Source organism: Heliconius melpomene, chromosome 19 (genome assembly GCF_056956725.1).
Source record: "Heliconius melpomene rosina isolate 202511_hmr_F chromosome 19, ASM5695672v1, whole genome shotgun sequence".
In the NCBI taxonomy this organism is placed as follows: Eukaryota; Metazoa; Arthropoda; class Insecta; order Lepidoptera; family Nymphalidae; genus Heliconius; species Heliconius melpomene.
Genome location: NC_140407.1, coordinates 989,529 through 1,118,910, shown reverse-complemented (window position 1 = coordinate 1,118,910; position 129,382 = coordinate 989,529). Strand labels below are relative to the sequence as shown.

The 129,382-nt window shown below is 33.1% G+C and overlaps 6 protein-coding genes, 3 non-coding genes and 1 pseudogene across 11 annotated transcripts; 6 read left to right on the top strand and 4 right to left on the bottom strand.

Annotated features, from left to right (window-relative positions):
* The first annotated feature begins 14,825 nt into the window (after positions 1-14,825).
* LOC146528231 (uncharacterized) lies at positions 14,826-17,673 on the top strand. Its single transcript, XM_085202780.1, has 4 exons — positions 14,826-14,918; positions 15,679-15,852; positions 16,424-16,586; positions 17,594-17,673. Exons 1-4 carry the CDS (start codon positions 14,826-14,828, stop codon positions 17,671-17,673), a joined length of 510 nt encoding a protein of 169 aa, XP_085058906.1.
* A 1,841-nt stretch (positions 17,674-19,514) lies between these two features.
* LOC146528230 (uncharacterized) lies at positions 19,515-22,379 on the top strand. Its single transcript, XM_085202779.1, has 5 exons — positions 19,515-19,601; positions 20,213-20,297; positions 20,436-20,545; positions 21,746-21,923; positions 22,324-22,379. Exons 1-5 carry the CDS (start codon positions 19,515-19,517, stop codon positions 22,377-22,379), a joined length of 516 nt encoding a protein of 171 aa, XP_085058905.1.
* Positions 22,380-35,380: 13,001 nt separating this feature from the next.
* On the bottom strand, positions 35,381-35,452 carry TRNAC-GCA (transfer RNA cysteine (anticodon GCA)). The gene has a single exon. It is a non-coding gene; the product is annotated as a tRNA-Cys (tRNA).
* Positions 35,453-36,140: 688 nt separating this feature from the next.
* On the bottom strand, positions 36,141-36,212 carry TRNAC-GCA (transfer RNA cysteine (anticodon GCA)). Its single transcript has one exon. It is a non-coding gene; the product is annotated as a tRNA-Cys (tRNA).
* Positions 36,213-38,250: 2,038 nt separating this feature from the next.
* Positions 38,251-38,322, top strand: TRNAC-GCA (transfer RNA cysteine (anticodon GCA)). Its single transcript has one exon. It is a non-coding gene; the product is annotated as a tRNA-Cys (tRNA).
* Positions 38,323-40,580: 2,258 nt separating this feature from the next.
* On the bottom strand, positions 40,581-56,435 carry LOC146528225 (uncharacterized). 3 transcript variants are annotated; one of them, XM_085203221.1, is made up of 5 exons: positions 56,135-56,435; positions 43,813-44,168; positions 43,197-43,364; positions 42,668-42,803; positions 40,581-42,322 (listed from the first exon to the last, which is right to left on the bottom strand). In XM_085203221.1, exons 2-5 carry the CDS (start codon positions 44,033-44,035, stop codon positions 42,187-42,189), a joined length of 663 nt encoding a protein of 220 aa, XP_085059347.1. In that variant the 5' UTR covers positions 44,036-44,168; positions 56,135-56,435; the 3' UTR covers positions 40,581-42,186. The 3 variants fall into 3 exon arrangements, with proteins under 3 accessions (XP_085059347.1, XP_085059345.1, XP_085059346.1); XM_085203219.1 differs by lacking the exon at positions 56,135-56,435 and adding an exon at positions 46,707-46,827; XM_085203220.1 differs by lacking the exon at positions 56,135-56,435 and adding an exon at positions 44,595-44,616.
* LOC146528226 (U2 spliceosomal RNA) lies at positions 51,757-51,874 on the top strand (annotated as a pseudogene).
* A 3,215-nt stretch (positions 56,436-59,650) lies between the features above and the next one.
* LOC146528224 (pyridoxal phosphate homeostasis protein) lies at positions 59,651-61,886 on the bottom strand. Its single transcript, XM_085202748.1, has 4 exons — positions 61,547-61,886; positions 60,870-61,227; positions 60,300-60,541; positions 59,651-59,812 (listed from the first exon to the last, which is right to left on the bottom strand). Exons 1-4 carry the CDS (start codon positions 61,637-61,639, stop codon positions 59,738-59,740), a joined length of 768 nt encoding a protein of 255 aa, XP_085058874.1. The 5' UTR covers positions 61,640-61,886; the 3' UTR covers positions 59,651-59,737.
* A 242-nt stretch (positions 61,887-62,128) lies between these two features.
* Positions 62,129-89,300, top strand: htt (huntingtin). The gene is made up of 43 exons (XM_085202747.1): positions 62,129-62,312; positions 62,795-62,936; positions 63,969-64,090; positions 64,799-65,016; positions 65,654-65,785; positions 66,275-66,408; positions 66,717-66,897; positions 67,147-67,295; positions 67,433-67,567; positions 68,033-68,142; positions 68,501-68,625; positions 69,036-69,760; positions 69,986-70,182; positions 70,471-70,590; positions 70,963-71,218; positions 71,700-71,874; positions 72,143-72,394; positions 72,796-72,968; positions 73,329-73,853; positions 74,082-74,245; positions 74,545-74,638; positions 75,132-75,231; positions 75,607-75,701; positions 75,857-76,102; positions 76,220-76,613; positions 76,778-76,964; positions 77,258-77,402; positions 77,734-77,916; positions 78,312-78,430; positions 78,657-78,788; positions 79,320-79,472; positions 79,752-80,784; positions 81,186-81,382; positions 81,760-81,906; positions 82,419-82,589; positions 82,966-83,114; positions 83,289-83,416; positions 83,662-83,847; positions 84,349-84,521; positions 84,776-84,914; positions 85,663-85,798; positions 85,956-86,275; positions 86,665-89,300. The coding sequence occupies exons 1-43, from the start codon at positions 62,248-62,250 to the stop codon at positions 87,070-87,072; spliced, it is 9,135 nt and encodes a 3,044-aa protein (XP_085058873.1). The 5' UTR covers positions 62,129-62,247; the 3' UTR covers positions 87,073-89,300.
* A 2,074-nt stretch (positions 89,301-91,374) lies between these two features.
* On the top strand, positions 91,375-97,445 carry LOC146528222 (uncharacterized). The gene is made up of 7 exons (XM_085203616.1): positions 91,375-91,522; positions 93,078-93,192; positions 94,538-94,608; positions 95,077-95,152; positions 95,655-95,801; positions 96,905-97,064; positions 97,235-97,445. The coding sequence occupies exons 1-7, from the start codon at positions 91,427-91,429 to the stop codon at positions 97,371-97,373; spliced, it is 804 nt and encodes a 267-aa protein (XP_085059742.1). The 5' UTR covers positions 91,375-91,426; the 3' UTR covers positions 97,374-97,445.
* The last annotated feature ends 31,937 nt before the right edge of the window (positions 97,446-129,382 follow it).

The following is a 129,382-nucleotide window of genomic DNA, read 5'->3' as shown; positions in this document are numbered from 1 at the left end:
TGAAAAGAGCATGTTTTGAACCCATCATTAACAATTTATAATACTCTACAATCAATATACGTACTTAAAATAATTTATCAAATAAGCTTTAACGATAAAGTAGACTTAAACGATATTAAGAATATTTTCTAAGTATATAATATGAAATATTTATAAAATAATTCATCAGAGATCTGAAAATTGAATTGACAAGCCCGACCAAGACGACCCGCGGGAGAGGTTTAGTAACGCGATTATTTGGTCATTTCGCGGCTTAAGTTAAAAGCTTTCAGGTGTTCACAATAAATCAATAATTTATAATGGATAAATATGATTTTAGCTTCACGCTGTATCACGCATATAAAAAAGGGATTCTGGAATGGAAACTAGTGTTAAGTCATTTTCACCAAAATCCTTTTGTTCCCCAAGTTCCGCCGAGTTCTAAAGACATTTCACGTTGAGTGACGAAACTCAACGCCGCACTTTGCCTCGTCACCCGAGCGAGAAAATAAAAGTAATAAATATTTAATTAAATTGAGTGACCAGTAGAGTAGAGTAGTAAAACGCACACGCAAAATATTATTATTAATATTAGTGTAGTAAATATTTTTATTATATAGATTATTATCCACCACTCAATAATAACCATTAATGGATAAAATCTGAAACACCCAATTGCGCTCTCGCACAAAAATCGTCGACGTGGGCATGAAAGCCGCTATGCTGAAATGGGACTGGGCCGGACACGTCTGCCGCATGCCTGAAGAGTCTTGGGCGAAATCATCTACCAGATGGATTCCAAGCTCTAAAAGGAGAATTGGCAGACCAAAACGGAGATGGCGGGACGAGCTGGACCATTATAGGCCTGACTGGTGCTCAATAGCGCTAAATAGACCGGAATGGAAGAAGTGGAGAGAGGCCTTTGCCCAACAATGGGATGATGTAGGCTAGGGAAAAAAGAAATAATAACCATTAATAACTCTTTTTTCTTTCAGTCTATCCAGTAAATAAAAGAAAAACTATACAAAAATAAACGAACTTTTTATTAGGAATCAGAAATCAGATTAAAAACTCAACTAATATGGTAGTTTTCCACATGGCTGGTGACGAGTTATTTCATTAAGCGACTGTGATAGCCTGTAAAGCTTTTCGAACTTTATTTAAGGAATTTTAATCCGAAGTTTTCATAGGTTAATATATTTTTCGACTTCATGGTTCATACATCCCGTATACATATAGCAGAGTAGACAAAGAGAACTAAAAGTCAAAACACAAGCGAGCGATAATTATTTATTCCCTCAAGTGGGAATCGAACCCACAACCGCTGCGTTTACAGCGATTAAGGTAACCGATTTTTAAGAGATTTTTACTGAACAATAACAGGAGATTATGGAGCAACGTATACCGGCTTCTGTTTATCCCGGAATTCCCTCGGGATATGGATTTCAGTATTTGGTATTTACTGTATACGATACTGGGAAAAACTTAACATTTTCCTGTTAAATATGACGTGAATACTGTACGTTTAGATAATAATTAATGCGCCAGAACCCACGAATCTCTACAAATGATAATCATACTAAAATAACCAACCAATAATCCCGAAATACACCAAAGCAATATTAAATACATTTTAGTATACAACAAGCTGACGAAGCTGTGCGGGGGCCGCTACCAGTGAGTTAAGAACCATTTCTTCTATCAATCATTAGGATAAAGAGAATTATTATGATGATAAAAATAAATGTGTTTTCACTTGACCAGCTCTTATAGCAGTTCTGCTCCATCATCCAGCTAGGGACCAAAACGTGCGAGTCATCCTTTTATTATTATAGATATTTTGACGCACATTTAAGGACTTTATTAATACTACTGGTTGTTTTCCCATGATATTCAAGTTTTTATGGGGGGTGGCGGAAACCAACAGCGACAGTATGGCGAAAAAGATAAGAATATACTATATTACTATGTTTTTTCTAGCAGTATAAAGTTTAAAAAAAATCAAATATTCATTAAATTAATAAAAAAATATTTTTGAAATTTTTATGTCGAAATAATAATATTTTATTGTAACTTTTATCTATCTTCTGTAATTTTTTATTAATAGCAATAAATATTTTATTTATTTATTTTATTTATCACACTCTGTTATTTTTTTATTACTGTATCAGACATTCCAAATATGCAAAGATTAAATATTAAGACTTCAAATTCAACACTGCGCTCTGTATTCCCTGTATAAAGTAGGAAAATAGAAAGAATTGAATGATAATAATTCCCCCAATGATATCGAACCCACAACCAACGCGTTAAAGATCAGGATATTCCTCTGCGGTAGAACACAAAAGATTTTTTTTAATCTAAACGCAATATAAATAAAATATTACGATACAATTTCAGTTTTACTGGAAATGAGTACAGTGCCGTTAAAAAACCAAGCTGAAATAGCGGCTGTCTCACGCGAGAGTCGGCGTTGAGAAAACAAAGGGTAAATCTCTCGACTATGAGATGGTACAAAGTGAAAGTTACGGCAGACACTAAATGTGATATTTTCAGCTTAACGCTGTATCACGCATGCAGCAAGGTAGACCCATATACCACCACATTGAAGGGGGGGGGGGGGACAAAGAAAAGAAAATATTTAAATTCCTGAACGGGAATCGTAGCCTTCTTCACACGCACTTACACTCTGTCCCACTGCACGACGATGGCTCTAGAAATTGTAGATAAAATAAATGTCGCTAGCTTTTTACTTTAATTTAAATGCCATCATTATACAGTTGAGAAACACTTGTTAATCGTTATTAGTGTAAGAAACAAACAAAGCAGAGCATCGAGTTCTCCCACTTAACATGCTATGTCTCAAAAATTGAGCGCCATGTGGGGAACGCAGTGTCTGAACACTAGATTCGCTCCTACCCTCTGATGAGTGAAACTGTCGCTAATTATAAATAGCGAAATACCTACTACGCGAGAGAAACCGCGATCGGAATACTAGTTTCTTTTCTTCATATTTAATCGCTATATTCCTATACCTGGTTTCCGCAATGCACTTTAAATGTAACACACTAAGACCTCAAGTGAGGATTTATTATAACAAATAGCGGTAGGATATCTTTATCTTGCCTTTATAAAGGATAATCTAAACAATTTATGTTTGAAATAGACAGATATATCTTGTTTATATTAGAGTCTTTTGTCCCTTACTTAATTCGATGTAATTTTAAGATATTTTAGCTACACGCTGTATCCCGCGTATACAGAATTGACAGAGAAAATGCTAAGGCACTCCGTTCCCCAATATTTTGGAAATACTCATTGCTGAGTGCCACAACTCAACACCACGCTGGATCTTGTTTCCAGAGCGAATGAAATTATTAAATATTCTATTCCCCGAGCAGGAATCGAACTCACAACCGTCGCGTTTACAATAAGACATTTTGCCGCCCCGCCACAACAGTACTCGTAAAATTAAATTTAATAAAATGTTTTATATAACAAAATCATCTTAGAAAATCTTTTTAAGAAACATTGCTCTTTACGAAATGTATTAAGAATAATTTTGCTTTATTACAATTTTAATATTGTCCAAATAAATTTAATTTTGCAACAAAATATTCATATTAGAAGCACTAAAAAATACTTCAGATTAAATTAGAAGAGATAAATTTGAATTTATTAATATTACATCTTTTCTGTAGAATATGCCTTTATAACTCTAAAGACGACCGAATCGAAGCGATATTTTATGTATACATAAATATTTATATTAAAGTATCCCAGCCTATAAAATAATCGTTTACATTACCTATTCCGTTTCATTATACACATCTATACCTACACGGAATCGATCGACTGAAGTTCTGTAAGTGTCGTGTAGAGTGTTTGTGAAAACAGCGTAGAACGAGAGGCGGCCGACCGTAGCGCTTTGATTCGATGCTTTTACGTTGGTTTTTTTGTTTATTTGCAATTTTTTATAATACTTTGCATAGCGTCCGACTGTAAATACTAAGGTTGTGGGTTTGATTCACGCTCGAAAATATTTTTATTTCCTCGCTTTTGTATCAAGACATAACGCAGCGTTGAGGTCCGTCACACGTAATGTTGAGAGAAATGCGCAGTGATATATCTTCGTTTTTTATTTCCTTTTAAACTGAAATAAAAGAACTGTCTAAATATTCATAAGAGATTTAAACTTTTTCAATTATCTAAACAATACCTTCGTTTCATATTTCTCTTCAGGAGACAAAACTTGGCAATGAATGTTTGTTATAATCACAAAGAAAAAATATAAATATTTATTTATAATCGATCCGATATAATAATGGACGCAGTATATAATAATCCAGGTTAAGTTGTTTATAATGACTATTACTAGCTATTGAGTATAAAAAAGTGTTATGTTCTATATTTAGATAAACATAAAAATAATTATTTCATTCAAATATTAAAATAAACTATTTTTTTATTGTTACCGCTACTTTATATAATAATGGCTGAGAGCTCCTTTTCTCGGAATTCTTATAAATGAACGAACGTTTTTATATTTTTATTGCTATTTCGATAAAATCATTTAATTTAACGATGTATCCCGCATAAAGCAGGGTAGGCAGAGGGAAACTGGAGTTAAGATACTCCGTTGTCACTCACAATTTTCAAGACATCGCTTGTTGAGTAGTGGAACTCAACACCACTACGGTGTCATTTATAAATAATTATTTATTACATATTATAATTACCAATATGTACCTGAATAGGCTCAGATAATCCAGAATAAAGATTCATTCATTGCGCCGAATTTATGATAAAATTTCATATTAATTATTATTAATTCCTATAAATGAACATTTATTTTAGCTTAATGCTGTATCCCGTACATAGCCAGGGTACAGAAAGTTAACCTGGGAACCTTGATGAAAATATTTCATTTCCTCGAGTGAGAATCGAACACACAACCTTTCGCGTTTATATTCGCACGCTTGTTCCCCTGTGCAGCTACTGGCCTCAAATGAACATATAGAATTGTATATTCGATATAGAATTGTACACGACTATCTTTGTAATCCACTCTATTGTAGGATTCAAGCATCTAGGGCATCTCCGACGTATCTATTCTAAGATCTGAAATGAAATTCAAGATATTTATATTTCCATTTTATATTTTTGAATTTTAGTTTAAAATGTTGAATGTCATTTTGTCATCGAGATTACATTCTAATTTTGTACAGTAATGACAAATTCTTTTTTTGTGCTTTAAAGCTCTAATGAATTGGGTTAGTTTTTTTGTAAATATATGTGTTTTTTCAGCTTCGACAATAAGGGAACTCGGTGTTAAGACATTTCTTTCTTCACTTTCGGATCCATTTTTGAGACATTATATGTTGAGTGACCGACCTCAAGTTATTTTTAATGTGTACATTATGAATGATGATATAAATTCTATAAAATAAAGGCCCTCAATTAAACACTATAAATAAAATTTTCTCTTATAAACTTTTTATAAAAATCTAATTTTATCAACTTCAAGCTATATCGCGCCCACAGCAGGGTAGGAAGAGTAACCATTTTGAGCAGGATTCTGGAGGCATAATGAGTGGCGGAACTTAACATCGCGGTTTGCTGTGACACCAGAACGCAAAAATGAAAATATTAAATATTTCATTTCTCCGAGTGGGAATTGAACCCACAACCAAAACCTGTCGTGTTTACGGACACGTTTTGTGCTCCTGCGTCACAGCTGGTTTCAATGCTTTTATTTTAATATCAAAACAAAAAAAAAGTATTTTAGTCATTATGAAAAGTAAGTACTTAACGTGGAACATTATACAGGATGTCCCAGGAGTCAACGATAAAACGAAACCAGATGATAGACCAAGTCATGACAGTTATGAGAAAAATATAAAAAAAAATCTTTATCATGTATTTTTCATATTATATTGATTTTAAAAAATATCGGAAAAACCGACATCCTGTGATGGTTTTTCAAGTCCCAGGACTACAAATATTACTCTTTCTTCATTTTTTTTTCTGTAATGTAATCATTAGTAACCCCTCTATGAATTACAGTTTAAGATTGAAACATACCTGCATCAGTTTTCAATAAAATATCGTATTTTTGCCAAACATTAAATTCAAAATATTTAGTACACCCAACTTTAACCGACTGTACTATAAAAAAAATATACTACACTGTTTTTACAAGTAACTTTAAAAGTTGGCGCATTTAATCTGGATTCCGAAATGGTACGACACTTGCTGGATTACTTCTTTGTTGAAGAGAGAAAAATCGAAATACACGATAATCGGGATGACGTTCAGCGTTTTGATATCTTTTCCGATACATTCTAGATGCAGCATTTGCGTTACATAACCACTCTCCATGAATGAAATGCATATTGGCAATGTGTCAAAGACCGAGTATATGGCCTGCACTATCCTTATAAGTCCTGGGCCAGCCCCTAAGTTGGAAAAGTTCAGGTACCTTGGATCCGTCATGCACGAGTCTGGAGGCATCGATCTCCTTGGCCGGATAAGAATTTGGACGGTATCCTGTGATCACAGACCATACCAGTGACCTCCCGCCACTTAGCCCAGGCAACGCTTATCCGACTTAGGGGCTGGCCCAGGACTTATAAGGATAGTGCTCGAGTCCGGGCTCTCGCAGGCCATATACTCAGTCTTTGACACATTGCCAATATGCATTTCATGGAGAATAACCATTCTCCATGAATGTAGCGCAAATGCTGCATCTAGAATGTATCGGAAAAGATATCAAAACGATGAACTTCATCCCGATTATCTCTTCAACAAAGAAGTAATCCAGCAAGTGTCATACCATTTCGGAATCCAAATTAAATGCTCCAACTTTTAAAGTTACTTGCAAAAACAGTGTAGTACATTTTTTTTATAGTACAGTCGGTTAAAGTTGAGTGTAATAAATGTTTTGAATTTAATGTTTGGCAAAAACACGAAAACTGATGCAGGTATGTTTCAATCTTAAGCTGTAATTCACAGAAAAATTACTCATGATTACATTACAGAAAAAAAAATGAAGAAAGAGTAATATTTGTAGTCCTGGGACTTGAAAAACCATCACAGGGTGTCGGTTTTTCCGATATTTTTTAAAATCAATATAATATGAAAAATACATGACAAAGATTTTTTTTTTATATTTTTCTCACAACTGTCACGACTTGGTCTATCATCTGGTTTCATTTTATCGTTGACTCCTGGGACACCCTGTAGAAGCCTGCCCAAAGCGATACCTTAATAACGTCCCCATTATGTTGATAGAATAAATTCAATTCATTTTTATTTAAAATATCCTTACGGTGCAGCCGTTCTTTAAAGATAGCACTTTTTAAAGAATTTATAATACATTCCTTTCTTCACTGTCTGCTCTATTTTCGAGACATTGAGTAGATTGGCGGAACTCAACGCGCGGTTTGTCTGGCTACCAGAGCATTCTATATGTTTTTGGTTGCTAAAGTGATATATTGACAACTTTTTTTTATTTTGCCAATGATTTGTTTCTTTTTATTCTATTTCTTCTTTTATAACATTACTAGCGGCCCGCTCGCGGTTACACCCGCATGAACTATGTTATTATTAATTTCTGTCTCCATGACTACGTCCTAGTGACGTCTATGCAAAATTTGAGACTCGTAGCATTTGTAGTAACGAAGTTTCATATAAACTTTCGACCCCAAAAACAACCCCTTAGAAATCGAATATTGCAAATTCCCGTCTTAGCGAGCACCTACGTCCTATAAGTAACTCCTATACAAAATTTACGATTCCTAGCACATGTAGTTTCTGAGATTTCGTGATGAGTGAGTGACCTTTCGATTTTATATATATAGATTGTGCGTGGCTAGTACATTGGTAAAATTTGACATAGTAATTTATTTGTAATGGAAAAACATTTACATTTTTATTATATCATCATTTATTAAATCAACAATTGTTCTTCATGTTCACTTGGTTGTACAAATATTTAAGAAAAAGCAATTAATTATTAAAAATATTTGTAATGTGTGTAAGTTAAAAAAAGCAATGGATCGATTTAGTTAACTTTGTGTCTTGTCACACTGAGTGTCTTAACATTAGGTACCCTCCATATACCATGCTATATGCAGGATTTAGCGTATATAAAAAACTAGCGACCCCCTTGCGGCTTCGCCCGCTTTTACTACTGGATTATTCATGTAATGTATGTTTGCAAAGCACTTAAGATAATGTGAAAATTAATTAAACCCTAATGCAACCCGCATTTTCAATAAGGATTTTCCAATTGTTTTACAAAGCAAGGATTTTTTAGTAGGTACCGTAATTTTAAATCTGTGCTACTAATCTTTTCAAGTACTTATTAAAATATATTTAAATGACTATTTTTAGATAGTTAAATGACTATTTTTAAACGGAAGAAATTATAAACAAAAGCCTACCTACTAATAACTACTACAAAAAATATATCGCGCTGAAATAATACATTCAACTCCAATTATCCAATACGTGCAAACGCATCTAAATCTTCGTTGCTATAAAGGCAGGCGGGTTTTTTTTTGCTTGTGGTTAATGATGAAGAGGGTATTCTGTCCCTGATGAAAAGCAAGCACTACGTGGCTTATTGGAAAATTGGTGGAAAATTAAATAGAATGCATCGGCCGGGAATCGAACCCGGGCCGCCCGCGTGGCAGGCGAGCATTCTACCACTGAACCACCGATGCATGTAAGGTAGGCGGGCGCGGCGGACGCATGGCGAGTGGCGAGCCGTTTCCCAGCAAGGATTTTTTGATATTGTAACAACTTCTAAAGTACTTATTAAAATGAAAAACAGAAAAGACAGTTTTGATCTACATTAAATGGCCAACGTAACTAATATACTTATTTATATGCTGAGAGTAAGGAATAAGTGAAACTTGAGTAACATACAGCTGATGTGTCAACGGCGGGAGGTGTCAACAATTAAATGCGTTTTTCTGTAAAACTATTCGCAATTTCGAAATTGTGTAAAAAGCAAATGTTATCTTCCTTTAACGTAGAAAGTTAATAAAGTATTTTAAAGGATAAGGATTAATACCATTATGGAAAAATATCCCTCACAATAAAAAATATATTGAAATTATTATTTTTAGAAAAATGATCACTACACGTTATCCTTAAAAGATAAAAATATGCTCTCGCGGACTTTTTTGTAGATCTTATTAAGAGGAACAATACTCCAGTACATTTTTTTCATGTAGTACTTACCATTAAAGCAGCGCATGCGCGAAAGTGTCTCAACGGGTAGGACTTTATTCATATTTATCGTATTTATGTTAATTTACATAAGAATGTACAAATAATAAACTATATATAAACCTTCTACGAAAAATACTCGACCTAATGGTGAAAACCGCAACAAAATCCGTTGGGTGGTGTAGAAGAAGAAGAGTTAGAAACAACAGACAGACACGAAAAGCGACTTTGTTTTATAAGATATAGGATAGGATATGGAAAAGTTTTTTAAGCTAAGTCCAGTAAAGCTAAATAATATTAAATCCATCTCGAAGTGCATCTGCAGGTTTAGATTACCCAACTTTAAAGTACTAGAACTATTTTCTAATGCTTGTTATACACAGGCTCAAAATATGGAAGAAACGGCTACACGCGCTGTATTCCGCATTAAGCTATTAAGAGTTATGCTATATATACGAGTATGTAGGATTGATAGTAGATGTTATATATAGAGTTATACAGGGCAGCAAGCAAAAGGAGCCTGGGAACTTAGTGATTAGACACTCCAGTCCCAACAAGACATTACCGTTTCCCACTGGAATCTGGGTTCTGGAGGCTTTGCGTGTTGAGTGGCGAAATAAAAATATTACTGTCAGTCGCACATAAATATGTAAAATGAAAATAATATAATATTTTCCTAATCTCAAGTGTGCAAGCTATTCGTACGTGTATCCTAGCCTTAGATACTTAGAACTTATCTAAAATAGTATTTTCTTTAAGTTTTCATAGCAGGAACTAACTTCCTTTGCATAAAATTATACGACAAGCTTTTAGTATAAAAGTTTCTTTTGTTTATTTTAAACTAAATTCCTTTACTTTAACCATATATTTGTATAGTAGTATAATTCGCGGAATAAGAGTCAGATAAACGTATCTACATTTTCTACATTTTAAAGGAGTGCGCCAAAAATACTATGAATAATCACCAATTTAATTAACTATTTCGCTTATCTTTAGCAGGCCAATTTCTACTTACTGATATTTTTGAAAATCTTTAAACATCAATATTTTTATCTTCACACTTACCCGCTATATACTTATTTCGTTTTTGGATTTGGTTGCCAAATCGAATTTATATATAAATCGAGACTTCTCCTACTCAACGTGTAATACGTGCAGTAGGACAACAAAATGCTGCATTTTTTATTGGAAAACAGAAAAAAAAAATTCCATAACAAAATATTTACCCACAATCGTCGTGATAATATACTCTGCAGGATACTGAGTGAAATAAAAAAAATAGGATAAAGCGTGAGGCTAAAACAACTTACCCTACATATACTTATATATCAAAAATTTAACTAAAACATCAATATGTATTACCATACTACAGCATTGACCAAAACCAAAATATATAAAAGGCAAAAAGCCACATAGTGTAAAAACACTGCCCTAAATTCGTTGTAGGGGGCCATCGGACCGCGTAATTAGGAGTACCGTCAACAAAAATAGTGTATATATTTATTTTTAGCATATTTTGATGATATACTGTTGTGTTAGTAATAATCGATTGTTTTTTATTATATTTTATAATTTTACTATAGCGCTTACTTTTTATATTCACCGAAAGTAACATAATGTGTCTTACTTATCTGTAATATGCGATAGTATATATGCTATGGCAACATTTTTCTTTATAACGCAGCTATGTTTGTAACTAAATTGTATAAAAGGTGACATTTATTTCTTATGCGATTTTTTTAGCTTCACGCTTTATACCGCATATATCAGGGTAAACATCTAGTGTTGAGATACTCCGCTCCTCGCTTTCCGCCTAATTATGGAACTCGACGCTACGCTTATACGGTAATAAAGCGAGGAAATGAACATTCATTATAATAATAGTAATAAAATCTTTATTTCAGACATACATAGTCCATATACTTGTTAGTATACATTTGCTTAACTTACGTTAATTCATCGATTGAGAATTGTACACACAACCGTCGCGCTTATAGATACACGCTATATGCTACACGAGCGCTACTGAGCACAAAATACATAAATATAATGCTTCAAAATTGCTATAAACACAAACAGTGAAAATGTCTTTCTATTTGCGTTTTTAATTAAAGAGAAAACAAAACGAAGCTTTAGGAGTTTAGAAAACAAAGGAATCAAACAACTTGTTCTAATCAACTGTATACCCGATTTTCTAGTAAAAAGGCTTATAAAAATACGTTTTTGTCATCGTACCCTTGACCGTTGTAGGTTCGATTCCCACTTGGAGAAATGAATTTGTATTAATTTTTTTTATTTAACTCACATTACGCTAAACACACAACCATCGCGTTACATTAACACACACTTTTGCCCCTGTGTCACGACGGCCTCTAATAATATAAAAGAATATTTCATATTCCAATATCACCAACACATATCTTTGACAAATAGTCCACGCAGGTAAGGTAATATCTTAGAAAATACAATTTTCATATAAAATTCATTTTACGCTTACACGTCCCGAGTCTCATAATAGGCTCGTATGAGCACGCGTCATATCACTTCTACTTGCTGATTAAAATCATACCACATCATATTGAATTATTCTCTGCAAGGTTAAGTACAGTTAGAATATAAATACATTTTCAAATATTTTATTTTTAATTTTTTAGTAAATAATAAATATTGAGTTTCAAGCTTTTGATCTCAGACGACAAGAGAGACAATGACTTTATGACAGTAAAAATAGAGAAAATATCACGTTATTTTTAGCTACGAAGTCGTTTTTTCTTCTTTTGGTTGTCCAGCACCTGCATTTTATCGAATACTAGCGGACGCGCGCAGCTTCGCTTGCTTATTTAGGGGTGAATTCTAATAAGCCACGAAACATGTGTTCAATATTTTTAAGAGTCTAAAAGAGTCGGTGGTTTAAGAGTCGGTGGCGATTTAAAGATTTTTCCATACAAACTTTCAACCCCTTATTTGCACCCTTAGGGGCTGAATTCTAGAAAACCATGAAACACATATTCAATTAAATATTTTTAAGAGTCTAAATTTCAAATGTTACAATAATCGGTGGCGTTTTAAAGATGTTTCCATACAAACTTTCAACCCCTTATTTGCAGGGTGCAAATAAGGGGTTGAAAGTTAGGGGATGTAATAAGTAGGGGATGAATTCTGGAAAACCATGAAACATGTGTTCAATTAAATACTTTTAAGAGTCTGAATTTCAATTTTTATAAAAATCGGTGCCAGTTTAAAAAAAAATCTATACAAACTTTCAGCCCCTTATTTGCACCCTTAGGGGGAGAATTCTAGATAACGATGAAACACGTGTTCAATTAAATACTTTTAAAAATTTGAATTTAAAATTTTATAAAAATCGGTGCCGATTTAATTTTTTTTCCATACAAACTTCCAACCCCCATTTCACCTCTTTAGAGTTAAAATTTTTCAAAATCTCTTCTTAGTGGATGTCCAGATTACGAAAGTAAACATCTGTCTAAATTTCACGTTTCTACCATCAGCGGTTACGGCTGTGCGTGCGTCTTACCTCAGTCAGTGAGGACAAGTCCTTTTATATATATATAGATTGTAGACCCTGGAAGAAATATGTTGAGTATCTATTTGAGAGTTGAGAGTTGAGTTGAGTTTGAATTGAGTTGAGTATCTAAAGGTCTCTCACTCATCACAAAATCTCAAAAACTGCATGTGCTAGGAATCTCAATAGGAGGATGATTTGATTGATTGATTTTGCATAGGAGTTACTTATAGGACGTAGGTGCTCGCTAAGACGGGAATTTGTAATATTCGACTTCTAAGGGGTTGTTTTTGGGGTTGAAAGTTTGTATGAAACTTCATTACTACAAATGCTAGGAGTCTCAAATTTTGCATGGACGTCACTTATAGGACGTGGGTACTCATGGATAAAGAAATTATTGAAGTAAAGTAGTTCACGCAGGCGAAGGAGCGGGCGGGCCGCTAGTATTTTATAAATCTAATAATTTATCTGTTAACTCACTAACGAAACATAAGCCTAATTAGAAATCATTAATTAATGTACTTGAAAAAAATATAATAGTATTTAATGTTTTTGCAATCAGTACTAACACGTCTCATTACCGGAGACTGCGACCGCGTGGTATGTAAGCATCGCGCGGTCGGCAGTGTTCGAGTTATCCTATTGATTAACATACATAATGATAACTGTTAGATAGAATGATTATCGAAAGTGAGAAACGGAGAAATTGTAACTCTTGGTTCCCTCTGTGTATATAGCAGGGCTATGCTTGAAAATACGTGAAGACTAAAAATAACTGTATTTCACTCATGTTGCAAAATATTTTTAAATATAAAAATATTATTAAATGATTAAACTTTACATAATAATTGTTATTTTCTCTTCAATTACGATTTATTATAAACAGAATAGATTGACTAAGGGACTCTAAATCAGTTACGGCTATTTAAATGTAAATTGAGGACATGGTCTTCAGGGCATGCGATCGTGTAGACTTGCTACAGTTTGAAGTTTATTATATCAAGATATTCATAATTTTTTAATTAAATCTGAAAAATCTTTAACAAATGCAACTCATTTGTGAGGTGTAATCACGATGGTTATGGTTTCGATTCCGATACAGAGGAATGAATCATTTTCGATTCCCTACGCTGGTAGACAACAGTGAAACACGGTGTTCAGTTCCACCGCTGAACAGGTTATATCTCGGATTAGGGTGGAAAGTAGAGGACGGAATGTCTTGACACTAAGTTCTCCCTGCCTATCCTGATACGTGCAGGATCCCACAGAAATATTTTTGTGTGTCCCAATACCGAAAGTATCACGTTTACAACGTTTCCGAATCTGTAGAGAGTACCTACACTAAATTTTGAATTGTAAATTGCTAGACGCGTATAATTCTATCAGCGTTCGAGTCAGGTGCGATATTAACATTCTATAGCAAATATCAAATCAGAGTTGCACGTCGTCAACTAAAACTGGATTTTAGTTTTAAAATGATAACGGTTAAAAGCGGTTAAAACTAGATATTTAATATTCTAGAAAATTTAAAGGTCTTATAGAAACTATATTATATTATACCTGTAAAGTTATTTATTAATTGTAGTAATATTTTTAAAGAAAAATAATTAGATTTTTTTAGCTTCACGCTGTATCCCGCTCATAATAGAGCAGGCAGAGGAAGGAAACTTAGGGTTAAGACGTTCCCCACCTTCTGCAGAATTCTGGAGGCTTATGAATTGAGTGGCTGAACTGAAAGCCACTAATTAGAAACTTACTGATATTTTTTTTTACTTACAATTATTTTAAAAGATAAAAAAGATATTATAGGCTTTCGTGGCGCAGTGGGACGTTATATTTCTGATCCCATTCACGTATATATGTATATTCCTTTTATCTATATATATATATATAGAATTACTGCTATAAAGTCCCATCAAAATTTAATTCAGTTTGGTTATTGGTATATTTTATAGAAAAAATCATTATATAACCTCGAAACACATTTTAGAAGATTAACTCACGTCATTCAGTCTATGACTGTCATGATGAAATTGAAAGTTAAATATGTTTATAAATAATTTTAATTAAAAAATCTTTTAAAATGAATTACATGGACCGATTGCCGACGGTGATAAGCTGCTGCTTCTGTTGTTTTCTGCGGGCCGGCACTGTTATGATAGCAATATTCTCTTTTGTACGTATCTTTGTATTAAATAATAGGATATATTTATTACTTACTTTTATATCTATCCTATTAATAATATAGTATATGTCAAAGCTTGTGATAATGAATGCATGTTTGTTCCTCTTCCATGCAAAAGGCGCATTTATCTAAAGATATTGTGTAATTTGGCTATAATACAACAATAAGTTTAAACCGGCGAAGCCGCACGTGGTGGCTAGTACCATATAAGATCTATACAATGGCGCTTATTTCTTTAAACGTGCATTAGAAACCTAGATGTGTTGAATAAATTATATGTCATAGTTGGTACTGGAAAATATCTTACTGACTCAATGGATGTGGGTTGAATCTTGTTTTGAGGGAATGACTAATATTTAAAGAAATGTTTGCCAAACAAATTAGACTTAACAATTTTAAAATGCTTAAAAACTGTCCTAAATTCTATTAATTTTACTTACTGTTTTGTTTCTTTACTTTAAAAAATGAGGAATATTCCTATAAGAAAAAATAAAAACTAAAACACACACCTTTTATGACTATAAATATATCAAAACCCGAGTAGGCTTTGCTCGTAGTTTAGGCGTTTGCGTTTTTCAAATGTGTTGACCCTAATTGGCACTAGTGCTTCCTGGTGACGCCGAGCTTGGGGAGGCCGACCTAGCAAATTTCTGAACTTGGCTTGTTTATGTTTTCTCTGCCGTGCTTAATAAGGAATTCAACATGAAGTGAAAAAAAACAAATATTTAATTATTTCACACTTATCTTACAGTTATCAGGCCTCATCTTCGCGCCCAATGTGACACATACAAAAGGATTCTGGAGTATGGACCCAGTCCTCTCGTACTACAGCTCGGTTACAGAAAACACTTTACAATTCATATTGGGTGCTGTGTCGATCATGCTATGTCTTGTCAGCGTTTTCCTTCTCGTGGGCTCTATTTGTGTATGTATTAAAGTGGTTAAAGATTGTATTATTGTAGTTTGTTTACGTTAATCCTGATGGTTGTAGGTACCATTCCCAATCGTGAGAATTAATTATTTTTATTAATTCGCTCTGGTAAGAAGCTTAAATTTTAAAAATTTGAGCGAAAAGCGAGAAACTGTGTGTACTGCATGAAGCAAAAATTATTGAAATTATATGTATCTACTTTTTAATATGTTCAGTTAAACTAACCACGAAATAGCGATATACATTTTAAACATAAAAATCAATTACCAAATGAACACAATTTGCTTAAAATAAAAATGGTATTTTTTTATTGAAATATGGTGTTGAATTTTGCGATCCTATATCTAATATTTTTGAATCAGCCTAAAATGAACAAGAGAGTGGCTGCCAGATTTCCCAAACGTGGGATGTAAGCGCGCATACACTAGGACAGGCAGAATAGAGAGAGAGATAAAATTAAAATAATTCTTTCTTCCTAGTGGGAATTAAACCCAAAACCGTCGCGTTTACATTCAGACACTTGAAGTGTTAACATAAAATATACCATAATTTTATTCTTTTACAGAATGTACCAATATTAATATTGATTTACCAGTGGGGCGCCATAGTGTACAGCTTCACCGTCTTTCTTATGTTCCTTATCCTCTCCATATTTTGTTTTTTTATTCATACAAATTGTGTAGTCGCTGGTGCAGTGCTTTTTGGCCTGATGATAGTTCAAGTACTGGGTAAATGATTTATTGTTTATTTAAGTTAGTTGATTTGATAGAATAATATAAAATAGATTGCTTTTTTTAAGGCATCGATCATTTAGGTGAACAATATGGTATAATTACCTCGATCTGGTAATGAGACCAATCGTGGCGATGAGTCCCGCCTCAAGTTTGAATTTTAACTGTGTATAGGAAATGAAGTCACCTAACCTTAGATTTCCTCTGTCCACTCTGCCATATACTTGACATTGACATATACACAAAATATTACCCAGACTGGGAATTGAACTCACAATTATCATCTTCACTCATACAGTTGCAAGATAACGTCAAGAGAAATCTTCATGTAAAATTAAAATGTGTAATGCGTTTAAGAATGTAGATGTTAATTCATTTAAGTAGCGCTCCGTAGCGCCGCTCGTAGACAGCTACGAGAGTGCTACGAATTGATTCTGTTTGAATGAGTTAGCTTTGTGAATGCTTGTGTAAAAGTATAATATGTTTTATGACTTCTATGTATAAGATATATAGTAACCATAAAATACATGCTTTGCTCACCGATGGCACAAGGGTGTAACTGTAAAGATGGTTGTGGATTTGATTCCCACTCGGGGAATGATAATGATACATTTAATATTTAATAAGATAACTATCTGGTTGTTAACGCAACGGTTATTTTTATTTCCTAGCTCTAATAACAAGACAAAGAACGTCATTGATTACTGCCATTCAACATGTGATGTCTCATAAAATGAACGAAAAGTGAAGCAAGGAGTGACTTTTCACTAAATTTTCTTTTCCTACCCAGCTATGCGGAAAAATAAAATTACCAATAAGATCACTGTTCTATCACTGTTAATTATTCTAAACTATACAAAAAACTTAGTTTTTTTTAAACAGAACAAAACATTTTTTTTTCTAGTGAAAATCGAACCCGCACCCATCGACTTCATTGAGGTACATGCCTAATGATTTTTAATTTATAATTCCAAACTAATTTAATTATTATTTTTGTTTTCCAGTGACCATGTACTTCGTTATAGTAACAAACAGCCTACGCATGACCCTAAAGTATCTAACTAGCGAAAGTCCTCTACCCTAAAACAAGATCCCAAAATTATATTTAAAAAAATATATAATTACAATTTTACTTCAATAAACTTGTTTTTATTTTTCAATTATTTTGTGAATTTGTGATGCTTATAATTGTTTATTCGAATTGTGTACGTGGTAAATAAAAAATGTTTTTTTATCTAATTAATGAATGTTTTACTTTTGAAACCGTCGTATCAACACGAGGCGAGGTGTGATAGTGAAAGCGACGGTTGGGGATCATATTTGAAATGAAACATTTATTATTTTCATTTCTTCGGAGTATTTTAGCACTAGGTTCTCAGGTTCCCTCTGTCTTACCGTGCTATGTCCCGCACATACAGTGTCAAGCTATAGTAAAAAAAAAGAAGAAGAAAGTTTTATTTTTAGCTACAGTAGAAACTTGAATATCCGAATTGTTTATTATCATTACTTTATACAACCTACCACAGTGAAACATAAGACAATTTGTATACACGTAAATATGTATATATGTCATAAGTTGGAAAATGTTAATAATTTCTTAATATACGTTAATTTTCGTTGATATGTTGCTGATAATTGTTGTAAATGCTTGATATGTTGTTGCCTTTTGCTTTTAATAGACAAATAACAACTTTGTGCTACATGTGCACAAAACCAGCTTTTCTTTATACATTCGATTATCTGAATGACTAACGACATCAATTAGTTCGGTTAATCGAGTTCACGAGTCCATGTACGACGAGTGTATGTAGTCATCGAGTCCACTGTACCTCACATATTCCTCGTTTTATTCATTTTGGATGGTAGGACTCCATGCCGCAATTGCTCTACCAGATTGTGGATAACTTCCTGGAGCAGTGAGAGTATGTATATAAACGCGACGTTTATGGCTTCGATTTCCAATATTTCAATATTTTTTTTATTATTATTTCTTTGCCCTAGTAACAAGAAAAAGCTTGCCGATAAGTTTCGCCAATCAACACTATGACTCCTATTCTTATTATTTTATGCTTCTACATAAATATATTGTTCAAGGAAAAAAACAGCATATTATTTGTATAACATAATAAAAAACTTTTTTCATTATAAGAGTTCCACATTTTGGTTGATGGTAAAGATGACATGATAATACAAAATGAGAATACTCAAAAGTTCCGGCATTTGTTTGCAATATATTCTCTAGGACTTCATAATAATTTTAAGATTGCTCGATGCTTTAATATAGCATCTGATTGTCAAAGCTATGGTCCTAGGTTCGATCCCCACTAAAGGGAAAGATTAAATTTATTTCGGTTTAAGAAGAATTATTCGTAAAAATAAATAACAATAATTCGTGTGTGTCATATTCGCTGTTCTTTAATAAAGTCACTTGCATACGGGAGACATATATTCTTTAGAGGATGAGGAGGATTAAGCTATGCATATGCAAGCTCTAGGTTTCCCTCACCTATCTTGCTATATACAAGATTCAGCGCGATTAAAGAAAAGAAAAACATGGTCACTAAAATAATTTTAACATCTGCTTAAATAATAAATATTAAATTTTCTTTTGTAACCTTTTCCGTTTAATTTAATTTTGTTAATAAAATATTTACGAGAACATCCGGCCCGCTCTATTTCAAATTTAGATCATTATTAAGATCCTCATTATCTTTGATCTCCTATAATATCTTTTTCGACGTATTTTCTGTATTTTTCTTATTTTTATCTCAATTTTTACTTTCATTTCTAAACTAACTGTTTTCAAACGTCTGTCAAACGAATTGACAATTTAATTTACAATGTATACTTTTCTATAATTTTCTTTTAATAAAAATATAGCTGTGAAGATGATTTTTTAAAGTGTTTTTATTCAAATAAATCAAAATGTGCGAGATATTTCCCGAAGTTGAAAGTTGCTGTTTTGCAATTAGTCTTCGTGTTGGAATGCTGTTGATATCAGTTTTTGCTATAGTTAGTAAATAATTAATATTTTTCTATAACTGCTGTTTAGCCATAAAATTGTATATTAATAAAACTTTTAATTCAGAAATATTAACAATCCTTCTCGTATTTTCCTGCATAGCAGTGCAGACAGATGGAATCTAGCATCAAGACACTTTCGAAAAGTTGCAAGAGCGCGAAACTCAACGCCGCACTTTGTCTGACTAAGGGGGGAAATTAATATAATTTAAATATAATCATTCCACTGAGAAGATATCGAACATCCTACTACTCCGTCAGAGGCTATTCACACTGCGCCACGACGGCACCTAAGTTTAATTAGCAAAAGCTGTATTATAATTTTAAAAAACTGGCAATTGCATTTAATAAACTATAAAGTTTATATTCTCAGAGTTGCAGTGCTCGTAGTGTTTTACAATACTGCGCTACTACGCAGTTACATACACGAGTTCACTTATTGTCAGACAAACGTTAAAATAGAAATACGTAACTACTACAGTTACTTAATTTAATTTTATTTACAATATCTGAGGTAGGTACTCCTACTACACGTCAAGTGAAATAAATATATACAGCGTATAGTAATAACAAAGTCAATAAATAATTATTAGTATTTTCAGATGACAGGCGTCGTTGGCCTGAGTGTGATTGAAAAGAGATCGAATATAAGTTATAATAAAGTCCAGAATTTTTCTCACATAACAAGTAAGTTTCACTTTTCAACTATCCTTTAAAAATTTGAAAAAGAAATAGGAAATCATAAAAAAATATAATATTAAATATAATATATTATATATTCGATTTGAATTGATATATTTTTTATTTTTTTTGCGCGCTGATAAGAACCTCAGGATGCGATGGATAAGCTGAATGACCTGGTCTCGTCAGGCATTAGCTGCATGTCTACTGTATTTATGATCACTGGACTGTGTCTTTTAGTCGGAGCATTAGGAGTAAGTGTTCTTCAAAAAATCTTACTAAATCTTATATATGCATATTTCTAGTTTCACGCTGTATCCCGCACAGAGCGGGTAAGGCAGAGTGGACCTGATGGCGCCGTGGCAATGTATCTCACTGTAAACGCGACGGTTGTGGTTTGAGTCCCACTCGGGGAATGAAATTTTTTTTTCCTCCGTCTGTTTACAAAAGAAGGAGCGGCATTAAGTTCCCCCACCCAACTTGCAATGCTTGCAAAATTGAGCGGAAATTGGAGAACGTCTTTACACCAGGTTCCCTCAACTTACCCTGCTATATGTGGGACATAGCGTGAAAATTTTTGTAATTCTATTTACTTGTCTATTTACTTTAAACCTTTACTTTAACTTAAATAATAACTTTTAGTTAAAGTAATAAATTGCACAGTACGCAAGTCTAGACATATTAAAAATTAAGTATGTATTAAAGACTAAATACTTGACTGGTAATGACCAGCTTCAACTATTTCAACTAAATCAGCTTCACACTGTGTCCCGCATGCAGCAGGGTAGGCAGAGGGAACTTAGTGTCAGGACACTCCGTTCCCCACTTTCTGCCGAATTCTGGAGGCATTGCGTGTTGAGTTGTATATCAATCAATTTTAATAGAATAATATAAATTCTATTGATTCACATCAAAGCCTCAATTAAGTTGGGAGTATTTCACAAAATCCGAAAACCAATAAAACGATTCATTCATCTCTTTGTCCAATTGGGGGTATTGTTAGAACTTGTGCAAAGTATTTTGATCACGTTTCGTATCGATGTTGACCAGTGAAAGCCTATTTTTGGGTTTGTTTTTGGGTATAGACTTAAATGAAGCCTAGGTATTATTGCTACTTAGAAAATTAAAGCCGTCACAGCGACAGTTGTGGGTTCGATTCCCACTCGGGTCATTTAATTGTTTTTATTTTCTCGCTCACCAGAGCGAGAAAATAAAAACAATTAAATGACTAGGCACCAGCCTAGCTAGCGTTGCATTCCACCTCCCAACACGCAATATCTCGAAAATGGGGCAACGGGGAACACCTTGAAGGATTCCCTTCCCTACCCTGCTAAATGCGGGAACAACGTAAAAGAAATTTACATGCTTTATTAAAATACTAGAGTAATTAGACTTTTTACTCTTTATTACTTTTGTAAAGTATTTTTTCATATATTTGTATATTATGCCGTCAGGATACAGAAGGTGCAGTTCAAATATTTGTTTGGTTGACATTTTTCAACGTCATCTTCGGTTTCTTCTTGGTGCTAGCGACGGCTTTCGAGTGCCTTGCGAAGACTACCTGTATACTTAGCGGCATGGATTGGCTTTCGGGATCATCTTTATTAGTGTTAATTGTTGCCTATTTATGTGGTGAGTTATTTTGTATTATAATATTAGATTGAGGCCGTCATGGCGCAGCGGGACAAGGGTTGACTGTTACGCGACGGTTGTGGGTTCGATCCCCACTCGAGGAAATTCGAATTCGTTCTGGAACCAAGACAAAAGACCGACATTGAGTTTCGTCACTCAATCTTTCGAGGCTCGAAAAATTCGGCGGAAGGTGGGGAACGGAGTGTTTGACACTACATTCCCCTTGCCCACCGTGCTGTATGCGGGATACAGCTTGATTTACAATCTGACGCTATACCACTAAGTTATCGCGAACTAAAATATAACATTTCTCAAGATGAACTTGTGACTCTCACTCTTATTACTTATTTACACCCCCTGTACCTATACGGGTTAATAATTCAACACATTCTATTTCCAGTGTGGATATACTTTATATGCGTCGCAAACAGCTACGTGGTGGGCGTCTACCAATAAATAGTGAATTTTGTTTTCAGAATGCTGTCCATTTTGTATTAGGATAGCTTTTTCTGCTAATAAAAGTACTAGAAGGTCTATTTTCCTTTATTTTATTTATAAGTTTTGCTATATTTACGACTACCTTTGGAAAATAAAGGAAAAAATCAATGAAAGTGAATGTAGTGATGTTCAACGTGGGGAACGGAAGTGTCTTAATGGAGAATGGAGTGTCTCAACACTAGGTTTCCTCTACCTACCTAAGACACCACTGAGATATAGCGCAAAAGCTAAAAAAATCCACGAAATAAAATTTCTGACACAAAAGTAATGGTATTTAAATATAAAATCTCATATTTTCGAGTCCCAAGTCATTAAATATAAATCCCCTGCGTACAATTTTAAAACAGCGGTGTTTCTACCGACTCTATTACTTTAATTGAGCATTTACATAATTTTCTTTATGAAAAAACGAATTGTCACGGTTTTTGTTTCGAAATTTTCTTGATTGAATGAATCAATTTTTGTTTTTTTTTAGCTTTACGCTGAAACCCGTGGTCGCGCAGGGGCACTAGTGTAAACGCACCGGGTGTGAGTTCGATTCCCACTCGGGAAAAGAATTATTTAATATTTTTATTTTCTCGCTCTGACAACGAGATAAAGCGCGGCATGGAGTTGTACCACTTAACATGCTATGCCTCAAGAAACAAAATGTTTATGGGGAATGAAGTATCTTAACTTAGGTTCCCAGGTTCCTTATACCTTCCCTGATATGCGCGATATACAACGTGAGGCAATAATAAAAAAGTTCTAATATAGGTAACTTTTTGTATTCAAAGTAATTACATAAATCTAAATATACGATAACTTACTTTTCCGATTCACAGAACTTTTAAATTATGAAACAGGATTGCCGCCACATGCTCCACTAAAAGTGTTGGCCCATTAAAACTTATAGCCTCAGCCGTGTACTTTGGTCTCAGGTGAATTATGTATACTATAAACTTTTATATACCTAGTACATTAGTATTAGGTTGAATGTGTACCCTGTGTCATACACAATTTCCTATAAAGAAAACCAATATAAAACTGTAAGGCAACTTGCTCGACATCCGCTAAGTACAGGAAATGAAGGCGAGGCTTCCGTCATACCACGGAATTAATAGGTTAGCTTCCTACGACCTACTTTGTTTACTTTCTTGTTGATATATAATTTTTTTTTATGAAAAATTATATTTTATTATTTTTTAATAATGAAATAAAGAGCTTATTGAATAAAATGAGTTTATTATAACGTATTGGGCAAATGTCTGAATGTCAGCGCAATGATTGAACATTCCCTCCTTCGTGTCTTCTCCATATAACGTGACATTGGCGAAGTGATATGTGCTCAACTGGCACGCTCGGAACGCCAGATTTAAAGAACCATACCATTGAACATTCGATCTACCTCTAGGGAATGAATATTTTATCGATGTCCAAGCTCTGCCAAAACAGAACGCAGTATGGGGTTCATCGCTCTACCAAAAGCAAAAAAGCTTATGCATCTTAGTAAATATTTGTTTGGAATACTTTGACTTCTGTACTTTAACACAATTATAATATTATTTTTCAGATAGTACATATTTCAATTTAAAACTGATTATTATTGTCCTCTTGTAAATAATTAACACAATTTAAAGAAAAATATTAAATATTTTATTTCCTCGAGTGGAAATCGAACCTGCAACCTGTCGCGTTTACAATCGATCGATCGATCAACACGCGAAGTTTCGAAAATGAAGCAAGCAAGCAAGCGGAACGGAGTGTCTTAAGAATGTCTTAAGAAATGAAAGTCATTAATTTTCGATATAAAATTCTATTTATTTTCCATTCAAACTGTGGAATTTCGTTATAAGAAAAAAAAAACAGTATAGAAAAAAGCGAAATGATTTCCAATCTAATATACGAGATATGATATCGACGTTTATCACGTAAATATATTGGAATTACGCGTAACGTTCATAATAGAATAACAAAAGCCATTTTAAAATATAAATTGACTTCAAATATGTATCAATTACTTATTAATCTATATTATATATAGCCCTCCAGATTCACTTGAATACTCATATTTTAAAATTACTTAACCTACTTTAGTGAAACTCGTATTGTCTCTTAAGTATATGATACCTCATTTAAGTAAAAAAAGAACATCAACACAAAAAAAATAATTAAAACTAAATTATAATGATAATTCCTAAGATAAGCTCGTTCAACCAAATAAAATTTTTAGCTTCATAATGTTAATATAAATATGTGTTGATTCAATTTTTGATTTTGTAAATAAAATAATATTAACTGGTATTAACTTCACTGAATGTAGCGGATTAAAATGTTTAATTTCAGTAAAATCCAATGTTATTTGTGCTAAAAGCCAATTTCAATAAAAGCTTTAGATAAAATGAAATAGCAGGTTAATAATATTATGGTAGGTTAATAATATGTAGGTATATTACAAATTCACAAATTTCTGTATTACTCTACACGAAGTATATGACGCTATGTACACTATAATCATGGGTTCGATTCTTCTTCATGGTTTATTATCTATAAATGTTCTCTTTTCTCCTACATTTTTCATATAAAAAACAATTTTGAACGAAAATCTGTACAAAATTCAATTATATACGAACATTGTTACAGCCGATATGAGTATCTAACGAGCGAATGTTTCGATGTGCACGCATGAGTGGGCTCGCGCGCTTAGCGCATCCACGGTCGGCAATACTCTATACTTTATAGCTATATGCTTATACTTTACTGGGGGTACAGATTTCTTTTATTGTTTATGTTATATTTTCTTCTTTTTTTGTGTGAGAATATTGTCACGCAAAACTATATTCATACTCTCCTAAAAATATTATTCCAGTCGAGTTCCGTTCCAATCACGCATATAAGAATATTTCTCATACAAGAACATGACACCGGAACGAGAATGAACCGTTACTGGCACTGTAGTCGGAATACCACAGTGCCACAAGCAAACGCGACGGTTTTAGGAAATAATTCATATTTTCTCGGTGAAAACGAAATGGAGATATCTTAATGAAAAATGGAATATCTCAACATTAGGTTAACATGTTCCCTCTGCCTACCCTGCTATGTGCAGTATTCAGGGTGAAACAACTTTTAAACCAATAACGTCTCTTAGTAATAATCGAGGAACCATCTAAAGTTGCACTTTAAAGAATTAAGCTCAAAATGTTTATAAGGAAATTTATATAGGGATTATTATAAAATTTATAGGAAGCTTTTAAGTTTAAAGTTCAGTAACGATATTTTAACTTAAGCCATCTTAAGAACGTAATTAACTTTATGAAATATACTCAAAATTTGATAGATATATTTCACGTATATTGGTAGTTAAGGCAAAACGCGGTATCTAGTTTCACTACTTAACACACGATGCCTGGGAAGTTCGTCGGAAAGTGGGTAACAGAGTGTCTTAACACTAAGATCTCTCTGTCTACCCTGCTATATGTAGAACAGAGCGTTAAGTTAAAAAAAAGGAAAAACAAAAATAATTTTAAATATGAAAGATAATTTAAAAAAATACTAAATATGCTATAACATACACTTAGATATACATATATTACACATTATAATATTCAAGTAAATCCAAGGTCTAACAAAACACTGACCAAGCCCCAATTACGTATCACAAATTGTCTCAACTTGCGAAGCAAGTAATGGGCAAGAACTTAATCCTATTACCATGTTAGGGCTAATGGCTGGAATTAAATCGATAGTTATATATGTAAATGTTGATATATTATTTTCATTGGCTAAGTAATAACAATATATTTCAATAAAGAAGTGCGGTGCTGAGATACGCTAGTGTTTTTGAGAAATGGAGTGAGTTAACACTAGGTTCTCAGACAAGGCTACCGTGCTATAATCGGGAAACTGCATGAAACTTTAAAAAAATTCTACATCATTTTTGGGCCTTGCTATTTTAAATTTATTAGAAAAAATCATTAAAAATAAACATTGTTTTATTTTATTTATATAAATTTGTTTTTGCCACACTGTTTCACTAAGGCAAAGACTTCAAACTGAATATAATTAAAAAAAATTGGCTTCACGATGTCTAGAGGAAACCTGGTGTTACGGTATTCCGATCCCCATTTTTCGCGCCGAATTCTAGAGGCATTGCGTGTTGAGTGGCGGAACTATTATTACTTAAGACACAAGTACCGCAAACAGATATTATTACTTAAAAAATCATTTCAAATTGCTTTACGTTTCAGACTACGCTGTAAAGCCATAAGTGACACATCAAGAGTCACCCGTTGATATTTCATCTAAAAGTCAATTTCCTGTATTGAGTCCGTCGCGAGGCATCTAAACGAACGTATATAGCTTAACTTCTATATATTAAAGGAACTGTCCAAATTGACTAATGTATGATATGGTTACAGCCTAAATTAATACCTTTACTTTTTGTCTTTCGTCGTATTTGGAAACATTATATTTGATTGCTTAAATATTTATTTTACTAATGTAAAAATGTAGCTTTACGTCGCTATGGGGTCTCCCTCTAATAATCCCCCTAGTGGAGATCGAACCCCTAAACCATTGAGTGTACAGTCTGACGCTATCAGACTCCGCCACGATGACCTTAATTTTATTTGAAACTCTAAGAAATTTAGAGAAAGAATTGGAGTAAAAAGATCTAACCGCGCTTCCGCATTACGACAGTTTGCCCTCAATTGATCCAGTTGAGTACAAAAAACAAACTTTTTCATCTAAGTTGTAAAAGAAAGACAAATATAACTTATAATATACATTTTATATAATGTTTTTAGTTTCTATGTAAAAAATATACATATATCTCAGTATTATAAATCGGAAGAGTTGGTTTTGTTGGACTTGCGTATCAGGGGAACTGCTAGGTCAAATTACATATTTTTTTTATCGACTTATTTAGACTGGTATTTGTTAAAATTATTTAGTTGGCATTTTAAAAGGTAGGATTGGATATTTCATTATGTTAATAGTCTCTAATACGATTCTTAGTTACATACGTTTGATCAAAGGGACGAGGCCTCAGGAAAATGATTTAGTAGTATATTATATATAGAAATATCTCAGCCAAAATGGACAGTCAATCAATTCCCACTCGTCGTCATCTGTACTTTGACATTTTTAAACGTACTTTGTATTATTATTTTTACTTGTTACATTTATAGGGATAAGATATAATGTTAAAAACACATATAAAATATCAAAATATCATATATAACATTTGTCAATTTTATAGCAATGACTATAAAATTGACAAAACATGGAAAGTCAAGTGACCTTCTTATAAACCCTTGCTAAAACTTCTAAAGCAAACAGTAAAGCTAAAAAAAACGTTGAACTCATATACAAAATAATAGGTTACACGATACCGCCATACTTTAAGCGTTAACGTTACGCTACCATTACAATACAAAAAAATATTTGGCAATATTGTTTTGGAATATAAAACGTTAATGCCTTTTTAGAGTTTATTAATATTATGTTATAGTGGCTTAGTAATATAAAAGGTTCAAACATCATATTTCATAAACAATGGTAACGGGTTCAATAAACATTCGGGGGATTAAATCATCTTCCCGCTTTAGCTAAACAAAGCCCGGCGTTGAGCTCTATCTCACAACACACAATATCTCGAATTCGGGCGTAAAGTGAAGACCAGAGTTTCTTCACGCTAGGTTCTCTGCCTACCCTGCTATATGCGGGATAAGCGTGAAAAGTGTATATTTATTTAGTTAATAACAGGTTTGTTCTAATTTGGAGTTTTAAGAAAACGTTTATTTTAAGTCAATTTACTCTACTACTGTATTGTGCTCCACTCGCCGACTAAGGACAGACGAGAATGCAATTTATAAACTTGGCCACTTAGAAAAGATAGATAGCGAAAGCTTTCTAAGAGCAATGAGATCTTAAGATAGACATGTTGTAAAGAAGTAATTAAAGTCTAGCAAATTTTTTTTACCACATATATATAATTGGTTATAATAAATAACGTAATAGAATTTTCAATTTTAATTATACAAATTAGGTATCTATGCATATACCAACATACATATATGTATATACACATACGAACTTACCAAGTGTCAATCTAATGGAGTATCTCACAGTAGCTATTTATATAGACAGACCCTCTGTTTACGATGCAGACAGTCTAATTTTAACTTATCCTATAGAATTATAAATATTTAGAAGATGTATTTTAATTTTTATCTTATTTAGCCAGTCGCGGGGGGCAGAATGGGTAAGTAATGGGGTGCCGTTTTAACCTTTTGGTACGGTACCCTAAAAATATATATTTTATTAGAGAAATTAAAAAAAAAACATTGTTGTGACGAAGCAAGTGTTGCAGATTGAAACTAGTATTAAGGAACTCCCCGCTCTACGTCTCTTGGTTGTGGTTCGATTCCCACTCGGGGCAATATGTTCCAATCAACACGTAACCTACGAAAATTAAAGTAAAACAGAATTTCTTAAGATTATCTTTTTTCATTATGATCCATGCCATATCTAAATTTTTTACTCCCTTAACGTTGTAAGTCATTTTCCGATCCATTGGTTAACACACTCACCTTGGATCCTATGAAACCTTTGTTCGGTTGTGAATGATTTGCTAGAAATTAATGAATATCTAAATTTATATGTACGTATAGTTTTTTTAAAGTCTGTAGAAATATTTAGTTATTACTAAACACTTGGAGTAGAGTGAGTTTCATTTTTATCCCACACACAGTAGGGTTGGCAGGTTCCCTACCTAGTGTTGAATTGCGGAACTCATCTCCGCGCTATGCGCCGTCACTAGAACAAAGAGATAAAAATTTAATTTTTGATCTCTAGAGTTCCTGACACTTTTACCTGGCCTATATACATATTATGTTCATGTATTAAGTCTTACATATTTATAAAGCCGGTTCTTTAAATCAATAACGAATTCTTTATATGACCACATATTAGGCGGTGGAACTTAACACCGCAAAATTGGCGGCGGGAGCGGTGGCTTTCTATAGTTAAGCCTCATATATTTAACATATACATTGAAACTATTTTATTTCATAAGGAGAAGCGACAAACACAAGCATTGTCATACAAACTAAAACACACTCAACAAGTTACCCATAATTAAATAATATACCTCGATAAATTCCTTTGAGAGTCGAACTACGGTGTATCCTATATCAGAGAGCTTTGTTAGAGAGCTTTATTATAACTTTGTAAATTTGCTTGTTTCATCTGAAACTTGATTTTATATGTAATTTCAAGTTCAAAATAAATTTAAAAAAGGTCATCTCGTCGTAATGCACAAACGTGTAATTGTAACATGAAGGTCGTGAGTTCGATTCCCAGTCTGGGAAATGTATTATTTATTAATATTTTCATTTCTTCGCATTGTTACCAAGCCAAAAGCGCGACATTGAATTAGGCGGCAAAATTCAGTAGAAAGTGAAATTAAATTAATCATTTTAACACTAGGTTCCCTTTGCTTACCTGACTGACTGATGCATGATACAGTGTGAAGCTGAAAAAAATCAATTACAAAAAATTGAAGAAGCCACCTTTCAGCTATGTTCATATAACGATATTATTGCCCATAAACACAAAGAAAGCGGGGAGTGTGCGCTAAATATTAAGGGCACTTACCAAGTTCGACGTCTGGAGACCTTCTTTATAGAAGGTGTATAGAAGTCTATACTAAGCTTTTATTATTTATGATAATAATGTATATTTTATTTTCTTTTTGTTATAATTTAATAATAATGATATCTCTTGAGGCCGCCGTGGCACAGTGTGTCAGTAATTGACTGCACAAATATTGGTTGTGGGTTCCTTTAGCAGGAAATTATTTCCATTTTCCCGTTTTAGTAAGGTAATACGTCACCACGCTGACATTCAACATCTTGAATTCTGTTCAACGAAAGATGAGAATATTATTATATATATAACTTAAAGAAGGCGACATAAAAATATTACAAAATTCCAGGCTTAAGAGACAAAACTCTCATCTATAATAATTATAGACAATCTGATGTATAATAATATGTTAAAACAGATTTTTATTGTCTTAAAAATAAAATTTCATATTTTTTGTACGCTGTACCTCGCATATATGTAGTAAGTAGGAAGGTAGAGGGAATCTAGTAGGTACTCCATTTATTACTTTAAATCTAATTTTCGAGACATTTTGAGTGGCGCAACTAACGCCGCGCTTTATCTCGATACCAGACTAAGGTAAACACAAATAACCGGAACCGGGAACCGAACGCGTAAACGTCGCGTTAAGAAGCAGAAGAGAGCTATTACATATAATTTATATACATATTTATAAAGTTAAACACAAAGATACGCTTATTTGCGTTGCAAAGGAAACATAGTCTATTCAAAGCTCTGTAAGTTCAGAACTTACGTTTCCGTTACGCTAGCTTCCTGCGCATGCATTGTATTTTATGACACTCAAAGTTATATTATTAAAATTATAATTAGCCAGGGTCAGACCCTGGCAATAGGCGGGATTAATGCCAGGAAGAAGAAGAAGAAGATTCGATTTCTATGTAGAATAAATTATTTTCATTTGGTCCCTCTGGTAAAAATATGAACCGCGGCGTTGAGTTCAGCCATTCAAACACAATATTTCGAAAATTGGGAGGAAAGTAAGAAGCGGAGTGTGTCGACACTAGGCAGCCTTTGCCTATTGCCACAAGCGGAATAAAAAATATATTATAGAGAATCCAATCAAATATTGTAAATGCTATGATCGATACGGTATTTATAGGGTAAGCAATAAATGTTAATCCATGCATTGGTATTTCATATATGTATATTGTAATATGTATAATTAACAGGGTAGAGTATTGAATTTAGCAATATTAAAATCTACTTATATTGCTAAAATACGCACTTTTAATTGTGATATTACCATTAAATTTGGCAATTATATGTAGATTAGATGGTTGTGGTTCAATTCCCACTCGAGAAAATTATATATTTAATATTTCTATTTCCTCGCTTTGGTAACGAGGCAAATCGAGGCGTTTAGTTTCACCACTCAACACGCAATGTCCCCAGAATTCGGCGGAAAGTGAAGAACTGTAGTGTTTTAATGGTATGGGCGGGTTATAGCGTGAAGTTAAAAAAGTCTTATTTTTACTAAAACAGTCACCAGAAGAAAAACGTGTAGACAATGCATAGACTTCTATTCTATTCTAAATACATGGAATCTAAAACATATTTTCGAGAGAATACATGCAACTACGCAGAATCATGATATCACTCAGGTTGCTGCTAACTTTATTGTAAACTTTACACGCTTGCTTGACTTTTGCGTTGTAAATCGCCTTGGTAGTCGAGAAGTAAGTTTATATAGAATAGATAACTGTTAGAGTCAAACGTACAATTCTACAGTTATAGTTGTAGTCACTAAAACCCCCTTTCCCACCCATTTGTCTGTGTACTAGGTCGGAAATGTTTAAAATTATTCATTTGTATCAGTGGGATTCAAACTCACTACCACAGCGCCAACAAACGAAATGAAACAATTGCTTAATTATATATCGAACAATGTTTTACCGATATGACACTGGTACGAATCAATACAAATTTGCAATTATTTAATGCATACGTTAGCTTCACATATATTTTGAATATAGCGAGGAATAACCACTCAAAACGCAATGCCTGTACAATTCGGTGGAAAATAGGGAACGGAGTGCCTTAACACTAGTTTCCTGATGGCTAACCTGCTATGTGCAGGGATACAGCGTGATGCTTAAAAAATATTTAATCTATATCTTCGGTATAAAAGGAGTATTTCAAAGATATTAATATTAAAAATTTTATCAAAAATAATAAAAAAAATCTATTAAAAACGTCGACAAGTAAAATTTAATAAAAGGCACAGACACACAAATGCCGAACAAAAGCCAACCTGCTCTTAGATTGTTATCGATAAAGAAATTAAACTGGAGTAGCACAAACGAAAGACATGCACTTTATTCTTATATCTTTACGAATTTTATAAAAAGGATGTAATTTTATTGGGCCCGATGGACTAGCTGTTCAAACTAGTGTTTACTTGAAAATAACCGAAATATCGTCTTTTATACAATTTACTTAAAATATAATACTGAACCTGCATCGATTTATAACGATAAACATGATGGCTGTACGTTCCGTCCCCACTCTAAAATAAATTATTTTCTTTGCAATGTCTCGAATTGAGGCAAGTAATTTGAAAACAGAGTGTCTTAACACTAGGTTCCTGTTGCACACCTTACTACATCACATTACAGTAAGAGAAAAAGCAATATTTTTTTTATAACCCCGACATTTACGTCGTCCGTCTGTCCATCATAATAAGATTTCAAACGTAAGTCATCCGCAAATGATCCTCTATTACTACCGCTCTGTTTCACAATACACCAGCTAATGGACCGCGAGCGATAGCTTTTGGTATGAAACTTCGGAAATTATAATTGCACCTAATTCAGAATCTGGTTGTGGTTTGTGGGATCGAGAGGTAAGACGATTGGTTTCGATTTTTGTTCCATAGAAAAATATCTATGACGTATGTTGCCTACGAATATAAGGGAAGAATTGTATTTTATAAGTTTTGGATATTTGTTACTAAAGTTATTAAGAAACTACTTGTAAGATTTTAGAATTATTCATTTAATTTATTTTTAATTTAATCAAAAGTATTTAATTTTACTTGAATTAAAAGTTAGGAAGTACCGAATGCTATGGATTAACCATTTTCGTCCAAATGACGATCAATCATTTGGACGAAAATGGTTAACGATCATTAAACAGCCTAACAAGTAATATCTCTATTCCGTATCTAAAATGACGGTGGAGAGATCTCTGTCCATATTGTTATTAATATGGTAAAAATGAAAAAAACGCAATAGTGGCGCAGGAGCAGAAGCTGGATTCGATAACCACTCGTCTTAAATTCGACCTAAAGTAAGGAACAGAGAGTGTTAAGGTTTTCACTTCTCTCTGCCTACTCTGCTATATGCGGAGAAAAGTATGAAGCTGGGAAAAAAAACTAATAAAACTACAGAACTTTAATAAAAGGCTTTCAAACACGATCTAGATTATCTAAAGAACTAAAAAAATCTACTTAAAAACGTTTTTTAAAAGGCACTTCCTATACAATAAAGCTCGGCGATAAAAAGCTTGTTGTATTATATTCTGTCTCGTTCTTTTCTATCACTCTTTTGTATATCTGTCTCGCTCATACCACATATTGCTACAACGACGCTGTTTAGTTTAGAACAATAGCGTGTGAGTCGACTATTTTACAAGTCTTCGATATTTTTCAGATTTTTTAATATGTTCATTACAAATTATATTTTCTTCATCCAACATTACACAATGACTCATGACTCATTTTCCATCGTACTTTTATATTCATTTACTTCTTATCTGATATATATTTTTATCTGTAAATTTTCAAAATTGCTAATCAATTACTATCAATCAATTTGATAAAATCTAATATTGTGATAGACAGATTATGTTTAAATAAAATTATTTGACACTTTCACGTCTTTCAGTTCAGAACCGTTACAATTCACAACTAAAGCGCATAGTGTTGGTTAACCACAAGTTGACTGTGTCAAATTTCTAAAGGACCTTCTATACGTATTTCAATATTTAGTTTACTTGTTTACTTGTTCAGTGGCGGAACTCAACGCCACACTTTGTCTACTAGAGCGAGGAAATTAAAATAAATATAATTATTCTCCTGAATAACGATAGAACCTACGACCATCGCGTTTACAGTCATGCGTTTTCCCACTGCGCCACGATAGCCTCACATTCTACCAGCCATATACATATAGCCATTCTCGATTTAATTTAATACCCTTAAGAGATGCTTTAGAAACGTAGTTTCCTAAGACACCAAAGCAACAGTACTCGCCTAGTTCCCAGCGGATATTAGAACTACTGCATCCGTCACATTTGACTGTGTAAATGAATATATACTTATTTTGTACGTACTTTAGAAATAGTTGACCTTAAAATATTATTGTATTTTTTATATATATTGTATATAAATATAATATTATAAATATATTTTTTCATGTAACTTTCCTCATAATTAATTACTTTATAATCAAAATGTAACATGAATTGTTTAACTAATAACTCAAAAAATGTTTCCACCATTCAATTATATATTACTTCCAAAAAATTTAGTTTCCTTCATAAGTATTATTATTTAAAAGAAAAAATTAAAATAAACTACAAACGATTTTATCACATAGTTCAAAAAATGTTTTACCAAGACTTTAAAAACTATAAAAGTTTTTGCGGCGGAACTACTTTGAAATAGTTCTTCTGATAGAAGACTTGAAGTATGCACGTACTTCACTCCAATAAGGCTTGTTTTAAAAAGTATTATGTTATATTACATCACCGTAGCTAGGTGGTACTGTGTCTAATTGTACATTTGGTGGTCGTGGATTTGATTCCCACGAGAAGGTATAAATTATATTTGTTTAGTTCGTACATTGACAATATCGAAGACCATATACTGCATGTAACAAAAAAAAAAAGAATTAAATATTTCACTTTGTCGAGTGGGAATAGAACCCACAACATTGTCGTGTTTACAGTCACATGCTTGTGCCTACCTCCCTACCCTTATACTCTACCTCGTAGGTACTCGTACCTGGTACCTCGTACCTCGTACCTCGTACCTCGTACCTCGTACCTCGTACCTCGTACCTCGTACTATTGACAAAATAACTAAAAAAACTAACAAATTTCTACATAGTTTTTGATTTCTTATTGTCACACAATATATTAGTAATGCTGATAAACAGTTTAAGATAAGACTAACATTGAACAAAAAAATATTTCTACATCAGTCATAATATTTCAAAAATATATTTTTGCTTTTACGAAAGATTTATTAAACATATAAATACAAAATTAAAAATAAAAGAAAAATCAGGGGACACCCGGGTTTGAACCGGGGACCTCTCGATCTGCAGTCGAATGCTCTACCACTGAGCTATATCCCCGTTATAACGTAAAAACAAAGATTAATATTTATTTTTCACTCTCACGTAAGAAGAGTCATATATCATTTTCCATATTACTTTCAAAATTTAATTTAAATTAAACTCTCTACCTAAGAGAGGTAAGGGGAGATCTAGCTTGACTTTCGAGAACAGTATCTATGATGTTAAGGGAACAATGAAAACACTCGAAGGTCATGTCATCAACAATGGGCGAAGCGAAAATGGTATGCAGAGACGCACTAAGCGCTGGACGTTGCTGGTGCCATCTATCACGCTGAGGATAAAATGTAAAGTAAAAAATTAATAATTTCTATATCCCATAATAAAAATATTTAAAAGAAACTATTTTTATTTCAAGAGACTTTAAAATAGCTTCAATCCTCTCACTCAGCAAAGCGATCACCATTCGCACGTTCAATGCATGCAAGCTAGCATTGCATGCTAGCATTGCATGCTAGCATTGCATGCTAGCATTGCATGCTAGCATTGCATGCATTGAACGTGCGTGTTGTTTGTTGTTGTTGTTTGCGTGGCTTCTGTTGTACTTCTTATTTCTTCTCTTTTTAGAAGAAGATGCAACAACTAAATATTTCAAAAAATATCATACATCATTCATCTCAATTTCAGTTTTAAATATTTGTCAGGAAAATTATTTGTTATTCCAAAAAGCATAATAAAAACTCATTTAAGGGGACACCCGGGTTTGAACCGGGGACCTCTCGATCTGCAGTCGAATGCTCTACCACTGAGCTATATCCCCGATGCATATAATACTTAAATTTATTTATATAGATCGGTACATTATGATTCAGCTTATAAGTCTGAAGCTTATTAGTCACAGGTGGAACTTTAAAGATCTATCACACTTTATATAGAAAGGATAAATGTAAAAAACAGGTTTTACCTTATTTGGCAATCCCATATTTGGTAATCAATATAATTGTAGGTGTTATTTGTCAAACTCTAATAATATATACATATTTCAAAAGTGGCATTGGTAGGATCTATTCAAATTTAGTTTTGTTGAGGACCTCCGACATTGGAGATCAGCGTTAATTTCAAAGGGGGTTCCCCCTGATACTACATACTTGAGCCGCAATTCTCATTCTCTGCTCAGAGCCCCTTGCCACCCGCATGGTGGATCCATGGAATAATAAGTAGTTTCTTCTCAGTTAAGTTAAATATATATAATATATATACCTAAGGACCATACGTCCGTACATTAAGAGAAGTACATTCACTCCTTTTAAACTTTACATGTCCCACATGGCATGCCTTTGCCTAAAGAGAATATAGTGTTAAGACACTTCGTTTCCACTTTCTGTCAAATTTTGGGAAATTCCGTATTGAGAGGCGAAATACAAAGTGTATCATATAAAAAGAGATAAAAATGGATATGACGCAATAAATACTAACCTTATCAGTAATTAAATATGAAATTGGAATAACGTTTTTATATTACTTAAATCATTGCAAATGTCACTAAAATCTAATTGTATACAAAATAATATAATGTACGTTAAGGTTGTAGATTCTAATCCTTAGATTTATAAAATATGTATGTTTATTTAAAATTTGTAGAGTTTCTCCACCTGATGCAAAGAAAACAAAAACGTTAATCATCGTGGCGTATTGGGCAGCATCTGACTGTTAACACTTTGATTGTGAGTTCGATTTTGATGTTTATTTTCACTGTCCCAAAATTGAGCCTGGAATATAGAGCATATTCTATTTAATATTTTCGTTCCCTCGCTCTGGTAAATTTGCACGTGGTAAAGCGCGGCGTTGAGTACCACCAGTCAATGACACATAATGCCTCGAGAATTCAGCAGAAAGTGGGGAACAGAGTGTCTCAACATTATGTTCCCAGGTTCCCTCTGCTTACTTTACAATTATTTTAATTTCACCTTTCCGGAAAGACAAAGGTAAAAAAAGATAATAAACATTCTTTGTTAAAGCCTACCAATTCTTTTACTTTCTTTTTTTTTCTTTTATTTCTTACTTATTTACCTGTTTAAGCCAAAATAAAACGTAATATAAAATGAAATATATTTAAAACTTAGATGAATGGCTTGTAAATAAATTGTAGAAGAGCAAATTTAGTAGAAATTGTACGTCAGTTATATAGGAGCGGGGCTACGTGAGCTGAAAATTGAATATTTTCATTTGAAAAATTTTACTTGTAGCAGTGGAAAACTACTTTTCATTGAAAAATAGGTGTATTTTGTATAAGACTTATTTGAATCTTTATATTTGAAGTTTATGGGCATCTTTACGCATTTTCACACATAGCAGGATAGATAGAGGTACTTTAGTGTTAAGACACTCCGTTCTCTACGCATCGCCCAATTTTTAAGACTTTTAGTTAGTTTGAGGCACTGACTTGGAGATGTAAATACCGTTTTAATGAAAGAATTTTTTATACATTTTCTTAAAAAAATATATTGCCTAAGAATGGAATGAAACTTTAAAAATGTTAAAAGACCTTTTTATTTTTTTAGACATTATGTAGGTACACTTGTCCCCACGCCGGAATATAACGTCAATACACTCCGTATTCCGCTTTTTGCCTGAATTCGCGATAAATTGCGTATTGAGTAGCGGAACTCAAAATCAACACGGTGCTTTGTTTTGCAAGAGCAACAAAATGGATATAAGTACTACTATAAAAATACTGTATAAAACTTCTAATTAGAAATTTGACAACACTACATATTTTTTGTTATTATAACAATAATATTATAGTAGTTTACTTTAGGTTGACTGAACTGATTTATAATTTTCATGAAAGTACCATCGGGGATATAGCTCAGTGGTAGAGCATTCGACTGCAGATCGAGAGGTCCCCGGTTCAAACCCGGGTGTCCCCTTACGATATTCTTTTTGTATTCATCATATATTTTTATTTCTTACTAAAGGAAAAAAATATATATTTTTTATTTTATCTTTGGAAAGTCTTTATATAGAGTGTTTTTGTCAGCACCAGTTTAAATGAAACCACAGTTTTAACTACTTTATAAAAGCCTAAAACAATTTTGAAAAAATGTTTGTTCCAAAAATGGAAAAAGATTTTTTTAAGGAAACTAAATAATAAAATTATCGTTGTAAAAGAAAACGGCATTTGTTAAGGACGACGCACGCACACATAAATCATAAGTAAAAATCGATGTAAGGTACCAATAAGGTAACGTTCCAATATTAGCACGTGTTCAGCATGGTAGATATTGTGAACCATTTCAATATTCTGATTTACCTATTTTGTTGAATATCTTCGTATTTATATATCAATTTTGGAGTTTTTGATAAAAGTCTAAGTCTAAGAAATGGAGAATTGTGCTTCTTTATTCTAAATACGGGGTTTAGATTCTGCCACTCAACATACAATATCTCAAGAATTTAGCAGAAAGTAAAGAACGAAGTCTTTTACCACTAGGTTCCCTATGCCCTATGCCTACCTTTTACATACACGTAAAAGCGTAAAACCGTTTTTACTATCTTAAATCTTGTCGACCTGTCAATCTAAAAAGTAAAAGTATTATTTTCTTTAAAAAAACACAATTACTATTTCTAAAATACCCCTAAAAGCACGTCCAAAACAAATTTCCAATCCATTTCCCCTTTATTTTTTCACTAATACTAACATTATAAAGGGCGTTCAGTCACAATCGTGTCAAAGTACAGCTTCGATTCAATCGGGGAGGTTTACACACGTATGTTGAATACTAATAGGCTTTATATTCTGTTTTAGTGATGTTGCTATAGAGAATCGATTTAAATATATATTTTAGTATTGTAATCTTGTCTTCTTTAAATATTGTATGTTGAAACGTAGAGTATGTTTAAAAATTTTAATTTCATATATACTTATGATTCACAGAGAGGGAGCTGGGCCCAACGCATTGCAGGGTGAGAAGCTCAAAACAATGCCTGGTATTTGTCATCCAAGTAAGGACTTCTATAAACTTCTAGTCCAAACTTTAGCTAACCACATTCGAAATAATTCAACTACTAATAACTACAAAGTACATTTTGACTATTTAAATTCAATTTAAATCAATCAAAAATGCTAGATTTTATGTAGTTTATTCCCGCATAATTTAAAGAGTAGGGGAGAATATCTTTACAATCCAGAACATGTGTTTTTATTACACAGAATAAGGAGTCCCTATATTAAAATTGCCGGAAGCGTCATAGAAACTTACATTCCCTAGTTTAAACAGTATGGAGGTAAAAAAAGGTACATTTGAAACTCAATACTATTGACAAATTTTAAACCCACACACAATCATAAAAAAAAACAATTTTTTTACGAAGTATCGATAAAAAAGAACCAAGTACATCACTTTACTACTGTATACTTTCCTGTCAGAAAAAGGGCAAATGTAATCATTGCTTTCTGCCTCACGTTCACATAATAGCGGGTTGAATAACAGGTGAGATTGGAACACGAAGCCCTTGTGATAATATGTTATGATAATTTTAGTGTTAGTTACCGGTCTTTAAAGGACTTGTAGTTTAGTGAAAACACTATTGATACAACTATTGATAAAAATATACTATTTTAACTTTTTTTAGCTTCACGCTTTTTTTATATTTAACGGAGTGACAAGCGCTACGGTCTCTGCATATTTCTTTCGTCTCGTCCACTGTCAATCAACCCACACATGTACACATGCCCCTATGACCTTCCTCCAGTATCATCGATACTGTGTTCTCAAAGGTCAAGCAAGGTTCCCCTCTGTGTTCCTCACATTCACCATTTCCTGCTCAATTTTCCTATATTGACTGTACATAGAGAAATTCAATGTTGAAGTTTGATTTCCAAGTGCGGGAAAATAAATTACAAATAAAAATAATTTTAATATTAATCCCTTCGTAACCATCATGTTCCAAGCTCCAGCCATAAAACGGCCTCAATCTATCTTATATTACGAGTCAATACTACTATATATTCAATCTATCTTATCTTATATCTCCTCGTTCACTGCCGACCCACGCGCGGCTTCGTCCGCTTGAACTTACTCTTATATTATAGTAGTTTTTAAATAAAAAGAATCAAATGTCCATACTCACAAACTTTCACATTAATAATATTAGTATGATTTTTAAGAAAATAAAACTTGTTTAATAATTGATTATTAATGTTTTATTACAGAAAATAATATAAAAACCAAAATGAAATATCGTAAAACATAAATTAGTTAATCGAAATATAATTACAAAAGTCTTAACCTAATGGCACTAATAATACGATTCAAATATAATAATTTTTTTTAAAAATTAGAAAAGAAACACTTAATAAAAAGAAATAATTTTATGTGAATTTCAAAAATAAAGGCAGTTTTTCTTAAAATCGATTCTTACATTGATACATTGATTAGTAAAATGGATTTTAAAATTTTATTAATTATATTTGCACTGGATATATAAAAAAATATAATAACATAAAAAGTTAGATTTTTGGAATAGTTTTGGAATTTCGTTTGAGTTTTTTATTTTTATTTTTATATGAATATAAAAATTTAAAAAACACTCCAATGTATGAAAAAATGTATAGCATTCAAAACAAGTTTTCGAATTATTTTGTTACTAGTGCAAATATAAACAATAAATAATATTTGACTAATAAAAATGCTATACTGAAATAAATGACAAAAATGATAATCAATAAAATATATATAATAAATGTATTTGAGCTATATTTATTATAATAAAAATTGAGCTTATAGAAATTAATTTAAAAAAACGCATAAAATATTAATTTTGCTTATATTATAATCATAAAATAGACAGTTATGAATGGATAAGTCTATATTTATTTAATTCACATTTAAAAAATAATGTTGTACTTATACTTTTTTATACAATACAACATCATAAAATGGACGGACATCGTTAACCATTCAGCCTTACATTTTACAATTAAATACTATTATTATTACATTATTAATAACATAATATATAATATGCTACTTACTAATTATAATTATCATTTTAATGAAGTAAAAAATATACCACTTTCATTTCGAATTAAAATGTAAAAGAGTGTGTCTGTATATGCGAAAGAAATTCTAGATTCCAGCCGTGGCAGGGATTATACAAAGAGTGGAATTATACTGCGACAGGTTGTAGATTCGATTCCTACTCGAGGTAATGAAATATTTAATATTTTATTTTCTCGCTCTAAAAACAAGAAAGCTAAATAATAAATCCTTTCAATTTCATATATGTTTACCTAATTAGGTTATTTTTTTTACCTTAAATACATGTTTAAGTAAATATTTGAGCATTTTTCTATCACTTTTGAATGATAAATATGGAATGTATCAGTATTATTTATTTAGAATATTTCCAGTACGGTCAACGAGTCGTGAAGAAAAATTCTAAAATCAAATCTACGCACGCTGTCTACAACTAATTGCAATGCGGCCACGACTTATCGATTATACTGTAAATAGCTTTTAGTATTATATTACAGAAGTAATTTATTCCATATTAACTTTTGTAATAGATAAATAAACGTTTTTTCATAGAGAATCTTCTTAATATAAAAAGAAATATTATTTTAAGTAAAAGGCCCTAAATGTTATAATTATTTCTTACAGATCACAATATAAAAATTACAATATATGGATATTTGTGTATTTTAAATGCCAAAATTCTTATAATTACTATTATTAGGGCACTTGGATAGTACCAAAGAACGCGTTCAAATCCAAAATTTAATAATACTTTTAATATAACATTATTGCGCCATTTACTTTTTCTTCCAAAGCCGGCGCTACAGTGTCCAAGTCTCTTGAATCAGCAGCCGCTATTAAAATACATATGTTGTTTATAAACGCTGTTATTGTAGCTGCTACTACCAACCTGGAAATAAAATATAAAAAATAAATAAATACCGAGTGTCCAGTCGTGAGGCAGAGGCACAAGCGTGCGACTGACAACGTTACAGGTTGTGGGTTCGATTTCCATTCGAGGAAATGTTTAATATTTTCATTTCATCGCTCTGGTCCACACAAGGCCCTGGAAAAGCGCGGCCACGCCGCACTCAACACGCAATGCCGCCAGAATTTGGCGAAAACGTAAGTGTCTTAATGGTAATGAAGTGTCTTAATTACTTTCCCAGGTCCCCTCTGCCTACGCTGCTACATGGGTGATAGAGCGTGAAGCTACACACAAACTGTATAAAACGTGTAAAATAATATTCCTTACCAAAAAGACAATCCCAAATCGGCTGTCATATCCGACGACCAGCCGTTCGCCAGGTCCTCGTCAGACATAACGTTGTGCTGGAGCCTCAGGAAGAATTCCGTTAGCCATACCGCTATTGCGCCTAGCGTGAACAGTACTGGAATGTAAAAGGAAATAGATTTTTAATAAAATTTAGAGTAATCTAGGAAATAAATATTAAGAGAGTACAATGTAGTAAGGTACCTACTAAGTTATTTATTCTAAATTTAAAACCACCGGCCTTTAAAGTGGAGAAATAGGCGCTTATTGAAGGAAGCTTAGTGAAGAGGTGAGGTGGTTGATACACCTGGTATTTTGTCATTCGTAACGGTCGGCAAACGGTTTACAAATTACCAAAAATACACAAAACACAATATTTACATTTCAAAATATCTAAAATGCGGAGAACTTCTCTGTGCCAATATGTTTTGCGAGATAAAATGTGAAGTTTTAAAAAATAACAAATAGTAAAATAAAGGTAAATACCTTTATTTTACTACTACCTACTTACCCACAGCGCCATTACATATCAACAAAGGTCGCGGCGAACACCTGCTCTTCGCTGCGGAACCTAACGCGGCGAGCACGCACGCGCCTACAGAGGATGCTAGCGCCACGGCTAGTTGCGCAGCCGTACCACACCAGGCCCAACGCCGCGCTGGGTGGTTACCCGCTTTTACTGGAATAGAAATATATTTCGTATAAGTATAAGAACGTAATATTAAGACACTCCATTGTACATATTCACCCCTATTGGAAAACAATTTAAATATACCCACATTAGGGATAATGCCTACAACTAACCGCGTCTACCGATATTATTGACACTAATATTTCATATGCAGTTCCAAATTTTATATTTTTTTTATTTATACGAATATAGGAAAACGTCCTATTTAAAGTTCTTTCTACTTTCCCATAAAAAATCTTTTCCATTAAAAATTATAACAAAATAAAATAAATATAGTTGAAATTATCAACTTTTGGCTCCAGTATTGGGTGGGAAGAAACGGCAGTGTCTAAATAGTAACGGAGTGACTTTTCCAGGTACTTTCTGCTTACCCTGCTAAGTATGGGAAACAGTGTGAAAATAGAAAAAATATAGTTAAAAAGTTCATAGAACTTACTGCTAAAAACATGATATCTCCATCCAAAACTATGATTCAACATCTTATGACCTTCGAAGAGGCCAAAACTGATCCTGCCTTCAGATTTGGGGTACGATAGGATCCTCGCTCTAGCATCCACCCAGTGGTTAGTGCCCAAGGACGCCACTATCAATGCTATACATAAACATGATCCAAAAAATGTCGCAAAAATCATGGAACGTTTAAATAAATTTAATTTCATTTTGATTTTTTCCTCTTGTTTCTTTTTTCTCGTATATTACATTTCAGTTTCTGTTTTACCACGTTTTCTACTAAACGTTCTTAGTTCATTGTGGCTTGTCATAACAGTGTCTCCTTTCCCACGCCAAAGAAGTCTGTAACAATATAGAAAATATTTAATGGACGCTTTAAATGTTGTCAATATAAAGATGATAGATTTGTATGGAGTATTATGAGAATTGATTTGAATAAATAAACAATGGCACGGCATCTGCCTGTCAACGCAATGGTTGTGGGTTCAATTGACTCTCGGAAGAATTGTTTATTTTTATTTCTTCACTCTGGTGGCAGAGTAAAATGGAGGTATAAATTTAAATAAATATCTCATGGGGATGAATGAAAGTGTGGTTGAATGGGGATCGAATCCACAACCAGTCGGTTTTACAGTCACACTTTTTGTCCCTGCGCCGCGACTGGCCTCGTTTTACTATTTAATACATATTCTATCACATAACGCAGTTAACACAGATCAAGTGGCACTATACATAATATAGGAAAAGGAAACGACAACATTCTTTTACCTATAAAATGTAGGTGGATTGGTCTTATGCAAGTTTTTCTCTTCTGATGTAAGTGGTACAGGTGGTCTCTCTATGTATGTACGTGCTTTGGTTTGTTCATAGCTCAATCAATACATACATATTACATATAAAAGAAATTAAAGTGTTTGTCTGTGATTTCAAAATAACTGTGTTTTTCCAAGTGCATTAATTTACACGATACCAAAACACAAAAGAACAATTTAAAATGTTTATCTGTATGTCTAGAAAGACATACAGATTAACATACAGATTAGCCCGGACAAACAGAAGTTTGTCCGGGCTAATCTTCGAAATAGTTGAGCTCATTTTTATGGGACTAATAAAATAACTGGGAAAGATAGAGGGGGTTGTGGAGTAAAATATAGGCTACTTTATATCTGCGCGCACCCACCGCCTATTCGATAATTTTTACAAGCAAATACAAATAAAATTTCAAAATATTTAAATTATGACGTTACAAGCTAACCTAATAAAAGCGTTAAAAGTTATGGCATTCTTCTAACTAAACGAATCAATAAAAATATAAAAACTGAAGTAATAATAATGTGATACCACAAGGAGACATCTTGTTACATGACACTCAGGCACAAGGTCTAAGCAAACTGCTTTAGAAATGTATATTGTAATATTATTTTATTATATCTATAATATAAATTATTAAAGAGATGAAACGATCAGAAAATGTCGAAGCCGTCGTGATAAAATGAGCATCTGACTGTAAGCGTGACGGTTGTAGGTTCGATGTCCATTCAGGGAAATTATTATATGCAAATAATTTTTATTTTCCCGCTCTAGTAAAACGTGACAAAGCGCGACGAGGATAACCGACGTTTTACACGGCAGAAATGATGAACGGAGTGTCTTAACACTAGATTCCCTCCGACTGAAAAGGTAAAAATGATGAGATAGATGAGATCTGCCTCTACAACATAAATTACTTAGTACCTACACAACATCTCATTATTACAGCAAAATAAATATCTTTAGTGTTATTACAAAAGTACGTAGGTAGGTACGTGAGATTTGACAAACTACGACCACGTACATATACGAGTATACATAAATACGTCTCAATAACAATTTAAAATGCTAATATTATTCAAGGCAACTTTTTTTGATTTTGGACTTCTATATAAAAGGAAAAAATCTTTTCTTAACAGAAACTGCTCATTTTACAAAAATATCCTACTTTGAGATCCGTTAAGGGGTTTTACATTTTATACCGCATATAGCAAAATAAGAGGAAGTCAAATGTAGTATAGGACCTATAGGTCAAGGTCATGAAAGTTAAATATTCTCGGACTTCTACTAACTACTAGTAATTAGTTTCTAAATAAACAAATAGCATACAGCCAAATGATTAATTACTGTAATGTCGTTCTATTAACACGGTGACATTTAAACGCGATTACTCTTCATAAATATTAATGTTTACATTTCTTGTAACTATGGTAGTTTACTTCATTGGATTTTTTATTACTAAATGTATAGGTATTATAATGGAAAAATAAATAAAGTAAAAATCAAATCTACTTACACCTAAATCAAATAAACAATTTTTTATAGACTTGAAAAGAACGGAATATAAATAGAACTTCCTAGTTCACTGTGAAACTAACGTTTATTTTAATAAAAAAAAGGTGCACAATCCTGCGAATGCTAATAATAGTTATTCTTCCTCTTGTATTGTAGACTGCGGACGATGAGAAATATTCAAGATGGAATGCCTCAGATATGTACAGTTAGTTACTTAAGGCAGAAATAACTTAAGGTACCTACCTACTGATATTTACATTATTTATATAAATAAGTCAAAGTAAACTAAACGCTGACTGTAGTTAAGAAAATTATATAACATCGTCAAAATAAAATATTCGTAAAAAAATAAAAAGAGAAAAGTTTTATATTTATACACCAATCTAGAGAAACTAGTTCCTTCTCATTTTCCGCCCAATTTTTAAGACATTATCTGTTGAATATCGAAACTCTACGCTGCGCTATATTTAAATAGAGACACACAGAAATATAGATAGGAAGGTACCTAAATTAATTACTTAATAAATAATATAAATGGTACAAATAGAAGCTCACCACTTCACCATATAAAAGAATGAAGACAGCAAGTAAAAGCATAGTAAAGTGTACGGGCGCGTACACTAGCCTACTATTAGCGTTCTTAAACGTTAGTGCGTGTGATTTCACTTATAAAATCGTGTCAGAATCACTTATCTTATACTCGTATCTGTAACGACGCTCAACGCACACTGTAAAATATCTCTTAAGGAATAATGAAAGTACCTACTGTATGAAAGTGTATATCGCCTTTATCTTTTCGAATTTCGTAATAATTTAAAATGTTGTTGCTTAATTATAATTAGTTTTTTTTTAGCTCTTCACGCTCTATCTTAGATAGTTCGATAAATTAAACACCTGATCGTTTTTATTTTCTTACTTTCACGCTGTTCTCCGTACATAGCAGGTAGGGTAGGCAGGCTACAGTTGCACGCATATGCCTCTGCGCCACGAGTGGGCTAATTCCTATCACATACTCTATTTTACTTATATATAATATGGTAGGTTTGAACCGTATTCGGGAAAATTCATTATTTAAAATACGAGTATATCACTCTGGCGAAACAAAGCGCAACTGTGAGTTCCTCTACTGCAATATCTCGAATTGTCTTGACTCTGTCTATCCCGCCATATGCGGGATACAGCGTGAAACTAAAAAAGGAACCTATTATTCAACACACACAAGCCTTGTACAAGTTCATATATACATCGACACGTAACGGCCGTCACGGTAGGATGAGCTCGAGCGCACCGGCTCCCGCTGTCGCGTATTATATTGGTGTGTGAAGGTCATTGTGGACATATGCCTTTAAATGACCAAATGATCAAACAATGTTTGATATGAAATTTAAGTTTTTGAGTTTGTTAATGTTATAAGTTCGTTGAGTTCCGCACTCAATACAAAATGTCTCAAAAATTGTGCAGAAAGTTTGAAACTAATTGTCTACCCTGGTTTTCTTTGCCTAGACGGGTATCTATAAGGGAATTACAGAGTGATTTACTATCGTGCTATCAAATCCTATACAAAGCTCTTCCTTTAGGTACTGATATTGTCAGACGAAAGTACTGGAATTAGAAAGTCAAAATTCATCTTGTAGTGTTGGGAGTCGAATGAGACACTAAGAGAGGATTCGTCAATATTGTTACGGGAACGGAAAAGGGAATTTTAGAGTAGAATAAAAACGAACTAACAGGCCACTAGTTACATATCAGAACTTTTTAAAAACAACTATTTACAGTTAAAAAATTTAAAAACAATAAACATAAAATATAAAACCGACTAATGACCGTTAAGCTGCATCGTAAAATGTTATAGCTCGAAATGCTTTGGAATACTTCTGTTACAGCCCGTACATAATCAATCTTATAAACAATGCTTTGCATTCGGTTCCTCTTCTATTATTTTTAATGTCGAGAGAAGAAATTATTGGCATTTCTCTGCTCTATCAATACAAAGCGCATCGTTGAGTTCCGTTACTGAAAACATAATGTATCGAATTCGGGCGAAAAGCGGAGAGCATAATGTTTATACACTGAATCCGCTACATTTACCCAAAGAAATACAGCGAAAAGACGAAGAAAAAACTAAAATTTTAATATAAACTTAACATTTGTACAATGTGTTAAACTATCTAACATTGAGACAGAAACGTGATCTCTCACAAATTGATTACCGCCTTGAACTGATAGCCTGAATAGTCTTAGGCATTTGATATTATCATTTCTATTCAATATTCGAGATTTTGCGTAACGTGAGTTTTGAATACTAAACGATTGTAGATAACTAGCGTGCTTATAACAAGTTAGAGATTGCGCACGTCTGGATCTCGAGATATTTATATTATTTTCTTCTTAGGTCTTCTTAGGTTATTTTATTATTTTCTTTTTAAGCTGTATTCCGTACTTAGCAGCGGTATACAGATGGTAACAGCTACCTAGTGGTAACTGGTAAGACACCGCTCCCTTCGCGCTATATAATTTTTGAGACATTGCGTGTTGAGTGGCGGACCTCAACGCCGCGCTTAGTCTTGTTACCAGTGAGGGAAAATGAAAATAATATATATTTCGAAAACAATATATATTAATCAATATCCAAATAAGTATTATGAAACAAAATTGTTTGTTCATTTCAACCATCACTATTCTCTTGTTTATTGTTCGGGGAATTTAAATCCAATTGACATTATTAGTTATTTCCAATAGGCAACGCTTACAGCAAATTAAAAATATTTTATGAATATTAGTAAGTAATGACGCATTTCAATGTTAAAATATTTATAGGTTACGCTAAAAGTGCGGTAATAGCTCGATACATACATACAAATATTAATGAAATCGGTTAATAAAAAAAAAACATATAGCAACCGTATAAATTAATTAATTATTTACATAATATATAAAATTCACCACACCAGCCTCTTTCAGCCTATTGACCTAAATAATTAAAGTTAAAAACCAACAACGGTTTAAATCGATAATTTTTAACTGTTACGTTAACCGTAGACATAACCAAGCGTGGACGAACGTGATGTATGGAGATAACTGTCTATGGAGTAATATATGAGATTTATGTAATGGATTTACGGATTAAATGACTAAAAATTCTGTATTCTGGTCTTGTGGGTCGTTTAACAAAAAAATGCTTGAAATTCCTTGATAATTAATGTTCTACAATTAAAGATTATAACAAAATTATGTTACAAAAATCTCTGGTGGCGTAGTGGGATAACGTCTGCCTGTAAACACGACGGTTGTGAGTTGGACTCGCAGGAATAACATATTTTTAACTCCTAGCTCTGATAATAAGACTAATAATAACACTAAAAAAATCCTGTTCCTATAGGAATTTCGGAAGCTGAACCATAAAAACCCTACGTCTAAAACAGCTAAAATAAAATGGGATTAGGAAGATGACTAAAATCACGTTAGATATGATCTATTAACGTATGTTCAATGTCACAGCGGCTCATTAGAATATTTAACACATAATCTGTCTCGTTACCATACGTTTGTGCCAATAAAAAAAACGTGATATTCACAGTTATAATATACTATATGTTAAACACGATGGGTCGTGAGTTTACATACTGCTTGATGTCATCTATACTTCTATACTGGTAGCACAAAGCTTCTTTTTTTAGATTAATTTCCTGTCACGTAATATCTGGAAAAATCGTCATAAGAAGGAAATAAATATGAGCACGAACCACTTCTGTTTCCTATAAACTCTTTATCTCGTTATTATTACAATTTCTTTGCTTTACGCTGTTTCCTGCACATAGATGAAAGAAAGGGTGGTGGTGAGGAAGGCAGAGGAAATCTGGGAACCAATTAAAAATTTTTTTACATATTCAAAGTACTATTCCACACTTCCGAAAGAAAAATACTTTTTAGACCGTCCAAGCTTGGACTGTATCCAAAGAGGCGCGGGTTCAAATCCCATTACGTTAATTTTTTTTTATATATTTTCTAAAACGTATTTAACCTATTAAGAAGTATGTTAGTAGGTTCCCAAGAACGGAGTGATGTTCCCACAAGACACTTTGTTCACCTTTTCCCTTACTTATTACATTACGCTTATCGTTTAAATGTACCCAAATGTATGTACCTGCAATAAGTATCATACACAGCTATTAGCTATTTCTATTTGACAATGCGGGCGGAGACGCAGGTCATAGCTAGTTATTATATAAAATAAATATTACCAAAGCTCACTAAGAGTCAACATAATCAAGTTATTAGTCACCCAACCGGTTGATTTATCAATGTGTCGAAAATCTAAATTGACTAATACTAAATACTATAGAGTTAGTACCTAACTTGTGTAACTTAGATCTTTTACGTGGATTATTTCGTAATACTCTACACTTCAACCTCTTCATTAGAGCTTATTTATGAGAACGAGTGTGTGAGCATAGACTGTATTTGTATAATTATTTCAAAAATGCAAGTCATTAAATATAATAAAAAATATATATATTTTTAGGCTTCACCGCCTTAAGGAATGTGATGATGGCTGTAGGTGTAGCCAGCACATAGTAGTAAAAAATTCGCAATATGAAAAACTCAGTAACAAAGAGAAAACTAAAATAAAATTTAAAAAATAACAATCTTTTATATAACATTTAAAATAACAAACGAGAGTTTGAAAACATTATATTTTCAGATATATATTTAAATGACTCTACCTCATTTGAATATCAACATAACATTAAACGACCTCGCTTATAAAATTTCCCTTCGAAGCCCATAATTCTTAAGAGCCGTGTCTATTTACATACTATAGTGCAATTCGAAAGTGAATTAACATACAACATACATACATAATGCCATTTAAATATGCATAAGTCTATTGTTCGTCGCTAAAAGAAATTATATCAATTGCGTATGTTCATAAAAAACTGGCCTAACTTATGTTTGTCAATAACTTACAATGATATTTTTTAAGTAATTTTAATTTTCGATTTAGAAAAGGTTCTCTATTTTCCATAAAAAAGATTTATAGTTTTCGCGTTTATACATTTTTAATGAATGTTTGCAAACCCGACTTTTCAAACACAAAGACGGTTTCTTACACTGGGCTCTCTCTCTCTCTCTCTATCCATCTTATAGGGAAAAAGGGTGCAGCTGCAAAAAAAATCTTTAAGTTAGGTCACTTTCCCTCCAACTCGATTGTGGTCGGCGAAATTTAGCCGCTTTCGATTCTAGAAGCGTGGCAATCAAAATTGTTTGGTGCGACGCGACGGCCAAATTACCGAGTTTTCTCTCGTAAATCGCGCCGATTACGTGGAGGTTAAAGATACAATGAGATAATACGCCTTGTGAAGCAAATAAACATCGTGGTTACGTTTCTAATGTACTTTATTACAGATAATGGTAGCGAGTTCGAATAAAACAATTCGGACATAGCAGGATAAACACAGGGAACGTGGGAACCTAACTTTAAAACTCTCCGTACTCTGTCTCTGAATGAATGCAAGCACTATGAGGCTGCCTGTGAGGAACTCGACGACTGTAAGGGCGTCCCCTGCGGGACTCGAACCTCGGCTTGCGGCCGTAGAGTTCCCGCACCGCAGGACCAGTATATTGAACTGATTTTTGTAAGCTGACGATATGCTCGGGGCTCGCTCCACTACCGTCGCGGGTCGGCCCGGCATTGCAGTGCCGCCGGGATCGGCCCACAATAAAATACAAATAAACAAAAAAATACTTACAAGTTATAATATATTATAGTCATCCTCTGATCATGCCCTCTTAATAATATCATAATTCATATGCAATGCATTGTCATAAATAATAAATATCCTTTAAAAGATTCAATTAAAATTAACCTTCAAAACAATAGGGAGAATCGAAACCTCATTCCACAATCGTCACATTTACTTTCAGATTCAAAACGACGTCGTCAACATATGTGTAAAATGATTATCTAAACATAAAGTTTTCTACATTGTAACTAAAGACGTAAGAATACTTTCAAGTAGCGTGAATAAACTTGTTTGACACAGATAATTCAGCCGAGTCAGGGCTCTTAGGTACTAGAGGCCATCGTGGCCCAGGGGCAGCGTGCGACTGTAACCGCGACAGGTTATGGGGTTCGAGCCCTATTCGAGAAAACGAAAATATTAACGATTTCAGTTTCTCGCTCTGGTAATCGGGCAAAAAAAAGCGAACAAAAAGTTGAGTTAGGTTTAAAGATATTTATTTCTCAAAAAAGACTTTACAGTCACTTACATGAGATTTGTGTAATTAATGTTTACAAATTTAAAAAGTCAGTCTTAATACTTGCAAAATATTCTTCATTCTTGCTTCTTCTTACTTCATTTAACTTAGTACAATAAGGTAGAAATTTATATAATATTAATTACTAGAGGGTAGAAATGTTATTTTAGTATAAAGTTGTAGTTACAATGAGTTATTTTATAATATTTTTATAGTAACATTCTATATTTGTATTTAAGATAGTTTATGAAATTATATTAAGATAATTTAGATTTAATAAGTATTTAAAGTATAAAGAGTTAATACCAGCAAGCCATTATGATAGAAATTATATATAACAAATTTTATAAATATTCCGAATAATTTGTATGAATATGTTTAAATAATTTAGATTTAAAAACATTATGAGTTACATATCATTTAGAAAAATACGATAAGGTTAACGAAGATTACAAATGACTTTTGAATTTAAAATAAACGAAGAAAGTGTATAATTTATTGTGACGATATTGTAAACTTGCATTTCAATTGAATGAAGTTATGCAAAAAAGAACCAAGCAAGTCTACTCACTGCAAGTACTACTAATGTAGTACTTCGATAGAAATAGTAAAAAAAAGGAATGAATTATGTAATGTTTTAATTCCTCAGCTCTGGTAACACTACTAAAAGCAGCGATGAGTTGACTACTTAACACCTAATGTCTTGAATTCAGCAGAAGGTATGGATGGAGGTGTCTCCACATTAGGTTTCCTCTGCCTACCCTGCTGTGTTATATTACCCGAATTAAATAATAATCATCTATATTTTATGAAATTTACTTAAATAAAATTATTTTTATTATTTTACAGGACCTATTGAAAGGATTAATTTAGACTAATAAAAAAGAATATTATAAATAAATAGCTATATATTATAGGTATAATTGAAGTCACAAATGCAATACGGAAGAAGCAGAAGGTTTTGCTTCTTCCATATTGCATTTGTGACTTCAATTTTACTTAAATAAAAATAAAAAACGAAATCATTGATAGAGCTTGAAGATGACATTAGTTACGGCCACAATTACAGCTCGATATTATAATTGCTGTACCTATTCTAAAATGTTTTGATGAAGTTAAGCCGGTACATGACCGACGTTCGCTTCGCTCGCTGTAATGATCAATAAAAAATCTTTTTAAGATAACGATATCTTTTTCTTTTATGTTTAAAGCACTAACGGAGGACAGTGTTACATGTTTCTATCTGCCCGCATATTTTTTCTTCACGCTGTATCCCGCATAGGTATAGGAGGATAGCCGCAGGGAAAATAATGTTTAGACACTCCGTTCCCCCGCACCGACCAATTTTCAAAATATTGCATGTGGAGTGGCGAGGGTCACCACCGCGCTTTGCCTCGTTACCAGAGTAATGATAAAGGAATAATTCATTCCAAGTAGTAACAAGAGATTCAAAAAGAAAAGAATAAATAAAGAGGAATTCTAAAGGTTTTTTTATGTAACAAACCTTATATAAACTTCCGTAACAACGTGAGGGTATCGATACACAAGTCTAACAATAGTGACTCGGAACAATACGTCTACGTAATACTTATTCTTACAAAATATGATGAAAATTTGATTGGGACTAGTTGCAAATAAGATGGTTAGTTAAATAGTGCAAGTTAGGTAAACTGTTTAGAGTTTCATTTGTCAATGTAAGCAAAAAGATGAATTGTGAAATAATGTATTTGAATAAATAAAGATGACGTGTAGTCAGTACCACTACAACACGATGCATATTACGATTTTTTATTATTAATATCATAAAAACACTTCACTCTATTTATTATTAGAGTAATGGGAAAACCTCACACTCGACTCCCATAAAAGCTATCGAGTACAATCAAGCAATTAAAACGAGATGTTAATTTCTTTACGTGTTTCATATAATAAGGAGGTATTTGTACTATGTACCAACATTTTCCCTGTTCACTTTCTAGCATGCACTGGAGTCAGTGACCCGATAATAATATCGATATTTTTTATTTTTCAGCTGGAACCTGGAAATATCTAGTGTTAAGACACTCCGTTGCTGTTCCCCACGCACTGACGAAATATTAAGACATTATGTGTTGAGAGGCGGAACTCAACGCCTAGAGGACTTTTCGAGATTTTTCTCTATTATTTGACTTTGACTTTCACCTTCCATTTTTTACTGCTAATAATCGTAAAGCCATAATATACATATATGTATCAAAAGTATGTACAAATAAAAATACAGGCATTGTTTAATATAGCTTATTTTTGGTGTGTTGTCAAATGAGTTCTTCTTAATTTTTTTATGACATATGCCCAGGTGTAAAGATGACTTTTGATTATTATAATTTATTTGGAGTTTTAAATTTACAATGATAAAAAATGTTTATCGAGGGAAATAACATAACTGAGAAGTGTCTGTCTTTATGTAATAAAAGATGATGATTATCTGTTCAAATTATATTTTAGTTTATCTTTACTTGGTAGAATGAATGACAAAAATGATGTTGTTAATTCTATAAATATGATATATTAATTTTTAAGATAAAACTTTACAAATAAAGCAGGAGATAGGAAAATACTGATTTTAAAATATATTCTATTTTCAGTAAATTATATTGTACAAAGTGCGAGTAATCACTCTTATTAGTATAGATTATATCAATAAGAGTATTGAAAGTAACAGTTGAAGCTAAGGACTGAACAAGATAAAACAAAATAAAAATTAAAGAATATATAAAAAGAAAAAAAGTATGTATGTTTTATTAAAACTAGTTTTAATAATCTTAATGTATAATTCTGACCCAAAGGAAATAGTTTTTATACACAATTTGTTTCATTTAAAACATGTAAAGTAATTTATAATAACAACTATACTGTTTACTTTTTTCTTAACTTAGTATAACATATTTATTAATGAATTAATGAACAAAAAAGTACTAACCAATATGTAAAGTAAAGCCATTATGTTAATTAATTTAAAATGTAATGAGACACAATTATTTAAATAGTATTATTAAATAGAATAGCTATTTGTTTTTAATTATTCTAAATTGAATATTCAATTAGGACAGTAGATAGCTAATTTATATAATAAAAGTTAGTTTAAAAATTTTATTCTCATATAGTATGATAGATAGAGGGAACCTAGTGTTAAATATTCTGTTTCCCTGGCACTGCTCAATTTTCAAAACATTATGTGTTGAGTTGAGGAACTGTGCTTTGAATAGTGGGGAAAAAAACATAAGCAAATGTTCCCAACTCTTTAAATATATATGTCAAATGTCAATATTAATATCAAATTTCAATTTTAATTTTTACTCAACTAATTCACTATTAAAAATATGAGCCTTTTCTAATCTTATCTCAAACTGAGCAAACATTGCAATTGTGTGTACTAATTGTAGCCATGGAATGTTGTGAGAAGCTGCGGTAATGGAGTAAGATATCTATTGTTTTTCTTCATTATATTTTACAAAGCATTTCATGTTAATGATTTTGCATAAATTTTATGTATATTATTATTTAAATTATTAAAATAATTTTTAAATTTATATTAATCGATATTATATAGCTATAAACATAACTGCTCCATAGAACTTCTAATAAAAAATATATTGACTTAATTTTCTTTTAATATTTACACAGATAAAGAATACAATCAGTAATTTGCATAATTTAGACAAAAAGTTGTTATCCTCTCCCCTTACCTGTTAATTAAGCTTTGACACGGCCTTGTTTCTTCAAGCAGGATGTAAACTTTTAATATTCACACACGATCACTAACACAACAATCTTTTACATCGTATAAAAGACTTGTATATTTATAATTTTCAATATATTTTCATTTGAGACGTACGTTTAACATATTTTCACACAAATTTAACTTAAAGTCACGTTTTTAATACATTTAATTGTATAATTTCTAAAATTCGTGGCGTATTACAGTATACAATTTACAAGTGAAGTGACACACAAACAGCTGCCAACCTGACACTGAACGTCAAACGTCATTAATTCCCCACCTTTAGCTTTGATTTTGAAGGTGCTTAATGACAGGTAGATTAAAATGTAGATTATATACAAGTAAATTGTATTTTTAAAAAAGTAGTGATATTATGTTATAAAAGTATATTATTATATTAAGTAGAATTGTATATTCTCTTTGCACTTTCATACGATAGGAACGAGAAATAAAGATAAGATTATTACTCCTAGTTTTCGCCTCCAAAAAGTTAATAAATCTTTTATGGGGCTGAGTATACGTGTATATAATAAAATTCCGCAGTGTATTCTTTGTTTGTCACTTCCAAAAATATCTGTAAAAAAATTCTATCAAGTAAAGCTTATTACACTGTTCAAGAATATTTAGAGGATAAACATGTATGGAATTAATGTCTATTGAATGTCATGCTGGATAGCTGCCAGGTTATGTAATTAATTATACCATTAACTTTGAAAAGAGCAACTGTTGAGTTTCTTGCCGGCTCTTCTCAGCAGAACTGCCTTCCGAACCGGTGGTAGCTTTTTGTTTATATGTTCATTCGACCATTCAAAAGTCTATTTGAATAAAGAATATTTAGAATCTGAATAGTTTAAATATACTTTCTAACTATATTTTTTATAGACACGCAACTCACGCAAGACATGTGTGCTAAGAAGAAGTTTTCTTACCAGAGCGAAGAAATGATTTAATTAATTCCCCATATGGAAACAGACCCCAACTGTCGCATCTCGCATTTACTTTACAGTCAGACACTGTAACGCTGATGCCATAATGATTTCTTAGTTTCTGACAATATGAAGTGTTTGATTTGTGGTTTAGTTACATACAATTACACGTGGATTTATTTAATCCATGTCTCTTAGATATGTTGTTAGTTGTTATAGATTACCATACCATAGTATATGTTACTTGTTGATTACTTTATTAAACCTAATTAAGTGGCTGTGAAATTCTTCTCTCAGCCCCCCGAGGAGGGAGAGGGGAGACGGTTCCAGGGCTGAGCCCTCAGACTGTGGTGGTCTTTCTCCGCCTATGGCCATGGGCGCGTCGTTGGGGTGGGCCAAGGCCCTGTAGTTGTGTCCTAGGGACTGGGGGAAAGTGGAGCGGGAGAGGAGGAGCTATAGGCTGCTCGGGCGGTTGGCCCAGCCGGGTGAGACCCCTGGTAACCCAGAGGAGGCCCAGCTTAGGCGACCAGCGACCGGAGCTGCAGCTCAGGAATCGGAAGGGGGAAGGATGTCCCTCGGGAGTCAGCGTATATCCGGTGGGCGGGTGTGCCACGGTGCGATGTCTCGAATGTGAGGGAAATCCGAGACATCAGCACGGTGAAAGGCGCGGGCTGCGAGTTGTATAATTTGTTCGTCAAGCTTCTCGACGCGGAGGTCACGCTGTATGCGTTTCTCACAAATCGGGGGGCCTGTACCACATGCCGGAGTGCCACGTTCTGGGTTGTCTGTAGCAAGCGGCGTTGGTTCGCGTTGCAAAGCGCGTACCACGCCGGTGAGGCATACGTCAGATGAGGTCTGACGTATGTTTTGTAGATCGCAAGTTTGGTACGGAGAGGCAAACGGGAGCGAAGAACCGGCCGCAGAAGATGGAGGGCTACTCTTGCGGCATTTCTTGCTTTCTTGACCTGGGCCGTCATCCGTAGACCTTTGTCTATTACGACATCCAGATACGTGGCATTCGGAGTCCAGCTGATGCGCTCACCCTTTAGGACTAGCGGAGGAGGGAGCCTGTGGCACCCAAACACCATGGCCTGAGTCTTGGCCACGTTCAGCGTCAACCTCCACTCCGCTAGCCAATCCGGAAGCAAATCTAGGGCGCGCTGTAGCTTGATGGCAGCGTGGATTGGATTCAATGATTTCACCAGGAGCGCGATATCATCAGCGTAGAGCGCCAATTCCGCGCCCTGGTGGAGTGGGATGTCATCAGTGTATGTGCAGTACAGGGAAGGCGAAAGTGTACTTCCTTGCGGAACGCCTGCTTGGATATTATGGGCCTCGGACACAGCGCCGTCTACCCTCACCCGAAAGGTCCTGCCGCGGAGGAAACCGGCGAGGATCCTGAGGATGTGGTAGGGGACTCCGGCGCTAGCAATCTTCCAGAGTAGTCCGGTATGCCAGACGCAATCAAATGCGCTGGCAACGTCGAGGAAAATGGCTGCTGCGTTTTCTTTTCTATTAGTTGCTGCAGCTACAAAATGGACCACTCTCGCTATCTGCAGCGTCGTGGAGTGGCCCGGGCGAAATTAAGTAAGTATTTATGCATACCACAAGAGTATACACTTCAAAAATTTTAATTGCACGTATTATATTTCGTGAATTTTTAAAGTAATAAAGAACGAGCTTGAATTTCTTTCCTCCAGCGCCATGGCGCTGGGAAACGGCAGCTGGGCGGATGCCCTCTCGCCGTGGTTTCTGGCGGCGGCCATTACTATGACCGCGTCATTGTGGTGGGCACTAGGCCCGGTGGAGTTGTGTCTGCCAGGGCAGGCACAGTGCAGAGGAGGCAGGGGAAGGGGGGATGAGCATATGCCACCTGGGCGGTCAGCCCAGCCAGGTGAGACTCGCGGTTACCCGCGAGAGGCCCAGCTTAGGCGACCAGCGACCGAGGTGACTGCTCAGGAATTGGAATGGGAGGGAGGGGTGGGGATAATATCCCTCGGCAGGCGTCTTCTCTCGTCTGGCGGTCGGGTGTGGAGTGGCGCGATGCTATGAAGATGCAGATGGTCCGATGCATCGGCACGGCGGAATGCGTTGGACGCGAGCCGGCCGATGTGAGCCTCCAGGCTTTCCATTTTGAGGTCTTTATGGAGTGTTGAGTTAATAAAGAACCGGGAGTTTTTTGCCATATTGTGCCTTCAAAGTGAACGTAACCATAGCGAGATCTAACTTTACAACAGCGCCATCTAGTAAGTAATATATTATCATTACGGTCAAATAAGCTGCAGCTTTCTTTTTTAAATTTGTAAATAAAAAATGTCACTAACATATCTTTATCCGTGAGGCCGTCGGCGTCTGACTGTAATCGCGACGGTTGTGGGTTCGATCCCACTCGGAGCAATAAAATATTTTTATTTCATTGCTCCTCAATAATACGGCAGAAAGTGGAAAACGGAAGTATCTTGATGAGTAACAGAGTGTCTTAACAATAGATTCCCAGGTTCCCTCTGCCTACCCTACTACGTGCGGGATATAGCGTGAACAAAAAAAACATCATGTTATCAAAACAAATAAAAATCATCCATTTTAATTACTTTATGTTAAATATAATTTAATTGTTCATATATTATTGACAATTGGTGTATTTAACTACTTGCTTTCAGTGGTCTTGCACCAAAAATATTTGTACCAACTCGAACAGTTGTGGCTCCTAATTCAATCTGAAAGTTTTTTTAATAAATAATTAAAAACTCTTAACACAAAAAGGTCTAAACAGTAACAATATACATTATGAGAGGCCACCTTAAGAGGCTATCGCTTAGCTGTTGGATCAAGAACCGGATACAGAAGACAGTGTTATTTGAGACGGCGCGTATTGTGCGGAGGTTCCTCTCTCTGGAGCCCTAGCCACCGATGGCTTAGACCCTTGTCCCGCCCTCGGAAGAGTGGTTTTTTTATATTTTTAAATGTATTTTATTTTATAATAATTTATATTTAAAAATGTAAAATTGATTCACTAATTTAATAAAAGTATATTCATTACATTATGAAAATATTAATTTTAAAAGATTTTTTTTTAAACATGGCGGTGGTAGTGGTTTGAAATTCTATTTAGGGGTATTTTCATATCCTCAACAGATAACAAAGCAAAGCATAGGTGAAAAATAGATGGTATTTGGAAAACAAAATGTCAAAAAATATACATACTGCATGTTCAAAATCCGACGACATTCCCATAGATAGTTCTACTTCATGAATATCTAAGTATAATTTCTCGCAAACTTCCTTTCTACAATTGGCTAGTGTTAGAAAATCTGGGTTTGGCCCTTTAGATAGATCATAGTTGTATTGACCTATTGTCATTAAACCTTTGAAGTTTAAATTTTGGCAATTTTTTATTACATGCTCGACAAGACTTATTGCATCTGTTGGTTCAATTCCATTTTTAGCTGAAAACATTTAGTTTCTCATTAAAAAAATAAACTGTGGTAATTATAATAAGAAACTGTTTTAATGGGCTTTACACAGAGATTTTATGATTGTTATGTTGTATGGCCAAACAAGAGTTTGTCATCAAATATTTTCATTTTTCTGCTCTCATAAGACAATGTGTATTGTTGGATTTTACGTTAACACACAATGTTTTAAATTGGGGTAAAAAGCAGGCAATATAGTGTCTTAACACTAGGTGTCCTCTGTCTACACTACCAAATGGGAGATACAGTTTGAAGCAAATAAAAAATGTTGTATATCATATTTGTATACATAATAAGTTACCATCTTCTCCACTTGTATTAACCTGTACCATAATATTTAATTTCTCTTCCTCCTTTCTAAATTTAATCCATTGCTTATTCAAATTATCAGCCAACTTTTCTGAATCAACTGTTTCCATTATATATAAATTGGGTGAACTTAATAATTTATTAATTTTATTTGTTTGGCAATGACCTATAAAATGCCATCTGATATCTTTACATTTTTCAAGTATGTTAGGATCATTTGCTTTATCAGCTAGTTCATTTATGTAATTTTCACCAAAGTGCCTTTGACCAGCTTCATATGCCTCTATAATGAGTGGTATAGGTTTTATTTTTGATACGGCTACTAGTTTTGGAGCAGTTTGTGGTAAATCCTGTAAGTATATTTTTATAAAAATGTAAGTCACTTTAATTATAGGGACTGTGTTATATGTATATCATTTCAATATGAATATCTTAGAAAAGTAAAAAATAAAATTAATGTAATTTATTTTATTACTCTTACTTTGATAATATTCGAAAAAAATCCATATTAAAATTATATTTCAATGACGTTTACAAAAAAGTGAAACGTTACAGAAATAGTGAATAATGTTAAGCAAATTAACAATGTTATTTACTTTCCAATCTTTACATTGCTAAATAAAATTATAAGATCAATAAGAATTTTTAGGTATCTTTTAATTCACTTACTTTACTCCTTCTTGCCACAGCAGCCTCTATTTGAGATAAAACTGTTTTCAGTCCATACATAATGTCTATTTCGTCGGCTTTTTCACCAGACATTATTTATAATTTTACAAGAACTAACCCAAAAACTGCTGTTATCAATTGTTATCAAGATCAATGTCAAATGTTACCTAAGTCCGAATCAAAGTATACACTAGACCACAGATTCATACAAGAAAATTCTTTTTCTTTATAAATATAAAATTATGCAAAATGGTAAATAAATTATAGATGCGTTTAAATTTTATTATATGTGATAAATGCACATGTTTCGCTAATAGTACCGTAGACTTCAATAAGGTGTCTATAATATTTTTAAAATAAAAAGAACATTAGGTAAAAATACGGTACAGTATCTTTATTAAAGGTATGTCTCTCTATACATAAAGTGTAAAGTTCATTTAATAATAGAAAACCGTATTTAAACGAGTAGAATGACTGGAAATTCTATTACTCAATAAATTAATTCTCCCGAAAACTATAAAGGCATTGATAAAAAATTATTTATGCATCTGGCATCACAGCTTTGAAACGTCAACAAATGTGATTGATTTTCTCATTTGTTTTGTTCCATTTCTCTATTACGGATATTGTAATTACTGTAATAAATATTACAACTATGCGCAAATCAATTTTACCATATTTTGGCTGATATATATTTAGCCATGACCGTGCTAGAGAAAGCAGAAAAGGCGTTGGAGTTCTTGAAAAATAGTGAAGGGATCGCCAAGTAAGTTATGCGATATTGTTTATGATGATTGATTTAATGTTAAATTTCATTAAAACGTAATATGCATTTTTATTCATTAATAACAACACTATTAACTTAATTGAAACCGATTTTGTGTGGGCTGTTAGCATAAAAAAACTATAGTGCTTATAAATGTATATATAATTGATACTAACAGGATTGCCTCCATCTTCTACTTTCTGCTGAATCTAGTCATATCATGTTAAGGAGCAGAGCTCAACATGCTCACATGCTCAACATATAAAATAATCATTCATCATTTAATAATCATTTTTTCTTTAAACTGCATCACACAAATAGTAAAGGGAACTTAATGCACTTCTATTTCCAATACATTGCTATGGTTTATATTTTTGTCAGACCTCTGAGTTAGAATCACACTTACAACTGTTGCATTAACTGTCATAAGCTGTACCACTGCTAATAACTTATACTAACTGAACATCTTTCCAATACTTCAGAGGCCATGAACTACAAGCAGCAGCAGGTACACTGGGTCGATGTCTTGGAGCTTTAGGCAGTAGGCAGAACTGCGCTCGGCATTATGCAAATTTATTGCACATTGCCATACCTACATTGTTAAATTTGGCAAGTCATGAGAGTGTAAGTATTATATATATTTTTTTGCTTAGCATATAGTAGAATAGGAAGAGCGAACTAAATATTAAGTAAAAAAATATTTCATTTCTTTAATATTTTTAAAGTAATTATCTTTGTGTAGTGGAAATGTGTAAAAATCTCCTTACAGATCTGCTAACAATATATATAAGTTGTAACAATTCTGTAAGAATTTTGACATAGCACAATGTGATTGTATGGCTTAGTTGGCCAGAGTGCTTGGACGGTTTCCCAGAGGCGCAGGTTCAATTCCCACTATGTACAATTTTTTATATGTTTTTTTCATAAGTATATTGTTTCTCTTTATAAATTGTGTTTTTTATATTTTAAACATACCTGCCATAAATTAGTTGACTTCTTCAAGAGGACTTTAAAAACCTACTAATAATTATTAGTATGTATTAATAAATATTCATAATAGTTTATATATTAAATAAAGACATGAATATCTACTCTAGTAACAAGACAAAGATTGAGGTTGACATCCACCAGAAACACACCACAAAAATAGTTGTAAAATGAGAAACTGAGTGTCTTAACATTATGCTTCCCCTGCCCTCTATTATTTGCAGCCCTTCTTATCAGTCATTTCACTAGGTTAATTAAAATATTTCTATTTAATATTCTTAAGTAGTTGTGTAGGCTTGTCTATGCTATCAATATTTTTAAAAACATTTGTTTCCTAATTAAATCAGTTTCATATTGTATCCCAGACACTAGGGTAGGCAAGAGGAATCTAGTGTTATAATTTCCATTCTTCACTTTTCGCCGAATTCTAGAGGTACTGTGTGTTCAGTGGCGGAACCCAAGGCCTCGCTTTGCCTCGACACCAGAGCGAAAAAACAGAAATAATAATTTAAATAAATATTTCATATTTTCCATTGGGGATCTAACCCATAATCAGTTGCGTATACAGTCACACTTTGTGCCCCTGCACCACCACTAGCCTCATTTTTATACTTCTATCTTTCCTCATTATTTATTTTATCTAATAAATAAGATCTTTTTGCATTATAGGCAGAAGTGCGTCTACTTGGTGATGAGGCACTTAACAGAGCAATTGCTGGAGGATTTGCCTTTCATTCATTTAAAACTAATATTATATTGCAAAACCAAGTAGATCCTGGTAAAAATGCAAGGTAAGTTTAATTGGCATGTTATTAATAAAATTATCGTATTGTGCAAATAATAATATCTTTGTAACTAAATCATTCTTGTGGCGCCATCTAGTATTTAGTAGTATGTAATATGAGAAGATTGTCGTTGGGATCCTAATTTCAAGGTCTATAATTCTATATAAAATTATCGATTATGTTCTTCATTAGTATGTTACTAACTACTAAAATCTAAAACTAAAATAAAATGTGTTTTTTAAAACTTTTGCCTTTAATACACTGTTCCAACAACAAATACAGTGACATGTTTCTATTGAAATATAATATGTACACAATTTATGGTCATCATTACTCAGTGTGATAATGTCAGTCTGTATAAACTATGATTCTAGGTTAGATCCCTCATACGTAACATTTTTTAATGCTCCATTCTAATAACAAGGTGTGGTGTTGAGTTCCAATACTCAATATGCCTGGAACATAAAAAAAAATCTTTAATTGTAGTTTCTATAGTTTTTGTTGATCTTTTTTTGATTTCCTACTAATAATACATAATATTTATTATACTTTTAACGAGATCGTAGTGTCTTAACAAAGGTTCCCAGGTTTCCGATGCCTATTCTGTTATTCGGTAATGTGAAACAAAAATTTAACTATAATAGAACTATAAGTTTAAGTGGCCGAAGGTGCTGTTGGGTCGTTAGTATTACAATAAAATATTAATATTTCTAGATGGATACGAGCAGCCTTATCCCGTATTTGCCTCGGTAACTGCTGGCTTAGACCGGGTGTCGGTAAAATAAGATCTCAAGCCCAAACGCTCTTCCCGAAACTAAGTCAAATTGTACGTCAGACAAACGAAATAACACTTATAGTTGAGGCGTTGGAAAATAATCTGCCTAGGATATTAAATGCACTTGCTGAATATACTACTGATGAAGAGATTACTGGTTAGTATAGATTTTTTTCTTAATATGTCAAGAAAACATATTTAATTTGAGATTGAGAGAATTGTGGCCCAGTGGCGCAACTTCTGACTGTAAACGCGACTGTTGTGAATTCGAATCCCACTCGGGGGAATAAATTATTTTCATCTCTTCACTCTGATACACACGCAATGGCTGGAAAATTGTATGTTGCGTGGGGAACGGGGCATCTTAACAATAGGTTCCCTTTATTACTCTGCTAAATTCGAATACAAATTGGATGTATGTAATCTGTATATTTTTATGTTCTACAAAGTATATTTTACGGTACTTAAGATAACTTTAAGATTTTTATTGAAGCAATGTTATACTAAATATAAATTCTTCGTCGTTGATAAATTGTACAATAAAATATAACAATTTTTTTTATTTCTAAAATTGTAAACAGAATACAACATGAACATGGGGATATCCAGAAATATTTTCCAGTTATTTGATTTTAGTTTCATACTGATTTGAATTTGTGTAAGGCTTATTTTTTATTCATTCATTTTCATTAACAAAAATTCAGGGATGGCCACAAACCACCTGACCTCCCACATTCCTATGCCCATAAGCGTGAATTTAAAAAACTGAATATCAATTTAAAATACTTTTCCAGATCTTTCCAAAGCTCTACTATCACACATAAATTCCTCGGAGCCAGCTGTAAGAAGAGGTATATCAAATTGTATAGCACATTTGTGCTCTCATCGAGAAACTTTATTGGGAGATGTATTGGTTAGAATGTATGGTGAGTTTTCCTTTTCTTTTATAAGTACGAAAGAAGTAAAGTTTTGCTTAGTGGCGAAACTCAACGCAAAAAAAAAATCCCTACTTAATTCTTGTGCCGGTTCTTCTCAGGTATTAGGCGGTCATTTAGTGAACCGGTGGTAAATTATTTGACGTTGAAAAAAATTGCCTTATATTTGCCTCGCGCTTCATATTTAGCAAGAATCGAACACATAATGAACATGATGTAATAAACTTATAGCCGTACTTGATAGATGGACTAAACAACAATAAGATAATTTTCCAAGTAGATCCAGAAGAATTCAGTGGAAAGCGGGGAATGAAATGTCTTAACACTAGGTTTATAGGTTTTTTCTGCCTATCCTGCATTGCGCGGAATACAGCGTAAAGCTAGAAAAGAACCAATAGTTCCTGAGAGTTGTTTATTCAAGCATAAAAATTCTTTAGCTTTATAATATTAGTATATACATATGTAACTGTCTTTTTACAGAAAATCTATGGCCTTCCACACTAGAATGTACAGTTATAATCGGTTGGTTTTGCGTTGTAAAAGCAATATTTCAAATAAATGATATATCTAAGTTTAAAGAGCATGAGGTTTTTACTGTACAAGATTATTTGGAGGTTAGTAATTTTAATTAGTAATTGAAATTAACATTATCACAGTATGGTGCTTTTGTGGTTATCAATTCAATCGTATTATAATATTATTCGTAATTACTTACAAGAGCGAGGAAACCAAACAATTAAATAATTCATTCAACTCAATGGGTGAACCATTCCATGGCACAGCATCTGATTGTAAAGGCGAATGTTGTTGGTTCGATTCCTAGTCAACGAAATAAGTTTATTTCGCGTAAAGCTGACATGTCTGAATTTGATGCATAATATTTGAAATTAAACTGCATGTAAAAATTCTTATTCTATTTCAGTTATACCATCTAACTATCCATTATATAGAAATATCAACAGAACATAATACTCAAAATACTTTGTTGGAGTGTCTTTGTATATTATTATCGAGAGCTAAAGATTTATATAGAAGTGCTCTATTGGAGAAAAGTCCCAGGTCCGTGTGTTTGGATGAGAGGAAAGGTCATAGACGGAATATAAGTAAGTTATAGTTTAATTGTTATTACTATTGTTTATCTTCACACTGTATTCCTTTTAAGGAGATCGGCTGGAAAGTGCGGCGTTAAGTTCTGCTACTCAACATGGAGTGCCTCAAGAATATACCTACGAACAGTTGTGTGGGCAACGGACTGTCTTAACACTAGGTTACCCCTGCCTACCCTTCTACATGCGAGATGCAGCATGAAGCTGCTAAAGCTAAGATAACTTTTCTACTTATTTTTTTTTCAGGTTATTCCAGTGCAATATCATCCCGCACAATAGCAAGTATGCCGTTAGATACAAAAGACAGTGATATTAGTTTTAAAGGTGCATTACAACTTGGTAGCTTGTTGCAATTGAATTCTATTAGCGGTAGCACTGATGAATTGACTATACAGGTAATGTTAAATTTCTAACACTTTAGTACTATTTTATACTAGGGTCTATCCTTGAAATATTATACAAAATGTCTCGAAACACTCAATGACGGCCTCTAGTAAAGATCTTGTAATGGTATAATTATTTTTTCCATTAGACACCAGATTCACCAAACAGTGAACCAGACATACAAATGTTGGATACAGAACAACTGTCGACAGTCCTCACGGAGAAGTTGCAGGAGTATGAGGAAGATGGAGAAGATCAAGTTGTTAGAGAAGATGGATTGAAGGTGTGTGGTTTTTTTTATCCCTCAAAATAAGAAGTTATATGCTTAATTTTTTTTATTATTTTGAAAATTAAAAAATGAAGTATGCTACTTCTTAGTTGACAAAAAAATGACTGAATAATGTGTCGCAGTTCGGAAGCTTGCATTTTATCAATTGATGTTACATAATATTTTCCTGATAATATGATATAATTATTATATATATCATACTTTTGTTTATTTTCTTTTTTTGTGTATGTCTAATAAAGAATATTGTATTCCATTCTAATTTTTAACATAATATCCAGTTAAACGTTTATTAAAAATCAATATCCCGCACCTAGCAGGATAGGTAGAGGGTACCTGTAAACCTCGTTTAAAAACACTCAGTTCAACACTTTCCCCCGAACTCTTGAGGCACGTGTTGAAAGGCGAAACTCAACGCCGTCGATATAGATAAATATAGTATTAAATTTGTAACTTTTCCAGGTCAACATTGGTTTAGCTCTCGATGATGATATAAGGCTGAAGTACTGTGGACGTCTTCTCACTTCTAAGTTTCTTTTAACTGGGAACAAAGGAGGTGTTATATCTGATAGGTACTGAAAAAAAAAGTTTTAGTATTAAAGCAATAATAAAATATAGCATTTGGGTGTAGCTGCGATAGTTGTTGGTTCCATTCCCCAGTAAGTAATAATTTTTCTAAATTTTCTCGTTCTGTTAAGAAGAGAAAACTCGCAATGTTAATAAAATTAGGGTGTGTGGCTAACGTAGACATCAATGTGCCTTAAAACTGACGTGGGGTACAGCGGCGAACTAAAAAAAAATTAAAACAAAATTGGGAAAAAAAGCATAGTTCATAACTGACCAATAAAACTTTTCAAATATGAAAGGTACGCGCAGTCACCATTCATTATCTGAAGAAAGCGTTACTTAACCTGTTCTTTCTTTTTTTAGATCAGTTCGTGTATCAGTGAAGTCGTCAGCGTTGTCGTGCTTATCTGTTATAATGCAGTTATATCCTCAAATGGCTACTTTATATCTGGATAAAGATGCAGATTTGAAGTTTATTAACTTCTCAGGTATGTGTTATTTTAATTCTTTTTTTAGTTTTAAATCTTTTTGAATATTTTCTTTAATTTTGTTGACCATGGATTGTACTTTTTTTTGTTAGTATATTCATTTAGAATTCTTGTATATATTTATATTAATTTAAATTAGACTTATATGAGTACATTAAAGTAGTTTCTATAATCACCAGTTTTTTTTAATATTATGTTTAATAACATTTATTCACCAACTTGTTTTCTTTTAGTTTAATTAGAAGGGGAAAATAAAAACAATGTGAAATTTCAAAAATTTTCTTTAATTATAATATTTATTGATTTTCTTATAATATATTTACTACATATCTTTCACAGATTTGACTTATTTAAACATAAATAACATTATTTTTTTATATTTCTAATAGCACGTTAATTTTAATTCTCAGGTTCATCAGAAGGCACGGATTCGAACCCAGACCAAGTGAACGAGTTCATACTAGAAAGAAACGTCTGCTACCAAGATTCCATAACAGAATCACTAAGTCAAGAATTATTGAATCGAAGCACCGACAGTCAATCACAACAATACAGAAAAGATAGTAAAAGTCTAGAAAAATCGATAGATAGCGAGCTAAAAAGTTCTAAAGACGTCCAAAGCGCCATTTTGGATAGTAAATTAGGAAATTTAGTTGGAAGTGGTTTCAGTAATAATAGTACTAACGCTAACATGACTAATAGTAATTTCACAACGAATTCCAATATGACGAATAGTATCGATGTCATATCGACAGGGGGGTATCCGAGTAGCGGGGATATATTATCATCGAGTATCGATTTAGATATGAAATTCGATCATTTCGGCGAATCACAACCGAATATAGAAACCGACGTTGACAAGAAACGCGAGTTGAAACGTATGGAGGTAATCAATAGTGACGATAAAATCGATTCCGAATTCGAGTTTCAGCATGTCAGTGATGTTTTTATTCTATTCGAGAATCATAGTGATCCCCAAATAAGGGGTTTGGTTAGAGTTTGTATGGCAAGTTATTTGATTTCCTCGTTAGATTTGTCACACGGTGATTATAACAGATGGAGAAATTATACACTGTTGCCGAAGGAGATAAGTGAGTGCATCACTGTGGAGAAAATTGTTGATGTTATTTTGAAGGTAAGGTTTTGTTTTTTCTAGCTTAAGAACCTAGTGCTAGTGCTAAGACATTTCGTTCCCCACGCAATTTTCACCTGTGGAATTACCTGTTGAGGTGGGAATCAAACCCATAACTGTCGCGACTTGTTTAAAAATTTTTGTATTAATTTATTGTTAAAGTTATTATTACTTTACTATAATAATTATATATTATTTTTATTATTTTATATTTACTTTGTCCCCCAGGGTCTATCAGATGATATACACTCGACAGTGAACCACACGCTATCGTCACTAAGTAGTGTCTCGGAGGCACTGAGTGCTAGTGTCCACTACAATCTGGTCACTAATATATTGAACGCATTAATTAGTGTTCAATACAACGGATATTGGTTGTGCAGAGTGAATCTGGCTAAATTATATGAAACATTGCCTTATGAAAGGTAAGTTTTGGGGTTTTATATGGGATTTTCGTTAAGAGTGGTAATCTAACTTGTACCTTACGAGCCATATATAGTTAAAGCGCTTCAGCTATAGATTTCCTCGCTGTAGCAACAAGGCAAAGCGTGGCGTTGAGGTCCGCCACTCAACACAATGCCTGCAAAATTCAGCGGAAGGCGGGGAATGGAGTGTCATAAGGTTCCTTCTGCTCTCCCAGTTGTGTGCGGGATAAAAATCTGCACAGTCATCTACAACTAACTTACACTGTACGTTATATTAATGTTTTCTAGAATATTCACGCTACACTCTGAATATTATTCGAGAAGTAAATTCATAATGGATGCGTTATTACATTTGTTATCGGATCAAGATCAAAAAGTTAGGACTGCGGCTGCACAAGCTATTGCAAGGTAAAATAAAAATTAGCTTTTTTATACTGATATGTTGTTTGTATTAAGATACAATAAATAAATAATTAAAAAAAAAAAATAAATAAATATTTAATTGGGTTTTTCTTTCTATTTTTTCTTCTACCAATGTAAATTTCGAGTCAATGTTCGAGCTAAATCAACGATAGTATCTTTTAAATATTTTTCCATGCTAATATTTTTGCATTGCTGGCCAAGCGCGGCGTTGAGTTTCACCACTCAACACGCAATACTTTCAGAATTGGGCGGAAAGTGGTTTAACACAATGTCTTGTCTGCATACATATGCTATATGTTAGATACAGCGTGAATTGAAAAAAAACTTCTTATATTAGAATTCTGCTTCTTATTCCAGAATTGTACCAAAAATCTATCCGCCTCGCAAATCAACACCTATATCAATAATGGCTCATATAGCTAAAGAACAAAGTAAAGTATTTAATTTCGATACCAATTCACTGTCTCTAGAGATAGTAAGAGATATATATTTCTATAATGATTTGCCAAAGCAATTAAAATGTGGGGAAATTTTGGAGAATGTGGACAGTTTGAGTTTTATAGTTGGTGATCTAATGGGAAGGTTGATGGCGTCGAATAGTAAGAGTTATTCGGTAAGTATTAGACTTAGTAATATATTGTGATCAATGTTGGCAATCCTATTTGTCATAGAAAATGTAATATTTATATTATGGTATGCATGAATGTGGGCTTGCCGCTAAAAACCTAAATAATGCTAGGCGTTGTATCCTGAAAGGGGACTAATAAAAAGAGCTTGGAATAAAATAGCACATATTATCTATTATTGCATTGCTTTTTACGCTGTAATATATGAGTGTATAAACTTATGTTTATCGAAATATATATGTCAAACTATTACCAAATAATTATATATTTTCTGCAGTTTACTTATATTTAATCTTGTCTGTTCCAACCCCAAAAGATTTTTTTATTCAAATTTATCTTTGTGCTTATTCTTGCTAGTGAAAGTCGCTACCTAACACTCAATATCTCCAAATTATACTGAAAATTTAAACATTCTAAGTTATACCCCCTTTTTAAAAAACCTTAATTAATAATCTTTTCTTATTACAGCAAGGCCTCTTACAAACCCTACAACAAGTATGTCACGCGTGGTCTCCGTGGAGACATATCGAGGCGTACACGGAGCAAGGCGTGTTGTCCTACTGCCTGGACGTGCTGGAGTGTTGCAACGACAGTGTTAGTGTTAGGTGTATGTTGATGAATGTGTGCCGGCTGGTTTATCCCGGTAAGTGGAGAATATGGTGGATGTGGTTTTTTTTCAGTTGAGTATCTACTAAAAATACGAAAATTTTTAATTGTGATGTTAACACATTCCGTTCTGTGTGTCGGAACTAAGCAACGTGGTTTATCTTGATATCAGAGCGAAAAAATTAAAGTAGTTCATTGCCCTGAGCGGGAATCAAACACCACGACCGTCGTGTTTGCAGTCAGACTGTATTCTTATATTTATATAGAAGAATATTGATAGTTAATTATTATTTACTTATTTACAGTCGAAATCCACAATATAATGCGTCACAAAACATCAAACCGTGATATATTTGAGCGTGACACGCAAGATGTAAAAGAAAAATGGCAACACTTAGACAACGAAAAAGTCGCCAATTTAGCACAAAAGTTCTTACAAGTTACTTTAAAAATGCTAAATGTATTAGTACATTTGATAGAGGAGTTTAATCCTAATTTACATTTAAATAAGAGTGGTATTGCTTTACCGGGAAGTCCTGTAAGGAAGAAAACTCAAGGTTAGTGATTTTTTTTTTCGTTTTGTGATTTTTGTGTATTTTTTTCCTTTTTTCAATGTTTAAAGATCTATAGGTTAGTGCTCCTCGTATAGTATTTATTTTCACTTTTTTATGTGTTGGGATCTATAACTCTATTTCGCCACAAAGAAGCATTGTGCATGTATTTTTATGTTTGCCAATTAAAATTTCAATGCACAACCATCTTGTCCAATACTAAAAAAAGAGAATTTGATGTAAGGAGCCATTGTTCTCTTTGCATATTTTATAGATTTTGCATATTGAGTGGCGCGTTTTGTTTTTGAATGTATAAAAATATCAAAATCAGACTCAGTAGTCAACTACAGTATGGCATATATTTAAAAATAGTGTAACATATAAATATATATATTTTTTACTTTTAGAAGTAAATCCACGTAAAAATAGTCTGCCAACAGAAAATGAGGACAAAACACTCAGAAAACGACCTCCAATACCCCCGACGAGTTTGAAAGCTAACTTCGCTGGACATTTCTTTAATGAACCTTTTTATATGAAATTATATGAGAATTTAAGAGCTACTTATTCTAATCATAAGGTAAGATTAATAAAATAATAGAATAAGTATCGAAACACAGTTCTTCACATATATGTTTTTCAACTTCATATATTTTCCTACATAGCAGAGTTGTCAAGGGGAACCTAATAATAAGAAACCCTCTTCCCCACGCACTGAACAATTTTAGATTTCGATTTCGGAGCTCAACAATGCTTTTGTCTACCAGAACTCGAAAATGAAAATAATTTATATATTCATTTGAGTGCGGATGAAGCTAATAATCATCGATCATTATGTACAGTAAGACATTTTTGAATTTCATTGTAACGATTAAGTTAATTTAAAAAAATATTTACACATAAAATATCATAAATGTGGGAACTTTTTTCATATTTCCAGATAAACCTAGACCCAAAATCAAGTATATTCTACGAATTCCTTCATACAACGCTCAATTGCCTCGCGATACAATTAGAATTATCAACGGAAAGAGAATTTGGTAGTGTTACCGAAGAAATATTATTTTACCTCAAAGTTATAATGCCTTTGTGTCCAGATTTAACAGTTTATAACATAACACAATTACTAAAATGTCTTTTTGGTACAAACATGATAAATCAATATACAGACTTCTTATCAATAGCTGATAAGAAACAGACATTAGAGAAATCTATTTTTTTTCAAGATATAATGATGGTTAATTTAGGAAAAGTGACAGATGATGATAAAAGTAGTATTAGTTCAAATTCCAGTCAGAAATTGTGTCTAGACCAAAAGAATCCTAGGATATTGGAAGAGAAGAATCTTCTTATACAAATGGAGAACTTCGCGAAGAACAGAATGGATAGGAAGTGGAGTACTAATAAAAAGGAGCTGGAAAGATATATATTGCTTTTTGAGCCAGTTGTTATACAGTCTCTGAAGGTTAGTTTTGTTTTCAAGAATTCTTTTCAGCTTCAAGCCGTATCATGCATATAGAAGTGGAAAGCTGGAAAAACTTGGTGGTAGGCATTGTTCCATACTTTTAGCTGAATTTTTCAAAATGTCTGTTAAGTGGCGGAACACAACGTCGTATTTTATCGTACCAGAGGGCAGCCATCTGCAGCTAACTTCATTGTACCATTTCTTATAATCTTTTAAATATTCTTTTAGAGTTACACAATGCAAAACGACATTCCCCTGCAATGCACAGTCCTCCGTCTCCTTTGTCAGCTGCTAGCGCTACGAGTGAATTACTGTATGTTAGACAGCGACCAGGTGTTCATAGGGTTCCTCATGCGACAGCTGGACCTGGTGGAGCAGCATGAAATACCGCCGTGAGTGTTATGTTGTCCTGGTAGTTGTACTGAGAGACGTCAATTAGGGCGTACTATCTTTTCTTTAGCCTCACTTTTAAAAAAAATCAGCTTCACGCTCTATCCCACACAAAGCAGGATAAGCAGAGGGTACTTAATGTTAAGACACTCGTAGCGTGTTAAGTGGCGGAACTAACGCTGCGCTTTGCCGCGACACCAGAGCGAAGAAATAAACATATACACACTTGTGACCCTGAACTACGAAAGGCCTCTTGGCCTCTGGCCTCTTTTGATTAAGCATACGATTACATTTTTTTCAGAAACTGCTGTGAACTTGTAAATAGCATATTGCAATTTCTAGTACAATTATCTTCGTCTAAACATCACACTAAGCAAATTATTGAGATACCAAAGGTAAATTAATTTTTATTATTTTTTTTAATAGCAAAAAAAATTTAAATAATATATTTTTTAATGCATTTATTACTAGTAGTAGTAGTTATTCTACGACATAAAGTCATCCATATTTGTATATTTAGTTATACAAAAAAAATATTAATTATATTTGCTTTCGTTTTTTTTGATAATGAAAATATGAAACATTTCATTCTAGAGTGGGAATTCTCATCCACAACAGTCGCCAATGCTAAAGAGCTACTGGTTTAAATACGTTTCTTTAATTTTTTTTTTCAGCTCACGCGGTATATATAGTAGGATAAATTACCTAGTGTTACACTTTGTTTCCCAAGCAACTGCCAATTTTCGATACAGAAAAAGAACATTCCTGAGTGGAACCTACAACGGTCGCAAGTAGAGATAGACGCCGTGGCGGCCTTTAAATCGTTTTTCTAACAATTATTTAAATATAAGTGATTTGTAGTTTATTTTTAATCTTTTATTTTTCTAGTTAATCCAACTATGCGACGGTCTAATGGCGTCCGGTGCTCAAGACGAATGTATAGCGGGATTGGAACCTGTAGCCGTCAGAGTTTTTAGTAATATGAATGGTAAGTAATCTAATTATATAAAACTCTCTTGTTACCAATTTACAAAGTAAAGACGAAATACGCGGCGTTTAATGCAGAAATGTGGTATGTAAGTTCATTAAGGAGTAATAGAAAAGGATTCTCCGAAATTTCTATAGAAACCAAATAGTAAAAGTTTTTTTCTCCTTAAATCTAAGTCACGAACTTATAGCTCATCATATTTCTTACAGTAATCATATTTTGGTTTTTTTTTGAGTTATATTGTGGTTTTTCATTATGTAATAAGAATTAAAAATATTTATGCGCTAAAATTGTTTTTATTTAGATACTTGTTTCTGGCAAGGTGATATTTCATATATGTTGTTTTTTTTCTTTTTTTTTCTTTTTATTTTGTAGGTAACACAGTGTTAGGAAGATCCCAGCAACAAGAAGTTCAAGCTACTAGAGAAGTTTTGTTTTACATGTTGCAGAAAACTATGCATCAGCCGAAAGTGAGTGATTGTATTTAATTTATTATATTTATAATATTGTATACAGTTATATGACAAATATCTGAAATGTATTCTACTATTATAAATATTTAATTTTCCACTATTATTGGGACGGTTTTTATATGTTTGGATCTTTAAATATTTTGTAACACCAGGTACTAGACCTAGTTTCGTGCGTCCTCTCCCTCTCGCAAGAGCACCCGGAGAGCTACTACCGCTGGTCGGAGCTGGCCAGTGACACCCTCCTGAATCTCCTCAGCGAGAGAAGTGTGGAGTGTGACACTGTGTCAGCGGTCACTTCACTAGAGAAACTCCTTCTTTCGCTGTATAGGGATGTGCTATTAGAACAGAGTAGAGTTGAGATTATATTGAAGATATTGTTTAAGACGCCGCCTGATCAAGTAAGTTGGTGAAAATAATTAGAAATCTTGAATGCATTAAGTGCTCTTAATTATCCACAGACTTGGCGTAGGCCAAGTAACATTATAAATAATGAACTATACTCATATTGTTTTCAGGAAACCACACCAAGAAAACTAAAACTACGATATCTAACGATAATAATGGTATTATTACGTAAAGTACTAGTTCTTATACCAGAAACTGAAATACTCTTATCAATAAATGACCTAAAATCAACTTCTATATCTCCTCAATCGATATTTTTCAACGTAAAACCTAACGTAGACCCTCTAAATGTACAAAATGTTAACGAAAATTGTGCAAATCTGTCACCAGATGTCATTTTAGTTAGATTTTTGTTCAAAACTTTAACTTATGCTATCATCGAAATGGATGGTTTTCAAGCAAAAATGGATATTAACGATAAGGAGGATAATGATCAAAACAGATTATTGTATGCGGTGTGTGTTAATATTATTATACAAGCGAAGTTTATGCTCCATTTGGCCAGTAAGTATTGTTCTTATGTTTGTACTAGATTTGGTTTGGCTTTGTCCAGTTAGTCAAAAGGAAATAAATAAAAGAACACATATTCGAGACAATGTACTGCATTGCGTTTGTCCACCAAATGGAAAATGAAGTGCTTACATATTATACATTCTCTATTATTACAGATGGCTGCTTATTCCCCCTAACAGCTAAAACGGCTCAAACAATACTACACAATGAGCAAAGTGGTCTAAACACAGGCTTATACAGCCCAGAGGAAAACATACCCTTAGATAATCTAAATTTAATATGTTTAAAGTCGGCTAATAAAATACCCTTGTTGACTGTGCATTGGTCACATTTGTTGATACGGTAAGTACTAAGGAAAAATAATCCTTATGTGGCAGGATTTTTAGACATATACTTTCAGCTTATTTTAGAGTAATTTGAACGGCGGAACTCAACGTCGCGCTTTGTCTTATTCCTAGACTAGGGTAATGGAAATAATTGGATATAAACATTTCGAATCGAACCCACAATCAAACGTAAAGTCAAACTACAATATACAATGGCATATCATTTTATTTTCTCTTAATAAAAGGTTGAAGTCATGTAGACGTCTTTTCTATAGTTAAATTATGAGTTATATTCTTTTTTCGTTTCAGATTAAACTTCCTATCACACAAATATTGGCAGAAACTAATAGGTTTTGCCCGAAATCTTCCACTAAGTGCGGACAGTGGGGACACGACGTTACTAAAAGTGGACATATTACAAACGTCGTGTGTAATGGCCTATTGTGAATATTTTGTGAGTTGTGTTTTTTTTATAGCGTGTGATTGTAAACGCGACGGTTGTGGGTTTGATTCCCATGAAGGGGCATAAATTATTTTCATTTACTCGTTCTAGTGACAAGACAAAGCGCGGCGTTGTAATGCGTTACCAAATACGGACTGCCTCCAGAATTCGACGGAAAGAAGGGACCAAGTGTCTTAACAATAAGTTCCCTCTGCTACCACTGCTGTGTGTGGGATATAGAATGAAGCTAATATATTTTTAAACGCCAAACATTGAAAGTGGAGTTATATATGAATTTAGTAATAAATACAACATTTATGAAAAAATCTTTTTCTTCCTACAGGTAGACAACGGTCTATCAGAAGCGGTCCACCTAACCTGGCTGTTAGTCAACAGAGTGCACGTACTAGTGTCTCAGTACAGTGAGGAGGTGGTTCGCGGTTTGATAGAGAGGGTGCAACGCGCGAGTGGTGCGTCGGGGCTGTTGTTGCAAGCGGTGGCGGCTAGGTGCCAGTCATGTTTGAAGGTTGGTGGGGGTTCATATGGTTTATACAATAAGCTACAGTACAGTATAATACAATACAATAAGCTACGTTACAATGCGCTTTAATAATATACGACAATGCTATTTGGGTATGCTTATTTTTTTATTTAAAATACATAATACATTTTATGATTCGCTTATCTTATCCATATCACTTAATTGTTAAAGGAGTAATAAAAAAAAATTGTTAATTAGTACTTGACTTGATAACATCTTTAACTTATTTGCACTTATTTCATGTGTATTGGACTTAAACTAATTTCATTGTCCTTTTAAATAATTTGCCTGTACACATACAGTTCACACATATATTCTTTAATGTTCTATGTATTCTTACATGAAATCCAATAAAATGTATTTTTCCTATTCCGTTTCAGGACGAATTCGCACTAAACGTATATAAAATTCTATCCCTATGTCACGAGAGTCAATCGGGATCGTTAGTGTTCTTCATATGCCGTATCATTGGGAAATTAGAACCATCTATTGCAACGAGGTAATATATAGTTTTTCAGTGAATAATGTGTAATATGAGTTTCAGCGCTTATTAATATTTTAGCGAACTTTATACAAGCGATATATACATTTAAATTTGTGTCTATGGTCCACGCCATTCGAGATTCATTGTTAGAGATAAACTACTAAAAATTGTCTTACCACTAAGTTATATCTGCTATTTACAGGAGAAAAAAATTAACATTTCATATTTTATAAATTTACAGATTTGCAAAACTAGCAATAGATAGATGTAAACTACTAAAAGATATGTCGCCTGAAGCAATCAATTCACAACTATCGAAGGAGGATGTGCAAGTCGCATTGGAACTGTTACAGAGGGACAAGATTCATATACGGTAAGATGATGTCATTATTTATTTTTGAGTATATTATGTATTTATAAAGCCAAAGAGTTTATTTGGTTTAAAGCGCTAATCTCAAGAATGATAGATTAGAAATGATATTTTTTTTTGTGTTTACACATTACATTATTCGTTTCTTATTCGTTTCGATGTAACCCAGAGTATGTGCGAGCAAAGTTACCTCGAGTAATTAAAATGCGTCGTATATCATACATAACTTTTTATTTATATTAATTTGACCATGTAGGCAGACAGTTAAAGTTTTTCTAAAACAGAATAACATTTCGTTGTAACTAATAGAAATTTTAGTTAGATCATGAGATGAGAATTGAAATTGAGGCCAGTTGTGGCCTAGGGGGACAATCGTGTGACTGTAAACACGATAGGTTGTGAATTAGTTTGTCACTCAGGGAACAACATATACGGACTACTGCTAAGTATTCAAAACAACCAGTTCCAAAAATAAATAATATAAAATATACGAGATTTAAAGAGTTCCATTTAATATTTTTTCTTTAATTATAGATATTCAACGCTCGTTAAAGAATTAAATGCGTTGGCATCTACAGTATTTGATCTATCTCCACTAGATTTATCTCAGGACAGGGCCATCAATGCACATTACATAGTTACTACAAATGTTGATGGGAATTGGTTGCTTAATCAGATTAAAAGCAGGTGGGTTTTTGTTTTGATTCAATTAAAAAATGATTATTCATTATAATCTATTAAAATTTTACAATATTTTCAAATAATTTAATTTATTTAAACAGTAAATATTATTATTTTTATAAAAATTCTTATAATTAATTAAAAACGACAAAAAAAATATTTATGATGGACAATACATTAATTTGTATGTTATCTTGAATATATTATAAACAAATTAATGTAGAAAGTATGAGAAATAAGAACCTATACTTAATTGAAATTAATTAATTATTAAATCATTTACAGATGCTGTCTTACCGACTACAATATACCAAAAATACCAAAACATAATGACTTAGCTCTATCTCTATCTAAATTACCTCAAGAAGATTTAACTACAATAATGTCATGTCCAGAATTTGACAGAAAAATATTAAATGCATGTTTTAAAGTGGCATGTGACATGTTTATTAGAAATTTCTTAAATAATATCTCAGATATAGAATTAAGGGAGAGTGAGTTAGAGTCTATTAAAGAACAAAGGGAGTTAGAAAGAGTTAGAGAAGAATCAATAGATAGTAATAAATTAAATGTAACAAATTTACATGTATTCAAAAAGAACGATAACAAGGAATCAAAATCTCAATTTTTTATACCAATAATTGAAAACGATGTACAAGAAAAATTCGGAAATTTGCAAATTTCTCAAGAAGATATTGAAATCGTTGTGCCCGAAATGCCTAATTTGTATCAAATATCGATATTAACGTTGGATAAATCGATAACTGATGTTTTAAGGCTATTTCCCAAACAAAATAGACCGTTGAGTCAATCGGAAAACTTTAATCTAAGTATAGAACAAACTATAGATAAATACACAAGGAGATGTCACCAAGTGTTTCAAGATAAACTTTTCTATCAAGAATTTATGACAATACAAACAATTTTGACCGGTTTTCTCGAAAACGTTAATCGAATAATCGAACTAATCGATGATACTGATTGCGATTTAATCGATAAATGTATCGACAACGTAATACCCAGTTCGTTAGCGAGAAATATTGCCGTGTTTTCGGTCGTTTCATTACAATACTTATCGTTTATAATAAAAAATAAGAAAATAGTCGAAACGCCGATTCCAGCGGATGTGTCATTTCGAGTGACAAACGTGTCAACAGATAATATATGCATAGATCATGTTATTTTAGTGACTATTAATAATGTGGCAAAGGCTTTAAGTATTAGGGAAATTTGGTTAGAATTGAACGTGGAGAATAATTATAATAGAACTCAGTCTGCTATTAGTTGTTTATATGCGATTGTCAAATATTTAGTTAAGGTAAGTTATTATATAATTATGTTTTCTTTCCAACATTATTATAGTTAGGTAGGGATATCTTATTATAGTCTAGTCAAGACACTGTTTTTCGTTTCGTGAATTTGAGACTTTGCTTGTTAAATGGCGGAACTCAACACCGCGCTTTGTTTTACTATAGCAAGGAAATAAAAAAAAATAATTCGGGATCGTACTTATTACCATCACTTTAAACGCATATTCACCTATAGATGCTTTTCCACTTTCCCACCAAGGTATCTAGGACTTAAACATTTATTTTGCTAAATAAAAAAATAACATTATGAATTAAATCAGAACAGCTTATCCTAATTTGATTGTCTTTAGTATTGTAATATATTTAAATACTCTCTCATTATTATTTCTTTATAACTTTTCGATTTCAGAATACCAAACCTCTAGTTCTAAAATCGTTTATGAAACTCTCAGAACCTGGTCCTACACCTGATATAATAGTAACGGGAAATAAACTGGCTACCCTAGTTGAGTATTGGGAAGACAACTTTTATATGAAAGGAAATAAACATATAGTGGGTAAACGATATATGAGAGCTGTTGAGAGTTTGATAGTTAGTTTATCTAAGTGAGTATTCTTTTTTGTTGTTTTTTTTTTTAAATTATTAAGGTATGGTTATATCTTGCTTTACCCGATGCTCTTTACCAGTGCATAGAAATGAAAATATTTTAAATATAATCATTTTTATTATTATTATATTGAGGTATATAACTAAACCATAACATTCAAAAACAGAACTTTCTAAATATTAAAAAATACTAAATTTAAGTTAACCGTCTTAAAAACCGTTGCATATTTTAAAAGATAAAATATGCAACGGTTCTGGGACCCTTAGAACACGTCATATGCTATGTCATTCACAACAAGTAGTTCCAGGCGTTTCCAGGGCGAAGCCGCGGCTAAACCATAGTATAATATAATGATATATGTATTTATCTCAACAGATTGGAACTGGTAACCAACATAGCATTAATACCACCAATCGCATGGTCTTACATAGAAGTGAAAACTAAGAAAGAAAAACTTGAGAAAATCGATTTGCCTCTACAGGCTTTGCAGGATATGGATATTTTGGAGGCTTTCTTGTTTAGGTGAGCTAGCGTCTATATTATTTTTGATTGAAAAAATATTATTATCAAAGGCAAAAGCGCGGTGTTGAGTTTTTAATTCGGCGGAAAGTCACGAACGGAGTGTTTTAACACTAGGTTCCCTCTGCCTATCTTGCTATATGTAGAGTACAGTGTAAAGTTGATTTAATTTTGTTTTTTTTATTATCAAACATAAGTCGATTGAGGCCATCGTAGTGCAGTGGCACAAGCGTGTTTTTGTTAACACTACGCTTGTAAAATGGGAGTACTGCGCCACATACATAGATAAGAAACAATGAATAATTGATTTATTCATTTATATAAAATAAACGAAACGCGACTTTTTTTTGTATATAACTTACATCAAAATCGGACTTTTTATATTTGATATTTTAACAAAAAAAAAATTGGAATTTAATACAATCCGAAAAATATGTATATAAAATGTATATTTTTTTATTAATAATACATTTTTTTCTTCTTATTATCATATTATTTTTCCTGACAATTTTCAGAGTAAACACAATAGGTTGGTCCAATAAAAAACAATTCGAGGAGATCTGGGTGGGTTTACTAGCTGCCTTACAAGGGAATGGCACTCATTGGGCAGTAGCCGGGATAACTCAGTTGTTAGTGAGCGTAGCACTGAGACACGTGCCTCGGCGTTATGTTACGCAGAGTGATGGGTAAGTGTTGGTGAAGTTGATATTTTTCTATATATACCAATGTACTAAATAAAGCAATAGAATAGAAAAAAAAAAAGGATAAAATAGAAAAATTTCTCATAGAAAGTCGATTTCTCATAGAAAGCTATAGGATGATAAGGATAATCGTTTCGTAGCCCACTGAACCCGTGGAGATATCTCGGCATCTCAGTTTAAAGTTGGTGTTTGATACGCCTAAATAATAAAAATAATCTTATAAAAGGAGATATACAAGTTTTAACAATTACTGTTGCGGTATTTATTATGCTATCTATTTTAGTCTTGATGCTGGTTCTAGTACTACCGCATTCAGATTTAAACTTTTATTTATTTATATATTTTTCTTTTCCTTTTGTAGTATGCAACGGCTTAGGAACATTTTAGTAGGAACACCAGCGTATAATTTATTTGAAGATGTTAATCTTGAACGAATACCGTTAATTAGAGATGGCTATCGTGGCTTTCACTTTGGGCAATTTAGTACAGAATATTTAAAATATGCTGCAGGTGAGTTTAAAGTATGGGAATAAAGACGAATTTTATTTGGTTGGGGTAAGTTAAAATGGGAAGTCTTTAGCTACTTTAATGAGAAAAAATAAATTAATTAATGGAATTTCTATTCCCATTGTTTAATTAAATATTTATTATTTACAGTGTTATTTATGATATTATATTTTTTAGATATGGTAGACGAAGCCTCATACAAAGTGCGTAAAGAAGTGAAACGTAAGAGGAAGAATAAAGAAATAGATGTAAACAGTTGTCTGCAATTGCTTATGGATGTGACTACTGATATGTTGGATCCTAAGGTAGTTCTTTTTTTAGTTTTACGCTATATTTTGCATATAGTAAGGTAGACAGAGAGATTCTAATGTTTAAGCACTCCGCCTCCCACGTGCGAGAATTATCAAGACATCGTGTGTAGAGTGGCAACGCTTTATTTTGTAACCGCGAAGAAATGAAAAGAATAAACAATTCACCCCGCTGTGTAATTTGTATATCGTTTAATTTATAAAAAAAATCTTGCAAGTAATTTCTGGTCATTTAATCCCAGTCGAGCACCGGAATAGCGGCGCGCGTGTCCCTCATCAAGCTGCTGAGCACCAGCTCGTGCGTGATGGAGTCGCGCGCGCAGTGGAGCGCGCTGGCGGCCGCCTTGGCCGCGCCGCAAAGCCCGCTCGCCGCCGCCGCCGCGCTGCACGCGCTCGTGGCTAGCCTGCCCGTATTGAGTGGTGCCAGGGTGAGTGTCGTGCTGTACTGTCCCCGCACATAGTAGGGTAGGCAAAGGAAACCTGTGAACCTAGTATTAGGACACTTTGTATCCCATTAATACAATCCATTCCCCACTTTCCGACGAATTGTAGAGACATTGCGTGTTGAGTAGTAGGACTCAGTGCCGCGCTTTCCCTAAACACCTGAGCGAAGTTCCTCGAGTCAGTATCGAATCTACAACCTGTCGCGCTTACTATCACACGCATGTGTACCAGCCCCACAACTAAAATCTGAATATTATAAAATACTTTTTTTTACAAAACATAAAAAAGTATTTTCTTTTCCTAAGTATGGAATATGATTTTAAATCCGTTAACATAAGTATATATTAAGTGCTTTAAAAAGTTGAATATAAGTTACTTGATAATTCTACCTTCAACATTTTGATATACTTTTTAGGTGTTATGCAAGAAGGGAAAACTATGCCTTCAATTTTTATGTCTCTTATAAGTTTAATCCATTTATTTAGGAGTTATTATCAATCCAAGAGCGTCTGGAACGTTCCACGTCAGCTACATCAGCACCTGTCCGAATGGCGGCGTTACGAGGCTGGCTATTACTGTTGGCTGTCCCGACTTATGGCATCGAACTAGCTACCCTTGTGAATATGATGAGAAATTTGGGCAAGGATGGAGGGGTTAGGTGAGCGATTATTTGTGTATTGTCTTGGTTTTCTTTTTTATTATTTACGGAAACCTAGCATTAAGTTAACACTTCGTTTCTCGGTTTCTGTTGCATGTTCGAGACAGAGAACTATTGCAGAGGATATGAAAATTTCCCCGAATGGCAATTGAACCCACAACCGCCGCGCTTACAGTCACACGTAGTGCTACTGAGTGACGACAGCCTCACTTTTCTCTTACCAATTAATTAATAACAATTTCCATAACTTACAGAATATCTCTCCACGAAATGAGTTTACATTGGGCCATATTATTTTCTCTAATAGAACTCGGCCACGCCGACCTTATATCAATTCCGGTGGACTTCCTTATAGCAAATCCTAACCATTATTGTGCTGATTTAGTTGTTAAGGTAAGTTGTGGGTTCGATTCTATGTATTTGCAGTTATTGTATTTTATTATAGTTTAAAAACGATGTGCGTTATAAAGTAAGATATAGTGCGGAATGAAGTATTAAATGTTATGTTATTTTTATCTGACCTGGTACATAATATCTATTACTTGCTTATAACTAATAAAATTAAGATTAGATTACATTCCCAACTTCTTAGAGTAGTAGTTTTTTAATTACATTTCTCTACATCTTATCATTTAATTACAATTTTTTTTCACGAGAAACCGCTATCTGGTACGTACATACATTCTAAGTGGATTCTAAGGTGTATTGAGTGTCTCTGTATATGCACGAGTGTCTCTAATTGCGAAATTTATTGACACGACAGTTAGTGTCGTACCACCCGTTGAGTGGACGGCGACACCCACCCGATAAGTCTAAGTGTCGGTGTCTCGTTTATTTGAAAAGTTTTCGAACAATAACATTACCACCAGAGTGCGTGTGGACGGTTTGGACACAATTTCCGTTCCTTACACTTAGAAATACATACTACTGAGACACAAGAAATCCAGACAAGTGTGAATAGTATATACATTAATACCTGACGTTTGTCGTAATTTCTGTCGTAGTCTATTCGTACTATTAAGCCCACCACAATCGCGTAAAATTTATAGAATAAGGCTGCGACCTGTGATAGAACTACTTTAATTATTTTAATCTGAAATATGTAAATTATATAAAATACATTAGCATATTTATCTCACAGGGTATAACTTCAATATTACGTCAGCAAGTGCTTTCAAAGGAACTAAAGAATAATATAATAGAAAAACTATTAGACAACATGAGAAAATATTCAGAAGACCACGCCGTGCAAATATTGATGGTTCATATGTTCTCAGGTAAATATATATATATTTTGTTTCATCTTCAAGTCATTCTCCCCAAGGGAAATCGAATTCTCAACTGTCGCGTTTACATTCGCACACTTGTGCCCTTGCGCCATGACTGGCCTCTTCTAATATAATCTTTTAATTATATATTTACATCTATTTACAGCTGACAGTAAACTAATAAGCCCAAAACTCCAAACCGACGTATCAAACATGGACCCCGATATATTAATGAATTCAATGGAAAGAATAACATTACTATATAAAGTGCTAAAAATATGTAAAACTAAGCAAAATAAACATATAATAACGAGTACTTTAAAATATTTCCTAAGAGAGACTTTGCCACCGGCGGCCATTTTGAGTAGAGTTGTAATAGAGTTTGTTGATATATGCAAAGAGAGTGAAAAAAGAGATTGGTCACTACTGTGTGATAAAGAAACATGGGTGGATAATACGGTGTTCAATGCTGATATTGTTTTTGAGGTTAGTAATTTGAACTCTTTTTTTATTTGTGTGTTGTAGTGCTGTTTAATAATAAGAAGGTTTTTGGAAGATATTTTTATGTATTGATCTATATACATAAAAATATCTTCCTTAATATATCTTAAATATTTAGAAATTAAAAAGAAATGTTCTTTCTTTTGGATTCAAATACTAAACTGTGTTTATAAATGAAATGTATGCGCTTTTTCTACATGGTAAATCAGGTTTTTTAGTTCATAAAATTGATCTCGTTGAAAAATTTTTTATATAGTTAAGATATGTTTTATACAAATATAGGTTAGGAAACTCTTAATTCACTTTTGAAAATTTCAGACTTATTCTTTATAGTAAACAATTTTATTCTAGAATACATTTTTTTCATTTTCCAGGTATTTCAAACATCAGTAAGTCAAGATCAATTGCCAGTATTAAGTGGATGGATTTTCGAAGCTTTATGCCATTTATTAAATGAAAAAGTTTCATCGAAATTGTTACCATATTGCCTCCTAACTTTACTTGTGTCAGCAAGTTCAAATAAACATTTACGTTCATTAAATGCTCTATCGAACAATATATTGAGACAAGGGTTCTATAAAACCCCAGAAAATCTTCAAAAATGGGGGATCTTTGAAGATTTTGGCTCCAACTGGGGATGTAAAATGTCATTTTCTGATCGTCGTTTGTTATGTATTGTTGCTCTACATTCAAGTTTTAGTTCAAACCAATTGGAGCGATTGAAGCAGTTGTGTGGAATGAATGAATGTTTGAATGACTTGAAACAGTGTTTGTTAGATTAATTAATGGATTAATCGTAGAGTTCCGCCACTAAACATGCAATGTCCTGGTAATAGATGGTGCGTGGGAAATGATATGTATATATTAGCTATATTGGGGATACAACGTGAAGCAGACACAGTAAAGTGGTTTTTGTAAAATTCAAATAGAATTTGTGAATTAATTAATGATTTCCATATGGTGGATAATATTCTCAGCTATTTTCACATTAATTCAAATAAACACGTAATTGTCTCACACTTAAGATAATTTTATTAAAATTCCGCATAAAACTTGATTCTGTAATTACAGTTCAAATGAATTCCAAAAATCTAATGATTTGAAATGAATGGATGTTTGAATGATTTGTAATGTAATCATTTCAATAAGTGATTAATTAATACAATTAATAATAATTTTCGAAAAATAAAAATATTGACATTAGTGAATGAATGAATCTTTAATAATAATCAATAATATATATAAATTGTATTATTTAAATTTTACGACGCTTTTAGTTGTTGTAATAAAAGGTGAATGAAAATAAATAGTTGAATAATTTAAATTAATATAATTTCGTAAGTTTAATTGCGATTCAAAGAATTGAGGATGACAATGGTCGTCAATTGAATGATGGAAAGATAATGCGTTTGATAATATTTAAAAAAAAATGTCATGCGGTTTTGTTTAGAAGAAAGTACTTTACTTATAAATTTCCCTCATGTCTGCGTCTTAAAAATAAATACAATAAAAAAAGGAATGTTAAGAAAACCAATGAATAAATGATTTTGTTTACTATTTGAAATTATAAAAATAAAATTTTAGAATATATCTAAATATATGTATATACACATTTTTTATGTAAAAATGTGTTTCTTTTTTGTGACAAATCACCTAATTATTTTGTTTATAAAATATAAAAGTTATATATTTGATTAATTAATAACAATAATATTGACAATTAAAAAAAATATATATAAATTCTATTCCATTAAAAATTGAGGTTTTGTTTGTAAAAATAAAAATTTAAGCTTCTAGTCCAATGTTCTTGTTTGTACTGTCATTGAAATTTAATAAAGAAATAAAGTATTTTGATTACCTTTTGTGTGTTAAAAATTTTTGATGTTACATTAAAAAAAGTTACTTTTAGACTTTACATAAAGGTTGTGGATTCAAACCCCATTAAGGGCAATATAACAAAAAAAAACTGAACAAATATTAGAACAAGTAGTAGCGGTTTTCTTATTAATCAAATTTGAAAACATTGAAGTCAAATTGTAATATAAAATGTATTACATGTAAAGATAATAGTGAGTTGTCATTTTTGTAATTTTTTGGTACTATTTCGTGATTACACTATTTATGGACATTATTACAATGTTCATATATATATATTTTTTAATTAATTTTCTAAATATTTATATTGTATTCAGTTTATAACTTTAAAATCATTGATCACAAAAGAAAGTAAAATTTAACCAACTACAAATTGTTAAAAAAAATATTAATATTTATTTAAAGAAAATATGTTGTGTTATGTCCAAGTAAATAGCAATACAGATATTATAAAAAACCATCAATGTAGCACTGATTATAGCAAATGTAAAATGTAGAATAGAATTGAAATAAATATATTTTCAATACTTATTAATTGTAGTACAAAATAATTGTAATTAAGAGGCCTTTGGCATTCAAAAGCTGGTAGATGTTAAAAATGCTTAGAAAATTAAAGCATAGTGTAAGCCCAATTTTTTCTTTTATTTAATATATTTCTTGGTAATCATGTTTATTTGTGTATTCATACATGATTTATACAATAGGTAAAAGTTTACTTTACGAAGGCAAAATAAGTTATAAATATTAATCGATTTTACGGATTATATTATTTCCCTGAGATATCGATTTCTCTCTAAAAGTAATCAGTCAAAATCGATTAATTCTATAGATATTTATAGATATTTAAAGGTTAATTATTTAATTATTTTGTTGTTATTTAATATTTATAATTGAAATCGATTTGATAGTAAAATGCCGATTTCTTATACTACTGTATTTTTTTTGTTATTTAATGTATTTTTTTTCTATTTTCTGTTAAACGTAAGTATATACAGAATAAAATAATTATCGCTATTATTTATGAGCTTAATCTAACTTAGTGATCTCTTAACGATAGTTCTAAATATGTAAGCGTTATGTTTTTTTATTACTTCACACAACTATGTCTATTTTCAATAAATATGTATTGATAATGAGTTTTTAATTTTTTTTAAATACATTTTGAAATGTATATTGTCACATTGTATTTAATTCATATTAAAAATAAAGTATATTGCACATACTAAAAATCAAATTAAGATACAACCAAAAAATAAGAATGACAACAAAAGTTTATATAAAAAAAACATAAAAAAAATATTACAGAATAGTTTTTCCATCAGCTTCACTCTTCCTATAAAATCTAATCTAAATCATGTAATGTCAAATTATATCTAAATTGGAATTGTTTCAAGATAACTTTGTAATTTTTGAATAATTTATTTGTTATTAATATTTAAAATTGCACATTTCAAATATTTCAATACCATGTCTCTGTCTCCCCGTCTGTCATGATTTAACTGTAACTACTAGTGATTGACCTCAGTTTTAATAATTATCATTACTGAAATTGTGGAACAAAATATTGTTTATTCTGTTATAAATAATGATAGTACTAATTTTGATTACTTTAAGAAATCCTCCATATCATAAAGAAAACGAAAAAAAATGTTAAAATTATGAAATGTAACGAGGAATTCTCTATAATAATCGATTGGTCATTCGGACAAGAAATAGAAGTGGAGGAGAGAATAGCTGACAGAAATGAAACTGAATGAATTACGACTTCTCTAGAAATTATGATAAAAATTATATACGCGAGCGTATACACGCTTGCTGTATATACGGGTATATATAAAACGAAGCGAACGTTCCGAACGAACGAACCGTTAAGAATCTATACAAAATATATAAAAGTATCTGTTGTAGGTGAAACAATTTTTTGAGATATTCTTAAGTAATTATTTTATTAAGGCCGTCGATGCATACGTTGTCATTTCAAATGATGGATCATCTAAAAGAAAAAGGAACGATAAAGGATATTTAAGGTTTCTGTCAGGAACTATGTAAAAATTATAAACCGATAATATATAAGTGTCTCTTTCGATTTACAGTAAGTGCTTAACTAGCACACGCAAGGTATATTTTTGATTTACCTACACCAGAAAATTTACGCAATATATGAACCAATGACCGAGAATGTTAAAGACCTCGCAAAGTGACATTGGTTGAGAAGGAAGGCAGACCCTATTCTAGCATGAAAAAGATCCAGTTTAAGCCTTATAGTAAATGCTGTCATTGCAACATATTTTTGTGTTTCAATGCTAAAAGAACTGTTTCCTTGAATATCGTTAAGCTGGCCTTGATTTTTGTAGGAAGAAGAATGATACCTACATTTTTAAACATTCATTTACCTACTCTGGAAAGAGCGCAGCGTTAGGTTCCGCCAGCCGATATCGTAATATTCATCGTCATCCTAAATCCAGTCTGCTAATAGTACTCGAGTAATTGCTATTTTAATACTGATAAATTGTTGGAAAGAGACAATAATACAAATGATTCATTGATAATAATATGTTAATCTACTGATAGTACCCACCTTATATTACGGGAACGTAAAAAGTACATAATATATCTATCTACTTAATATTATAAAGCTGAGGACTTTGTTTAGTTGAGCTTGCTAATTTCAGGAACTGGATATCGACATGAAAAAATCTTTTTGCATTCTTAGAGAGCATCACAACCATGAGCGTAGGAATAGGCTGCCCCAGAATAGCCGTATAAATAGTATGACAAGTGTCCGAAAAATTTTATTTCGTATGTTCTTCTTCAAAGCATATGTTACGGCATTATACTTCTACTTAGCATTCATTTTGTCCTTCATTTTACGCATATTTTAATAAAATTGAAATGGGATTGGAATTTCAATATTATGTTAAGTCTGAAATATTGTCTGAACGTTTCTCTAAATTAGAGTCGAACCTGCAACAGTCCTTGTGGTCAAAACCGTCCCTGGTATTGGATACGCCGCTGGTATAAAACTTCCCTGACCATCCAATGCAAAAATATTTTTTCAATACTAACCAGTAGTTCCTGAGATTAGCGCATTCAATCAATCAAACTCAGGAAGAGCTATAATATTAGTTTAAAATGAAAATTGTCTTCTACATTGAGGAAACCAACAACTTATATTAGTTCATTATTGTTATACGAAAAGTCATAGATAACGTTATCAATAATTATTGATGAAATTACTCTCTTATCAGTTAGTGCTGCGCGATGGCGGCCACACGTCGCTCTTATATTTTCGGTGCTTTCGTATCCAGTGTACTTTCTGTTATCTTTATAATAGTTGCTATTTCTAGTGATAGTTGGGTTAGTATAACTTGTTAATTTTTCAGTGTTCAAGAAATTTATTTTTCTATATACACTTACTTTAAGATGTGCCGTCCCACCACCGTTTTTTCGCTTTCTTTCTTAGTATAACTGCCTTCCGATTCAGTGGTGGATCCTGTAGGACTGACAATGCTGACATTACGATTTATAAGTGCGTAATTGAAAAAAAAAATATTTTGATATGACAAAACGTATACATGATTTTCATATATGAAAAATAAGCCTAGTAATTAATAAAAAAGTAATTTTATTAACTGTTTTTAATAATAAGTACAAAATAATAATAATAAGTCTGGAAAAAAATTATAACAAAATTTTAAAGAACATTATCAGGTTAATTATTATAGAATAGCCAAAGTCATTAAAAACTATCAAACAATCAATATAACAGTAAAAAATATTTAACTGTAAAACGACATTATAATAGTAATAGGTATGATATTACCAGTCGTGGCACAGGTGCACTGAGTGTCACTGTAAACCGACTGGTTGTGGGTTCAATCCCCACTCGAAGAGATTAAATATTTATTTAAATTTATATTTCCATTTCTTCGCTCTGGTGTCGAGGCTGCGCTAAGGGAAGTTAGACATAGTGCATTAAAAACTTTTTTCGAATTCCCACAGTAAAATCTGACAAAGCTGCGGGCCACAACTAGTGTTAAAAAAATCAGGATTAATATCTGTTTACACGCAATATTTGCCAGCTTAGGTTAGATGAGATTTGTTTTATTGCCATTTTGTGTGTTGGACCGCGTTATACACAAAAGGTAATATTCTTTTGTAGTTCTATCTACGAGTATTTCCGGAAATGGAAAATCATATGATATAGAAATTGAAAGGGATCCTTTTGATATGAATTGATTTGCTATTGGGTGTGAGATTTCACACTTTGGAAAACTTTATTGTAGCAATGTTGGAGTTCTTATAGATATTAGTTTATTATTAGCATGCTTGTATATATTATATTATATTAAATATAAAAAATATAACTTTATATTATATAGTTACAAAGCTAACACGTACATCAATGCAATTACACATATTACATGCGATAAATTCTTTTTATTGGATATAAGAATTAAATTAAAGCCGTCATCGAGAGATAAGGATTAGGGGAATTTTAGTATTATACAAATAAGTACTAAACACTAATATCATGTTATTGTTAAGACCAAGGCAGTAAATTCGATTATTTAGTATACAAATAGCAACTGCACACGTTCGTAACTAAAATTAATAGTAATTAAATTCTAGCTAGCTATCGTTAAAATGTCAAATGATATGTTCATGTTTATGCCGAAATTTATACCGATGTTTCTTTAACGGGGTAGCAGGAGAAAACGGAACGCCAGACACTAGTCTCCACGACCTTTTATGTCTTATTCACTGTCATGAACCTCTTTTTACATGACCTTCCTCCAATCTCATCAATACTGTGTTCTCGAAAATCCACCGAGGTTTCCCTATGCCTCCTATGTAGTTAGTTCCATCTGCGCAGTAAAACAATGTAAAGCTAAAAAAAAATACTTTCCAGGTAGTGTCTACAGTGGACACTAACGGACCTCAGAAAAGCAACGTGCAATACGGTTTATTTGGAGGAGAATTTGCTCAATACATCTTCACTACACCGTCTTACAGTTCTTTATATGGTAAGTACCTTATGCAACTTGATGCCATTGTAGCTCAAGATGCGACTGTGGTTCTGGGTTCTGTTGAACCCAGTGCTTTCACAATTTGCCTGAAAGTGGACAATATAAGGGTCTTAATGAAACAAGTGTGAACAAAAATAAAACAAGTGTGGAGTAAAACTTAAAACTAAAGAAACTCAACTAAATATATTTAATTTTTAGTTGGGTTCCGCCAGCGAAAAATGTCCCAATGCTGAAATAAATAAGTGGTTATCATCCACATTCACTCAGATTTAGATTTCGGACGAGATAAGTAGGTACTTGTGAACGTCTACATAGCTCGCCCTGTCTGTTTACAAAATTAATAATTATGCTAATTTGTCATATTATCTGATCTGGCTGATTGAATTAATGATGATTGTCGAGTACCAGAATAATTATTGTAGGTCTAATTAATATATAACATTCTCCAACCCCCCCCCCCACTCCACAATTTCTACGCCCATCATGAGAGTGACGGAACTCTACACTCTACAACGCACTTTGTCTTACTTGAATAAAAATATTCCCATTTAGGCATCGAACCCACAACCATCATTTTTACAGTGAGACGCTATCCCACTGCGCTACGATGGCCTCGATATATATAAATATATAATACAATATGACACAGGCGATGATTAAATTATAACTAAATATTTCGGGTCTATTCTGACCTGTCTGTCGGTGACTGACCGAGTTAGAACTTTGAACAAGATTTTGATGTCACATTTGGTTTTGATAAGGGATTGAGAGGTTCCTTCATAATTATATTATGATTTATTATATGTATGTTCGTAAATAGATTATATGGATTATAGATTTAAATTACATAGAGGAATAGGGGTTAAGTGATTAAGATGATTAACACTTAACTCCTAATTCCCCATGTTTTTTCCCCCAATTTTCCCAGTGACTTTTCTCGTATGGGTAGGGCAGGTAATGAAGCTAGTGTCAAGATACTGTTCTTTTGAAAAAAAAACAAAACTTAAAAAGATAGTAGACACAATGAAAAAGAAAAAGATTTTAAATTCTTTTGAAAAAGAAAAAGATTTTAGAAATATACTTTTTAGGTTCACGTCTTTTTCCGCAGAGTGGGCAAAAGGGACCTAGTGTTAAGATCTCATCCTTTTCCCGCTTTCCGTGTTATTTTTGAGACATTGGTGGGTTACGATACCAGAACGACGGAACGAAAATATTTTATTATATACATTATTATAATATTTCATTTCACAAGTTGGAAATCGAATCCAAAGCCATCGCGCTTACAGTTCGGTTTGCGTCTCCTCGATTGCGCTACGACGGTCTTTAATATTTTTTGTTTTAGTGACATGTATTGCGGAACTAAACGCGTGCGCTGTCAGCTGCAAGACGGAGGCTCAAGCTAGAGAACAAGAGGTTAGTAGAGTGTTGAAGTTGTCTTATTAGAGTGTGTCCAACTTAAACATTTAAGCTGTAAAATTATACTAGTCAAAATACAAAGAAACTTTATATCAATCTAATACAATGAATACTTTTTAATACTGATTTGACTAATGACTAATTTGAGGCCAATCGTGTGTCACAAAATGTGACTGTAAACATGACTGGTTGTGGCTTTGATTCCCACTCGAGGTTTTTTTTTCTCAAGGAATTCATTTTTTCGCTCTGGTGTCGAGGCTAAGCGCGGCATTGAGTTCCGATTTACTCCTCCTATTATATTTTTTTGATAGCATTTGACAAGAGACAAAGTTATTTACTAAAAAGACTAAGTACTTTAATGTTTCAAAATATTATTTTTGCATTTAGAATAAAAAAAATCGCACCCATCCAAATTTAGCCATAACCTATAGTGTTTCCTCTCTAATCCGCAATAGTTGTTTTCAGGTGCGAGCCCTAGCAGTAGGCCACCGCCCTAACACTGGCTGTGTGTCAGTCACTACTGTGACCACATTGAATCCTTGTAAGATATTTTATTTTCCTAATAATTTATAGATCTAATTTTTTATAGAGGCCTTATAGAGAGGAGTGATAATAAATAGTGTTTATAAACAGCAACAAAAGACAAAGCAAGGCGTTCAGTTCCGCCATTAAATACGCAATGCTTCAAAAGTTGCGCAGTAAATTGGAAATGATAACAGGGTTTTAATAGTACACGCTGTATCCCGCACACAGCAGAGTAGGCAGAGGTAACCTAGTGTGAAGACACTCTGTTCCCCACTTTCTGATGAAGTCTGGGGACATTGCGTGTTGAGTGGCAAAATTCAACTCCGCGCTTTTGCTTTGATACCAGAGCGAAGAAATGGAAATATAACTTGAAATAAATATTTAATCTCCTCGACTGGGGATCGAACCCACTACCAGATGGTTTTACAGTCACACTTTGTGCCCCTGCGCCATGACTGGCTAGTATAATAATATTTTTTTATTTGAGTTAATATGATTTTATACTATTTTTTTTTCAGTACCAGAGCCGCCAGTTATATCTTTTGGCGTCTACGTGGCAACTCTGGCTATCAGCTTCATATATTTAGTAGCGGCTATCGCAACTGCTGTATTAGCGATAGTAAATGCTACGACAAATCCTACGGAACCCGTTTTTGGATTACCAGGTATTATGTTAAAATTTTTAAAAATCTAATTGTCAGTATAAAAAATTGCTTCACGCTCTTTCCCGCATATAGCTGGACAGGCTGGGGCAACACAGTGTTAGGACACATTTTCGAGACATGTCAATGTCAATGCAACATAAAATATTATATAATGATTTTCATGTTCAAAATTATTTTCTTATATTTTTACTTTAATATTTTGGTATAAAATATGAATTACCGTACAAGAACACTTTATTTATAGCCAGGTTAATTTATTTATAGCCTTGTTACCCCATATTTTATCCTCTACAGTGTTGTAAGTCATTTTTTGTTTACGTAGCCTTATATACTTTTTGTATAGCAGTGTAGGCAGAGGGAACCTAGTGTTAAGACACTCTTTAGTTCCCGCTAAATTTTCGAGATCGTGTTGAGTTGCGAAACTTAACGCCGCGATTTTTCTTGTTACCTGAAGGAGGAAATAAATTAAATTTAAATAAGTTATTCTCCTAGTGGGGATCAAACCCATAATCGTAGCGTTTACATTTACACGCGGTGCCACTGCACGACAATGACCTCACTCTATTTTATTTATACAAACTCAAAGAGAACGGTATGTAAAATATTTTTAGCAAAAATTATTTTGTCAGTTATTCGGTGAATGATCGATTAAAAAATTAATAATCAGGGCATAAAATATGCATACAAATCAACTGAGGCTACCGTGGCGCAGTTGAACATCGTCCCATTCGATAATGAAAATAGACACTAGATTCCGTCTGTCTATCCTGGTGTGTGGCAACGTGAAGTTACTGAGAGAATACAAATAATAATAAATTTATATAGAATTCGGCACAAAATGGGGAACAGTGTCTTTATGGGAACGCAATGTTTTAACACTAGATTCTGAGGTTCCTGTTGCTTAGCCTGCTATGTGCATGATAAAGCGTCATTTTGCCGGTATGTAGTGTTTAGCACAATTGATATTAATCAATAATCATTGTGGAAATGAAAATAATTACAAGTTAATTGATTATTCCCATTTGAGAATCGAACCTACAACCATCGCCGGAATAGAAAGCTTTTTTCTTTTCAATGTTTTTAATAATATTTCTATATTTCAGGTTGCTTCTGGTCGAATGTTATAGCAACAGTCATAGGCCTCGTACTCATGTTATTATTCGGCATATACTGGGCAACGTCAGGATTGAAGGAGCATTTGGCCTTCTCTCTTATAGCTTTGGATAACTACGTCACAGAGTCTTCACTGGGATTTTCCTATTGGTAATTTTAATATAATTGTATAACATGTAAATTATTATAAATTTGCATTTAGAAATTACAATTAGAGTTTAATTTGCGCAGCATCTATAGCTATTTTCAAGGTTCGCAGCTGTGACTCATCGGTCGTGCTGTAAGGAGATAAGGATATTACAAAATATTTTCTTTCCCAGGTTGCTAATAGTATCGATATTTTGTTCACTAACTAATATCGGGCTTATTGAGCTAAGGCGGTACTTACTAGAGAGGGACCCCCCACCGCCCACCATTAAAGTGGAGAACCATTCGGATGGCACAATATTCCTTTATTAATAATTGAATAATATGTTATAATCGAAATAGTTTTAAGTATTGTTATTTTTATTAAAATAAAATTATTATTTATATATTCTTTTCTTTTTTGCAAAGTGGGGGGACTCAGGCTGTGTGTACGATTTAAATTCGAGGAAATGAAATATTTAATATTTATTGCGATACCTTCAGAATCCAGCGGAAAGTGGAAAACAGAAGTGTCTTACTGACAGAGAAGTGTCTTACCACTAGGTTTTTAGATTTCCCCAGCCCACCCTGCTACGAGCAGGGCACAGCGTAAAGCTGAAAAAATGTTATTGAAACTTTTATTTACTAATTATAGTAATAAATTAAATAAAACAGAATTGGTTTTTAATCAAATCGTAATTGATATATCAATGTATTTAGCTGTTTTTCACTCTTAGCGGAAATAGTATTGACAATTTTTATAATTGACAGTATTAGTTTTAGTACTATCAGTTTCCTGTATTACTTTGTGACTAAAGTTCCTAAACGAGACTTTCAGCCTGTCACTTTGTTAAATTATCTCTTGTCTTCATCTTGTGTATAACATTTTTTAAATATTATTTACGGTTTTGTGTTGTTGTTAGACAATTATTTAGGGGTCCGGTCCTAATTAAATTTTGCAGCTCCGAAAATATTTATAGGAATCCTCAGTATTATTAAGCGTAGTAATTGAATTATTGTCATTTGTGCTCTTAAAGGTTGGTTATGTTTGATCTGAAATAAAATGAAAATAAAATAAGACACTCCAATTAGAAGCGTCGTGAAAACCTCTTAAATTATTGAAATCGTCGCTACCAAAGGAACTGAGCTCCGTTTTGTTCCTGGAGACGTGGAAGTAAAAAATGCTAGTAGGGTCAGAAAAAAATATAAAATAAATATAGTTTCCTTATTCAATTGTATATTTTTTTCTGTATATTATATGTAAATTTTGGACAGTGGATAATTAATAGTACTGAAATAAAAAAAAATTAGGATGAATACCAGAGATTACAGATTTGATAGCAGATAATTTTTTTTTTATTTTTTTAGAGCAGTCACAATTTAAATAACGTATTTTTCTATTTACGCAATTGTCTTTGTTATAATATTTGACATGTGTTACTAAAAAAAGTTTAATTGAAATATTTTCGCCAACTGATTTATATCTTGATTTTTGTCTTTCTTTTAGCTGTACGCCATAGCCCGCCTATAGGAGGGTATGTAGAAGGAACCTAGTGTTAAGACACTCCATTCCCCACTATTCGACGTGTTTTTGGTGCTTTGCGTGTTGAGTAGCGGAACTCAACGCCGTTCAGTGTTTTGTTACCAGAACGAGGAATTTATAATATTAAATACATCCTTACCTTGTTAACCGTTACACGTTGTGCCACTGCGCCACGACGGTCTCTATATCTGTTGAGTGACGGAACTCTACGCGATGCTTTCGATTTGATGCTAGAGCGAAGAAATGAAAATATAAATAAATAATAATTTATTCCCTCGAATGAGAATCGGACCCACAGCTGTCACATTCTTGTGCCTCTGCTCCACGAAGGCCTTGAATATAATAAAAATGACGGTAAACATTTTTTAAAAATATTAATCACTTTTATATGTTGTTTGCTACCACTACAATGCTTGTCCAGTACAGAGTCATTTCATTACGTTAATGCTATTAGTTCGTTCTTATCCGGATCAGAGCAAGCCCTTCTAATTTGCGATTGCAATCGAAAGCTACTATTGAGATTTTTAAGATCCTTAAAATGTTAATCTAGCTAACTTGAAGTTAGGATTACTTATGCATAGCAAATAATTACATTTTTTTACACTAATATATACACTTTTACCTTGTGGGCAAAAAGTATGGGAGCATAGTGGTCAATGGGTTAGGGCCTTATTGATAATGCAATGTTTGTGCTCTGCTCTGTGTGTTAAGTTTAGCGATTCAATACGCAGTGTTCCATACATTGAAGAGTGTCTTAACACTATGTTCGCTCTGCCGATCCTGCATACAACGTCAAGCTAAAACAATACATATGTAATTAAATAAATTTATTTTGTATTGCATATTAAAGTTGGAATGAATATACGTAATATATATATCTATCCATAAAATAAGCTAAACTACCGGCAAAAAGGCCTCTAAAGTACTAGTTACAACTAACTCGTATATAACGTCAGTATTAAGTAGCCATACTCAGTTCCCCGTCCGACCCATGTAATCTGGTGCCGTCATCAATCATCGTTGATGCAAATATAGGGAGGGTTGTCTGGTCGAGAGTCGAGAGTAACTTGATGTGATGAGATTGCTTATTGGAAAAGATTTTCAGTATTATATTTCAAATTTTAAAAAATATAATATTTTTGAGGCGTCATGGTACAGTTGGAGCGTCTTATTATAAATGCGGTGTTAGTAAGTTCATTTCCCATTTGGGGGGTTCAGTTGTTATCATTTTCTCATTCTGGTAATAATTTAAACATACTACAGAGATACAGCGTGAAGCTACAATATTTTGTTGAACATGGTAATTTGATACCTTTGTAAAGTAGCAAACGATGGTTGTGAGTTCGATTCTACTAGTATAAAATTAGAATTACTTTCATTTATTTCACTAAGATAAGCGCGGCGTTAGGTTGCGTTACTCAATTGACAGCGTATCTTAAATAGACGGTGAGAGCAGAACGGGGAACCATCTAATATACTAAATGCTGATGATGCGATGGGGGCATGAAAAAAAACTTTATCAGTTGTCAACATACTCGCAAAGGTGAAATTCCCATGTTTCATACAAAAGACGAATCTATCGTAATAAAGAGGAAGGGCAATTACGGCGGCGTTCCCGTTCCCTACATTTGCATGGACAAGATTGATGGATCAATTTACGTTGGGTCCGAAACGGCGAACAGCGTGCTTTTGTTACTTACCAGTGTATACGTGACATTACTCGCCGAATTGAAGACACGTTTGGAAATGGGAAATGGTAAGAAATTGTGGTATTTCTTCGCAATGTTCTTTTGTATACTTTTTTATAGCTTCATTCTGTAGGTGTTCTACATATACTTGGATAGGAGTTCCATCACTCAACAAGCAATGTCTCGAAAATTGGACGGAAAGTGGCGAACGGAGTGTCTGAATAATAGGTTTCCTTTGTATAGGTACGCTGTTACAGCCGCGGTACACCGTGAAGTGAAATATTAGTAAAAATGTAAAAAAATTGTCCTATACGAATAGTACTCGTAATGGCACAAGCTTTTTATTTTTTTTTTCCATATTTTTTTTCGTATCGTGCTAGTTATATGAAGAGAAGTTGTTGTTAATTATATTTATTTTATCCGTACTAGGCGGGTTTACCTATCGCTAAATCATTTTTTTTCACGCTGCTTCACTGCTTCACTCTATATCCCGCACATGGGGTAGGATCCTTCTGGGAACCTTGTCTTAAACACTCCGTGGCCTACTTGCCGCCGGATTCTGGAGGCATTGCATTTTGTGTGACGGATATCAATGCCGCGCTTTGCCTCGTCACCCAAGGGGCGAGGAAATGAAAATATTTAATATTTTATTTTCTCAAATGGGAATTGAACTGACAACAGTCACGTTTACAGTCGCGCGCTTGTGCCCTTGCGCTATCACGATCCGAAAATAAAAACATATCTGATAGAGCTTATAAGTCCCAATAAAGCTTTATAAATCGAAATCGTCACTTCCGCGTTGTTTTACAAAGCAGGTTAAACACTCATACTTATATATAATGCTGTTTTAGAGCAGAATTTAAGATCACTAATTAAACGTGCCACGTTAGTACTAACTTAGAGTCTCAAGTGAAAATAAGGTCCCTGTAGGAAATATTCCATATTATATTAGAGTATACACTTAAAGAGAATTTTAAATATACTTTACATTAGTCTATTTGATTTTGATTTCGTCGTGACGCAGGGGCACAAGTGTGCGATTGTAAATATGATGGGTACGAGTTCGACCTCGGGGGGAATGGAATATTTAATATTTTGATTGATTTAATAATAATTATTGAAAAAAAGAAATTGGTACATAACACGTTTTATTATTAAATATAATTTAGAAAAATAATTCTATAAAAGTTATTCACAAACTTTGAATAATTTAATAGCGGCTTTAGCTAGTGCATTTCAAAATATAAAGCTCTATCAGATAGATATTTCAACATTAATCTCTGTAAATCCGTAATACACGTGTAACCATACGGTGGGAGAAGAAAATGTGGTAATTGATATTTCATCAGCGTCCCAATCTGAGACATTGTGTTGAGTGGCAGAACTTAAGACCGATGTTAATAACCATAATTATCTACGTAAATATAAGTAATATTTTCATTTTTTTGCTCTTGTGCCGAGGTTAAGCGCAGTGTTGGGATTTCGCCAATCAACATGCAATACCTCAAGAATTCCGCGGAAAGTGGGAAACGAAAGTGTTAATAGGCAACGGAGTCTCTAGTTTTAACACTAAGTTTCCTGGTTTCCTCTGCCTATCTTGCTATAGTTCGGTGAGTGAATTATTTTCGTTCGTATATAAAACCAGATTTTATAACATTTACCACATTTTTCTTAACATAAGTTGGCCCATACATAGAAATATATACAGCATTGAGTCAATAATTGACTTTGGTAGAAATCCTAAATGAAAAGTAAATAGAACTTACTATTTTAAAAATCTTTTTGATGGCAAAAATAGTTAGTTAATTGAAGTTACGTTCTTTTTTTCCTGTTTATTTTAAAATAAGAGACAGTTGTGAGAAAAATATATATAATAGATAAATTGAACATAAATTTTATCAAACTTCACTTTAATGAAACATAAGGCCAAGTGGCGCAGTGCGTTGGCGGACAAACGATTTGATTATTATTGGAGGCAATTATTTTAATTTTTCCATTATTAAGAGAAAAAATGCGGCTTTGAGTTTCGCCACTAAATTCATTCATGCCTCCTGAATTCGGCGAAAAGTTGGGAACGGAATTGTCTTAATGGGTCCCCCTAGGTCCCCTATTCCTACCAGGATATGTACGGGGCATGAAACTAAAAAAAAAGAATTAAGCAAATCTGAATGTTTTGCAAAGGGGATAAATCGGAATCTATATGCAACAGAGTTCCAAAGTGGTCTCACATAAAGCACATTATACGTAGTTGGTTAGACCAGACGGGAGGGTAAGTTACGTCGAGGCAGCACAAAGGATACTCCACATATTTACTTGCTAGTTGCTACGGTATTCCAGTTTCATTGAAATTTTCGTGCAAATTAAGTACTTTATCTCGTATATAGTTGTTTGTAGCTTAAGTAATTTTAGTAACTTTTTTTTTATGGCATTTAATGGATAAAGGATAATTTTGGCCTGAAATTTATAAACATAATTATTAAAATAATTTTTTACTATAATAATCAAATATCAGTATATAAAGGACACTTCAGATTCTCATAAATATTTTAAATAGTATAACCGTTGATTTTATCATATCCTGTTAAACCCGACGGCCATTGTAAACAAAAACAAAACAATCAATTAGCATTTTCAGCGCTTTAGCGAAACTTCGGTTAAATGATCGTTTAATGCTAATAAAATGCATGTAGCGCCAAAGCGCTTGACAGCGCTACATTGACTTGCTCTTTTGACATTTATGTTCATGTCAATAATTCGTCGACATGTTGTTTCTTGTGGCTGCGTCTGAGTGTTTCGATTTTCCGAGATTCTTTTGTTATTTGTATAAATAACGACTTCGCTAGAATAACGGACTGATTTCGGAATTGTTGACCTCTGTCAGTGATTTACGGACTTACGAACCACAACTTGGTATCCCTACACTGATTTGATAAGCTAACATGGATTCAGATTTTAATTGTTTATTTTGTGTCAACTGTGTTGTGTGTGTGATTGTATAATGTTACAAGATAAACAAGTTCTCCACTGCATACAAGAATGGACTGCTCCACGTTTGGTAAGTATAATCTCTGATTTTGTTCTCAAATATAAAACATAATCTTTCTAAAACACCAAAAAATATTCTATTTGAAAAAACTTGTAAGCCGTAAATTGTGATAACTACACTAATGACTATTTGAGTTTCGCCACTCGCGCTGGCTCTATACTGTCGCGGATAAAAGTACTTTGGAAGATAAATATGTAGGATTAGAATGATTGTTGGAGAATTTGTTCGTATAAATCTTTTAAATGGCTTTTTTAAGTATTCTTAGGAGACTGAAAAACGTTGCAGGTGTTAAAAATGTGATTTTAAATCTGCTATTTCATGTTTTTTGTATGATTTAGTAAACTCTTAAATGTGACGCTAGGTTTTCTTTTTATACATGCATATATCTAGCTTTTAAAGCTAGCAATAGCTGGAAGTTATTTATGATATTGTTATTGTAATGATAATAGTAGACTACGACAGGACTTCCGACATAAATGTCAGACATTAATGTACGTACTGTTTACACTTGTACGATTTAGTGTCTAACTATACGTGCAAATTTACAGTAATTGTGACATAACAGTTCGAAACTTTTCAATTACTCTAGACACTTGGATACAGTGTGTTAACACATCGGTAATTATATTTGTATATCTCATAGTGGTGTAGTGATGCATTTATTTTAGTAATATACGTTACACACGGCGTTAAGTTACGCTGCAAAATTTGTCTATAATAGGCGGAAAGTGGAGTACGGAATGTCTTAACACTAGGTTCTTTCTTTGCCATGATAAGTATAGTCGGGAAACCTACTTTGTACCCAAATATTGAAACAATAATCGCAGTTCAAAATTATTCAAAATGTTGTGAACGAAAGCAGTCTCTAGAGAAATCAGGCGTCGGCGTTAGTTAGTTGGTTAAAGTTCAACTCAAATAAACGCTGCGTTCTATCAGTTTAGGTACTAATAATATAGGAATATAATAGGTTGTAATAACTTGATTGGTTGTTTATATGATTTTGAGTAGAAATTCTAGGAAAATCTGATCTATTTCTGTATATATTTTAGTTTTCATTTAAAACTAAATGCAACTAGTTAGATATATTTGTATTAAAGTGGTTCACTTCATTAACAACTTGTTTTTTAGCTTCATGTTATTTTCCACACATATCAAGATAGGCAGAGGGAACCTGCGAACCAAGTGTTATGATCTTTCCCTTTAGATTCTTCCATTCTCCACATTCCGCCGAATACTGCAGGCTTTGCCTCGTTATCAGAGTGAGGAAATGTAAATATTAAATATTTTATTTCCTCATGTGGAAATCGAACCCACATCCTGTCTCACGTTTATAGTCGTACGCTTGCGCCCCTACTTCACGACTGGCTACGTAAATAAATGTGTTTTTATAATATTTTTTATAGCTTCATCGTGTATCTAATATATGTATAACAGGCAGAGGGTATCTTTTTAATCGATTAAGACACTTCTGGATTCAGACAGATCGACAGATTATAATAGTAAAGTATATGTATAAGTATAGATTTATTATTAATGAGCTTTAAAAGGGCGAACACCATTAAATCAGTGGGAGGAAAACAACAATGAAACAAAACCCAAACGAAACGAAAGTTAAGCCGCGGCTATTCCTAAGCTTTGTAATACAACTGAGTGTTTCCGACAATTTACTTTCTATATTTTAAGTTAAAATGAGCATTCTGTATACAGTTTGGCTTTAAATATCTATTTTGTACTCTTGGCCTCCATTTTCATAAATAAATATTATGAAAAAGGGAGCCGTCATATCTCACTAGGGGGAATTAAATATTTAATATTTTCATTACGTCACTGTTGTAACGAACCAAAGCGCGGCGTTGGATTCCGAAAAATTGAAAATTTAACTTCTATTCGAAAGAGGGAGAATTATTATAATTTTTTCATTCTGGTAGTCAAAAAAGAAAGCAGAGTTCCGCCAGTCACCACATAATATTTCGAAAATTGGCAAGCCGTAGGGAACAGAGTGTCTTAAAACTAAATGCCATCGCCTTCCTGATACGTGCGTGATACAGCGTGAACCTATAAAAAAAATTGTCACCTATATAAATCGAATCTATTATCTTAACAATTATCTAACCTAAGCCAGGAAAGAAAAAGATTTTATACTGCAATAAAAAAAAAGAAACAGTCAGTTCTAAATAATGAAAGAAAGCAAAACTTTTTTGTTCAAGTGAGTACTTTGTGTCTGCAGATAGGACGGTACGCTCGGGAGCGTTTTATTATATAAGTATTTCCAATATTATTGCCAGCTTTTGTTCGAAAATGATGTATTTTATTCTTCATTTCATAATGGCCGGTGCCATATACTGGGTACAAAGAGATGAGAAGAAATAACTATTATCGAAACGATATCACACACAGAAACAAACTATTTTTCAAATTCGATCCAATTATTCCTGAGATTAGTGACTTCAACTAAACAAACTCTCTCTCAGGTCTCTTCGGGAACCCTCACACTTCTTTTACATTTTCTGCCGAATTCTTGAGATATGTCATGTTATTTACGTGTCTCAATAAAAATATTAGTTAATATTTTTTTAAAAAAGCATTCTGAATGTTTTTTCAGGCTGTACCTATTGTATTTTACAAATAAAGCCCTTTCATTTGATACTCATATTATTGTGCAAAAATTTTGGAGTAACAACAATATTGATCATATTATGTAATTTCATTGTCATCAGAATTGAAGATATGATCTAAATTTGAGCTCATTCGGTCACTGGGTAGTGGGTTCAATTGAGCTTGTAAAATTTCACATACACTAACTAATATACCAACACGGCAAATCAAATAAAAGCCTGTGATAACAGAAGGCCTACTACACAATGACATAACGTAAAGGCTGATTACCGTCAGTCAGTCATATCAGCAAAGTACTATCACTAATGTTAAAGCCGTAAAATATCCACTTTACTCGGTCCCTGAATAATGTAACATTTTGCATTGATTTACATTTGTTAGAATATATTTTTGTGATGATGATGATGATGATTGCAGCTTATCTAAAAAAAAATCGTAAAGAGACACAAATGTAGTGAAATTTTCACGCTTCACGTTTCTTCCCGCATTGCAGGTTACGCACAGAGAATCTAATGTTAAGATACCGCATATTTTTCCAAACATTGCGTGTTGAATGGACAATCTCAACGCCACGTTTTGTCTAGTGGAGCTTATTTCTCCCGAGTGAGATCGAATCCACAACCATCACGTTTACAGATGCGTCCCCACTGCGCCACGATGGTATGTTATGACTAAAAATATATATTAGGTATATAGTAGTGTAACTTCTATATACATAATATTGTATATGATTTCCTAAATTGTGCTATTTCAATTTCTAACATGCTAATTTGAAGGGAACCCCTGAAACTGTAACGTCCCTATTCCCTGCGAGTCCCTCCATTACACCGCGACGTAAAACCACCATTGTTGCGTGAAAAGGTCCTTTTACATAAGTTTGTTGTACTTACCTCTTTTTGACATATTTATATGATTTAATATTTTGTACTGAAAATCATTTTTGTTTTGATAAAAAAATATATTTTATAACTATTATATTTCGCTTTGTGAAATCTCTAAGAAGCTCCATAAGTATTTTTAAATAAAATAACTTACTCTCTAAGTAAAAATAAGCTTAGCTTAGGTGCTAAGTGGAACGTAGCTATGCGCTAATGTCGTCCAACGTATGTGTTAGGACAGAGGAAACTCGACAGTCTATTGTCCCATATTACACTTATATATACATATAGACAACTTGAATGTGATATATTTAAACAATGGCACCTGTTAATTACCGTACTATACAATTTACAACAATAATGTATGATAATTAAACTTTATATTATAAGCCTCATACGGTACAGAGCTAGAGATGTTTGTGTATCTGAAAATACTAATATACGTTTATTGATGTTATTAATTACTAGCGGCACCTGCGCGGCTTCGCCTGCTTAAGCTATATAATAATTAATAAAATTATTTAGTTATTTTTTATCTATCTAAATATACAGCAGATATTCCGGAGATTACCTCAGACAAAAAGGCCGTCAAAGTTGGACAGCTTCTGTGGGTTCGATCTCCTGTCGGGGACATTAAATTATTTTAAATTATCGGCTGTGGCCGTATAACTGTATTTTTTTATTTACTTTCGTTATTTACAAATCCGGAATAAGCAGCTTTTTAGTAATTTAGAACTTTTTGCCGTATTGGCAGAGGAAATCTAGTGTTATGACTCTCCATTTTCCACTTTCCACCTAATTTTGAACTATTGCTCTCTGAGTGGTGAGACACATTGCCACGCGGGAAAATATGAAAATATCTCATTCTCTCGAGCAGAATTCGAATCAACAACCGTCAAGTTAAACACAGTTCTACTGCGCGATACAGCCTCTAATAGTAAAATTAGTTTATTTTACTTTAGATGGTTACCTGTAGTGTTCCTATATTTAAGGTAATATATATGAAGCTATTTTTAATTTATTCTAATGTAAAGCGCAAAACTAACGCAGCAATTTAATTAGCACTATACCGCTAGTGAATGGAATTCAGTACAAAATACTGAAAAGAGCTAAAAAAATATAACCATTCATCTGTGTTCAACAAATTTAGATAAAATGCTGAAATCCTTCTCTCTTATAGATTGCACAGAAGCGGGTTCTAGCATCACTGGGTGATTGCAGACTTTGTATGTAATAGACGTGGCTTTGAATGAAAAAAAAATAGAGATTCACGCTGTATTCCGTATATTGCAGGATAGGCAGAGGGAACTTAGTGTCAAGATTCTTTTTCTACGTATCGCTCAATTTTCAGAAAAGAAAAAGAAAAAGAAAAAGAATCGTGGATTTCGCGTCGCGTTTCGCGCGTCGTTAACCCAACCTGGTGTTAGGAAACTCCGTTCCCCATCGTGTTAAGCGGAGGTCAACGCCGCGCTTAGTCTTGAGGAAATCTAAATAATTCACTCCTTCGAGAGGGAATCGTATCCACTACAATGGCCAAACAGTTTTATATTATGTAAAAATTGATTTAATGACTCCCTACTTAGAAATTACTATTTAATATATAAATAAGTTACATATGAATATACAACATTACACCGTCTTTAAGATAATTCTGTTGGTACAAATACAAGGTGTAAAGGGGCGAAAAAATGTGGTCGTTGACGCGTATGAATCCGTGTCTCTTTGAAATTTCAAATGGCGGGCTCTCGCACGGATGAGCACCGCGGCCTGAGTCGGCAGATAAAATAGAAATTTTATACAAAATAATACATAGAATGCTACCACGTTACATATTTATACTATATATATGTATTTTTTTGCACGATTTTATTACGTTGAGCTGTAAACTGTTGAGCTGGAAAGTGGGAAACGGAAATGTCTTAATGGGAACAGACTGTCCTAACATTAGGTTCCATTTGCCTGCTCCTGCTACGTACGGGATACTGCGTGAAGCGAAAAAAATCGAAGAATTGTGTTTAACACATTCTAAGTGCCATTCTAAGTATCAATAAAGTAATATAGGCTATAGCGTTCTGTAGCTGCCTCCCAACTGAATTACAAATTCTATAAAACTTTAATTAATTCAACCATTTTCACATGAAATTTAATTTCCACGGTTGAAATGAAGCGAAACAATAAAATTTTATACTATGATCGTTTTAAATGAACGGTACGAAGCGAACGCTTATTTCATACAAAGAGCAAGTATTTCTATACAATTGAGTACAATTACAATAAGAGGTAGAATTACAACAATAAGTTGGATAACGACTTGGAATTAATAATATTTGTTCTGCGATTTATATATTTATAAGGTATATTAGAAATTATTTATTCGGTCTTTGATCTATTTTATATATTATTTTTCAGTATGAAGGTTTATTCCGAAAGTAGCAGGTAAAAAATCCAGTGTCGAGCCACTCAGCTCCCCGCTTTCACTGAGTGACGGGAAAAAAATATCAGATTATTATTCAGAATGGAAAAAAATAATAATTTATTAATAATATTTTTTATATTGAAGCCGTCGTGGCGCATTTTTTTTTAACATTTAATTTTCTCGCTCTGGTAACGATGCAAAGCGCGGTGTTGATTTCTGCCACTCAACAGGCATTACCTTCAGAATTCGGTGGATAGTGGGGAACGTGTCTTAACAGTAGGTTCCCAGGTTCCCTCTGCATACCCTGCGATATGCAGGATACAGTATAAAGCTGAAAAAAAAAATTGTTAATTATATTGTAAAAATACTTACCTATATTTTTCATTGAGCAAAATCCCACCTGCGTTGTATCCTTTATATATTTCAACAATAAACCTTTGATTTAGGTGAAGGGCTAATATAAATCGTGGCAGTCAGCGACACCGGACGGTGACAAGACACGGGTTATTATGAACGGACATCCCTTAAGTTGTACTTGTATGGAAATCATAGATATAAAAAAAATAAATACAAACAAGTTTAAATACGAAGCGTGACGTTGACTCCGCCTCTCAACGTGCCATGTCTCGAAATTGCGCTAAAAGTGGAGGACTGAACTGACTGACTAACATATTTGGGAGTGAAATGGATCTACTCATAGACAACCGTTGATCCGTCGATCGCGTTACACCCTGTACAATAAAATAATCGTAGAATTGAATTAGCTACCATCCTATCAGTAATATCTACCGCACATGTTTTTACTAAAGTAGCATTCAAAATGAATTACGACGTCATAAGCCGAAACGAATGGCCGCAATTATTCCAACGTAACGGGACAAAACCTTCGATTTGTCGTTATATCGTTAATTAACACTTGTAAATTATAATTGGCTTGGAATTATTCGCATCGTACAGCCTTATTAAATTTATATTATTAAGTAATTATATCATTAGCTTGTTGTGTTATTGCAGGCAGTAATGGAGTGGAACAGCGACTGTAAACGCAATGGTGTGAGTTCGATTCACATTCGGGGATACACAGGTGAACACAAAACTAAGTTCTCTGCTATCTGCGCTTATAAAGTGTAAAGCTAAAAAAATATTTTGGTTCAAAGTTAGACAAGTTGAAAATTTATTCAGATGCGACTTAAAAGAATAAAAACAGGTTAAAGACGTTCCTTAAATCCGCCTTAATCGAAATTCTACTTCCATCTTTGTAGAATTAGACATTAAAAAGAAATTCCATTTAACTTTAACGATGTTTGAATTAAATTCTTCCAATAAACCGTTATTTTTTTCAATTTAACGGTTAGTCGATTGCGCTGCGAAGATGAGCAAATCAACAGACATTCGTTTACAGTGCAATCAAAAATGTATGATATTTGACTTTTACCAGTATCCAGCAGCCAGACAGAAAAAAAATATAAATGTTTTTATATCTTAACTCTGGTGTCGAAGCCAAAGCGCGGTGCTGAGTTCTGCCACTCAACTCACAATCACAGCTAGTTGGGCGGAAAGTGGAGAAGAGTGTGTCTTAACACTAGGTTTTCTGGGTCAATGCTACATGGGTACCTTCAAGAAGTGCATTCATAGTTTGCGTTGACCTTTCCTTCCTCCTTTGGGAGACAAGGCGCGGCGTTGAATTCCGCTACTCAACACGAAATATCTCAACAATTGAGCGGAAAGTGGAGAACGGAGAGTCATAATATTAAGTTCCTTTTACTTAACCTATGTTTAAAAAGAGCTTGAAGCTGGTTAAATAAATAAAAATGGCTACAAAAGCTAAACGCTTGCACTTCTATCAACGAGCTTAAATCTCTGAGCAGATTAGAATAAAATTTTATTGATCATATAGGGACTCAGGAAGAATGCCTTTTACGATTTTCAATCTTAAGTTGCTTTATGAGGTCAGTCGTGACCCAGGGGTACAAGCGTGTCACTGTAAACGCAATAAGTTATGGATTCGATTCCCACTTTAGGTACACTTTAGGAAGTGAAGTATTCGCTTCGCTCTGGTAACGAAGCCGAGCGCGAAGTTTGAGTACATCTGGTAAGACCAAGTACGGTGTTAAGTTTCTAGTAAAAATCAATGTCTAGAAAACTGGGCGGAGCGTGGAGAACGGAGTGTCGTAACACTAGATACCCTCAGCCTACTAGCAACGAGAGTAAAACGTGAAGCTAATTTACTTAATGTTACATTTTTATTTCCTTTTTCCAAGCAAATTTGTTTAGGAATTGAAAATATAATCTTCTCCAATCAAATTATTACCCAACGCCGCGGAAAATGTCTCATATTTTATCATTTCGCTAAATTTAACACCAAAGGATTTGGACAGAATTTACGACGTGGATAACATCTTGATTCCTTATTTGAGTGTTGTTTACTTTAGTATATACTTACTTATTTATAAAGGTCTTTAAAATATTTTGTTCCTTCCCATCGGAGGGCATAACGACGCAGCGGCACTGCGTGGGTTGTAGGTTCGATGTCCGCTCGGGGAATGATTTATATTTATTTATTTACTCTGGTAGCAAAGCGCAGCAAGACAAATCGGTGGAATATGAAGAACGGAGAATCTTAACATTACATTTACCTCTACGTATTCTGCTATATATTTAAAACAGTGTAAAGTTAAAAATACAAAAAATAGTTACTTATTTATCGTACTTTTTATATTAAAATCAAAACCAAATTCGTTGGTTTAGTAATTTCAAATGATCATAAGCAAAAACATGTCAGTCAGCGCTCCACGGAAAAATCTAAAGCAATATTTTTATTAGATTCTTTTCAGGCACCTCGTATGCGAGCGCCGTGGAGCCGGATATCCTTAAAAAGCGTTAACACGTGAGTGGAAACGTGAGTAGGTCGTGTGGGATTTATATGGAAATATTTGATTGGCCTTATTTTTTGTGAGCAGTTTGCTTGTATAGTGTTATTACACAGATGCAGCATCTTTCTTATTAATGGAGCAGAGAAGAAGTTGTTTTGATTTTTATTTATTTTTTTCACGACTTTCCCAGATACGGAGGCGAGTACGAGACATGGAAAAATAATATTCAGCATTGTAATTCAATTAAAATGGGTACATTTTTAACATCTTTAATCTCTTACTTTTTGATGTCCCCACTTGGGAAAAAATTATATTCTCTTAACCACTGGGGTAAGACAAGATGTGGCGATGAATTCCGTCACGCTGATGCACTGACTTAATATTAAGCTTCCTCTGCCAGCCTGCCAACTAATGGGAAAAAGCGTAAAGCTTTAGTTTATAAAGATATAACAACACAAGATTATTATCATGATTTACAATAAGGGCTCGTCGGTGTTTCCCATAAAGAACGTATCTTAGATATCTAGGTTAGTAGGCGTGTTCCGGAGATACCATATACATTTGAATGTATGTATGTATAGTACCTGACTATTTAATACGATTCAATAACCACAAGTAGGCCTTTGATAGTAGTAATGATAGTAACGTGTAAAGCTTAATGTTATGAATTCTTCAATAGACGACATAACGTTCCATACGTTGTGGATGTGGGTTCAGTTCCTCTTTAGGTTAAATTTTAATAATTTATTCCATTTCCACGAGTACATTTTCATTCCACATAGCGTATTTGTATATACTTTTGTGGGCACTTTTGAATCGCTTGTAACGGATTGGAAGACAGTTCTGTTGCATAAGAGGAACTAGATTCCCTCTGCCTATCCTGCATATAGAATACAGTGTGATGAAAAAAATGTAAATTAAAATCAGTTTTACGCTGTATCCGGCAGAGGGAAGCCAGTGTTAAGACACCCCGTTCCCCACTTGCTGCCGAATTCTGGAGGCATTGCGTGTTGAGTGGCAGAACTCAACGCCGCGCTTCGCCTGTACACCAGAGCAAATAAATGAAAATATACACATTTATGAAGCTCATTCTTAATTCTACTTATCCGGATACCTGAGCACACGCCCAATTTTCGAGATATTACGTATTAATTTGCGGAATTCCACACTATTCTATGTCATGTATGGGAGCTAGGAAATTAAATATTAAGCCCCGAATGGGAATCCAATCCACAACCACCGTTAACAGGCCACGACGGCCTCTATTATGTATGTGTATTGTAATAAAGTATTTTTATACGTGAAACTCTATATCAGAAAAGGGGCTGATTACATTTCCGATTTGCTCAATGCTCAACCTTGTTGGCACGCGAGACTGGCATAGTAACAGTATTCAATCGAAAAATCATTATTTACTCATTCTATTCTTTTCTACAGAATAATGATACATTTATAGATTTTTTTTGATAAGCAAATATAATTATTACCTATATCTATATATATAAAATCGAAAGGTCACTCACTCATCACGAAATCTCAGACACTACAGGTGCTAGGAATCTCAAATTTTGCATAGGAGTTACTTATAGGACGTAGGTGCTCGCTAAGACGGGAATTTGCTATATTCGACTCCCAAGGGGATGAAATAGGGGCTGAAAGTATGTATGGATTTTTTTTTAAATCGCCACCGATTTTTATAAGATTTGAAATTTAGACTCTCAAAAATATTTCATTGAACACGTGTTTCATGGTTTATTATGATTCACCCATAAAGATGCAAATAAGCGGGCGAAGCTGCGCGCGTCCGCTAGGTATTTCATATAGCTCTTTGGTAAGAAGACAAAACGCGGCTACTACTCAAATCTAAATTCTCTTTCGAAATCTAACGTACTCCGTTCCGCTAGAGTTACCTAGTGGGAGTATAGTGTTATGTTAGATATTTTTTTTTGCACTAGATACCACCTGCCTACTCTGCTTTATACTGAATCCACTTTAAAACTAAAAATAATATAGGGGCTACATTATTTTTAATAATGCAAAGACCGATAAACGCCGGAACCTAACTCCGCAAACTAACATAATTTAGTTGGCAAAAATGTGAGAAGATACTCTTTATATACATGTAACATTTGATATCATTTATGAAGATCAAAGAGATTTATTTGTCGCGTGATTGAAAAGCTATCGTTGCACAATTTTGGGTTTTATGATTATTGTAATAAAAGCTTTCTTTGTTTGGCAAAATATTATTTTAGTTTAGTCAGTGTTCCGGAGAATATCACTTGCTGTTCTAAGTTAATGCGTATAAATATATGGAGAAGGTATATTAAGTTTTTTAATGTTAGAGTTCTATTTGGAAACGAATATGTCTATATCTCCAAAATCACAGTTTCAATACTTATATTTTGAAAATTTTTAAACTACCCTTTTTCTATTTAAATTATTTAATTCAGTTAAAATATTTTAAATTTTTCATTATATGCCAATAAAACATTTTAATTCTATTTATATTATCCAGTATATAATTAAAATGACATCATTTTCATTGTAAATTGGATTGCTGCTCATTTGATTATTTTGATACAGAATATACTTTTATTAAATTAGTGAATCAATTTTACATTTTTAAATATAAATTATTATAAAAAAGGTACATTTAAAAATATAAAAAACCACTCTTCCGAGGGCGGGACAAGGGTCCAAGCCATCGGTGGCTAGGGCTCCAGAGAGAGGAACCTCCGCACAATACATGCCGTCTCAAGTAATACTGCCTTCTGTATCCGATTCTTGATCCAACAGCTAAGCGATAGCCTCTTAAGGCGTTGGTTGAGGCTTTTCGCTATTAAACCGTTAACCGAAACCACTATCGGCACAATGATAGTCGCATTGACATCCCACATGGCGGTAATCTCATGGGCTAGGTCCAAATATTTAGATTGTTTTTCTTTTTCGGCCTTCACGAGATTGTCATCATGTGGGATAGTAACGTCAACAATCACTGCGCGGCGCGCCACTCGGTCTACTAGTACTATATCAGGTCTATTGGCAACAATATACCTGTCAGTAATAATAGACCGATCCCAGTAGAGCAAAGCACAGCTATTTTCAAGAACAGACATGGGATTGTACCTGTAGTAAGGCACCTCCAATTCTACAAGGCCATATTGAAGAGCAAGTTGCTGGTGTATTATCTTGGCTACTTGATTGTGTCTATGCAAATACTCACCATTAGCAAGGTGAGAACAACCAGAGACAATATGTCTGAGGGACTCCCCAGGTCGATGACACGCCCGGCAGATGTCGATAGTGCCATCTTTCATAATATGTCTCCAGTAGTTCTGTGTCTTGATAACTTCGTCCATAATTGCACAGACAAAACCTTCAGTTTCTCCGAAAATTATTGATATTATGATTATTTATTATTTTATATATTAAAATATTTCCATTTTTCCCAATAATGTCAAATTCACAACAAACGGCGTTGTGCTCCGTCACCTAACACATCTATCTAAAAATTTAATTGAAAGATAAATAATGATAAAAGAAACTAAAATAACCAATTAAGCCTAGGCGTACCTCAATGTATCAGAATGATATCGGCAAAATTGCTTCTACTAAATTACACACTAAATTATTCGAAGCTTCACACTTCACTACAGCTAGGAATTTGTCAGCGTCTTGGAGGAGGCCCAACTATTTATATACTAATACTTTCCATTCTGCCCTGGTTTTACTTATTTTTTTTAAATAATATTTCAAGAAAAATTTATGTTTTTATGTTTCTTCCTTCTTCTGCTGTAAAGACAGCTCTTTTAAAAATAATCTTTTATTAAAATATTAATCTTTTTATACATTAAAATGTAATAAATGAACTTTTCGAATATAATTTTTATTATCAACTTGTAACGTCTTAACACAATTATGATTTACAAAAAACAAAACAAACATAACAAAATCTATTTCATAACAATGAAATCTAACCGGACATTGTTTTTAGATAACCATTTATCGTTACTACGGAAGGGTACAGTATATTCAGTTTAATTTATAAACGTTAATCCTATTTCAAACTATGTAAATAGTTATATACGGTAGTCGAGTTAAATACAAATGTAAGGGTACGTTTGTATAGAGTTAGCCATTTATAGTTATTTAATATTGTAGTTCCGTTAGAGTGTGTAAAGCGATGGCTGCAGGTTCGATTTCCAGTGGGGGGAGCTATGAAGCTACGCTACTGAACATGAAGTATCTCGAATTCGTGCCTAAAGCCGAGAAAGCGATGTATATATTTTTTAGTTTCTCTTCTGTCAGTCGTCATGGCGTTGCAGTAAGTGCGACTGTTGTGAGTTCGATTTCCACAGTGGAGTGAATTATTTTCATTGTCCTAATATTACATATATTTGTTTTAGTGACATAGTGGGAATATAAAAATTAACTTAAAAATCTAAACAAAACTTCTAATTTTCTTATATAATGTTGAAGCCTGAAGCTCTAGCTGGCTTACTAGGGAGTTATGTTAGGCTATAATCATTATACTGTAGTATCAGATGAACCTATTAAGCCTTCCGCAAGTCGTTAAATTTTAAAACGCCGTTTACATTCGTTTACAGTAAAATTCTTTGGTAATTCAAGCCACATTTACTATTAATATAACTACGGTAAGGGCATGTTGTAATAATGATAATAATGTTATAAATATGAAAGTTTGTGAGGATGGATGTTTGTTCCACTTTCAAGCAAAAACGAATGGACTTACTGAATGGACTTAGATGAAACTTCACAGTAATATAGCACATACCTACAAACATCAGAATAACACATTGGCTACCATTTATGTAAAGTTATTGTAAAATAAATTGGAAGTTTGAGCGGGCGAAGCCGCGTTAGTGTCGCGAAAAACATAACCATTCCTTTGCAATCGGGTAAAAAGGTGTTGTACTAAAAGTAGCCTTGATATTTGATGTACAGTCTCGATGATAGTTGGAATATGAGGGACGCTCATGCAGGTCTTGCCTTGAGTTCTGCCACACGCAATGCCTTCAGAATTGGACGGAAAGTAAGGAACGGAAGTGCCTTGATGGGAACAGAATGTCTTAATACTAGGTTCCCAGATTCCCTCTGCCAACTCTGCTATATGCGGGATACAGCAAGTTAAAAAAAGTTATCTTACAATTTTTTTACCTCCAGATACTCCATAGCGTCACGTTTCGTATACCGGTACCAGGTAAATGGAAATTAGTTCATGTAAACATTAGTTTACATAATATAAACATTGCTATGTATGATATTCTAACTAATTAAAGTTTATTTCCAATTAAAATATAAGGCCTAGAGCAAAAGTAATTTAGTTTTCCGTTTCATCTAATAGGAAGCACACGACTGAACCCAAAAGTTTACAACTTTCGGGACCAATTTGTGGACTTTATACCAATTAATTGTTAATTTATACGTTTTTACGTTAGTTTCGTACATAAATCTTTTTTATCACTACCGCAGCACCCTGTGCATAAACGCTATATTATGATAATTAGATTATGAAATGTATGCACTTCGATTTAACACATCTTAATAAGTCACTTTGTTTTCAATTTTCTACTCAATTAGAGGTATTTCTTGCAGCGTAAAGAAATTCTATTTAATATTCCCTAACCGAAATACTCATATTAAATGTATCTAAATATATATTTTTATATGAGACATTTAGCCTGAATAATACATTAAACTCGAATATAGAGTCTTCTCAATAAAGTTTAAAGTTGAAATGCCAAAGAAGATCTTCGTATTTTCTGTGAAGCAACTAAAGCTCAGAGGAATTTAAAATGACTTTAAAATATTAGAAACTGCTAAGAATACAGTTTTGTAACAAGAAGTGCTCTATATATTTTATTAAATTCAAAACTTATATAAATTAGATTGATACCATATACATTACTGTATTCCAGTTAGCAAGGCAGGCAGAGAGGACCTGGGAACCTAGTGTTAAGACACTCCTTCCTCATTAAGATCGCGTGTTGAGTTATTTTATCTCACCCTATAAAATTATATTATCACCGATATATACATTTAGTGCTCATATTATAAAAATGAATTTGAAATCCACTCCACATATATATTTACATATATGCAATAGTATATTTATATAGCTCTTGATAGCTAGCCGTCCTCTGTCGGCAAATATTAGCTGAAGTCAAATATTGTCGCGGTCGGTATGCAAAATAATACTACAATACTAGCTACCGGGTTTGAGTAAACATAAATGTAATGTTTGGAAGAAATGGAGTGGAAAATTGACTTTTATGGTGGAAATTGTTTAGCTTTAGATACTTTGTGTGATAAATTGGGCGGCGTTCAGTTTCGTCACTCTACACGTAATGTCTCGATTTCGGGTTGCGAATGGAGTGTCGTGACACTATGCCTATGCTTATACTATGCACTCTGGTGTTGATAAAAGTAATAGAAAGTACTGATTTTGAGTAAAATATATAACGTCGTATTTGGAAAAAAATGGAATGGCAAATTATATAAATTCAATGTATTATATATACATTTTAAAATATATTAATTCTGGATTTGAACTTCAAACTAAATTATAAATTAAGTACAACTCTCAAAGAAAACCATCTCAAATTCTGAGTTGGACTTAATTGAATTTCAAATCTCGATGTCGCAGTGCAGCGGGCTCCAACACTGGCTGGCTACATTTGACCTTGACCCATCAAAATTTGGGTATCAATTTTGCACATACCTATCATAGTCTTACTATTAAAAATGCAATCAATAATGGCGATTCTTTTAACATTTTAAGAAATATTCCGATATAAAAATGTTATTTCACGTATTTAAGATAAAAGAGACCGTCGAAGCGCAGGGACACAACGGCAACTGTATACGCGAAGGTTGTGGCTTCGATTCCAATTTGGGGGAGATAATTATTTTAATTTCACTGCTCTGGTAACAAGATGAAGCGCGGCGCTGAGTTCCACCATTCAACACGTATATTATGATGAGAAAGCTGAAAAAAAAACCTTGAAATTTTATTTATATGCGGTTAAAGATGAAGTGGAGATCACGTTCATTGGTCGCGAAATGAAAAGCCGCAAACAGATCTTTTGTACATAATATTATTTTGGCATTATTTAAATTATCAAATGAAACAAAATTTTCGTACGAAATTTTATTTCTTTAGGAAATAATGTTACTTTTTTATTTTAAAAAATATAAGTAATCATTTTTTGAAAATTAGGCGGTGCGTGGAATAGGGAGTGTTTTAACACTAGATTCCCACTGCCTACCCTGCTAAAGTGTACCTAAAACTCCTTTTCTTATATCGAATATTATTATAGTAGATAAAGTCAGTCACAATTATATAGCTGTCACGTTGTCTTATACGTTTCGTAATTAAGATATTTTATGTCATATTCTGAATGTAAAATGAAGGCAGAGATAACCTCTGTTGTCTTGTTAAGGGTAGGAGCTCACTATAATATATTTCTATATTATAATAAGGGCACGAGAGTGTGAAATATCCAATATTTTGAGGAAAAGATTCCTCGATCTGGTAACAAGGCAAAGTGCGGTGTGAGTATTCACCGGAAAGTGAGGACTGGATCATCGTGAAGATAAAAAAGCCCATTAAATTATGAAAAAGGTATAATTATAGTAAATGGTAAAGTTAGTGAGTAAGTAAATCATTCAAAATCCACAACTAAATTATATACATTATAGCTTTTTTTACCGGCGTTACCAGCAGCGTTAAGGTTTGCCACTAAATTATTTCGATAAAAAGGCAGCCGCAAAAAAGATTTAAATTTTAAATATACATTAATAGAAATAATTAAAAGTGATGTGGTTACCTTTAAAGACCACAGTTAAGCCAGCTCGGGTACAAATTCGATGTTAAAATTTCATTTGTAAAATTTAAACCGCAGACATTTAAGGGTTAAATGGGAATTTAATCTGCTAAGATAAAGAGATTTTGTAGGATTTGGTAACGTTTTCATTTCATTGTGAGTTACTTTATGGGTAGTATTTTTGGATTATTGTTTACTTATGTTATATGTATATGGATATTGTATAATGAATATGCAAACGCAGTGATAGTGGGTTCGATTCTTAATAAAGGGAAAGAATTATTTTCATTTCCTCAATAAGACGAAGTGCAGGATTGTGTTGCATCACTCAATAAGGAATGTCTTGGAATTCGGGCTGAAATTGAAGAACGTAAAACGTTCATTTTCCCGCTCGAGTTCTACCCCGCATATAGCAGCGTAGGCGGATTGCACCCAGCGCCACTAAGGCCTCAATCTAAATACAAAACAACTTTAATACTATTAGTAATATTCTCACGTACAAAATACATATTTGTATGGATAAATCGGTTAGAGATAAACTCTATAATGGGCAAAATTTGAAATCCCAGCATGGATTTATATCAATATACTTCGTATAAATAAATTTATATTAATTGACATACGTCCTACTTAATCATTACGTCAGTTTTTCAGTACATTTTGCACCTTTTTGCAATCCATTTTAGTTGTTACCATCAATTTTAGTTGTTTATCTTTAGTTATTACAATTAACTGTATGTTTTTCTTAATTGTGCAATAAAGTTTTTTGTTATTATCTAATAGAGATTTTATGGGTAAAATGAAATATTATTCTCCTTTTCATTATTAACAAACTAGTTGTGGTCTGCGGCACCGTGGTCAAATCGAAATACTGTTGTGACAACTGACTGACATATCCTAAGTGTCCCAAGTACTCGGTTTTTCGCTTTCCAAAATGAGTATAGACTTAACTATGTCTATATTATTTCTTAAAATAAAGTTTAATGATAGTATAAGTTAAACACGTTCTGAGCAGTGTAGACATGAAAATCATTAATTAAAATTATATTTATAGCGAACGAATAACACTAATTATATTCTAACAACGTAGAGCTCGCATAAGGTAAGTTTATTAACCCTTAATATTAATTTCACGCTTTATCCTGCGTAGCATGTTAGGCAGGGGGAACCTAGTGATAAAAACCTCCGTTTCCCACTTCTTGTTCGGTGTTCCCGCCACTTAACACTCAATTAATACAAAATTCAGTGAAAAATGGGTCTACCTATGTTACTTTGTGAGGGATACGGCGTGAAGCTAAAAAATGAAAAAAAAATATAAACAACCAAATGGAAATCGAATCCACAACTACAGTATAAGACGAATATTTATTAAGCCACGACAGCGTTCCCATTGTTTCTTAGATGAATTGTTCTGTTCAAGCTTCAAAATTGCTCCATAACTTTCAAGTAATAAATGACCTGCTTATCGGATGACACGGCCGATATCTCGCGCTGTCGAAGTTTGCAGTCAGCCCTACGACTGACTTTAATTAACTGCTTTTGTTAACTCGATAAATATTTTAAACTATTTATAATATTTATAATGAAAATTGCCTTTGAAATGTTTTAGTTTAAATAAGTTTATTGAGATCGATTTCATTACGTACAAAAATGTATAATTGCTGTTTAGCTGCAGTTTTCTCCGATTCTAGTAATGTAGGCACAGGGGACCTGGAAATCTAGTGTTAAGACACTGTTCCCATTTTGACACTTTAAGCTGAATTTGGCAAGACTTTAAGCATTGCGTGTTGAGTAGCGTAACTCAACGTCGCAATCTTAAACTAATTTTAAGTACCTACTAATAACTAATCTTCTTGTGAAATATGAGAATTAAACACAAATATCGAAAGAAAGTTTTATACGAGTTGTGATATTTGCGATGAAAATAGTTGGAAACGCGTGGAGTTACTTAAAAAAGTAAATAGAAGTTAAATAAGCTCAAGTTATTTAAGTTAAGTTAAAATAACAGAGATTCCATCTTAAAGTGCGATTAATAAATTCTTAGTCTTTAGTTTGTTTAGAAGTTTATATGGTGTGATAGTTTTAAAATTTGTAGTTCTTGAGAATTTACTCGTTATTTACCTATATGCAGTTTTTTAGGTTTTCACTTTCCCTTTAGTAACAAAATGTACACTAGTACAGGCATTCCGTTCTTTACTTTTTTATTTAGTGTGCACTGCGTTCCCACTAAGACACTTTCGTTTCCTATTTTCCTTCCATTTTTGGAGGCATGAATAACGGAACTGAACGCCGCCGTCAGAGTGAAAAAATGAAAATATTTAATATACCATTTTCCCTTGTGGGAATCGAATCCAAAACACTTGCGTTTACAGTCACACCCTTGTGCACTACGACGGCTTTAAGATGAAAATGATACATTCAATAAATTCTTACCGTCGTTAGTTACTTTGAAATTTTAGTAAAGTAGCATAGTTCCAGCTCCACTAGATCTCGGTAAGCTTGAAACCTGAAATGTCAGAGATCAGAGCTTTTAAAAGCTATTTCAGGTAAAGCTTATACTAATGATATGTTTTTTTTCCTGGTATAACTCGAAAAATCGTATAATTCATCGATTTTTCAGATTGCGTACCCAATGGGTAAATCGGGACCTTTTTACTAAAATTCTGCCGTCTGTCTGTATGTCTGTCCGTCAGCAGGCTGTATCACATGAATACTGGTAACAAGATAGTTGAAATTTTCACAGATAAAAGTATATAAAACAAACTAAAACAAATTTATTAAATTATGACTTAGCAGTACTCACTATATCGCCGTCTGTATCATATCACATATATAATACTGACGACAGCCTATTTAAGAAATGATGTAAAATTTAAAGCTTCAGGCGCACCCGAGAGAGCATTGTCGCAGTGTTTTCTAGAACACAGTAATAGTTTTAGCTCCTACTATAGTTCTGGATGATTGATGAGTTTTTTCTTTTATTTTAGCTTCACGTTGTAAACTGCTTGCAACAGGGTAGGCAGAGGGAACCTGGTGTTAAGACATTCCGTTTCTTTATTTTCGCCTAAATTTGAGGACCTTATTTGTTGCGTTACGACTTTTCACGAAACGTCTCGTGCTCTCGTTTTCTCTGCTATATCTCTCAAAAAATATTTTCGTAAAAACCAAATTAACAAGACAACGCCAGAGATGTAGGAATAAAGAGGGCTCGGTGGTCTGGGCCCTCCGGGGACCGGACTGAGGGAGGCGCCCTCCCCAGAATTAGAATTTTTACTAACGAAAAATTCCCCCCTTCAGAAAATATTATAACCCATGCAAAACACGTTGTTATGTTCCGCTACTCTTAAAGCTTAACGAAATCGAACTTAACGAATATTGGGCGCTGTATGGGAAACAGAGTGTATTAACTCTTAACAGTAGGTGCCCTCTACTAAATATGGAATACAACCTGATTCCAAAAAAGGTAGTAGGGGCAAGAAACATATGAAATTTGTTCAATGTCAGTGAGCAAGATGCATTGTATTCTGCACTCAATTGCACTTTCTTGCTGAAATATTATATGAGTGTGAAAAGATGGCCGTTTTTAAAAAGCTCCCACTGCGCTGTTGTAGGATAGGAAGTATTAAACTTCCGGAATAAAGTTTTTAACATGTTTTAAAGTTTCTTTGTTCTAGTTTATTTTTTTTAAGCTGCAGACGATACCCTTACATAACAAGGTACGCAGGGGGAACATGGGAACCTAGTCCTAAGACACTAGGTTCCCAGGTTTACCATTTGGCTGTTTTTGTTTCTATTTCTTAACTAGATTCTTTCTATCTGCGGCAAATAGAAATAACTAATTAACTTACTAACTTGTTATATTTGTCCTCCTCGATAAATGGATAGTAAAAAATAAATAATTCAAATAAATGAATAAATGATATAATGATCATGAATAAAAAAATATAATATTCTGTAAATATCTATAAATATAGAATTCATTCGAAAAACTTCAATATTAGCAAATCCATTGACGTTAAAACTTGGCTTGGCGTCTTTTTTAGGAGAATGTGGGACAAATAACTTATTTATAGTTTTGAAACATCCTGTCCCTGTTTTACATTGGCCTGCTACTATTTTAGTGACCAACTATAAAAACACAATCTTTGGCCTTTGCGTAAATTTTCGTTTGTTGAAATTTGATCACTATTTGTTAGAAATTCTGTCCTATTATTGGAATTTAATTTTATGATAACGTTGATAATTGAATATGTTCTAGGAGTATTGATTTGCCTGAGCGCATACATAGTGGTTTTGTCAACTCATGTAGATAGATTAATAAAATAACCGCCGAGCTTATTTCGGAGTAATTAAACACTTTGTTTTCATTCTTTTCTACTGTTTCGTCGGTATAAAATTCTAATTTCGATTTTATACAGCTTTTACAGTATTTATCTATTTTTGATGCCATGTTCAATCACGTCGGCCAATGAAACTAAAGCATCGTCAATTTACCTAGTAACCGGTTATTTCAGCATCAGTCGATTTCAAATCAACGCTCCATTTGGTTTTACTGCAAAAACAATAGACGTTTTTCACGCTTTTTGCTATGGTACTGTGATATTGTGTCGATTTATTGCAATTTTTTTACTAACATTCATGTAAATATATACGCATAGCGCAAAGGTAATATCTTTACATGTAAGAAAAAATAGTAAGAAAAATTGCAATAAATCAACACAATATCACAGTAGAAAGCTAGATTTTTTATCGGTTTTTTTCTTAATAATTTATTTCGTACTTTAAAAGATATTTAATAATAATAAGTAGCTCAGGAACCATTTTTGAACAAATCAATAAAAATAAGTTTATAAGAGAGATAAGGATTGTCGTAGCGCAGCGGCTCGAACATGAGAATAACGGCGACAGGGATTCGATTCCCATTCGAGGAAATGAAATATTTAATATTTTATTTTTTTTGTTCTGGTAACGAAATAAAGTGCAGTGTTGTGTTCCGCCACTCAACGCGCAATGCCTCCAGAATTCTTCCTCTGCCTATCCTGCTATGTGCAGGATATCGCGTGAAGCTTAAAATCATTTTATAAGCTTTTTATGTTAGACATTTGACGTAACACTATAAGAACGTAACACTAGGTTCCTTGGCCTACCTTGGTATGGTGAATGAGCGTAAAGCTGCATAAACAGTATATTAAAAAATAATCAACTTAATTTATAAAAAAAAATAAACTTGTTTTGAGGAAAAAATATCAATTCCACTAGCGTTTCCAATAACACGATCGCCCATTAGCACTAAAGAGGGAAGTTCCGTCGTTTCATACCGCGAGCGAAATATTTTATTGACTTTGATTGAAACGAAAACGCTATAAGTGCGACAGATTTTAATGATGTCGCTGCTTTTTTAATGGAAACAGGAAATATTTATGCGAAGTAAACGCTTTTGAGGCCATTGCAGTGGAATAAGGTCGGACTTTATACCTATGTTGTGAGTTCGATTCCCACTTGGGGGAATTAATTATTTTCATCATGCCAAAAAAAAAAATAATAATAATACGACTCTGGCTCCATCCCAGACTTTCAACCCAGCTGCGGTAAAGGTATAATTAATGTATTCTATAATTTTTTTCTATATTTATATTTTAAAACACGGAACAGAAGTTTATAATAATGTGTAAATTTAGAATATTTTGTTTCTAAAATATCAAAATCATTACCATAAATATTAAAGAATTAATAGTCAATATTTTCAATGGCATTAAATTGCAAGCTTTTGTTTCACAAAAAAACATCTGAATTATTGTAAAAAAGCGTATTCTTACAAATCTCGCCTTTAAAACTTGCGTATTAAAGTACATTTTTCTACTGAAATCCATTGATAAGCATCACTAAACCCTACGATGCTAGATTCAGGGCTAGATTAGCCAGAATTGCCTCACGGTCGGTCGGATTACAAATAGATAAGTAAACAAGAACCTACAGTTTGCCCAAAGTAATATGGAGGGTAGTAATAAAAGTCATGAATTGCTGGTTTAAATGAAAATTTTGTATTCTGTTGCTGACGGTAGCCGTTGTGGTGAATATTGCTCAAATTCATTTTGGGTAATTTTTTTTTTTAGGCTTTACGTTGTATTCAGCATATAGAAGGGTTGGTACAGGAACGCTGTATTCTGCACATACCAGGGTAGATTGAGGGAACTTGGTGTTAAGATACTTCATTCTCATTAAGACATTCGTTTCTTTATTTTTCACTGAATTCTCGTGGCCTCCGCCTTGTTCCCAGAGGGGAAATGAAGATAAATCTTCAAACGTCAACATTGCGTTTACAGATTATTATTGAATACGTTTCAGCTAATAATTATACATACATAATATTACATACATATATGCAAGTTAAGTATTCCCTGAATTCGAGCTACCGATGCACTCAGCGCTTGTAAATCGTAAGTGGTATCAGAAACCGATTACCCCGCTAACTACCTTGACTTTGGCACAAATATGATGTTATTGAAATATTCATCTGTGATTTGAGATTTTTAGTGATTCTAGTCTCCGTTTTGTTTATTTTTTCTTTAAAGAAATATATGGCATTTAGCTATTCTTTGTGTGCGCGTCAAGTGAAAAAATCCTTTTCCGGCTTCCGTAGGAATTGCGACAAATTCTCTTTTATTACACTCCTACATTCTCTATCTTACGTACATACCAAATTTCAACTTTTTAAGTTCAGTAGTTAAGCTGTTGATAATTGTCTGATTCTTAGATTTTTGTGATTATTCCACATTTCGAATAAAATTTCCTCCTTAAAAATTCCTCGGAGGGGGAATCGAGCAGAGTGGCTATGAGTTCGATTGCAACTCGGATCGTTCGTGTTCACAATCCTGTGAACACAATCCCTGTGCTGCTGCAATAGAGTTTGTTAAACACTAATTAAAAAAAGACTTACAAAGAAAGCCACAATTCTGTTTTATATACTCTTTAAGATTAAGAAAATACATTTCATTTACTTACAAAAAGTATTTGTTTTTATATATTTTTTTTTACCATACCATTGCACGGTTTTCTCTTATACTGAAAATAGAAACGGATGTAGCTAACAATATGGTAGACTAATGAGACCTTTTGCAACTTTGTTTCAACGAATGAATCTACTCGGGTTCAAATGGCTGTCTTTAAAACTGAAAACTAACAGTTCGTTAGACTAAGATAACTTCGTTAGATTTCATGTAGAGGTGTTTCAATTTAAACGATAGTTGCAGATTCGAAGACTGAGGAAGGAATGTTTATTTTAAATTATATTTGTAGGTTGATAGTAGTTATTTTCGAGGAAGTGACATATTTATTTACGTTTATATTTCCATTTCTTTGCCCTGGTCGAGGCAAAGCGCGGCATTGAGTTCTGCCACTCAACACGCAATGCCTCCAAAATTCAGCAGAAAGTGGGGAACGGAGAGTCTTAACATTAGGTTCCCTCTGCTTACCTTGCTGTGTGCGTGATACAGCGTGAAGCTGATTTTGTTTTTTAATAGATTTTTTAAAAAGAGAATTAATAGATTTTTTATAATGACACGAAAACAAATCTGATGTGAACCTAGTGTTAAGACACTCTTTTCTCCACGCATTGCTTAATTTTTAAGACATTGTCTATTGAGTGGCAGAATTGTTGTTCCGAAATGAAATTAGTTAAATTCTCCGAATAATAATCGAAACAAACAAAAAAATAATATTGAAGTATCCATCGAGAGGCGAATGAGTAGGTACTAGAGAAAAAAACACAAAATATATAAAAAAAACAATTCAAGAGCTCATAATAACTATCCATAATTCTCTAGAGTGTGTTGCGAAATCCATTTCATATATCGCTTATTTCTATAAGCTGAATATTTTTCTTACTTAAAATTGAACTTTAATACTTAAAAATAAAGTAAGTTTTACTTTGACATTTAATGTTTTGGTTAGAATTGAGATTAAACTTGTAGAGTAAATGTCCAAATCGATCACACTATTGTAAATGAAATTTATTTATGAAATTTTAACAATTTTTACAAGCCATTATTTAACTGTTGTTGTATTACATTAGGGCTTCGTACCTACAAGACCGTTTATCTGGAGATCTCTAAAATCTCTCTTATTCTGCCACTCAACACGCAATACCTCCAGAATTCGGCGGAAAGTAAGGAACGGAGTGTCTTAACACTATGTTCTCTCTACTTGCGTTGCTGAATGCGGGATACAGCGTGAAGCTGAAAATCATCATTAAAAAAGCAAAATTCCCTATACAATATACCTCTAACTAGATATCTATAAAAATACTAATCGTAGGGTGGAAAAATGCTAAAATATATGACATCGACAGTAAACATTTGTGTTTATGCCTTTGCCTTGGTAAAACAATGTCGGTATAAAAACGTCAAGCTTATATTATTATAGCTACAGAAGTCAGAACAACGCAGGTGCGTAAATTTCACGCTTCTATTGCTAATATTTGGGAAAAGTATAGGAGTTTTATTTAAATTGTTATTACTAGTCACTACCTGCAGCTTTGTTTGCGTAGATTTTAATATGTAAATTGGAAAATTCCGTCTTTTCCCGTTTTCGTAGGAAATCGCCTACCTACTCAAATTTTTAGTTCGGGCAAAATGAGGAATGTAGTGATTTGACACTAAGTTCACTCTGCCTATGTTGCAATTTCAGGATAGAACGTAAACGTTTGAGATTGGTAGGCTGAAGGTACTTGGGAACCTTTTTTAGGGTTTTTAGACACCCCTTATGACATACAGATATGCCCCCTTCGTGTTTTTCTATTAAACTGCCTACATAAATTAATTTAATTCTATTAATATCTATATAATTGTATTAGTTGGCAAGCTTTCAACTATAAATTAGGTAAGTCCGAAAAAACTATAAATTAGAAAGCCTAATATAAATTCTAAGCTCGAATTAATATTTCTCCTATAGACGGCTATAATTTTAATGAAAATTTCGAAATTATTAATAATTATTTATTGTGTGTAGTGAAATATATTTAAATAAAGCGAGTCCTCTAGAAGCTTCGTTTATACTTATACGTGTAAAATACTTATTAAAAAAACTTTTTTCATTAGTATTTTTCCCTAAGTGTGGAATAACTCATTAAAAATGTTAAAAAACAATTTAAAAAAATAGTATTCTCTCTTGGGTCCAGCGCTAAACCCTGGGCTGTGTTGCTAATTTTAGTTGTCTCATTGAAATATTTTCAATATACAGAAACATTCATAATATATCCACATTCACGTCCGCAACTATCGCGGTCGAGGCCATCAAGTTGAACAGCGTTGACAGGAAGGTCAATGATTGTGGGTTTTCAGGGAATTGACTTTGTCCCCAAAATATCACGAGCATTTGCTGTGGCTGATTCAGGGGGAGTCGTCGGCGGCAAGGAAGCAGGAAAGGGACACTGCT

What these genes read in the sequence shown, in the direction of transcription:
- LOC146528222 (XM_085203616.1), top strand. Translation starts at nt 91,427, where the DNA reads ATGGCGGCCACACGTCGCTCTTATATTTTCGGTGCTTTCGTATCCAGT. An exon ending in TGTGACCACATTGAATCCTT is followed by an intron (nt 95,153 to 95,654) that starts GTAAGATATTTT and finishes TTTTTTTTTCAG; the next exon opens with TACCAGAGCCGCCAGTTATA. An exon ending in ACCCGTTTTTGGATTACCAG is followed by an intron (nt 95,802 to 96,904) that starts GTATTATGTTAA and finishes TCTATATTTCAG; the next exon opens with GTTGCTTCTGGTCGAATGTT.
- LOC146528230 (XM_085202779.1), top strand. Translation starts at nt 19,515, where the DNA reads ATGTGCGAGATATTTCCCGAAGTTGAAAGTTGCTGTTTTGCAATTAGT. An exon ending in GAATTTTTCTCACATAACAA is followed by an intron (nt 20,298 to 20,435) that starts GTAAGTTTCACT and finishes CGCGCTGATAAG; the next exon opens with AACCTCAGGATGCGATGGAT. An exon ending in TTTTAGTCGGAGCATTAGGA is followed by an intron (nt 20,546 to 21,745) that starts GTAAGTGTTCTT and finishes TTATGCCGTCAG; the next exon opens with GATACAGAAGGTGCAGTTCA.
- LOC146528224 (XM_085202748.1), bottom strand. Translation starts at nt 61,639, where the DNA reads ATGTCTGGTGAAAAAGCCGACGAAATAGACATTATGTATGGACTGAAA. An exon ending in CTGTGGCAAGAAGGAGTAAA is followed by an intron (nt 61,228 to 61,546) that starts GTAAGTGAATTA and finishes ATATACTTACAG; the next exon opens with GATTTACCACAAACTGCTCC. An exon ending in CGTCGGATTTTGAACATGCA is followed by an intron (nt 59,813 to 60,299) that starts GTATGTATATTT and finishes AAAAACTTTCAG; the next exon opens with ATTGAATTAGGAGCCACAAC.
- LOC146528225 (XM_085203221.1), bottom strand. Translation starts at nt 44,035, where the DNA reads ATGAAATTAAATTTATTTAAACGTTCCATGATTTTTGCGACATTTTTT. An exon ending in GATATGTAATGGCGCTGTGG is followed by an intron (nt 42,804 to 43,196) that starts GTAAGTAGGTAG and finishes TTTACATTCCAG; the next exon opens with TACTGTTCACGCTAGGCGCA. An exon ending in GATTTGGGATTGTCTTTTTG is followed by an intron (nt 42,323 to 42,667) that starts GTAAGGAATATT and finishes TTTTATTTCCAG; the next exon opens with GTTGGTAGTAGCAGCTACAA.
- LOC146528231 (XM_085202780.1), top strand. Translation starts at nt 14,826, where the DNA reads ATGAATTACATGGACCGATTGCCGACGGTGATAAGCTGCTGCTTCTGT. An exon ending in TTCTCGTGGGCTCTATTTGT is followed by an intron (nt 15,853 to 16,423) that starts GTATGTATTAAA and finishes ATTCTTTTACAG; the next exon opens with AATGTACCAATATTAATATT. An exon ending in GATGATAGTTCAAGTACTGG is followed by an intron (nt 16,587 to 17,593) that starts GTAAATGATTTA and finishes TTTGTTTTCCAG; the next exon opens with TGACCATGTACTTCGTTATA.
- htt (XM_085202747.1), top strand. Translation starts at nt 62,248, where the DNA reads ATGACCGTGCTAGAGAAAGCAGAAAAGGCGTTGGAGTTCTTGAAAAAT. An exon ending in CTACTTATTCTAATCATAAG is followed by an intron (nt 72,969 to 73,328) that starts GTAAGATTAATA and finishes TCATATTTCCAG; the next exon opens with ATAAACCTAGACCCAAAATC. An exon ending in TTGTCAAATATTTAGTTAAG is followed by an intron (nt 80,785 to 81,185) that starts GTAAGTTATTAT and finishes TTTCGATTTCAG; the next exon opens with AATACCAAACCTCTAGTTCT.